This window comes from Crocodylus siamensis, chromosome 15 (genome assembly GCF_052110815.1).
Source record: "Crocodylus siamensis isolate JL-2025a chromosome 15, ASM5211081v1, whole genome shotgun sequence".
Taxonomy (NCBI): domain Eukaryota; kingdom Metazoa; phylum Chordata; order Crocodylia; family Crocodylidae; genus Crocodylus; species Crocodylus siamensis.
In genome coordinates, this window is record NC_143409.1 from 48,386,327 (window position 1) to 48,526,391 (window position 140,065).

General features: G+C 46.8%; 7 protein-coding genes and 5 non-coding genes across 22 annotated transcripts in view; 5 read left to right on the forward strand and 7 right to left on the reverse strand.

The window, feature by feature from the left end:
• Positions 1-6,010, forward strand: part of LOC149852658 (uncharacterized) — an 8,880-nt gene extending 2,870 nt beyond the window's left edge. For both annotated transcript variants that reach the window (XM_090028282.1, XM_090028281.1), the window contains exon 2: positions 1-6,010. This exon is cut by the window's left edge. In XM_090028282.1, the coding sequence (XP_089884408.1) occupies positions 1-1,539 (1,539 nt within the window). In that variant the 3' untranslated portion in view covers positions 1,540-6,010.
• A 2,888-nt stretch (positions 6,011-8,898) lies between these two features.
• TRNAK-CUU (transfer RNA lysine (anticodon CUU)) lies at positions 8,899-8,971 on the reverse strand. Its single transcript has one exon. It is a non-coding gene; the product is annotated as a tRNA-Lys (tRNA).
• A 781-nt stretch (positions 8,972-9,752) lies between these two features.
• Positions 9,753-9,825, reverse strand: TRNAV-CAC (transfer RNA valine (anticodon CAC)). Its single transcript has one exon. It is a non-coding gene; the product is annotated as a tRNA-Val (tRNA).
• A 1,636-nt stretch (positions 9,826-11,461) lies between these two features.
• Positions 11,462-11,534, reverse strand: TRNAV-CAC (transfer RNA valine (anticodon CAC)). Its single transcript has one exon. It is a non-coding gene; the product is annotated as a tRNA-Val (tRNA).
• Positions 11,535-13,212: 1,678 nt separating this feature from the next.
• Positions 13,213-13,285, reverse strand: TRNAV-CAC (transfer RNA valine (anticodon CAC)). Its single transcript has one exon. It is a non-coding gene; the product is annotated as a tRNA-Val (tRNA).
• Positions 13,286-14,025: 740 nt separating this feature from the next.
• TRNAK-CUU (transfer RNA lysine (anticodon CUU)) lies at positions 14,026-14,098 on the reverse strand. Its single transcript has one exon. It is a non-coding gene; the product is annotated as a tRNA-Lys (tRNA).
• Positions 14,099-15,178: 1,080 nt separating this feature from the next.
• TRIM41 (tripartite motif containing 41) lies at positions 15,179-35,040 on the forward strand. Of its 2 annotated transcripts, XM_090028285.1 has the most exons (7): positions 15,179-16,231; positions 24,584-24,679; positions 26,850-27,080; positions 28,160-28,182; positions 30,125-30,252; positions 30,624-30,698; positions 31,922-35,040. In XM_090028285.1, the coding sequence occupies exons 1-7, from the start codon at positions 15,287-15,289 to the stop codon at positions 32,071-32,073; spliced, it is 1,650 nt and encodes a 549-aa protein (XP_089884411.1). In that variant the 5' UTR covers positions 15,179-15,286; the 3' UTR covers positions 32,074-35,040. The 2 variants fall into 2 exon arrangements, with proteins under 2 accessions (XP_089884411.1, XP_089884410.1); XM_090028284.1 differs by having other exon boundaries at positions 15,182-16,231; positions 30,624-32,064.
• A 57-nt stretch (positions 35,041-35,097) lies between these two features.
• On the reverse strand, positions 35,098-43,184 carry RACK1 (receptor for activated C kinase 1). The gene is made up of 8 exons (XM_090028349.1): positions 42,954-43,184; positions 41,308-41,479; positions 40,154-40,301; positions 39,006-39,101; positions 38,445-38,555; positions 36,518-36,658; positions 35,963-36,073; positions 35,098-35,225 (listed from the first exon to the last, which is right to left on the reverse strand). Exons 1-8 carry the CDS (start codon positions 43,060-43,062, stop codon positions 35,160-35,162), a joined length of 954 nt encoding a protein of 317 aa, XP_089884475.1. The 5' UTR covers positions 43,063-43,184; the 3' UTR covers positions 35,098-35,159.
• An 8,822-nt stretch (positions 43,185-52,006) lies between these two features.
• LOC149852666 (uncharacterized) lies at positions 52,007-60,686 on the reverse strand. Of its 5 annotated transcripts, none has more exons than XM_090028346.1 (3): positions 60,195-60,686; positions 55,608-55,723; positions 52,007-54,920 (listed from the first exon to the last, which is right to left on the reverse strand). In XM_090028346.1, exons 2-3 carry the CDS (start codon positions 55,639-55,641, stop codon positions 53,887-53,889), a joined length of 1,068 nt encoding a protein of 355 aa, XP_089884472.1. In that variant the 5' UTR covers positions 55,642-55,723; positions 60,195-60,686; the 3' UTR covers positions 52,007-53,886. The 5 variants fall into 5 exon arrangements, with proteins under 5 accessions (XP_089884472.1, XP_089884470.1, XP_089884473.1 ...); XM_090028344.1 differs by having other exon boundaries at positions 55,608-55,749; XM_090028347.1 differs by lacking the exon at positions 60,195-60,686 and adding an exon at positions 59,885-60,048 and having other exon boundaries at positions 52,007-54,917; positions 55,608-55,749.
• A 6,888-nt stretch (positions 60,687-67,574) lies between these two features.
• LOC149852667 (butyrophilin subfamily 1 member A1-like) lies at positions 67,575-90,787 on the forward strand. Of its 2 annotated transcripts, XM_090028323.1 has the most exons (10): positions 67,575-67,645; positions 69,661-69,885; positions 73,562-73,707; positions 78,589-78,766; positions 80,788-81,135; positions 82,999-83,280; positions 86,168-86,272; positions 87,923-87,943; positions 88,200-88,226; positions 89,698-90,787. In XM_090028323.1, exons 4-10 carry the CDS (start codon positions 78,661-78,663, stop codon positions 90,207-90,209), a joined length of 1,401 nt encoding a protein of 466 aa, XP_089884449.1. In that variant the 5' UTR covers positions 67,575-67,645; positions 69,661-69,885; positions 73,562-73,707; positions 78,589-78,660; the 3' UTR covers positions 90,210-90,787. The 2 variants fall into 2 exon arrangements, with proteins under 2 accessions (XP_089884449.1, XP_089884450.1); XM_090028324.1 differs by lacking the exon at positions 73,562-73,707 and having other exon boundaries at positions 67,623-67,645.
• Positions 90,788-92,985: 2,198 nt separating this feature from the next.
• Positions 92,986-112,276, forward strand: LOC149852668 (butyrophilin subfamily 1 member A1-like). Its single transcript, XM_090029463.1, has 10 exons — positions 92,986-93,209; positions 96,031-96,152; positions 96,820-97,167; positions 98,809-99,090; positions 101,602-101,706; positions 103,078-103,098; positions 105,264-105,284; positions 106,584-106,604; positions 107,592-107,618; positions 110,514-112,276. The coding sequence occupies exons 2-10, from the start codon at positions 96,056-96,058 to the stop codon at positions 111,032-111,034; spliced, it is 1,443 nt and encodes a 480-aa protein (XP_089885589.1). The 5' UTR covers positions 92,986-93,209; positions 96,031-96,055; the 3' UTR covers positions 111,035-112,276.
• Positions 112,277-126,656: 14,380 nt separating this feature from the next.
• LOC149852669 (butyrophilin subfamily 1 member A1-like) overlaps positions 126,657-140,065 on the forward strand; it is a 21,888-nt gene continuing 8,479 nt past the window's right edge. The window contains exons 1-7 of one of the 4 annotated variants that reach the window (XM_090029319.1): positions 126,657-126,949; positions 127,899-128,045; positions 128,949-129,147; positions 129,746-130,093; positions 132,086-132,367; positions 137,050-137,154; positions 138,358-138,378. In XM_090029319.1, coding sequence (XP_089885445.1) covers positions 127,923-128,045; positions 128,949-129,147; positions 129,746-130,093; positions 132,086-132,367; positions 137,050-137,154; positions 138,358-138,378 — 1,078 coding nt within the window. In that variant the 5' untranslated portion in view covers positions 126,657-126,949; positions 127,899-127,922. Of the gene's footprint in view, positions 126,950-127,898; positions 128,046-128,948; positions 129,148-129,745; positions 130,094-132,085; positions 132,368-137,049; positions 137,155-138,357; positions 138,379-140,065 lie in introns of those variants that run through there. The other 3 variants (XM_090029320.1, XM_090029322.1, XM_090029323.1) reach the window with 3 other exon arrangements.

Sequence of the window (140,065 nt, forward strand, 5' to 3'; positions counted from 1 at the left end):
CACTCAGCCCTGATGGCTCATGGGCGGACCCACACGGGTGAGCGCCCCTACACCTGTCCTGAGTGCCAGCGTGGCTTCAGCCGCCGCTCTGACCTCAACAAGCATCAGCGTGTCCACACAGGCGAGCGCCCTTACCAGTGTCCCGAGTGTGGCAAGGGCTTCAGCCAGAGCTCACACCTCATCACCCATCGCAGGTTGCACCAGGCCAGGAGGCCCCTCGTGGGCCTGGATGTCTCAGGCTCTGCCCCACTAGGTACCCCTCAGGAAACCCAGAGCAGGGTGGATCAGAGCCTCACTGCAGTGGATGATGGGGCGGCCCCTCGGGTGGAGAGATGCCATCCTGGCAAAGGCTGTGAGGAAGGCTTCAGTGCCCAGCCAAAGCTTAATACCCATCTAGAGGTGAAACCCCATCCTGGTGCTAATAGCACAAGGGTAAAGGCAAGTGCCAGGCCTACCTCACCTTACTGTGACCCCACCACACAGTGGACAGCAAACAGAAGGGATGGGTCCCATCCCTGCTGCAATGCTGGACAAAGGCTAAGCCCAAGCCCAGCACTCCCTAACTCCTCACTGGAGGCCCATCTAAGTCACCACCGGGGAGATGGAAGTGCTGACCCCGAGCAAAGGTCCACCAGGGGCTCACAACTGTGGACTCACTTGGATACAGACACAGGACACAGCCCAGAGCCTGCTGCCTGGCATGCGGAGCATAGACGCCCTGGTGCCACCTGCCAGGAAAGCCCCTGCTTGGGCCCAGCCCTTTCACACTGCCAAGTGCTGGAGAAGCCATTCTGGTGCTCCGACTGCGGGAAGAGCTTCAGCCAGAGCTCAAACCTGATAAAGCACCAGCGTGTGCACACGGGGGAGAGGCCGTACACCTGCATTGTTTGCCAGCGCAACTTTAACACCACCTCGGCCCTGGTGGTGCACCGCCGCACCCACACAGGCGAGCGCGCTTACCACTGCTCCGACTGTGGCCGTGGCTTCTGTGACAGCTCTGTGCTTGTCAAGCACCAACGTGTCCACACAGGGGAGAAGCCTTACGTGTGCCCCCACTGCGGAAAGGGCTTTGCCCAGAGCTCCAACCTGGCTGCCCACCAACGTGTCCACACTGGGGAGAGACCCTACGTCTGCCCTGAGTGTGGGCGCAGCTTCAGCCAACGCTCCAACTTGCTCACCCACCAGCGTGTCCATGCTGAAGGGAAGTCCCACGCCTGCCCTGACTGTGGGGGTGGCTTTGGGACCCGGGTGGCTCTGCTGGCCCACCAGAGTGGCCATGCCACTGACCGGCCACACAAGTGCACCCACTGCCCCCGGAGCTTTGCCCGGCGTTCAGACCTGGTGAAGCATGGGCGAACGCACACCGGGGAGAAGCCCTATGGGTGCCCAGAGTGTGGGCGCCGCTTCTCCCAGAGCTCGCACCTGGTGGTCCACCAGCGCTCCCACCTGCCTGAGAAGCCCTACAAGTGCACCCACTGTGGCAAGGGCTTCAGCACCAGCTCCCACCTCATTGCCCATCAAGTGACCCACACAGCATAAGGCTGTGGAGCTAGTAGCGAGGCCTGTCACTCACTACCACAATGGGAGGGAGTGTGGCCCAGGGGTGAGAGAGGGCCTAGCAGGAGAAAGACCTCAGTTGAGTTCCCTCTTCTGCCTGAGAGTTTGTCTCTCTGACCTTTGGCAGGTCACTTAAGGCAGGATTTCCAAAGGTGTTTTGGTGTTTGAAGGCTGAAATCAGCAGGAGTTTGGCCCTCGGCAAATCCAGGTGGCAGCTGCCTCTTGCTACATGGGGCAGAACATGTGACCTGGCTGGCTCCTTGCTGCACAGCACAGATCTCTGCCCCCACGCCCATAAGAGCTCAGGCTGTGTGCATTTACCTTCTCTACAGATACCCAGGCCCTCTGCAGTGAGATAAACACAGGCAAAGGAGAGCAGCAAGGATTGCTGTGGATGGCTCAGTGCAGCTGGGCCACCTGATGCCCTGGGCTGAGTAAGACCTCTGGGCCAGGATCAGCATCTTTGTGGGCTAGATCAAGCCCAGGGGTGTAGGTTACTGACCTCTGACCTAATCCATTTGGATTTAGGCTACATTATGAAGTTCTACCAATGGAGCCATGTAAAAAGATGACTTCCCTTAGCCAGTGCTGCTGAATCCCTGTCATTGGGCCCATCTCAGACATACAACCTCTGGTAGTCTGAGTCAATGTTGTTCAGGCAGCGGAAGAGCTCCCTCTGCTAGTACAGCCTGTGTGCACACTAGGAGCTTTGGTACTTCAGAGCTACAAAACCAGAGCACTGACACATTTCTAAAAAGCTCCCTGCAGACTGGCTCCCACTGCCCTGGGCTCTGACTTGCATCAAAATGTGGGATGATCATTTACACACACAGTGTGAATGACCGTGAACTGAATTAGCCACAATTGTCTAAGGAAAAATTGTTATCTTGGGTACTGTGTAGGGTTTGAAGCACGGCAATTGGCTTGTACGCTACAGGATCCCATAAGAAAAGGCTTCGTCCCAGGCAAAATCCCTAGATCTGTTTCTAGCCTAAATGTTAGGAGCACAGCTGCTTAACTGACCCAGCAGCCCTCACGTAGGGGCTGCACAATGTGCTGAGAGGGCGCTGAGAAGGGTATCCATAGCCGCCAGGCAACTGAGAAGGGTGCTGCTCAAGGTAGATCATTGAAAACCTTGGAGGGTGCAGGGAGCAGTTGTAAACCCTGCCCATCAAAGAGTTAGGATGCAGGGAGGCATTTCTCCACTTGGGGTTCACAGCCATCCCCTTCCTAACTCTCCATGAATTAGAAAGGGGATAAGTACCTTTCTCACAAAAAGGAGAAGGTAGTGATGGTGGTAGTGGAGGCAGCAATAGCTTCTTTTTAGCCAATAGCCCAGCAGTTGGAGAACTGGCTTGGGAGACTTGAATTTCCCTCCCTAACTATCAGGCTGCTGGACATATTGGGGTGGAATTGTCTTGGTCCTTTATGCTAAAACTCTTCTATTTCATATGGGGAAAATAATTGTTGGGCCAGGTATTACCATGTCTCTAACCTAGTAATTAAGGCAGTCACCTAGAAAGTGGTCTGGGCAGGGTTTGAATTGTGGGGGAACTTGGGGAGGGGGGAGGACTGAGCCCCCCATGAGAGACGAGGGTCCCCCTGTAAGATTTGAAAATCATAACCTGAAAGGGTCTCTGATTTAATAGGACATCGTGTTGGGAAGCCCAGTTGCTTTTTGCAGACCCCCAAGAGTCAAAGTGTAATTCGAACCCTGGGTCTGGGTCCCTGTCCCTGCACAAGAGCATATTTTTAAGTAGTGTATGCAAAGTTGAATTGTTGCCACAGAAAGAAATGACAGACTCCTATCCTATAATATCCAGGGGCCTGGTGGTTAGGGCACTTTTCTGCAGAGGTGATAGATGTAGGTTTAAAACATCCCTGCAGGTCAAGGAAGGATTTGAACATGCCTGACCCATTTCAGTGCTGCAAACACCAGGCTCTTTGGTAAAAGGGAGTCAGTGTCATGACTTCTCTTTGGGACCTATCAGGGAATGTGCTCTGAACAGGCTAGGCTCCAACCACCCTTCTCCCCCCACCAAGTGTGAAAAGCAAGGGAGCACCTAATTTGGGAAGCCAAGGATAGCTGAGCTACATGCCCAGCTGCTCAGTGCAGTCACCACTGAGGCAGTTCATGGCCTACCCAGCAGCAGAACTTAAGATGAATGGGAGTCTTTACTGGTGAAAACATTTACTGGTGGAAAGGCACCTTCAGCCTTTGGAAACAGTTGTGTGGGGATCGAAATTTTGAGCTTAGGATCTTAAAGTAGCAGTTGGGGCTGGATCCAGAAAAGGGCTTGGCCATTGAGGCAGCAGCTACCTGCACGTTTAATCACCTAAATACTGGCTTTAAAAAAAAAAATCTGGCTTCCTGTACCTCATTTCTGTATCTGTACAATAAGGATAAAGCACTGCCTATTTCACAAGAGTTATATGGAAATAAATGTAGTAAAGGCTGATGCGCTCAGACACTATGGTAGTGGAAGCCCTGTATGTATCTATGAATACATTATTGCACCAGGGGTTTGGAGGCTTTTTCGTCCTCTTTGCATTGATGGTCCATAGATTCATAAATGCTAGGGTCAGAAGGGACCTCAACTGATCATTGAGTCAGACCCCCTACCCCGGGCAGGAAAGAGTGCTGGGGTTACATGGATGTGAGTTCGCAGTACAGAAAAAATCCCCTGAGAGAGCTAGACATTTCTGGACATGGATAAAGTTAGGGAAAGAAACCCACTATGACTTTTCTTTCCAGCTGGAAAAAGTTGGTGGAAGTGTCAGAAAACATGAGAAAGTTATCTTCTCCTGGCTTCCCTGCTTTCTCTTTCCTAACTTGTGTGTGTGTGTGTGTGTGTGTGTGTGTGTGTGTGTGTGTACGTACATATATATATAGATAGATATATAAACCCTTGTAACTTCCCAATAGGACAATTTCCAAAGGAATCTTAGTATTGTTGGAGCTGAGTGACTGGATGAATCTACACATGCCATTAACGTGCATTACTAAACTGTGAAGTATTGCTCCCGTTTGCACAGTGCATATGCACACCCAGACTGCAGCACAGTGAGCTGGGTCACAGCAGCCCCAGCTGTTAGTGGACCTGGGGGTCAGCCTGCCAGCCCAGGGCTACTCTGACTGGGCTCTGTGCTGCAGAAGGTCTGGCTGTGGCATAAAGGTGCTTCAGCATGGGGCTAGCCGGCAGGCAGCCCCTGCACTGAAGCACGCTTATGTCCCAGCCTGCTGACTCAGCATCTACACATGTGCTGCTGTGCATGAAAAAAATCCTCAGGAAAGTAGTACTTGTATTTACAAGTACTATCTTGCTGCACAGTTTATTAGTTTCTTGCACCCTAATAGGGGCACATGTGCAGACACTAAGATGGTTACTGCATGTTTAATTAGTCAGCTATGCAGTAACTCTGATCTGTGTTATATAGTGGGGTCAGAGTAGGTGATATGATGGTATCCTGAAAAGAGAGTAACACATTTTCCATTTTCAAACCTGGTCTAGAAGAAACTAGTGGGCAGATTTTGGCTGATGGATCTGCCCATTAATCCATTAGCTCAAAGCATTAGGTATGTTTGCTTTTGGATAGAGATTAGGCAGTCAGATGTCCCAGGCCTAGAGCTCTCACTAGATTTAAACAAATTCTGGTTTTTGTCCATGTGTAACACTGCTACTCCTACCCTCTACGGGAATTGCTTTTGTGACTCCCTGACCTGAAAGCATAAGTCACTCTTACCTAACAGAATAGGGGTCAAGTTTGATAGTAAAGTTATTTTTATAAATTATTTATAAAAAGGATTATACATTAGTAATGGTGGTTATACTGATCACGTTCGTAATATGGATTGTGTATTATAGGAGATCACAAGCCCATTAGAAACAGGTGGTGTGGAAAGGTTTATGAGAACACTGACAGTCAATATCAATGATTTGAGGCAATCTGATGACTCAACCGGATTCTAACAATTGCTTAACTCTTCATTAAAGCTCTCTTCGAGTGTCATAATACGTGTTTTGAGGAGGCCATCTCTATTAGTTTAAAAGTATAGTGGACTTCGACTTCAATATGGTTTCCTACCCACTAGAAGGAGATGGGAGAGCTGCATGAGATGCCATCTTGGATTTCTGTGAATGTCTGACATCATTAATTATTCACCAGTGCCTGGCGAAGTTCAGCACCGTATTTCTGTTTTGTAGGCACTTAAAATGTAGTAGAAAGATACACAGATGTTCTTTTTAAACCTTCTGGATTAGGCAGAGAAAGGGGATTGAAGCCTTCTATTTTTTGTCTCCTCGCCAGTGGTTTGCCTCCTGGCCAGATGATATTTTAATTTTGAGCTACATAGTGACTCAGCACCAAATGATCTTGTCCATGGTAATGCCTCACTTCTCAGCCTGAAAGAAAACAAGTACCCCATATCAGCAGTCCAGTGTTTTAGACAGCACCAAGCAGAATGCTCTGTAAGGAAATGGGTGTAAACATGCAGTGAGCACCATTCCCCACCCACTCGTGCCAGAGAAGATCACAGCAACATGAATAAAGAGCCCAGGGGTGCTAGGAGAAGTTGGAAAATGGTGCAGTGACACAAACCACTCGGTTTGGTCTAGCCACTAATAGCAAACAAAGAGCCCAGCTGCGTTAGGTTTCACTGTTGGGAAAATTAGTATATCTGAAATAGTCACTGGTAGAAGCATGGGCAACAGGTGCCTGCTGAGTCGGGTGGGGGGGCACATGCCAGATGGCACTTCCGGGCTGGTGCAATTGGCCACGGGGGAGGGGGGAACCCCACCCCCGGCCAGTCAGTGTGATCAGCCTCAGGGGACTGTGGGGATTGCTTCTACTGGCACCCTCACTCCCTGGCCGGTGCTCTCGGGCGCGGGGGCACCAGTGCTCTCGCCTGCCCTGCCTGCCCATTGCCTAAGCAGGCAACGCTGCTGTCAGGCGGAGCACCAGCACTCTCAGGGGGTGCACATGGACCCTCTACACATCGCCACTGGGTAGAGGTGCACCAATACATGGGTCCAATATCAGATCAGCATCGATATAAAGAAAACTGATTGTATCAAAAATCAGCCTGATGTGGCCGATAACTTGGCCAATAAATGCCTGTGCATGCGCGTAGCCACAGTGCAGCACACAGGCAGCGAGGAGGACAGCCCGGCAGCTTGGAGAACTATGTGCAGTTGGTAAGTCTGTTGTGAAAGCGGAGGGGGGGGAGGCAAGGGTCATGGGGAGGGCAGATCAACACCCGCCATGGTGAGGGAGGGAATCGGGCAGGGCCTGGGGCAGGCGCTGCCCAGCCAGGGCAAGGAAGAGGCACAGGATGGAGCCATGGCTCGTCCAGGAGGGTGGGGTGAGGGATGGCTCCCACCACTGCATGCACCCTGGGAAGGCACGGGGGAGTATATGCGCTCAGATCTATGTGGGGCACAGGCAGGGTGTGGTGCAGCTGTGGGTTGGGGCCAGGGCTGTGCTGAACTCTTCCTGGTGTGTGGTTGGGGTGGGGGTTGGGCTGGAGCTGCACTCAGAGCAGGAGGCAGCAGTGTTGGGAAGAGGCTATGGGGAGGACTGCAGCCACCCTAAATTTTGCCGTAGCCCTCCTCCCAGTGGTGCCACCACCTGAGCACAGCCCCAACCCAACTCACTGCCCCCCTGCCCCTACCTGTGCAGGGAAGAGCCCCGTGCAGCCCTGGCCCCAGCCTGCAGCTGCAGCTACAGCCCGCTCTGCCTGCATCCTACCACACCTACGCCCCATGCCCTCCCAGGATGTGTGCAGCAGTGGGACCCCCCTCTCCCCTCCCCGCACCCTCCAGATGGGCTGTGGATCTGTCTCATTCCCTGGTCCGCCCCAGCTGGGCAGCACTTGCCCCAGCCCCCGCCCAACTCCCTCCTTCACTGCAGGGGCCTTGATCTGCACCCCCCAGCCCCACGCACCCTTCCTCCATCCCCTTCCATCACAACAGACTCACCGGGTTGCATGTAGCTGTATTGGAAATTGGATCAGTATCAGCCACTATGCCTCCTTAAAAATTGGCTGTCAGTATTGGCCCGCAAAAGTTCTATCAGCATACCCCTAGTCACTGGTAAAGCAATAAGCAGTGTTGAGGAGCAATGGCCAGAACCCAGCTTTTCTCCCACCCAGGGAAATGCCCTAAACATAAGGATGCAGAACTAGGCTCCCTCTTCAACTTTGTCTTTGGTCAAATGAATCTTGAATTCCTTGTTCTACCATGGCGTAGACTCAAAAGGAAAGAAGGAGCAATCTGCTAGTCACTAAATAACCGCGAGCCAGTGCTACTGCACAGTAACTTTAGGTACTGCGCATTTAGTTAGTGCTTTATTAAGGAAGTATTAAATGAAATATGCAATATCTAAGGTGCATTGATGAATGTGTAGATGGGCCCCCTGAGCCTGAAATCCACTCTGTGAAATAGAGGAGGTGGTTGAGTCCTCCCCTCGCTTCTGCAGTAGCCGAGAAGGGGATGGTGTGCAGAGTAAGGGGGACAGGGCAGGCGGCCATGAGGGATGAGGCGGCTGGGACAAATGATAGAGAAAAACAGGGTCAGCTGGTACTTACAAGCAGCCATGGGTAACTGGTGCCACCTTAGTCAGGGGTGGGGGCACATGCCCCCCCAGCAACCAGTCAGCAATTGGGGGAGGGGGCCCCCTGCAGTTGATTGCGCTGACCAGGAAGCAGCTGTGGCACTCCATCTGGTGCTTCCACTCTCCAGCCGTCCCCCCCCGCCCCTGCCTGTCACCTAAGGGGAGCGCGGCCTGTCGGAGGCGCACCAGCACTCTCAGGGGGTGCATGTGCACCACCGTACACCCGCCATGCATCGCTGCTGCAAGCAGCCACCCAGATCCATCCATGTCCTGACACTTTCTCTGATGCTGGAAACCTAGGAGGAAATTCCTCCTCTGTCTCCTTTCCTCTCCAGGCATCAGGGACACGGTTATAAATTCAAAAACAGGATCATTTGCTCAATATATGTACATCAATCTGTCCATCAATTGGAAAAAAGCTATAAATTCAAAAGCTTTATGAGGTGGCTGGGACAAACGATAGAGAAAAGCAAGCAAAGCGGGGTCATAGAGAGGGCTGTACTTCGTCTTTCCAAGCAACCCCTCTGTCCTGGCACTTTAATGAAAAACCCAGGAGGGAATTCCTTCTCTGTCTCCCTCCTTGTCCTCCTGGGACACAGCTATAAATTAAAAAAAAAAAAAAACCAGAATAATTTGTTCAATATATATAATCAATCAATCGGGAAAGAAAACTATACATTTAAAAAAAAATTAATATAATCTATCAATCCATAGTAAGAAAATTACATGCGCCCAACGTGGGGCTCGAACCCACGACCCTGAGATTAAGAGTCTCATGCTCTACCGACTGAGCTAGCCGGGCTGCCGGAGGGCGGCGGGAGTCAATCAGTAGCAGAGCAGGCAGGTTGTGAATGAATGGGAGTAATAATCGCTTTTCTATTGTGGGGAGCGTTGTTTCACACTCCATGCGAGTGCAAGAGCTCGCACGTGTGCGGAGCTGATTGCAAAGGACATCCCCTGGCCCATAAACCCGGGGGTAGAAGGACTGGCTCAGAAGCCTGGTGTATTTCCCAAAGTCGGGAACCTGAAAGTGAAATGAGGGAGATCCAAGGGTGGGAACTCATGGATCTGGATCCGGGGAGGGGAGAAAGAATGGAAAAGTCTGTGCTGGGAGGACTGAACGCAATCATTATGCACCGAGCTGGCTGGAGGCACAGATCGGCAAGCCTGCAGCACCCCCGAGCCCAGGAAGAGGGGGGAGAGCGTGCTTGCTCTGAGCGAGGAGGGAACCCTTTCCCTGACTAAATCTGGCACACTGCAGGCATATTAGATCGCTAAGAGCAGCTTTATTTAAGACCCATGGAAAATCAGACCCTGCAAGTCTGAAATGACTGTCTTTTTTTACAAAAAATAAAGAAATCTGCATGATGATTGGTTCCGTTTAGCAGCCACCCGCCCCACCCCCAGCTTGGCGAGCTGCTAAACTCCCAGCGAGAAGCTTTGGGCAGGGAATCGAAAAGTGGCAAGGCAGTAAGTCTTTAGCCACCCGGGGACTCGAATAGAAGTATGAGCTAGTTCCTAGTATTTAGTGGTGTGCAATAAATAGATAAATAAAAGAAAAAAGAAAAGAAAGGAAAAGGGACTGTTTCTGCCCGGTTTCGAACCGGGGACCTTTCGCGTGTGAGGCGAACGTGATAACCACTACACTACAGAAACCAGCTGGCGGCACGTTTCGTGGCAGTGTCTATAGCCTTGGAGAGTTCAAAAGGGAAGAGGCGGCGTCACGGTAGGAACAGGCACACGCTAGGGCTGAAGTTTTTTTAAGCAATAAAAGCAGGAGCTGCACACACCCCCCGCCCCGGGGTTCATCTACCGGCGGGTCTCCCTCTCCATTCGCACACGTCGGGGTGGCACGATCGGTGGCAAAAGACTGTGGGATCAGGGCTCTTCTTGTGCAAATGCATCCTAATCCCGGGCCTTTGAGCTCGAGATTAGCAAAAGGAGCCTGGAAATGCAGGATTGCTTGAGAATCCAGGTGGGTCAGATACACGAAGACCTAGGACACAGGGGCTGTGGGGGGAAAAAGTATCCTCAGCACTGGTGATGTGCAGGGGGTGCACGGGGCTAGTGAGCCACTTGAGTATGGCAGTGTGCCCCCTGTAAAAAAGGCACTGCTGACACCTTCAGTGGTGATGTGGGTGGCCACCGGTCACCTGCCCCCTTGGGACAGCCCTGCAGCTCACTGCTTGCCTCTGCCACGTTCCCGGTGCCGCCACCGGCAGGAGCTCCCCAGGCCCCCCGGCCTCAGGGGGCACGCAGCATTCATAATCCTCAGAGTCCAGACAAATGGCTTATATTTGGCACTGTACAAGCAGAAACTGATGTTCACCTTTTACTTCTTTCTCCTCAGGCATAAGGACCTGGGAACTCAACAATATAAAAACTGTTGCAACAGTAGCCCAGGGGTCAAAGCCCAGGGCAGCTGGGAAAGCCCATAAGGCTGGAGTGGGCAATTATTGTGGGCGGAGGGTCGCTTACTGAGTTTTGGCAAGCCATTGAGGGCCGCATGACAGCCAGCCAGGGGCAGATAAATATTAATTTTTTATATTTTTTAGGGGGCCCATGGGTCAGATAGCCTGGCCTGGCAGGCCGCATCTGGCCCACAGGCTGTATTTTGCCCACCCCTGCCATAAGGGTACCAGGTTTGAGACCAGCTTGCAAGCGGCTCATGCTGCCCAATCAGCTGTCTGATGCTTGTTCAGAGAGGTTCCCCAGCACTTTGGGACTTCTCTTGATCCACAGACATATATGCCTTGTGATAAACCCCTACAATGTGTCCCAGGTAAAGAGTAGGGAAAGCAAAGCGCTGCCTTGCCACTGAACTGGGAGAGAATTTGCTGGCTGGCATCATGCTGAGCTGATCCCAGGGAGAGGATCAGGCCCAGCCCTGCAGGAGAAAGAAAGGGGGCAAAGTTGTAGGGTCTGTACCCATTTGATTAGGAACAGGTAGGGGAAACCTTACGGACTTCAAGCATGACAATGGTTTTGAGCATCGGGGTGCGAGCCAGATCTGCAGTTTGTAAGAGCTGAGAGAAGGGTGTGAGGTGGTGTGTGTGTCCCCCATACCCCATCGGTAGCCAAATTCACTGCTTCACAGCAAGGGAGGAACAAGCAAAGGAGGGAAAGTGAACAGCAAGACAACACTGGCTCTGGACATAGAGGTTGATTCCCCTCTCAGGGGGATCCCAGATCTGCATTCCCCCCCCTGTGATGCACTCAAGTCACCAGTGCAAGAAGAGGCTTTTCTTCTCCCACCGTAACACACCAGCCAAGACCCTAAAATGAAGTCCCTTGTTTCTGCCCGGTTTCGAACCGGGGACCTTTCGCGTGTGAGGCGAACGTGATAACCACTACACTACAGAAACCAGATGACCCAAGAGCTCAGCGAAGTGACCACAGCCTGTGACAGCAGCAAGAAAATGTCACTGCAGAAATGGGACTTGAGCAAGCCTGAAACTGTTGAAGACATAAAAGCAAAAGCCCCAGCTTAACATTGTAGAGACCACACCAGGCCAGAGTCCAGAGGAGAGCCACCCGCATGATTAAAGGCCAAGAGAGCAAACCTTACGAGGAGAGGCTGAGGGAAATGAGACTTTTTAGCTTGCAGAAGAGCAGCCTGGGAAAGCCCATGGGAAGACCAGGTTCGGGACAAGCCTGGAAGGAGTCTTCCCAGCCATCCAGAACAGTTCGCTGTTTGAGGCTTGCCCAGAGAGGTCACAGGCACATTGGGACCCCTCCAAAGCCATAGCCGCAAATGGTAACATGGTCAGATGATCTTAGCAGAAGGATCAGATCCAATTCTGCAGGGAAAAAAGGAAGGAGAAAAATGCAGGGTCCTTGCCCATTTGGCAAGGGTAGGCACATTGGGACCCCTCCAAAGCCATAGCCATAAATGTGCTGTGAAAAGCTCCTACAAGGTGCCTCAGGTAAAGATCAGGGAAGGCAAAGGTGTTTAAGTACTCAGAGTAAGGCTCCCAGTCTGTACTCAGTGTCCAGTGCTTTATAGTAAGAGACAGACAAAAAAACCCAAAAACCCCACAAGCAAAAGTCAACAGCCAGGCAAAACACACTGTATACATAGAGGCTGACTTTGAGATCCTAAATCTTGAATCCCCCAAAACCGTGCTCAACCCACTAGCCAAGAGCTTAAAGATTTGGCTTTGTTTCTGCCCAGGTTTGAACCAAATGCGACAACCCCTACTCTACAGAAACCAGCTACAGCCTCTGACAGTAGAGGTGTGGTAGGTCTGAGGCCTGGATATGCCTGAAGTTCTTTAAGGAGTAAAGCAAAGGCTCCTTGTTTAAGTGCTACTCTGAAGAGTAGCAGAGTAGCTCGCTGAGGACACAAAGCCTACCAGATGCGGGATTGCCTTAGCATCCACGTGGTTTTGTTACACACCTACTTGTGACACCAGCGATGTGAAGAAAATATCCTCAGCACCCAGACAAATGGCTGATGGGGGCCACTGTGCAGAAGCAGATGCTGATATTTTCCAGCTTTTACAGATCGTTCCTTGAGTGTAAAAACCTGGACATTGAATGATATAAAACAGGTAGCGACAGTCGTCAAAACCCAGACACAGCTGGGAAAGGATCTGCAGGGGGCAGATTTGAAATAACAAGCCTGGAAGGGGCCTCCACAGCCACCCAGCCCAAGCCACTGTGTTTGACACAGCCGCTTGCCCAGAGAAGCTGCAAGTACAAGCTGTGAGACCTCTCTGAGGCCATAGCCATAAATGCTGCACGATGAGCTCCTACAATGTGTCCCCAGGTAAAGAGCAGGGCAAGCAAGGGGGTCATCAATGCGTTGCCACTGCACTAGTAGGGAATTAGTCTGATGGGAACGTGCTCAGCTGATGTTAGGAAGAGGATCAGGCCCAACCCTGCAGTGACAGGGAAGATAAAAAAGCAGGACCTTTCCACATCTGATGTGGGGGTGGCAAGTATTGTGGCCGTGAGCCAGATTCTCAGTCCCCTATGGCACATTCAGGACAGCATCTCCGATAATGATAAGCTATCATGCAGAGTTTAAAGAAAGAGCCTTGTTTCTGCCCGGTTTCGAACCGGGGACCTTTCGCGTGTGAGGCGAACGTGATAACCACTACACTACAGAAACCAGCTGGCGGCCCTTTCACATTGAAGTGGGCACAGCCTGATCCGTCGAGTGCGCATCTGGAAATAGCCCCAAATGCAAATTCACTGAAAAAGAAGAAATGAGAACAACGCAAAAACAGAAACAAAACAACCCCCCCACCTCAAAATACAACCCCAAACCACCTGAGTTTGAAAACTGATATTCAATTACTTTCAGCATAAAGCCAAAAACCCCTTGCACCCATCCCACCCTCAGGATCCTTCTGGTCACCTATTTGGTAAAGGCTGCGTTGGAGTGAAATAAGCAGTACTTTCAGAGGTGGGAAATGAAAAAGATATCACATTTACCTAAAGATCCTTGTCTGCAAAAGGGAATGCAGTATGTCACCTGGACCCGGCTCCTTTTTTCCATCTTGCTGGGTATGAAGCAGTATACTACCTTGGTGGCAGAGCTGTGTATTATCATTCAGATCCTCCAGCAGGGATTTGTGATGTCTCCGGAGAAATTTTTCTGAATGCACCTCATTCTGGACTGGCCATTGGGCTGCTCGGCTAGCCGAGCTGGGGGAGAAAGAATAAAATGGGAATTTAATTTCGTTTTATGAATCGCTCTGTGTAGGAAGTGCCTTCTCCACAATCTCTCCTTACGATTTCCTCCAAAACCGGGATCAACCCAGCTTGCAGTTACTGCAGTGGCAGAAATTCATACAACATCCTGAACAGAAACGAAGAAATGTTTTTACTTCGAAAAAAAAAACCATTCGCCCAACGTGGGGCTCGAACCCACGACCCTGAGATTAAGAGTCTCATGCTCTACCGACTGAGCTAGCCGGGCTGACGTAAGCGAGGAATTAAAACAAAGTTGAAGGACTGCGTCGTGTTTCTACATCAACAGGGTAGTAATCCCAGGGAAATTGACCGCAGGGAAGTTTTTGAGTGTTGTTTCCGGAGTGAAATACCGCACAGGAAACCTCGGATGACCAGGACCAGCGCAACAGTCACGGGCAAAAGGAGCTGGAGGATCTTTTTGGCTGATAACAGCTCGATCCCGATATGTCAGTGCTAGGTCTGTGATTTAACCATATTTTGAATGAACTTGCTGTCATTTCCTTGCACGTCCCTTTGCTCGGAATAAATCAAGAGGAAGGACTATGACTCGGACATGCGGTGTCTGCAGGAAGGAAGGAGGGAAAAGACCGCAGCTGCAGCGCGATCTCCGCCTCTGCGGCTGCCTACCCCGCCCCCACCGCAGGGACGCCCCGCCCCATGTCCTGGCCCCGCCCTTTCCTTCACAGAAGCCAAATCCGCGCTTTGGAACCCCACCCCTTTGCGCAGGCCACACCCCCTCTTATACAGAAACCCCCTCTCCGTCCCACCCCCGACTTTCCGGGGCACTGAGAGGCTAGAGCGCCCCCGCCTCCTAGCGGAAGCGACCGAGAGTGGGGGGCAGAGTGTCGGCGGCACTATTGGGAAGGAATGGTTGCTTCCCGGAGTTGCTCGGGGCGGTTGTGACCATAGAGAAGCGGGAGAGCTGAGTGCAGATCGTCCCCGCTTGCCCCAGCTCCATTTCCGGCTTTGCCCCTTAGAGATTGGGGGCAGCTGGCACGGTCTTCCGGGGAAGGGATCGGGCCCGCGGCGGAGGCTCTCCCCGACTTCCGGGAGTGAGAACCATAGAGCCGCCCATGTCTGAGAGCAGAGTGCTGCCATTCCCATGGCAACCCGGCGCTTCCGGCCAACAGTTCCGGGGGGACTATAGAGCCCGGCAGCGCAAAGCCAGAATGTCTCCGGGCGCGGTGTCAAACCTTGGGGCGGGGGTGGCTTTGCGGGACATCGCCACGGGCGGCTTAAAAACCATAGGGGCGGGGCCTAGATAGTTCCGGGGGGGTTAAAACACAACTACCAGCGGGGGCGGAGAGTGAGGTACTTCCGGTCACATGACGTGGTACCACGGAGAGCGCAGGCTGTTGGGCTAGAGCGTCTCCGGCCGGCGCCGAGCGGACCGGGGTGTGGGGGGTCCGCGGCGATGGCGGCGACGGTGGTGGACGGGGCGGGGGCCGGCCCGGGCGGGCGGCTGAGTGCGGTGGACTCGCTGCAGGAGGAGGCCGTGTGCGCCATCTGCCTCGACTACTTCACCGACCCGGTGTCCATCGGCTGCGGACACAACTTCTGCCGCGTCTGCATCGCGCAGCTCTGGGGGGGCGACGGCGATGGGGACGCTGACGGGGTCGGGCTGGGCCAGGCCGGGGGGGAGGCGGCGTACGCGGACGGGGCGGCGGCGCCTGCGGACGACGTGGGCATGGGCGAGGAGCTGGAGGACGACGAGCTGGACGAGGAGGATGAGCTGGACGAGGACGAGCTGGACCAGGAGGAGGAAGAGGAGGAGGAGGAGGAAGACGACATGTGGAGCGAGGAGGATGAGGACGCCGACCTGTGGGACGACGCCGGCGAGGATGACATGTGGGAGGAGGACGTGGGCGCCGAGCTGTTCTTCGGAGACGACGACTACGACGAGGACGTGATGGAGGAGGAAGACCTGGAGGTGGAGGTGGAGGAAGAGGAGGAGGAGGAGGAGGAGGAAGAGCAGCCACCCCCGCCCCCACCACCGCCTGGCCCCCTGCTGGTGCCCAGGCCTCGACGCCCCCAGGCCTTCACGTGCCCCCAGTGCCGCAAGACCTTCCCTCAGAGGAGTTTCCGGCCCAACCTGCAGCTGGCCAACATGGTGCAGATCATCCGGCAGATGCACCCGCACCCCCAGCCGCTCGTGGTGCCAGCCCCAAGGGGGCCTGGGGGAGCCGTGGCCATAGTGCCCGGAGGACTGGAGGGACGGGCCCTGTGCGAGAAGCACCAGGAGCCCCTCAAGCTCTTCTGCGAGATGGATGAGCAGGCCATCTGTGTGGTGTGCAGGGAGTCGCGGAGCCACAAGCACCATAGCGTTGTCCCCCTGGAGGAGGTGGTGCAGGATTACAAGGTACGAGGAGGTTGTGGGGGCCATCCGGAGAGGTCCAGTTGTACTATCGGGGATGGGATGCGGAGACCGGTGGGTGACCAACAGTGGTCGTGGAGGGGGGTTTGCTTCATTCGACTGGGTGGTTGGTAAGGGCTGTTGGTCAGCTGGCTTGTGGGGAAACTGGATCTGGAGTGTTGGGTTGCTTTGTGAAGTTGATTAAGGGGTTGGATTTATGGGGGTGGTTTTGCAGGTAGGAGATGCGTTTAGTTAATTCAGGTGCTGGTTTGGGGTAGGAGTTTATATGGTTAGGTTGGCTTTGCCAGGTAGCATTGATACTCTGGGGCTGTGTAGTGTGAATTGGGTTGCTTTGTAGAGGAGCAGGGTTAATCCCACTTGAGTGTTTTGGTAAGGACGAATGAAGGTTGGCAGAGTCTGGCTGAAATTGGTGCCTATTAGCATGGGTTAGAGCAGGGGTGGGCAAGTATTTCGAGCAGAGGGCAGCTTACTGAGTTTTGGCAAGCCATGGAGGGCCACATGACAGGCAGCCAGGGCAGATAAATACTAATTTTCTTAATTTTTTTAGGGGTCCCGTGGGCCAGATAGAATGGCTTGGCGGGCCGCACCTGGCCCCTGGGCTGCATTTTGCCCACCCCTGGGTTAAAGGCTAAGGGCTTGTAACTCCTGCAGATGTGCACTTAGATTCGCAGACTGCTAGGCCAGAGGGGACCATTGTCATCACTAGATTGACCCCCCCCCCCCCCCATAACCCATGCCTAAGAGTTCTCTAATTGACTTCTGTTTGTACTAGATCTAGTTTCTTACTTGCTTTAATAATTTCCAGTGATGCCATCATGACTCCCCTGCTAAACGCTTCTAAGATCAGAGCTTTGATTATGTAGTTTGCATCTTTTACAAGAGTGCTATGTATGGGGATTTCTCAGGAATCAGTGTTGTGAAAGATCCTCCTGGGGAGATAAGTGTCCAAAATCAAGCCTGAGCTAGTGAAAGAGTAAGTTGCACAGGGTGGACAGAGATGGGGGGGTCTGGAGGGGAGACTGAACTCTACCCATGAAATTGTGCAGTTAATCAACACTTTGGTTCTGCTACCAGGTTTAGTGAGATGTTTATTATCAACACAGTACCCAAAAGTGTTTTCAAAAAATAGGGGAAAAAAAAAGAAAGGCATTTTTATTTTTAAAGAGATACCATGAACTTAAAAAATTGCCTGGATGTCTTGCATCAGCTAGCACCACACTGGACTGTCCACCTGTTGTCCCTTAACTCTTAGTTAGTAGCTCTTTGGGGTAGGGGCAATGTCTCCTTTCTATATCTCTAATGCCAAGCAGAGTGAGGGCCTTAGTCCATGACTGAAATTTGTAGGCATTATGGTTGTACTACTGTTTCTGCAAGAGATTACTTAGTGCTACTTTGAAGCCAGGAAGAATGCAGGGTAGAGATGCATGCATCTTTGATTTAGTCTAACATTTTTTGCCAGAAAAGCCATATAAAGAGCAAAATATCAAATAGAGTGATTTGGATTCAAAAGATAAGAGAAGCAGGAGAGTGGGGGAAGGGAACTGTGTGGAGAGAGGCAAACAAGTACTTCTGCAAAATTACAGCTAACATCCTGAATCAGTAGACTGGTCTGCAGGGAGAGCAACCCCAGTGCATTCAATGGCTTTAGATAAGTGAGTAAAGTGTGTGTGTGTAAGCACTGATAGGAGCCAGGTAGAAGATTCCTGTAGGTGGAAGGGGTTTGGGGTCTGGGGAGGGACATGCTTTGTTTCTTTGCTCAGATTTTCTGTGCCGGAGAGTTTTGCATGGTTGGTTTCACTGTTTTCTACCTGTAAAGCTTCCCCTTTTTGTGTTGGCTTTTTGCACAGCAACGAGAAAGAGATGGACACAGTCAATATAAGATGGGAAGTATTACTTTAGAACTAGATAAATTTAACAAGTACACAAAACTCTTGGTCTAATAAAAGATATCACCTCTGAGCCAACTAAATAGTAGCAAAAAATATTCCTTTCTTTGCAAACTTTCAGGCACATACACCCTTCATCAGGCTGAGGAGAATTCAAAGATTGTACAAGTCCTCCTAGGTAGAAAATAAATTCCATTTTGCATAGGGGAGGTAGAGGCTGGGGCACTTTGGCCAGGTAAAGCTTCTAAGGTGGCTTCTAACTTGTTTTTTTTTTTTAAAAGAGACTAGGCTTGAAGTAGATGACATCTTTACAAAGAAACACCATACAGAGTTCCTATCAGCAATCCCAGACGTGAATCCATCCAAGTGATTTATGTATAGGTATAAATAAATACAATTATTTTATGCATATACATAAAATTATTCTCTCATACTGATATACATGTAATTTAAGCCCCAGTCCTGCAAGCACATTACAGACACAAGGAGCTATGGTAAGAACATTTTACCAGGTTAGGAATACTGCTGTAGTATATTGGCAGAATATTTCTAGTTTGGAGGCCTTTATATTGACACAGCTGTTTTGTGCCCTTCTGAGCAAAATTCCCCGCACACATGAATCGAGCTATACCAGTAACAGTGCAGTTTTGCCAATACAGTTGCATTTCCCTTGAGGGTTTTGATGCACAGTCATTCAGAAACGCACCATTTGCAGGCAATTACGTTCCTTTCCCCAACCCTCCCTCTCTTCCCACCCTGATGAGAGAGATGTTACATGGGTAGGGTCAAAAATAGGCTTTCTAAACATGGCCCATAATAGAGTGAAGTTCTCTGGCCAGTATCACCTAGGAGGTCTGACTTGGTGATGTTGTGTTCCCTTGTAGCCTCGAACTCAGAAGTTGTGTCCTCCTTGTGCGTGCCAGGCAGTAAACTCCTCTGAGGCAGACGTATTTGAATTCCTATACTTGGTGAAAAAAGGGGCTCATCCTGGTGTATAGATCTGCGCTTTTGGGGACATGGGCCCTGTGTTCATTTTCGCTTTATCCTTGTTTATGGTGAAAACCTCCAAGTTCCTAAATCAACCAAATCCTCTTGAAATATTCAAGCTGAGGGAAGATGTTTTCACAGTGAAGGCTGTTGACTAGGCCTTGGAAGGTCAGTGCCCCATTCCCATCTCTGCCACGGATTCACTTAAGCCACTCATTAAGCCTTGATTTCCCATATTTATAATTGAAGCAAGAAGGAATAATGTCTTAACTATTACTCTGCAAACTCTGAGGCAGGCATTCTCTTGCTATCTATAACTAGCAGTATTAGAGTGATATTATAGTTGTGATGGTCCAGGGAATATGTGAGAGGCAAGGATTTTTGTGTGTGATGCCTTTTATTGGACCAACTGTATGGTTGGGGGGGGGATATGTCTTTCCCACAAAAGATACCACCCCAAAAAATTCTCTGTTTATAACTGCAACTCTGAAGCAATGTGGCTCTGAGCTGAGATCTCTGGGTGCTACTGTAACAAAAGTAATGACTCACTGGAAGTATCTAGTCTGGACGGCCTCCCTTCTGCTTAAGAACCAATGAAGTACAGCGATTTAGAGACTTTCGGGGGGGGGGGTGGAAAAAAAAAAGAAAAGAAAAAAAAGGAAGTTGTGTACACAGTCTGGGATAGTTTTTATTGTTGAGTAACATGTTTAACTGTTAACTCTTGGTAGCTTGGCATAATGATTTAATACTAAATTTTCTACATGAGAGACTTGCTGTCCCCAGAAGGTTATGAAAACTGCAGCCCCATTTTACTCTCTTGAGATATTATCCTACCTTGAATCCTTTTAGGGCATTTTTACACATGTAAGCACTGCAGTGCCGGGTGCTTTGAAAAGAGCCCAGCGCTGCAACACTTACAGTTGTATAAGCAGCGAAATGCGTGTCAGTGCTAGGAAAGTGACAGCAGTGTGCTTTTGAACTAAAATACATCGGAGGAGGTGCTTTAGTTAAAAAACTCACTGTTGTCATTTTCTGTGCTGACGCGCACTTCACCACTGATACGACTACACGGAGTGCATCAGCTCACATTTAGAGCTCTGAAGCAGTGGATCTCTGGCACTTTTCATCCCGCGATGTATGTGTATAAATGGCCTTAAAGCCCAGGTTTAATGTTTTAGACGCATTACTTCTATTTGTACTGCTGTAGTGATTGGAGTCCTTTATGCATACATGTAATGGGCAGTTCTAGAGAACTTACAAATTGCAATGGATCTACCAAATGATTTTCATGCCCATCCCAGGTAGAAATGTGACTGTGGCGGCAGTGGATAGGATAAAACTCCTGCTGGAGACTAGAGGCCCAGAAGGTTCAAATGATATATATAGAGGCACTCGGAGTCTGTGCTGAAGCTTTGAATTGAGCACTGAAGGTTTTGAGTTTGGTGTCCACTCTGTTAGGTTACAGGGTCATGAAGGGTGCTTTGGGAACTGTTGACTTTGAGCAGCTACAGCCCACGTGTAGTAGAGTGCCTGGTTAGAACACACAGTTCTGTTAGGATTAAACCTAAGACTTGCTTCCAGTCCAGTCACCAGCTATTTATTCTAAGGTCTCTAAAATCATATGCTTGCTCAGATTGTCTTGGCATTTGCTGTGCTACATGGGAGTTCAGGGTAGGATCAGTAGACTAAATTGGGATCAGTTGGACAAGGGATTCATTCCCAAAATAAGTCTTGTCTTAAAGAGAAATTATTTGAAATGAATCCTTAGAGTCAGCTAAGTACAATTAATGTGTATTATGGGCATGCATCTACAGGTGTGGATTTCATGCACATTAAAAATGGCACGTTGCGGCAATGTGGGTATAAATTTGATACCTGCATGATACAGGTATCGGATTTTATGCCCGGGTTGTTAGTGTGCAGTAATGCATGTGCAGATGTGGTTAATGTGTGGTAACAGAGGAGCTTCTCAGCTGGGTCCATCCAGTCACTAGACAGCTGGCCAGAGCCCAGCCCCTGCTCCCTCTCCTGCTGCTGGGCTGGGCTGTGCTCTGGCAGCCCCTAGATGCAGGGTATGAAAGTGTGTAGCCACTTTGTTCTGTGGAGCATAAACTGCAGGAGCCTGTGCTCACTGCTGGATCACAGCAGACCCCGTGTGTGTCCCTGGACAGCCCACTGGCTGTGTTCACTGGGGTCTGTTCTGTTCCAGAGCTGCTGTCTAGCCCCGGATGTGTGTAGCAAACTGCAGCCCTTTGCAACACCCTTTGCCCAGCTCTACAATCTCACCAGGGCCAGTACCTGTTGCCTCCTGCTGCTCACTCCCTGCCTCTCTCTCTTTGCAGGACCGTGGTGAAGCATCTTGCCTGTGCAGCTGCGACTCCCTGGCTGTGCCCTTGGGGGTGCTGCTGCCAGCCCTCCAGGGCCGACCACACAGGGTCAGCTGTGCAGGGGCCTAGTCCACTGGCATGGGGGTGATGTCTATCACCTCCCCCATGTCCAGCCCGGGCCCTGCCCGTGTGCGCCCACCCATCCGCAGCCCCAGGGACACAAACTGGACCTGGGAGGAGCTGCATGCTCTTGTGGCAGTCTGGGGTGGGGAGGATGTCTAGAGGCAGTTCACCCAGAGCAGGCACTCTAACACCCACATTTACAAAGTCCAGGCAGCTGGGATGTGGGCTCAGGGCCACTCCCAGTCAGTGTGGCAGCGCTGTGTGAAGGCCCAGGCCCTGTGGGCCCAGTGGGTGTTCGTTACTGGCCTCAATCGCAGGTCCAGTGGAGACCCCCAGGACCATGTCCTTCATGCAAGAGCTGACCTGCATTTTGGCGCCCTGGGGGGCCATGCCCACATCCCACCCTAACACCTCCGGTGACTGGTCACCAGGGGAGGAGATCTTGGGCCTCCAGTGTCCTGCCCTGCACTCTTCCCTCACTGCTGTGCCCACTGGCAGCTCAGGGAGCCGTTGCCAGCAACTGCCTCGGCCCCACCCCTCAGCCGTCCATGAGGAGCGGCCGGTCACACCATCACCAGCCGCCAGCAGCACCAGTTCTTCCCTGGGGCCACCGCAGGCCGCAGACACCGGGTAGAGCCAGACATCACCTGGTATGGGGAGCCCTGCACCGAGCCACCAGCCTTGGACCCATGGTAAGTCCTGTACTGGAGGGTGGGCCCTCCCAGGCCCAGCCCCCACCCTGGGCCCTGCCCCCACTCCTTGCCCTGCTGGCCCCACTCCCCTGCCCCTGGGTTCCCTCTACAGCACACAGGGAGGCGGGACATAGGTCAGAACTTTATTAATCAGGTCATGTCCCTGCATCTGGGCTGGCATGGGCCTCATGCATTGATCCCAGCAGCAATCTCCTTGGCTGCCAGGGGAAGGGACATGTAGCGCTGCAATAGGTAATCCTCCAGGTGGTGGCAGAAGTTGTGGGGCAGGCCGTGCTTGCCCCCTGTGCTGTCATAGCTACTGGTCCTGAACCAGGAGTGCAGGTGTGCCCGGGTCCCCAGCAGGATCATCAGCAGCAGTACGTAGTGGCTGGGGCCCTTCACTTGCACAAACAGCTCATTGCACACCTGTGGCATGCGCAGCAGGGGCATGCTTGGGGCACAGTGGTGATGCAACGGAGCGCTGGCCCCAGGGCGCCTCCTTGGAGAGGCTCTCTGCGGGAAGGGCCAGGGATGTGGCTAGCCCCTCACCTCCCATTGTCTGGGACCCGTGCATGCCCCGAGCCTGGGCACCAGAGACTGGGTGGCAGCACAGCACAGCACAGCAGTGGGCCTGCAGGTGTAGAGGGGGGTTTGGCAGGGGCTGGGGCCATGGCAGCAGGTGCTGCCAGCAGCCTGGCCTGGCCTGCCTTGGGACGGGGGCAGGGGAGGCAGGCAGCTACCTGGACCCAGGCCTACCTGGCCAGATTACCATGGTCCTAGGCTGCTCGTACACAAGTGCCCTCTGATCTGAGGCCAGGCAGCACAGGACCCCATGAGCAGAGAACGTTATCTCTCAAATGTTGTGAACTCTCACAAAAGCCTTCTGTTTCTTGCCTCTGCAGGGCCAACATATGGACATAGGGAAGAGGCCGCAGGGACCCACAGGACTGCCGGTGGTGGGTTGCTGCCACCGTCCACTAGAGCCACTCGGAGGCACTGGTGATACCATCACCACATCTTGGACTGGACCTACCTGCTGCTGGTGGAGGCCATGGAGGGCTGGGTGGTGGACTAGTATGGATAGCAGCCAGGGACCCTTGCCTGAGAGGCAGCACAGCTCCAGGAACACGCAGAGCACGGGGCTAAGCTGGCGGTCCTGGATCAGTAACATGTGGCGCTGCTGGACCAGCAGCTTGCTGCCTGGGGCTGCCCAGCAGAGGCTGCGCCTTTGCCCCCTAGCACCTGGCCCCCAGCCCCAACCCTGCAGGGCCCCTGGGTCCTGCCTACCGCCGAGCAGCAGGCCCCCAGCCTCACCCTCGAGGAGCTGGTGCAGTGCCTGCTGGCCACAGGCATCCCCAGGCTCTGCCTCAGACCTGCAGCAGCACTTCCTGTGGCTGGGGTGCTGGCCACCTGCTGCCAGGTTCTCTGACCTGAGCAGCCCTACCTCTGAGCCCCTCTGAGGTAGACTTGAACTGAGTTTGAAGTTTGACAAATGAGTTTTTTAATGTTGGTGGGTGGTGGAGGGACACTGTGTGTGGGAGGGAAGAGAGCCATGCTTGTTGAGAGGGGAGGGATGAGGTGTTTTTGTTCTGTTAATAAAGTTTGTACTGTTTCACCTACGTGTGTATCCTGGAGTGGTGCTGGTGTTGGGCAGGGGGTGTGGGCAGGTGGGCCGGAGCAGGGAGCACAGGAGGTGGGGGGGGTTGGCCAGAGCCTCCCACAGCTGGTGCTCTGGACCTGGCTGGCAGGTGCGTGGCTGCTCTACAGCTTGGGGGAGATGGTGGGGAGGGACATAGAGTGGAGCCAGCAGCAACATGAGCCTGTGCTTGCCAGGGCCAGGGGTAGCACGGGTAGGCAGGAAGGGATCTGCTGTGTGCTGGCCCTGAGCTGGGCATGCAGCGGCTGGGTGGAGCTGTGAGGGTGGGCATGAGCCCTTAAGATGGCTGTCATGTGCTGACAGTTGCTTCTTGCCTCAGCATGGCTGCCAAGTGTTGGCAGCCATGTGGCCAGAGGTTGAAACTCCCCGCATGGCCGCAGTGGCACATGGCAGGCTGCTCTGATTTAGGACTAAATCTAGTCCCAAGCCACCTGTGAGTGTAGACCCCTGTCTATTTCAACTTAATGTGCATTAAATTTACTCCAGAGTTAATGCATGTGTAGACATGTCCACTGACTGAATGATCCAACTGCCTCTTCTGGCTTTGGATATTGAGGTCTGCTGCTTCCCAGCTAGATTAAAAGGAAAATATGCTTTGAAAAGGCAGACTTAGTGATAAGCTGATCAGAGGGGAGGAGAGAAGATTTATTGTTTTTTCTTGGTAGACCAAACTGCAGAGCCACCTGGAGCCTCTGAAAAAGAAGCTAGATGCAGTTCTGAAACAGAAATCCAATGAAGAGGAGAAGATCACTGAGCTGAAGGTAGGTGTCCAACTTCCATGGTTGCAATATTCCGGGCTTTTCGCCCTGCTTTTTGGTACAAAATGGGAGGTAAGAGGTTCTGCCCAACCCATTAATGAGTCTTCTCAGTTTCTTCTCCCAATTCTTACCTTTCTGGGGATTTTGTTTCCACAATTCCCTTCCTATTTCATTAATTAAACAAACTAGGACTAATAGCTGCCTTAGACACTGAAGGGATGGCATTTGGGTGTCAGCTCTGAAATCGTCTGTGATGAATAGGGAACCCAAGGGAGTTTTCCCCTCTCTGAGTCATTGTTTCAGACTCCTGCAGGCTCAGGTGGGTGCCAGCATGTCTTCACAATTGGGAGGTTTGGTCTGGAGTTGTTGTGGTTTTTTTTTTTTTTAAATACCCCAAGATGACATTCTAGCCTGGGTGTGTGTCACACAAGCTGCAGTGGAGTAGAGGAGCAGCTCTGATAGAGATGTTGACGTGTTCAACAGGTGACCTTCCTAAGTGCTGCAAAATATCACTTTAGTTGTCTTGAAATTTCCTATGGTTCATCACGTGCTCCGTAGTGATAGCAGGCCAAACTTGGGGTCATTTGAAACGCGGTGGATTTGATTTAAACCATTATTTAAATCACTGGTCAAGAAGCCACAATTTAATCATTGTTTCTACAAAAAGTTCATTCTTGTTTGATATAACCTTCATTAAAATATTCTCAAATAGGGTGTCTCTTGTGGCCTGGCAAGCCTGCTACCACAGTAGGATTTTCCCTTCTACCATACAATTCCCTCACTAGATCTCAAATCAGTGGAGAGGCTATACTCAGAAACTTATCCCTCAAGACTTCTGGAATAATCTGCTCAAAATGTTTTTCTTTCGTTTCTACTGCCCGTCCCTCCTTGCATTTACTTCCAGACTCCTCCTCCTTGCCCAGACGTACTCCACCGTCAGCAATCCTCTAGTATTTATTTAACTTGGGTTTTAACTTTGTGTTCACAAACTTGCAGATGCAGTAGGGCTGATGAGTAGGTAATCGGGTCTGTTTTCTCTTGTCTCCATATACTACTGTTAACAAGGATGTTATCTCTGGAGAGACAAACCCACAGTTTGAGAACTGAAACTAAGCGTCACGGAGATGCTTAATGGGATCTTCTAGACTGAGCACTGAGTCCCATTGGGTAGAGTGGTTTTCTTTAATCTTTACTAATCTGTAGAGAAGCCTCTGGGAACCCCATAAGATTGGGCCCCTAATATAGTCCATGGCCTGTTGTGACCTATTCATAAAACTTTTCTAAAAAGGTTACATGAATATATTGTCTCAAATAGTATATAATTAGAAGTTATAATCCCTATTCCATGATGATATCTTTGAGCTATAACTTACCTTAAATTAAAGCTATCTTTATATAGGGTTTTTTAAGCATCTTAAAAACATTAAAAATACGGTTAAATATTTTTAAAAAAATCTGATTAAAATGAAAAAAAATCTTTTTTTTTTTTTAAAAGTTGTTTATTTTTTATTTACCCGGATTTGAACAAAGTTCCTGAGATACAGCGCCTTTTAAAGCCAGGCAGAATCAAAATTATTTGATTCCTTTAAGGCTGCTTCCTTGGATGCATGTAAAAATAAACCAGAAGAATTGGACCTGGGACCTCACTGGTTGTATGTACTCTATGCTCCAGGCTGCTGAATTTTATCTGTACTGCTACTAAAAGCTGTGGAGCCATGTGTCTTCACATAAATGCTCTTTGTGGATCTGGTAGTCAGACCTGTGTTTTACATAGAATTTCTGGCTTTCTTCCAGCCCTAGAGCCAGCATGAACCTGACATTGATTTAATTTGGGGAGCCTTTTGTGAGCTCAAATTCAGATCATTTACCTTACCTTGTGCCCTTTGCCCCAAATGAACTTTGCTTTCACCTGCTCAACTGGTTTAATGGGCCACAACTAGCTGGTGCACAACAGTGCAATAAAGCTTCCTAGTGCTGGAGCTGGCCTAGCTGGCTGGCTGGCTTGCTCTGCAGGGACTATTTCAGTGGTCTCCTGCAGGTGCAGTGAGAGGTCAAGAGACCTGTGTGGGATTGTGCTTGGGGTACCTGATAGATTGAGCTATCTGGGGTGGGTAGAGGAGGTACCCAGCTCTGTCCCTCCAGCCTCTCACCCTTTATTCCTGTCCCCTTTCAGAACAAGATGAAGCTGGAAATCAAGGAGTTTGAGTCAGACTTCGAGCTTCTGCATCAGTTCCTTATTGGGGAGCAGGTGCTATTGCTGCATCAGCTGGAAGAGCGCTATGAGGGGCTGCTGGCCCGCCAGAGCAGCCATGTCAGTCAGCTGGAGGAACAGAGCGCAGCCCTGGGCCGCCTCATTGCTGAGGCCGAAGACAAGAGCAAGCAGGATGGGCTGCAGCTCCTGAAGGTGGGATGCTTCCCTCTCTGAGCTAGGCCTGGTTCTTGCATCCCTTCCCAGTGGGCAGCCCTTTCCTCCAGTGCCATGCAGACCAGCTACACCACTCCCAATCACCTCCCTGACTTTCCAGAGCTGCTTCTATGCTAATAATGTTAAGTCCTCAACCAGCTCATCCTTTTGCCAACTTCTTGCAAGGCTGAATCTCAGCCCCACTTGCTAAAAAAAAATACCCTTTACCTTTTGGTTGGGCTGGGCTGGGCCCTGCCAGTGCTTGAAATCCTACTGTTTTTGATCACCCTCACTTCTGCATCCAAGCCCCAGGCCCCTGGCTTGCTATGATGGGCCATGACTCAGGCCTGTAGCCCTACCCTCCTGACCCCAGTAACTGTTTTGACCTAGTATGGAGTTTGACCTGTGCTTAAACACTTAGTCTATCTGCCATCATTTTGTAGCTACTGCAGAACTGTTGGGTGCTACTCCATTGGTTTTTGGATTTGTGTTCTGACAGCTTAGATGCCTGACCCTGAGGTCAGAGGAGGAGATTCTCATTTATGCCAGATGTTGCCCAAATAAATAGTGAAAGCTGGGACCTGTGAGGGAGACTCTTAAGAGGGGAGAGAAGGACTGTCTCATCTTACAGGAGTGGAGGGAGAGTAAGGGACTTGACTACAGTCGCATAATATGTGGCTGAGCTGGGAATTCAAATCCACAAGTCCTAAAACCCCATTCTAGATCCATAGACTTCTGGAAATACCTCTGGGTCTTGAACATTGTTAAGATCACGGCAAGATCTTAGTGGGGAGAAATCCCATAGCATGACTGAGAACTATTTAAAAATCAGTGGGAGCTCTTTTTTTTTTTTTTTTTTTTTTTTTGTCCTCATTCCCCAGCTAATTCCCCTTAAGTCTGTATCTCACTTCAAGCACCTGATTAGTCCTGATGGCTGCAGCAGAACCATTCTCCTGCAGGAAGGCAGCAGCCTGCCTGAGCATCTTGCCTGATTGTAGCTGCTAAGCAGATTTTGTGCCTTGGATTACAGCATGTTTGTGTTGGTCCTATATTAATCTCTTTCTTCTTTCCTTTCTTAGGATATCAAAGGCACCTTCATCAGGTGAGTTATGCTTCGCTCCTATGCTAGTTTTGTTGATGTTGTAAGAAGAATTGGTTTAAAAATTCTAATTTAGGTTGTAAAGAGTTAACAAACTTTGTTGATTTTTTTTTTCCTTTTGAAAATTAAAAAGGGGTTATTGGTGGGAACCCCTGTCCATGACCACAAACTTATGGACAGTGGCCTGGTCACCTTTTTATGTTTTGTATCCCCTAACAACATGGTGGCAACCACAGTAATAAACAGTATAGTGCTGAGGTCTAAGCACAGACACACGCAGAAAAGGCCTGACAGTCTTGCCTTGCTGGGTGAGGCCAGGATCTGTCAGCTGTACCTGCATAACCAGTCGGGTGGGTCCCACCCTTCCTGCTGCCTGCAGCAGCCCATCACACAGTACCTTGCCCTCTAGGCTTATCTTGAGTGTGGTGTCTTCCAAGGGCTCTCTCTCCTTGCTCTTGCACTAAGGGTCTGGGGCTTTTATGGGATGTGCTAAGGTGTATAGTAATGTGGATGCACAAACAGCTGTAGTGTTGGGCAAGCAGAGGGCACTTACCCATCTTTTTCCCTTTGCAAGTGCCCTTTATTCTATGTTAATGCATGCCACGTTATATTTCTGGAACGTTGTCATGAGTAACAAGTTGCACGCTTCATATTTGCTGTAAAGTAAACTTGCACCTCTGTGCCATCTGCTGTTCCCTGTTACTTTCCCAGCCACCTTTTTTGCCCATATTTCCTGGCATCTGTACTAAGTCTCCCCTCCCCCAATCTTCCCCATTTCAGGGGGTCTCTCCACATCCCTCCTCTCATCCCTGCAGGGCATGCTGTTACTGTCTCTTTCCCATGCCAAGAGTTCTTTGTAGACTCCTGAGGTTTTGTCTACAACAGTGAACTGCTAGCATAGCTGCAGCTGCAGAGTGTCCCCCTCCCCCAACCTCTTGGTGCAGACACAACTCTGCCAACAGAAGCCATTTTCTGCTAGTAGAGCTGCATCAAATAGGTTTGCCAGCATTCTGCTTGCCCTTCACCAACACAGCTCTGGGGGCAAAACTTTGCAAGGTGGACACTGCCTGAGAGCAGAGCGCTTCAGGTGCCAACCTATGAAATGCTGCTGGGTGATGGGCAAAAATGAAATAAGGGTGTCATTTTGTTGGAAGGTATCAGTGGGCACCTACCAGGTCATTTGATTTCTAGACCATTGAAGAGAGATACATGGAGCCGTAGACATGCATAAGCAGGTGACAGGAGTTCTGAGTGTCCTCCATTCTTTTGGCAGACAAGGTTCTTTTGGGTGAATCTGATATCTCTTATTAGACCAACTTAAATAGTTGGAAAACATTTTCTTAGCAAGCTTTCGGGTTTAAAAACCCTTCATCAGGCTGAAGAAGCATCTGCAGTTGGGGTGTGCTCTTCCTGAATGGAATGAATAGTAAAGAAGCCAGAGGCTGGTATGTATGCGAGAGAGGCAGTCAGTGAAAATGTAAAATGAGGAGTCGATGCGTGAGAGACAAGAGGGGTGGGCAGAAGGGGGATGAATGTAGCAGGTAAATAGTGGAGAGGTACCTGGGGAGTCAGATGTCAGGCAGGTTATAATGCATCATAAATCTGTATTTAGTCCATGGTTTTTTGTATCCAGGAGATGGATGAAGTGAAGTTCATAGGCTCATCTGTGAAAAGGAGAGTACACATGACCCCAGAGGAACCCCTTGCTCTTGAGGGAGAATCTCGACCATAACAAAGTTTCCTTCTAGGTAGAGAGGAAGATTGAGGATTGGGGAAGGAAATCACAATACAGCTGTGAAAGAACTTACCTGTGATCACCTGGAGAGGCAGAGCTGGAGAGAGACCTGAGGTCTCCTGAGTCCTGGTTGGGTGCCTTATTTGCTAGGCTGTGCTGCATGTCACATGCAGCCATGACTTGATGCTGTATAAGCATTTCTCTTGCCAGGTGTGAGAGCGTCAAGTTTCAGGAGCCTGAGATGGTGCCAGTTGACGTGGGGAAGAAATACCGCAATTACTTCCTACAGGATGTGGTCATGAGAAAGATGGAGAAGGTTTTCAGTAAAGTCCCTCAAGGTAAAGTCCCAGCTCCTTCCTTCCTCCCTATTATATATTGGGATTATCAGTGTCTAGAGAGATCAGGACCATAATGTGCTGCTGGACATTGCCCAAACACTCAGTGAAAGACCAGCCCGTGCTCTAGCTGAGATCTGGGCCTGACTGTGCTGGGTGCTGCACAGACACCCATGGAGAGACTACCCATGGCTCCAGGACATGACAGTCTAAATAGGTTAGTCAGAAAAAGAGCAACGGGGGAAACGGAGGCCGGAGCAGTGAGGTGACCAGGGTTGAGCACTAAGTCAGTGGTGAAGTAGGGGTTGATGAGCCATGCTGCCCCCCCCCCACCCATCCTCACTTAGCCTGCATGTGTCACTCCCATCCTGCAGCTGATGTGACCCTTGACCCAGATACAGCCCACCCGCATCTCAGCTTGTCCCTGGACCGCCGAAGTGTCAAGCTAGGTGAGCGGCGCCAAGACCTGCCGGACAACCCCAAGCGCTTTGACTCTGACTACTGCGTCCTCGGCTCGCAGGGCTTCACCACGGGACGTCATTACTGGGAGGTGGAGGTAGGGGGCCGCCGGGGCTGGGCAGTGGGGGCAGCCCGGGAGACAGCCCGGCGCAAGGAGAAGGCCAGCGGTCCCCACCAAAAGCGGGAGATCTGGTGCGTAGGCACCAATGGCAAGAAGTACCAGGCACTGACAGCCACAGAGCAGACAGCCCTGTCCCCAGGGGAGAAGCCTCGGCGCTTCGGCGTCTACCTGGACTACGAGCGGGGCCAGCTGTGCTTCTACAATGCGGAGAGCATGGCCCACATTCACACCTTCAATGCCACCTTCCGCGAGCGCATCTTTCCCTTCTTCCGCATCCTGGCCAAGGGCACCCGCATCAAGATCTGCACTTGATCCCCCGCCTGTTCCTCCCCTCCCACCTTAGGCCTTCTCCCACGCTGGGTCTCCCTCCCTGCTCCCCCTGGCTACTCCCTGGGAGATCTGGCACTGCACAGAGGCCTCGGGGTGGGCACCTTGGCCAGCCCGACATTCCAAAGCCTGCGGAGTCCGTGTGTTGCTGTCTCTGTTTAGAGTGCGGAGGGGTGAGATGGGGTCTGTTCTGTGAGCAGCAGACAGACCATTTTGCTGGCAGCTTGCCATCCACAGCACTGCATAATGTTCCTGAACACGCTGCTCTGGCCCCACTGCCTCTGCCCGTCATACACATGAGCCTCAAGCTGCCTATGCCATCCTGCCCTTCATAATGGTGTTGCTGCAGAGCCATCGCTCCTTTGGGCATTGTGGGAGGTGGCTGAACAATAGCCTTTGCAGAGCGTGCCAGATGGACTGTGCTCCTGCAGATACTTTGACCCCTTGGCCTAAAAGCAGACGGAGAGCTCTGTTCTGCCCATCATTTCCATAGTGACTTGAATAAACTGGGGGCACCGATCATATAAATCACCATGAATTACAGTGGGACTTGTGGCCCTGCAGTTGCTCTGAAAAATTCCTGTCTCAGGGCCTGCTCCCTACCCCTGATCCTGCTTTGGTTCCCTACTAGTGTTTGGGCTTGGATCCAAACCTACAGAAACATTGCTTCTCACTGCCATTCCTGTCTGGCTCCCAGCGCCTGCTGCTTCTCCCAACCATGCCTGTTGTCCCTGTGTCTGTACTTTTTTTTTTAATTTTTTCCAGTTCTCCAGAACAGCCTCCTTTTCCACCACCACCACCCCAGACTTGATCACCAGCTCTACACCAGAACCATCAGTCACATCCCTCCTTGGTCCACTTTATTTTTACCTTCCATTGCAGAGCCTGGACATTTTAATCAGTTCATGAAATTTTGAAGCAGCCAGGCTGAGATGGGGGTGGGATGGCTTCTTTGTTACAAGTATAGATGCCATCAGAGAACCATTCACAAAGTGACTGGAGATGCCTGAAACAGTGGCATGCTTCTGTTACTTGTCTTGTCCATCCAGAGCATCACTTTGAGGCCATGGTGGTGGGAATCCATCTCTTTTCCTATGCAGCTTAGAGCTCTCTGAGGTATAGGTATTTATTTTTTGTCCCTTTCTCAGCTGCCCTCTCCCTGCTGAATTTCCAACAAGCCCCCTCCCTCCTAGAGAGACTCTAATTGCACCTGTGTGGTTTTTTGTTTTTTTTCCCCCCCATTGGCATTACAGAGCTAGTTTGAAATATTTTTGCCTAAAACAAGAGTTAAATGGAGATTTAGTTTTTTGAAATGTTAAAATAATAATAAAGAAAAGGATTGTACAGTTCAGTCTCTGCCTGGTCATTCACTTTGACTGGAGGGTTAAAAAGCAGAAGTTGCTAGTTGCTCTGGGAACAACCGGCTTGTTTCACAGTGTTCAGAACAGGATGGAGGAGGTGCTGGATTTAAATCAATCAAGTTCCCTCTTGGGCCATCTGACAGCAGCCAGCACCACATGCTTTAAGCAGTGGATAAGAAGTGTAGGAGCAGACATGTGTAAGCAAAACTCTTCCTCCTGAGTAAATGTCATCCTATTCTGCAGTAACTGAAGTTAGGGATTTTAATATCCCTACTAAAACCTGTTGTATCAGCTAGCTCTTAAACTGGTTAATCAATCAATTAATTCTTCTCTACATAAACATCTAGGGTCAGATACTGTTCTACCTTTTAGGACCTGAGTGAGTTTAGCATGATCCTATTCCACAACAAAGTCCTTCAGAAATGGTTAATGCACCACACTTTCTTGTACACTGCAGACCAAACCACTCACTTTGTTTTCGGAAGGCAGAATGATGCATTTCCATTGTCATGGTCTATCACTGGCTTTTACATGGTGATGTAAAACAGATGCCAGCTAAGTGTCTCTGAAAAGCCACCTCACTTGCTTGCTGGCTGCTGTATTATGATAGCATCTCTATGTTTCTATTCCAGTAAGAAAATTAGGTTTCCCCAGTTACGACATGCACCCCAGTCATGGAGGGTTGATTTCTAGGCAAAAGGCATGTATAGTGTAGGAGTAATAAAGTGTCTACTTCAGACCACTGTGACTAACCTTTAGGCATACTTTTTGTGACACCGTCATCCTGACTCTGAGTCGCAAAAGGGGGCCTGCCTTTTTGCCAAGGACCTGAGTGGGCCAGACCAAGATGGGGTCCTGTTCTTTGAATCTAGCTAAATTCTTAGCTTCAAGAACATCTTGTGGTAACAAGTTCCATCATCCAATTAAGTGTTGGGTAAAAAGGGGTTTGCTTTAGATTTTTTTTTTTAAACCTCTTATCTTTGAATGGACTCTTTGTTTTTGGAGTTTTGCAAGGCAGAGAAGATGAGAATTTTTGCTCTCATCTTGATTATTCTACATGTATTTTTTATCATGGTCCTTCCACTTTTTTTTTTTTAAAGTGAGATCAGAAATCTGGTTCCCATGCTCCCTGTCTTATCACTTTTCTCTGAACCTGAATTCTGTGATAAAACAGATACCTATTTTTAAACTGCAGTGTACCATGTTTTCTTGCATGCAGTGTGCCTCCAAATATAATAGGCACCTTATTTTTGAAAGGCTAAATGAAGAAAAAAAGTTTTTTTCCAGAATTATGGCTGTATAGAGCAGGCAGGGAATCTAATCTTCTTCAGTTGACTGATGAATTACTAGCTGCTGCTAAAGACTGCTCTTCATGGATCAATGACTAAAAAGAACTAAAGAAGCTATGAGATAAACCAGGAACTGAGAGCAGACCACAACATTGCATAAGGAAGGTTAGAGCTTGATCAGTGAACCATTAAGATCATTAAAAAGAAGAGATGATGCTTAACAAGGAGAGTGTATTGTTAGCACCTGTAGAGTGAAGAACAATGTGCCATTAAAACAACCCCCTCAGCAATACCACAGCTGCTGCACTGTGGAGCAGGAAATCAAACCAGGGAGCTGCTTTCCTGGGCAGAAAATCAGCTTCCTTGCTTAATACACCCCCCCCCCCCAGCAATTTCAGAGGAGGGGGTGGGAAGCTGATTATGTGGTGTGTTACATGTGAGAAAAAAAATATGACGTTTGTCAAGATAATTAACAATTGTCCTTTAGTAAAAAAGACCATTTGATAAATAATTTATCGTTTTGGTGGTAGCAGTGAAGTTTCATTTTCGGACTAATGACTGGAGAAGTGTCTGCTGTAGCGCTGGCTCTCTGGGCCCCTGTAGGGACCAAATATGCCTTGCACCAGGGACTGTTCTCCCAACTCTTCCCTGCTTCTAACTGATCTCATCCTCCACTCAGGAAAGCATTTAAGAATGTACTTTAGCCCCCGATCTCATAGTAACTGTGTCCTACCGCACTCTAGTGTCCAGTTTGGGGATTACATGCCCATAGGAAATATCCTCTTGAAGGCTGTTCAAGTCATATGTTAAAAGGCCTTTAGATAGATTCTAATACAGGGTTGGGCAATTATTTCAGGCAGAAGGCTGCTTACTGAGTTTTGGCAAGTCAAATAGGGGAAAAGGACAGGCAGAGCTGGAGTTATGTTCTCAGTCATTAGGCCTGTGCCTGCTAGCTCACTGTGCCAACAAAGCCAGTAACACCACTACAGATGCCTAATGTAGACATGCTACCATATGCACCTCGTGGTTATCCTCCTCACAGCTGTAATGGAGATGGGGAACAGGCATGGAAATGAAAGTGAGTTTTAGCACCTACATGCATTTGAAGATCTGAGCTAAGTGACTGTTGAGGTCATGCAGTAAGTCTGAGGCAGAGCAGGAATCAAGCCCAGATCTCCCCCAGATCACAGGGTAGTGTCTTAACCACTGACCTAACTCTTCTCTCTTTTGGTCTCCTTTGCTGCAGTTATTCAGGACCTAGACAGCAAAGATGACACCAACCAGTGAAAACTTCAATAAAGCACTTTTAATGGATTTCTTTACACAAAAGATGTCTGAGTCCTGAGGCCACACTCATCTAGTGCCAATGGTGACCTGCCACACACGGACCAGGTTATCTGTGTAGCCAGCAAACAGGGTCTAGGGGAGAAAGAGAAGTCAAATCAGTAACACTGAAGCAAGCATGAGCTTAGGAGTTGTTCCCAGTCAGATCATGCTTCCAGCTGCTGGACACTGTCTAATGGAGAGGGTGGGAGTTCAAGTTTGGGAGACTGAGGGAAGATTCAAAGGTGTCTCCCTTTACCAACATCAGTTTCCAAAACAATCAATGGATCAGAAAGTGGCAGCTGGATACATTAGGAGGCTGGGAGAAGAGTTCAAGTCTCCTGACTCTCACACAAGAGACATGAGGTCACAAAAGCTGGGAGGGTTGAATTTCTTGCTGAAGTCTGAAAAGGCCACCTCTCCTGCTAGGAGGGAGAGAGGATATACAGGAGGTATCAGGCCTCTTGCTGATCAAATGTCAGCGCCAGAGAGAAGGGAAGGCATAGCAAACTGCCTCCTTGACACACCCGAGGGCAGGTATGAAATGGGAAAAGGCTTACAGGGTCTTCTGTGCAGCCCTTCCTATGGACAGAACTGAGCAGGACTTAACCAGGGCAGGTCCCCAACCCCCAAGAGGAACTGAACTTGGCCTGTTCTCCACACTGAGTCACCCACCTGCAAGACCCATGCACCTGTACTGCCCCCAGCTCTAGACAGATATTATGGCCCCTAAACCTTCAAGACTATAGGCCAACAAGGTTCCCAATAACCCCATCTTGAGGAGGACAGGATGTAAAAGAACCAGGTGCATGCTTCCCCAAGCTTGGTTTTACCTGCCCATCTGCAGACCAGGCCAGGGAGGTGCACTGGGGAGGCTCTGCTTTGCTGCTGGTGCTGATCACCTCTTGTTTCAATTCATCCACAATGATCTTCCCCTCCAGATCCTGGATTGGCAGGAAAGAGACCAAAGGGCAAGTCAGATGGGACACCACAACCCAACTGCAGACTGCACCTCTGAACTGGGAGAGAGACTGTGAACTGCTCCTGGCGCTCAACTCAAAAGGAGCAGCCAAGACTTTCACTGATGGCTCAGAAACAGCCTCTGGGTTTCTGCATGGATACAGTCAGATGGCATGAAGTGTTTCATCACAGTGAGGCCCTGAAAGCTCAGATGCCAGGGAACAATCCTGCACCATGGCCCAAAAGGGAGCAGGAACCAGCAGACAGGGCTAATCCACATGAGGAGGTTATGTCCCACATGGAAACCTAACCTGCCTTTCATCCAGAATGTGACTCCCAGTAGTGAGTCCATATAGGAAACCCAGATCCTGTGTCCCATGTACAGGTGACCGCCTCGGGGTATGACCTCTATGGAGACCCCCACTCACCCAAATCTTGATGCTGGGGCCAGTGGCGGCACAGAGCCAGTAGCGGTTGGGGCTGAAGCACAGAGCATTGATGATGTCTCCGCCATCCAGCGTGTACAAGTGCTTGCCCTCGTTCAGGTCCCACAGCATGGCCTGGCCATCCTGGGTGTGGAAAAGAGATTCATGTCAGAGCTGGAGGAGGATCCCCGATTCCACAGCCTTCCAAATGCAGACATGGCCCTACATTCACCCAGGCCTTCAAGCAGGCAGCTGTGTGGGCTGGGCAAGATGTACATTGAGGGCAAAAATGAAACCTGTTCCATTTGTTACAGCAGGACCTCACTTTGAGGAGTTAATTTCTTGTTCCGTTAACATACGTCACATGCCCAGTGCTTTCTAAACACCAAAAGACAGTTCCAGCATGCAAGACCCCAGAAGTGAGAAGGGAACAGGCAAGTCAGATACAAACACAAGAAGCCATTCTCCCCACCACTCCCCTTTCTGGACAGTGCCTGGTGCAACAGGGTCATGATTCATAATTGGGGCCCAAAGAGTGATGAGGATGATTCCTCCCAGGTAGAGATAACAGGTACTTCTGTGGGTGGGAGCAGAGGCCTTACAGACTGGATCAGAGAATGGTCCTACAGGCTGACTGAGAATCAGGTGAAGGAGCAAGTGAAGGGAGCAGTGGTGGATGGGCCAAGGGGAATGAAGACAGAGGACAATCCAACGAGAAGTCTGCATGGCTTGGAAGGGGGTGGTGACTGTGGACCTGAACCAGACATTATGAAGTGCAGAATCCTCACGCGGTACAGACAGTGGTATAAGGAAAGTCACTTGTGTGTTCGGGGGGGGGGGGGGAGGAACAAAAGAAGGATATTGCAACAAATCTGAAGAGGATAAGAGTGTGTGGGAGGAAAAGGATGCTCTAATGATGTGAAACTTGGGCCAACGGTGTCCAATTTGCTATCTTGCCACCAACTCTTATGTTGCCTTGGGTGTTATTCAACCTCAGCAACAGGGATAACCTTTAGGTCTAGGCTTATAATAAAGACTGACTCTCCAGCTCCCCAACTGATTGTGCAGCACCAATCACCTTCCCTTGGCATTCTCTATTTACACGCTGGGCTCTCTAAAGCATGATCACCTCTTCTCAATGCCTCTGTGCAATCCTATATTTATAAAGTCCCCATTGATCACTGCTCCAATACAAACAGTAATGATCTCTCCTTCAAGAAAGCCTGGGAGATTTCTTGGACTGAATAGGACAGAATACTTGAGCATGCAGAAGTCCAGAGCTACATCCAAGTCACAGCTGGAATACTCGCTGTGGAGCCAGGGAGAAACCCAAGCCATGCAGCACGCCTGGCTATGGCATCACAGAGAATAACAGCCTTGACCAGTTACGATCCCTTGCCTGCAGAGATCAGCAATCCAGCACCATGGAGCCCAAGCCCAAGCATTCCAGCACATGTAAGGAGCCCCTCACAAGTAGACACTGACCCAGGCAGTGGTCTCCACACTTCCAACTGCCTCCCATCATAGCAGGATTTGAGGGAGCAACTGAGTGGAAGAGCTCAGAAACAGCCTCTGGATTTCCTCATGGAAGTGCAGTCAGAAGGCTAATAAAATGCTTCGTCACAGCTCATCCCATTGCCAACAGGTTGGGAAAACACATGCTAAGTACACAGGACATCCTGCTCCTGGTACAACTGCTCAGATCCCTTTAATGGTGTGACACTACTAGCCCCATACAGCCTGGTAACACAGAACCTTCTCCAACAGAATCGCTGGTACAAAACTCAGCTGCTCCTTCACCAGTTCTCCAGCAGTCTGCCCAGCGCTCCCTGGCTCATCTCAGCTGAGTTCCAGCAGGACCCAAGGGGACCACAATCCCACCTCACAGCTCCACACCAAGCCCTAGAGATGGATAGTCCGGCAGACATACCTTGCCACCAGAGGCACAGAGAGAGCCATCAGGAGAGACCGTCACTGTGTTCAGGTAGCCCGTGTGGCCAATGTGATTAGTTTTCAGTTTGCAGTTGGCCAAGTTCCAAACCTGAGGGGAAGGAAGGTCAACGAGAGAATTAAACACCACTCTCACCAGCTCTAGCCAGCCAGTCTCTCCCCGACCCTATCATCTATATATAGGCTCTTGTACACCCCTCAACACTGCATTGAGAGTCCCACCCCTTCTGAGAAGGACCCATCCATATGCCAGGACATCAGTGCTTCCAGGATACAGGAGGGTGATGGAGACAAAGCAGAAACTCCAAGGACCCTTCTAGTGCCAACCAAGAAGAAAACAGCAGGACTAGAAGGGGAAACTGAAATTAATTTTCCCCACAAATGGGTGCTTTCTTGGATCCCCATATATCCCAGGCTGGCTCTCGGAAAAGCCCCATTATGTTTGAGCATGGGTAGGAGAGAGAGAAGCAACAGAGAGATGAGAAGCTGACCCAGGGAGGGCTGGCTCCCAGAAGTGCCGGCACTCAGGAGCACCACTCACCTTCACCAGCTTGTCCCAGCCACAGGAGACAATGATGGGATTGCTGCTGTTGGGAGAGAAGCGTACACAGGACACCCACTCTGAGTGGCTCTCATCCTGGGAGGAGAAGCAGAGGGAAGAGGAGGTGACTTGAGCATCCTTCTCCAACCTCCCCCGCAAGTCAGAGTAAGGAGATGTGGCAAAGTGCATTTCCTTCACTCAGAATCTTGTTCTAAAGTACCTGCTCAGTAATCTCCTCCCATACTAAACTGGGACATGGGCTCCACAATACCCATGCCACAGTACCCAAAAGCTTGGAATTGTGTATCTTCCAACTGAATCTATTTGCACACCACTGCCAGATATCTACATTTGTCTTTTGCGATAGCAATAATCTACAGAAGAGTCTAGCATTTATGAAGCAGAAACCAAAAACATTTCGTGCTCAGTTTTCAAGCAAGGTTAAGAAGATCTTAGGTATCACAAGCCATGTAAATATAATTGAAAAAGAAAGCACATAACAACCATCTCATATTTAAGCATCTAGAAACTGACCACATAGTTCAATTTGGGGTTTGCTCCGGACAATGTTTAGTAAATCCCTAGAAACCCTGATATTCCCCACAATTCCCCTCTGCTCCAGGCCCCGCTTACCTCTGTCCCATCATAATTGCAGGACATATCCTCAGACCCCAGTGGAGTCAGCAGACATGCGTCAAATATCATCATTGGGACTAGGAAAGGACAGCATTGGGAGACCTAGCTAAAAGCAGAGCTGAACTACAGAAATTGCTCCCAACAGGGGCACATATGAGGCCACCTGAAAAAACACTTCCAGGTAACCCCCCCTAGTACCACAGAATGCTTGGGATCCAAGATCACATCTGGCTCACTTCAGCAGGACTATGGAGCTTCATCCACTGGACAGTGCCGAGATCACAACTTCTCCACCCAATCTGTACAAATCCCCGCTGCACAAAGAGGCCCCAGATCACAGAGCTAGCTGACATGCCCAGCCAGAGCTCAGAGTCCCATTTCATTCCTCAAGGGACAGTCAAGTGGGTTTCTACAACCAGCATATCTGAGGACATAGTTAGGAGCAGAAGACTCGTAATTTCTTTTCCTGACTGGGAGGACATAATCACCAGGCAACCCTCTGCAAGCCTCACCTGAACTGTGTACTTGCAGACACCCAGGGTGTTCCAGAGCTTGATGGTCTTGTCCCTGGAACCCGAGACAATCTGCCGGTTATCAGATGAGAAGGCCACGCTCAGGACATCCTTGGTATGGCCCACAAATCGCCGGGTCGTGGTACCTCTGTAGAGGGCAAAAGGAAAAATATTCGGGTCACTCTTGGTGTCACTATGGACACCTCCTCCTACATCCACCTGCCAAATCCCTAGTAAACTTCACAAAGAGCAACAGAATAGGCATGGTGGTAAAAAAACTGGGGTGGGGGAAGGTTGGTCTCATGGAGTTGAAGGTCACCAAGAAGCATGTGCCAGGTTCTGAGTTGGGTGGGGTGAGAGGAGCGGGGGGAGACCCTAACAAGCAAACTAAATGAAATGTTAAAGCAGAAGCATAATCCAGGAACCCAGAGTAGAGATAGCTCAGGTAAATAAAAGAGGATGGGAGGTGTATCATGCAAAAAATAGGTGGGACAAGGAAAATAAAGGACATGACCAGCAAGAAAGCCCATAAAGCTCCCTCTCCCTTCCTGTCCCATCATAATTGCAGGACATGTCGTCAGACCCCAGAGAGTCAGCAGACTTGTGTCAGGTTTAATCATTGGGACTAGAAGGGAAGAGGAATGAACAAAACCATCTGGATTACCAGCCTTCTGCAGTCTTAAAACCTGAGCTAGCCATTTCCTAGAAGCAGCCTCCCTTACCTGTTTCAGGCTGGTGACCCCTAGTCTGAAATCAAACATTTCTGAAGACTTAATTTTAAAAAGTGCACAGGACAAAGAATGCTTGACCTGGAATTGAAAATGTGGGGCACAGAGGGATACGGATCTCCCCGCTTTAAACTGCCAACCCTTGCTATATCCCTGGTTGCTTTTTGTAACAACAGGTCCGTGGACTTCAAAATGGGCAGCCAGTACTACTCCACAGAGCATCAGTGGAGTGGGATGGGAAGTGGGGATGTGATCTACAGGGCAAACAGGCCAAGAAAGTTAGGAGGGGGGAAATCTCAGCATCACCCCCAGGAGCATCCTATTCCCCCATCTGTTCTACTGTGTTCTTTCACCATGTTCTCTGCCCTGCAGACTCTGTTTCTGCCAAGAAAGCCACCCTGCCCTGTTCCTCTTCCTGTCACTCACGTGGTAAGGTCCCAGAGGCGCAAGGTGCCATCCCAGGAGCCAGAGAGGGCAAACTGCCCATCAGAGGAGATGACCACATCGCTGACAAAATGCGAGTGGCCACGCAGAGCACGCTGTGGGATCCCATAGTTGGTCTCATCCCTGGTCAGCTTCCACATGATGATGGTCTTGTCTGTGCAAGAGAAGCAAGAAGGAATTAGCTGCATCTCCCTACCACAGCAAAATGGCATGGGGCCTGGAGACTGTCTCTAGCTTGGACTGGGCAGCAACCTCTGAACCCCTCATGCCATTCCTGAGAAGAGCCCCCAGAATCAATCACGGCATTTACCAGGCCCAACCTCTATGGCACAGTTGATCACCAGTCTCATCAAACATGGGCAAATTAAGTTATACCAACATGCGTCCTGTTCCCAATATCCTTTTCCATTGCACCAACCTGTACCCTCCTCCGAGACAGGGCTGCATAAAAAGGCAAAGCCCCTTATGCCCAATCCTCACCTAACCACTAGCTCTCCAAATTCCTTCTCCTTTATTTTATAGCCATGGGCTTCTCCTGAACAATATGCCCTGACATGGAGCCCTACTCACCCTCCTTCCCAGAATCCCATCATAATTGCAGGACTTCTCATCAGACCCCAGAGGGTCAGTGGACGAGCCAGGTTTAATCATTGGGATCGGGAGGTGTGCAGCTCCATGATACTAGCAGGGATGGGCCTCAGTACATTGATGACCTCTGGGCAAGCAGAGAAACTTCATCCTGGGCAAGCAGAGAGCGCCCCCAGACAAGGAATTTGTGCAAGCCCCCGGAACACCACCAATCCATGACAGCCTGAGGGTAGGGAAGGGATCCTAGGCTGAGAAGGTCCCAAAGCTGCACCCTTTTGATCCCTCCCCACTTGCTGCTGGATTTGCCCCCCTCAGGGATTGAAAGCCTAACAGGCCCCACCATCCTGCAATGACCTTTATTTCCCAAAACCCTCAGAGAGCCTCAACAGGTAGTGCCCCCAAGCACCTTTTAGTGGGGCTTCCCCTCACAATACCCCCCACCTCCAGCTCCTGGAAGAATAAATAGCACCCTCCCAGCTAAGGAAGCTGAGTCCCAGCAGCCCACCCAGCCCTGCAGGCTGGGACAGGTGGGAGATAGGAATTAAACCAGATGTCTGAGCTCCACTTTCCTGTCCCGAACAAGGTCTGGACCTCCCCGGCCCCCTACCCAGAGGCTCTTCCCAGACACCTGCCCCTTCCTCTCAGGCACCAGCTTCTGCTGCCCCAACCGCCCCCCCCCCCAGCTTAAGGCCCCCAATCCCCTCCCGCTACAGCCATATCCCCCCAATGCTGAAGCAAATGGTGCAGCCCGTGTCCTGGCCCGCCAGTGATACACCCCACGTGGCTGCAGACCCAGCATCCCCAGTGGCACATCCCACCCTCCCTCCACCATCAAAATGGTATCTCCCTCTACCTGGTTCCCCACCCCCCACTGCACGGGTTGGTCTCTGTCTAGCTCCTGACCAAGCAGCGAGGTGGGCTTTCCCATCCCCGCAGCTGCCACCACGATGGTGTCGGTCACGGCCCTTTATGCCACTCGCTGCAGGCTGCCTCCCCCCGGCGGATACATTGGTCTGCCCCACCCCCGGCGCCGCTCTCACCGCGCGAGGCGGACAGGATCATGTCCGGGAACTGCGGGGTGGTGGCGATCTGCGTCACCCAGCCATTGTGGCCCTTCAGGGTGCCGCGCAGGGTCATCTGCTCCGTCATGGCGGCGGCGGCGCGGCGGGCTCAGCGCGCGGGGGAGGGAGGATGGCGGCGGATTCGGCGGCGGCCCCAGGCCGGACCCTACACTCGCTCAGGCGGCGGCCCAGAGAGAAAGGAAGCCGGGACGTCGGCCGGAAACGGAAGTAAGCGTCGCGTCGTGCCGTACGGCAAGATGGCTGACGCCGGCCGCCGTCACTCAGAAGCCGGGAAAGAGAGGCTCCCGGCAGCCAAGATGGCGGCTTCCGCAAGCAGGAGCCAAGATGGCGGCTCCCGTTGGGGAGGCTCCGGAGTTCGTCATGGCGACCACCACGTAGAGGGTCCGTACAGCGGCCTTTGCCAATGAGAGCAGGGGGCTGGGCGGGGCCTGGCGCGTGTGGTATCTGATATTACGGTATGCTCACGCCTGCTTTTGAAGTTGAAGTGAGATGATGGTTGTGAGGGATTCTGTTGGTAGCGTTGCGGGGGGCGAGGGGTGAGCTACAGCCACCCCAAAATTATCCGAATCGCCCATATAGGCCAGCACCGTCGTCCACCCCTGGGTGCCCGAGTGCAACCCCGGCCCAGCGCCTACTTTGATTGATTCTATGATTATCACAAATGATCATCAAGTCTATATTATACCAATACTGGTAATTTCTGAAAACAAACCCATTTGTTTTAAATACAGGGCCAAGGACCAGGAACAACTTCAAGCTTGTCACAGTTGAAATTAGTTTGGACCCTAATTTTCACTGATTTTTCAAAAAAAAAGAAATCTTCATAATTTTACAAGGAGGAAGTACGTTTTACCACCTAAGACCCTGCTCCTGCCTTTGTTCAAGGTAATTTGCATTATCTCAGAGCCCAGAGATAATTTGCCACATAAGAAATTCCTGCCCAGAAGAGCAGCCCATCATTTTATTCTGTGATGTATGGACTACCATAACCAGAAGGAAACATGGCTCTACATCCTGCTAGCCACCAAACCCCTTCAAGGTAAACAGACTAATCCAGCATTTTTCTGAGCTTAATCTGCATAAAATGAACTCTACCAAACAGGAGATTTTACCACTCCTTCAACTCTCCTAAGAAATATGAACGTTCATTTCTACCTATGAGAACTTTTACAATCTTTTCTCCTATGCCCGAAGAAGGGTGCCTGTGCCCGGAAGCTTGCAAATGAAACTTTTTTTTGCAAAAATCTAATTGGTCTAATAAAAGATGTCGCTTCTACCACTAGTTCTGATCCCTTTGAACCTTAACATATCTCCTTTACTCTTACTTCCACTTTCTATAAATGCTGTAAGATCAAAGCACGTATTGCAGTTTGGGTTTAAAGAGAATTGTTTAAAAACTTTAAAGAAAGACTACACTCACACTCTCAGTCCTTTTATACTTGGAATTATCTATGCAACCTGATAGACTGAAAAGGGTTGTGTGTTAGATGATTATCTTGACAAAAACTATGCCTTGGACTTCCAGCTACAGCTTAAAGATTGTAAAACTGTTCAAAAGGATCAGTGAGGTTGGTGGGCTTCGTCTGCCACAGGTATTTAAAACAATCTTTTTCATATCTGCAGTAGAAAACATTTTTTGGGAGAAATTAAATATTCCTGTGATAATTTGTTTAACTCTTTATATCAACACAGCATTCAATATGTATTCAAAAAGGTTTGCACTCAAAATACATTTCAGATTGTTCTCCAAGCAGTGTAACACCAGATTGTTTGAAAATGTTGAAGTATGGCATATTTATTTTGCTATTGTGCTTAATTGAAAATGCGTTGGACCTGATCTTACTCTCAGTGCATTCTAGGAGTTATTTTTAACTAAAATAACTTGATACTTTTAGAATGCGGGCAGGAAGAGACTGCTCCAGGCCCAGATGCCATTAGCATAGCTTTTTTTATTTTTGTTACTAACAAGCTTTTTCCTTGAAAGTTTAAAAGAAAAAAATCCAGGTTCAATCAAAACAGAAAATAGTATCTTTTACTTGCTAGAAATTCAATGGGAATTAAACATTTGCTTAAATATTTGCTGAATAAGAGAAGTAGACACAAATTGTGAAAGGCTGGACCCTTAATACTGGACTCTTCATGGGGTAGTTGTCTTGAATTTTCTAATCGACAATGTCTACAAAATTTTGGGAGAATATCCAGTAGGGATGTGTGGTGGTCACAAGTTTAGAGGGGAAATGATGACATAAATGCAGGAGAGAGGCCAAGCTGCAAATTGTAAACCAGTTCATTTTTGCTATTTGATGTTTCACAAGAAAAATCTCTGAGAATTGGAAAAAAAATAAGAATATGTTTTTCATGAGAGATTTTCAACAAAATGATTTCATTTGAAGTTTTCTTGAAATTTTTTTTCAGTACAGCAATCCAGAACAATTTTTTTTCATCAGCCATCACAAATTAAATGATACGAACAGTTTTTAAAAATTGCCAACTTTCTCTCTTCTGTCCACCCCCCCTTCCTTTTCTGTGTAGATAGAGAAAAACAAAGAATATATATGGACTTATTTTTTGAATTCATTTAAAATAACTTGTTTTTTTATTATTCCACGGCAAAATGGCAGGGGGGAAGAGGCATAGGAAGGTATCTTAGGTAGCAGTGAAGGAGTTTTCAATTAAATTAAATTTTAAAACTTTGCTCTTCTCAGATTTCCCAAAGGGTGTGCCATGGCACAGTAGTGCTGTGAAAGCAGCAGAAGTGTGATGCAAAAAATTAGAGATGTACTGATACATTGGTCCCATATAAGATCAGCACCAATATAAGGAAAATTGATGGTATCGGCAGTCAGGTTTTTTTGGCTGATGTAACCGATAATGCCACCGATAAATGCCCCATGCATGCACACAGCCACAACGCAGCACACAGGTGGCCAGGAGCACAGACCAGCAATGTGGAGAGCAGCTGGGTCCAGCTGATAGGTCTGTTGTGAGGGCTCTTCCCACTGCGGGGGTGCTAAGCCAGGCTGTGTTAGGGGCAGGCAGCAACGGCACTGGGAGGAGGCTGCAGTGAATTCTGGGGTGGCTGCAGCACCCCCCCCGTAACCCCACTTGCAACACCACAGCTGCCCACCTCAAGAGCAGCTTGACCCAGCCCCCACGAGGAAGAGCCTGGCACAGCCCCGGTGGCAGCCTGCCCTTGCCCCACATGCAGATCCAGGGGCACATGCCTCCCCATACTCTCCTGGGATGCATGCGGCGGCAGAAGCCGTGCCCTCCCTCCCTTTTGATGAGCTTCTTGCAGTTCCATCCCACGCTCTGACCCAGTTGTGCAGCACCTTCCCCAGCCCCACTCTCTCCCTCACCACGGGTGCCTTGATCTGCCAACCCCATGCTCCTTTCCTTTCCCCTTACCTCTTCCCCCACAACAGACTTACCAGTCAGACACTGCTCTCCAAGGTTCCCAGCTGCATATCAGCAATCAGATCAGGATTGGCCAATATGGCTCATTAAAAATCAGCCATTGGTATTGGCCCAAAAATGCTCTATTGGTGCACCCCTTAAGTCCGTGAGCTGACTTAAGAATTTGCGGTCTAGCTCTTCCCCTTGGTTGGGTGGTCTGTAGCAGACCCCTGCCGTTAAGTCTCTTTCCCCTCGGCTGCCTTGTACTCTAACCCAAAGCACTTCAGTGTGCCCCTCCTCTGACCCTGCACTACCTGATGAGGATGTGTATTCCTCCTTGATGTAGAGCACCACACCCCCTTTCCACCCTGTCCTGTCCCTCCTGTACAACCTATAGCCCTTGATATTCACCACCCAGTTGTGTGTTGTGTCCCACCACGTTTCTGTGAGCCCCACTATGTTTGGTTTGGTGTCAGCTAGCAGGAGGGTAAGCTTCTCCTGCTTGTTTCCCATACTATGAGTGTTTGTGTAGAGACATTTGAAGCCTCCTGAAGATGTGTGCACTGGCTCCCTAATCTCAGCATTGCCCTGGCCCCTGTTGCTTACCTGGGTATTTGTTCTGCTCGTCAGTCTAGGCTGGGTTGTACTTGTGGGAGCTTGGTTTAGTGGTCCAAGACTTCCTCCGCCCTCAACTTCCCCTTCCCCTGACGAGCCTAGTTTGAAGCCCACCATTTAAAGCCCATAATGATCCTCTCCCCGGTTGATCCCTGCTCCAGTCTCAGAAAAGGTCAAGAGAGCAATGACCTCTGAAAGGAGCAACCCTAGCTCCATTACTTTGAGTGAGAGAGCTCCACTGACCACAGCGCTGATCATGTTGCTTTCTTCCTCTTTCCATCCACATCTACTTTCTCTCTCTGTCAGGTCAACACTATCTTTTGTACAGCCATGATATCTTTCCATCCACCAGATACACCATCCACCCACAGACATACCTGCCATTTTGCATGGTTCTTTCTATTAGATCTCTTGATATTATGATCTTCTCTGTACTGGGGATGAGTTTGGGTTAATACATACACATTTTTATTTGGCCAAGTAAATTGTGGATGTGTCATGTGCTGAAAAGGATGATCTGGACAAAGCAGGTGGCCATGTTTCCATCTGATAAGAACCATATCAGAGTTAAGCTGTGGAACACATGTTCCAAGTAAAATAACACCCAGCCTAAAGGGAGGTGGGTTGTAGTAAGATTTAAGATGTACAGGGACACTGCAGAAGGATTTACAGAGATTGATTACACACTGAACAAAGGAACAGTTTCCTTAATAATCTGTTGGGGCTCTCCATGACATCATGGTCTGAAGCTACCTCCTTGAGGGCAGGTGGGTACCAGAGGGGAACATTTCAGAGTCCCTTTTACCAGAGAGTATAGGTATGGATGTGCATATATTTGGAGCCATTGCACGTGGAGAACATTTCAAAGGGAAAATCCTGGTATGTTTTATGTGTGGACAAGCCAGGAATTATACAAATGTAGCAAAACTGCTCCAAATTTAACACTGTTTCATCCAGCCTTAAAGTTTAAACAATTTGCCACATTTGTAGGGCTCTTATTCTGTCCACATGTAATAATTAGAATGTAACAGCTACTGCTGTTTCCCTTTTGAAACAGCTGAAAATGTATGTGTGTCCATAACAGTGGATCTCAACCTTGTTAGACTCAAGGCCACCCTCAGAAAATGCCACGTCTTAGTTTTCACTCATTTTTTTACTACAGAAAAATAATGGAGCAATTTTTCTGTTGAAAAAATGTCAGAAAGCTCACAACAGTTCAGAGTGATTTTGATTTGAAATCTCTGGCAGCAACCAGACGAATACAGACCCAACTGTGGGTGCCACACATCACATGCAAGTTTTCCCCATGCTGCTGCATTGCAGCATGGGGCTTTTTTTGACCCCAGGAGATCCCAGGGTCAAAAAAACCCACGCTGAAAACAGGTGGTGCACATGGTGGCAGCATGTGCCATCCAAAACAGAAGCCTGGTCAACTGGAGCTGTGCTCCAGCTGTTGGCCAGGCTTCCTGCTGTGGCTGCAGCCCTGGGAAGCTCCCAGGACCCCAGATAAAGCTGCTGGGGCCAGCACAGTTGCTGTTCTCAGCCTCCCCTACCCTGCCTGGGGTAACCTGCTGTGCGCCAGACCCTGTGCATGGCATTGGCATTCCCCGGGGACAAGTAGCTGCAGCACAAGGTGTGCTGCTGGTGCGTGTCCCCAGGGAAACAAATGTCTCCACTTGTCTGGACACGCTCTCTGGGTTTATCTTGTGAATTGTGTTTGCCCAAATAATAGTGCAATAGTGTGTGGAACCCCAGTGCACCAGAGTATCCTGGCTGAGAATTCATGGTCACCTTAAGCTGTTTCTTTCTGTAAAGTCCCAGAGACTTGAGAAAACTGTATCTGCTTTTTAGCAGTGTAATCTGGGACATGGCAAATATTTGTGCTGTGTGAACGGCATTTGTCTGAGTTTCCAGCACCTCCAGGTTGTGGCCTATTGGAACAGAATTGTCTCTGAGGGACATACAACAAGTGCAACACAGTGAGTATATCTACACATCGCCATATAGCAACGTTGGTACTGTGCCTGGTTTCATACTTGCTTGGGGGAAGTACTAAAACACAGTGCAGTAGCCACCTGCACTGTGGTATACAGGTGGTACATGGTTAGATTCACCAGCTATGCCACCGTAGTGGCACATATAGCTGGACAGTGCACCGCTACAGTGATGCAGCTGATGTTTATGTGTAGACCCACATGAACGGTGACGGGACTGGGGCATATGACTTAGGAGGAGAAGCTGAGGGAACTGGGCTTATTTCAAGAGAAGAGAAGACTGAGAGGGGATTTAGTAGCAGCCTTCAACTACCTGAATGTGGGTTACAAAGAGGATGGAGCTAGGCTGTCCTGGGTGGTGGCAAATGACAGAGCAAGGAGCAACGGTCTCAAGTTATAGCAAGGGAAGTTTAGGTTACATATTAGGCAGAATTTTCTCATGAGGATGGTAGTAAAACACTGAAACAGGTTACCCAGAGAGGTGGTGGACACTCTGTCCTTGGAGGTTTGTAAGCCTTGGCTAGACAAAGCCTTGGCTGGGATGATCTAGTTGGGAGTGGTCCTGCTTGGAGCAGTGGGTTGGACTAGATGTGACCTCCCGAGGTCCTTTCCAACCTTAAATTTCTATGATTCTGTGATTACTATATCACTGTAGCATGTCGTGCAGCAATGTAGCATATCGCTGTGTCACCATGGGACAATGTGTAGATGCACCCAGTGAGTTGGAGAGGGACTAGGAACAGTAAGGGGAAGTGAGCATTGTCCCTGTCATGGACCCTGCTGGAGCTCCTCTGTGATACCAGGGTTTCTAGCCCCTCTGCATGGACAGACAAGTGCAGGAGGGGAATGATCCTGAGTCCCAGCCCTGGGTCAGCTGAGTGTTTCTCTTTCTGACTTAAAGCTGCCTGCACAGGGTGAGTCTTCCTTGACCTCTGCTGAAGCCCCAGAGATGGATAAATCCTGGAGGAAGGAGACTTCCTGAATCGCCCTCCAGCTGGGGCCAGTTCTGTCACTGACATGATCAAACCCTCCCCCAGGGCTGAGCTCCACCTCTGATGCGCTGATTCTTCCCATTCCCCTGCAGCAAAGGTACTCCGGATCCAGACATGGCTCATCCCAACCTCGTCCTGTCTCAGGATCCGAAAAGCGTAACGTGGGGAGACACACGACAGGATCTGCTTAACGGTCCTGAGAGAGTTGATGCTGAGCCTTCCGTGCTGGGCTGTGAGGGATTCACCTTGGGAGGTAGTGCTGGGAGGTGGGGGTTGGGAGTCCAGGATTCTGGGCTGTGGAGGTTGCCAGCGAGTCTGCAGACGAAAGGATGGTTCAGCCGTTCCCCTGAGGCGGGGGCTGGGCTGTGGAGCACCGGAAGGGGCAGTGTCGGAGTCTCACCGCTCATCGCAGTGTCCTGCCCTTGACCCAGATCCCTAGGAGGGTCCAGGTCTATCTGGATAATGAGGCGGGCCAGGTAGCATTTTTTGATGCTGATACTGGGGACCCAGTTTTCACTTCCCCACCAACCTCATTCACTGGGAAGAAAATCCACCCTTGGCTCTGGGTATGGGAGGGATCCCAGTTCCAAATCTACCATTAAGAGATGTGAGAGAATAAGTCCAAAGTCTCAGTCATGCTTTTATTTATGACCCTGGAGGCTCAGGGAGTCTCCATAGTGTTGGGCCATAGAGAGCAGCAAGCTATCATCATGAAGAAGCCAAACTCCTTTCCTGAAGAGTGTATACCCTGTCTGTCACCATCCCTTGTAACTCAGGAGCACTCAGTCAGCCTGCACCTTTTGGGTAAAGCCTGGTGTGGGTGTGCTTTGCTGCACCCAGACCTAAGGGCCCCAGGGCTGCAAGCAGGGTCCATGGAGTCTGGGTCAAGTGATTACTAAGGACTACACATGCAAACACAGGCAGAAGAGTGAGACTAGATGGCCAAATGTGGCACTTATGGCCAAGGAGGCACTGATCAGCAAGTCCCTAGCAGTGCTCGCTGCCCTGTAAAGCCCCCAATGGCTACTGCCCGAGGAAATGTCTGGTGGCATGAAGTGATTTGGGAACAGAAATAAGCCTCATTGCTACATGGCATTCCCATCAAACTTGTCCTTTAGGATCATGATTGGAAGGCAGGAAAAAGATCTCACATCTTCAGGGAGGTCAGAGGGCGATAGGTGGAAACTTGCGGATAAAGGGAAGAGAAAAGCAGACATTCAAATCAGGGTTTGGTAAATACCAGTATCAGTTGCAGTGTCATGCCTTGCACAGTTCATCCATTTATCCATGTATGCAGTCATTAAAAGTGCAGCCATTTCAGTGCCCTTAAAAAAGTACTTTCTGCAATTGTTTCCTTTTTTAATTGTCCAGTAATTCAATAATTAGTCTAAATGCTTTGATATACCTAATTATTTTTGGAAATTAATTTTTGTATTTTTTTTATAAAATTCAAGTTATTGCCTCTGTGTGTGTGTGCTGGAGGGTGGAAAGTTGTTTTGATACTTTTGGTGTTTTGGTACTTTTTTTGGAGGGTGAAGTTAGGGTCAGGTAATTTGACTTGCTAATCAGGTTACTTCTAGGGAACAGTCTGCATGTTCATAGGGTACGACTGTTTATGAGATGATGTGCTGGTTCTGGACTCTCACAGTGGGACTGATGATAGCAGACAGCAGTAGATAGTAAGCTCTGTTGTCAGATAACCCTGACTAATCGTCAGCTTGTCCTTTCTATCATCTAAATACCCAAAGCTCAAATGCTGAGCAATCAGAAATATGTAAAGTTAAGTTTCCTCCCACTTTCTCTTAAAGAAAATGCTATAACAAGAACTGTTTAGGTCATGCCTGTTCTATGCCATTGTTATGTAAGAACTGAGTATGTAACTCTTCGTATAACTTCATAACTACATCTAAAAACTGATTAAATAACATTTTGCACGTTAAACCTCTCTCCTTTCTTAAGGCAGTCAAGCCTATTTATAACCATCCTTGTGGGTTCATAAGACAACAATAGCTGGTGAATGAGATAGACAAAATCTTTTATTAACGGTTATGGAGAACAGCTTCAAACTGGAACGTTCAGCTTTTCTGTTCCCCTGGGTTCATTTCACTATTCCCACAATCACAACACAATCCATTATAAGAGACTGACTCTGAATTCTGATCTTTCATTTACATAGCACCACATCTCCCCTCTTAAAGGAAACATTAACCTTTCATATGTATCACATTGCACAATCCATGTTCTCTATATTATCAATACTCTAGATAGATGTTAGCAGCAATCATTCTAGAGCAAGTCTTTATGAGTTCATGAGATGCCAGTAGCTGTTGAAGCAGAAAGAAACCAAAGCTTTTATTAACAGTCATGGAGAGGTACTTTAATTTGGACCTTCAGCTTCATCTCACCGGGAGGGTTCATCTCAATTCCCATCATCACAACACTATCCATTAGTAGAGAGGTAGCTATCCATGTTAGTCTGAAGTCAGGCAAGAGGCAGGACAGGGTGTTACCCTAGACAGTAACTCATTCAGAGAGGCATAAGCTTTCATAGGCAATAGCCTACTTTGTCAGATGCCATGAATGGCCAACACTACACACTATAAAGGACTGAAATCAGTGACTCTTGAGCATGGATTGCTGAATACATTGGGACATGTAGCAGGGAAACATGGGTTGAACAAAGAAAAGAGAAGTGGTGCTAGTGGGGGGGTGGCAAGCAGCCGGATGCAAAGCCGCCTGTGGTGGGAGTGATAGCAAGCAGCCAGATGCAAAACCAGCGGTGGCACAGAGTCACTGTGGCTGCTCCACAGGGTCCCACAAAGTATGGGGCTCGGGGCAGTTGCCCCGATTCACGGGCCAGTTGAAATTATGCTGTGGGCTGGATCTGGAGGTTCCCCACCCCTGCTGTAAGGGATGAGAGACTGGAATACCTAAGAGGTAAGAGACATAGACATTGAATGCATGGGAGTCATGTGAGGGACTGAAGGGAGACAAGGGGGTGAAGATCCCTATAAAAACCCAGGCCAAACTGAGGCCTGTGGGACCATCCTCACCACCTAAGAAGACCTGCAGATCCCCAAAAATACCTTATGAATACCTGACTGCAAAGAGACACTCTGCCTTTTGAATTATGCAATACTTTTTGTTGTCTTTTTGGCTTATTATGTTGCATTTTAAGTTAAATTAAATTGTGCATTGTCACTATATCTTATTTAGCTGCGTCTTAGCTTAGGTGAATTTTTTCTGTTGTTGGTCTTTGCCATGTGCTTGAAGTTGCAAATTGCTGTGCTCAATTAATAATCTCTTCAGAGAATGGACTATTTTTGTTCAAGCATTTATGAATTCAGTGCTTCTACCAATATTAAATCTGGTAACAAGGGGTGCAAACAGATGTTACATTTCTCACAGGAGAAAACCTTTTGTCCTGGGATCCTACAGACATACACATCCATTATCTTGCTTTAAATACCTATTAAGGATGCAAGATAAAAGGTGCCAATACATCTGCTGGGACAGTGTATGTCTGTAACTAGATCATGGGTCATTCAACCCAACTGCCATCCGTTCCAGGGACCACCAGCCTGTCACAAGTGCAGCAATGCAGCCTGGAAGGGTGATGTGTGTAAATGGCCGTGCCACTTATTTGGATCACTTGTGTTTAGATCAGGGTTAAACCCCATGGACGATCAAGACTGCCTGAAATGAGATGTCTGTTTACAATCTAACTATGGCCATTCATTGTTCAGACCAGAATTTCTCTCCTGCACAAAGCTTCTGCTGTCCAAAATATGTAAGTTCCACTAGAAGGGGTTACCATGCTGAAGTGGTCTCTCCCCTACACAGATTTGCTGATGTTTTACACAACGTAAGCCCTAATTGAATCTTTTGCTGCACTCAGGTTTCATCTCCTGTGTGGAGCCTCCGGTGCTTAATGAGATGTGAACTCCGACTGAAGCTTTTCCCACAGTCGAGGCATTTATAAGGTCTCTCCCCCGTGTGGGTTCGCTGGTGGGTAATCAGGTTGGAGTTGACACTGAACCTCTTCCCACAGTCCAGACATTTATAGGGTTTCTCTCCCGTGTGGGTTCTCTGGTGCACAATAAGGTGTGAGCTCCTATTAAAGGTTTTCCCACAGTCGGGGCATTTATAGGGTTTCTCCCCTAAGTGGATTTTCTGATGGGTCAGGAGCTGGGAGTTCTGAATGAAGCTTTTCCCACAGTCGGTACATTTATGGGGCCTCTCCCCCACGTGGAGCCTCTGGTGTCTAATAAGATGTGACCGCTGAAAAAACCTTTTCCCGCAGTCAGTGCATTTGTAGGGTCTGTCCCCAACATGGAGCTTCTGGTGCCTAAGGAGGTGTGAACTCTGAATGAAGCTCTTCCCACACTCCAGGCATTCATAGGGTCTCTCCCCTGTGTGGAGTCTCTGATGTGAAATAAGATCTGAACTCTGAATGAAGCTTTTCCCGCACTCCAGGCATTTATAGGGCCTCTCTCCTGTGTGGGTTCTCTGGTGTGTCATGAGATTGGAGCTCAGATTGAAGCTTTTCCCGCACTCGAGGCACTGGTAGGGTTTCTCCCCGGTGTGGGTTCTCTTGTGCCTGATAAGGTACGAGTTCCGACTGAAGCTCTGCCCACACTCAGTGCACGTGTTTTTTCTCTCTCCCGTGTGGCTTTTCTGCTTGGCTCTGGTTTCTTTGAGGTCATTACAGCCTCTCCCCAAATCAACAGATACACCCACTTTCTTCCCTGTGTGCTTTGCCACCTGCCTCTTTAGCCTACTTTGATTTCCACTGGGGGTTCCCTGTACACGGCTCTGGGAAAAATTCCTTTCAGATATTCCCAACAACACCTTTTCTAGTTCCAGTTGCTTTGGGCCTTCGGGTTGTGGATCCTCCTTTTCTTTCTTACATACCAATCCATCACCTGCTGAGGAAGAAAGAGAGAGAAGCCAGGTGTGAGGGGGGCACTCTGGGGAGCTTCCTGGTGGAGACAGCTCTGGTGCTAATTTAGTGCCTATTTCTAAGCTTCGACAGGCTGAAGTCTTCCTCACAGATGGAGCTGGTCCCAGGAGTGGAGGAGAATGAGGATTATATGCGCAAGTGAGAACTTAAGAGAGGTAAATGCAAAACATTTGCCCCCTTTGCAAGTTGGGTGCTAGGGATGAACTCCCATCTCTGTATGTGCCTTATTTCCTTAACCCAGGGCTATCCAACTTTGATGTGGCCAGAGGCAGCCCCACCCCAGGCATCCCTTCCACCATGTGGGCAGTGCCAGTGCCATATAGACTGCACTGGTAGCATGCGGCCTCTCCTGCCCCTCATTGTGTGGACAGCATAAGTAGTGTGGGGACCCTTGGTCCCTGCCCCACCACACAGCAGTAGGACAGGTGGCTGCTGGGGCCCATGGGCCACATGTTGACCACTCATGGGACATAAGAGACCTGCGGGCTGCCAGTTAGGCAACTTGGCCCTAACCCATGGAATAGGGACTGGACTGGAGGACTGATTCTTTCCTTCTGAAAGGCAGGTGAGTGGGAACGACCTGAGCAGAGGTCAAGTTGGGCATAACCCAGAGTTTCTAATAACTAATGGAAAAAAGAAAATGATTTCTTACCCAGAAAGGTCACAGTCTCGTAATTCTCCTGCATGATGTCCTGGTAGTAGGTCTTCTGACCAAAGTCCTCTGCTCTTTGTGGAAATACACATATGCTTCCTCAAACATCACTGGCCCTGAAACAAAAAGCATTCCACTGGCCCTGAAACAAAAAGCATTCCAGATTCAATAACTACAGCCTAGTGAAATTCCCATCAGTTATGTGGCAGGAAGGACAAAAGAAACAAAAGCTTCAAAAGGGATACAGTGGATGTTGGACAGACCAGGGAGGAGGCCAGGGTCCTTTACCTTTCTCAGACATGCACTGGCCAGAGGTTGACACTGGAGGGGGAGACCCTGAGCACTTCCAGGGATGAGACTCTCAACACACTTCCTATTCCTAAAAGCTAGATGCAAGACGACAAGGCACGTCCTTCATGCTTCATGATGAGTGCCTCCTTCATATTTTATGGAGTCTCGCTAGCAGGTTGAGCAGGTAATTCTGTCTATCTGTTAGCTTCTTCAGCTCTGCACAAGGGGATTGTTTCTTGTCCTAAAAATTTCCAATCTTACTATGGGCTTGCTTAAAAAAAAAAAAAAAAGAAGGGGCCCAGTTAGGCTTATTTTACACATTATAATTATTGAGTGAAAAAAGTAATATAAATATACAGTATTAAGTAGGGCCCACAAGTTTGTTTGCCTATGCTAACTGAAAGGTTAATCCAGCCCTATATTAGATTGAGAATGGAAAATTAGATATCAACACTCATTTATTAGAGACAAAAAGAACAGTCCGAGGGTATTATGTAATTATTTTCAATAATGAGAGAGAAAGGGTCAGGGGTAGCTGTTGCAAAATTATACTTTGCTCCATTCTCCAATTAGCATTACCAGAGGGAAATGTAAGCCAATAATTAATAAAGAGGTAGAAAGTGCTGTTTCTTCCCCACAAAAACCACCTTTCTTCTTCAAGGGCAGCAGGGAGTCTTGGGCAAGATCATGGTGACGGGGGACAGATTTGGCAATTGGAGGGGGCAGTAATGGAGAAGAGGCAGCTGGCTGTGGGGAGCAGGCAGCAGCAGCAACAAAAATGGGCTACAACAGAGCTGGGCAATTTTGGGCAGGGGCATTTTATTTCCCTTCCCTGCCCATTAAAAAGACAGCTATCACCTGTCTATACCCCAGAAGCAGCCGTAACTTAAGGCTCAGGAAAGTGACCTCCATAAAAATCATTTGGTAGGGGTTCTTGGGAGCTTTTGGCATCAAAGTAGTGGTAGGAGTAGATAGGGTTAGAGCAGAAGAATGGTTATAAAAGATGGAGGATTTTAGTCACCCCTAACTCTGTTTTTGGAAGCAAGGAGCCAGTCAGGCACAGCACAGCCCTTGATTTAACACTTGCATCTTTATCTGGGCAGAATAAAAATAAAAAAAACATTGGGAAATGATTGAATAACCTTATTACCCTCTTGGAGACACTATCCCCCTAAATAGGGGAGACTTCTTAAATGGGGAGGGACCATTCAGGTTTCAGGTGTCCCAGCAGTGTTCAATCCCCAGCTCGCCTAATCTTCATCTGAGGTCATTTATTCCTTGATTTGGGGACATTAAGGCCAGAAGGCATCATTCAGTTGTCTATATTTCCTGTATGACACCACCTGGAAAATGTCACTCAGTTAAGATAGAGTACAGCCTCAGAGACAAATCCAAGGGAGGTGCAGCTGCACCCCTTCCCCTTGATTTTGCTCTTCCCAAGCTTTAAAACCAGTTGCCTGGGAAGGGCAGCAGCATTTCTATTTAGGCAATACTGAGAGAGTCAGTTGACTTTCTGGCTCATTATAATCTACCGATTCCTGCTAATCTCTCTTAACTTTGTAGGTGTTAATGACTCTCTAGCCTTTTTCATGGTCTTGCTGTTCCAGTAAAGCTATCCTTTCTTCTCCAATGTACTGTGTTAACCACTCCTGGTAATGTCTCTCTCCTATTTCACAGCTCTGAAGACCATTTTTAGCTCTAGCTAAAAACTGTAATTCAGGTGCAGTCATATTTACCCAGGTGTAGAAATGACCAGGGATCCTGGCTTTTTCTGATTTTAAAAAATCTGCAATTTTTAGTTAAAAAAAAGTAACACCAAATCCACATTTTCCTGTGATGTAAATGAAACACCACTAATATATAGCTGTAGATATACGTATAGTGATGTTTCATTTTAAGCATGGAAAAATGTGGTTCGGGGGTTACTTTTTTTTTACTGAAAATTGAGGATTTTTTTTAAGTTAGAGAAAACCAGGATCCCTGAAAATGATCGACATTAAGCACTGGAGGCACTGGCAAGACACGCAAGACGACAATATTTTGTTTTATGAATCTGAAGAAGAGATGTACATTTAACTATAATGAATACAGAACTAATGACACATCACATTTTTACTATTTCAACTATATTTGCTTAGTTTTTTTTAAACTTAATATATAACCTAGGAAATTAATGCACGTTACAATAGTTACATATTTGTTTTTGCTTTGATCATATATGGAGTGATGTAGTGCTGGGCCCATCATATATTAGTAAAGCTTCTAGTCTCTCTACCTGTAAAAAAATGTGTTCTGTGCTATATGTGAGGGTGCACCACCCCATCTGCATGCCCCTTTTCAAAATCCTAGGTCCACCCAAGTAGAGCAAAATAATTTTTTCCTAGGGACGAATCAACCTCACTTACAAATCAGTGCTTTATTATTAATTAGGATTTCCCACGTTTTAACTTTAAAAGATTTCTTTTTGCTACACCTTTCTACCCTGGACACCTCCTTGTACCTGTTATTTACTTTCTGCAATCGTAACAATGTTTCTCAACATAATGTACAAGTAAAACTGAGGAAATTTTATGGTAGAGTCTTCGTGATGCTGTAGCTATTATAGTCTAGGAAAAATATGAGGGGCAAGGATTTTTGAGAGTCATAACATCTATTGAACTAACTGTATAATATCCAAGAACTGGAAAGGAAAAAAATCAAAGAACTCGGAGATTTTCTATTAGTGGTTGATAACTCAAAAAAAATGGGAAGATGTATATAACTTGGCTAATTGACCTAGAGGAAATCAACGGGGCTGGGGTGGAATTTTATATGAAATGGATTATTTAGAAGCAAGTACAATAAATAGCAATGCAGGCATTAGACTCTATAAGTAGTGAGACAAGAATAAGGCTGAAAGTATCCTTCCCTATTTTGTTACAAAATCCCATCTGTACACTAGACACTTACATAGACAAGGATCCCAATCACAGGGAATTCATAACTGTAATCCTCAGGAAAAAAAAAATCTACCTTAAAAGCATGTAATTATGACTGCAGGATTTGCAACCTCAGCCGTGCAATGCCAGAATCAAGGCCCTGAACTAACATGACCTAATAATAAACTAATAACGTGCACTAATTAATAATAATAATAATAAAAAGTAGTAATAAATAAGTAATACATTTAAATAAAAGTAATAAATAATAAATAACCCAGAGGAATAGCCTTCCATCTTTAGCTCCCTCTATGCAAAAATTAAGTTTATTTCCTACCTATGGGGACTTTTTACCATCTTGTACCATCTACACTCTTCCCAGAGCCCAATGAAGGGACTGTGATCCTAAAAGCTTGCAGAAAAGGACAATTTTCTTGCCATTTTCCAGTTGGTTGAATAAGAGGTTTCATTTTGGAACCAAGAGTTCTAGGGTTTGGGGGCAAATAATAAAGAACACAATACATTTAAATCAAAGTAAGAAGTATTTAAACGTATTACTTATTAAATACATTGCATAAATAAATATAATACATTAAGTAATAAGTCATAAAAACTAATAAGCAAGACACTAAATACTTCATACTAAATAAGTAATAAAACTAATACTACTTAATAACTAATTAGTAAGTAATAAGTCACACGTTTGAATAAAAGTAATAAGTATTTAAACACTACTTGTAAAATGAATGTAATAAACACATGTAAATAAAGTAATAAACTACTGCCAGGGGCCGACGAAGGCCATGCCGGCGGTGCAGCCCGCGGGGCTGTAGGCCGGCGGCGGGAGCGGGGCGCGGGCCGCCGGGGTGGGGGCGGGGTCGGCGGCTGCCCAGCCCTGCGGGTGCTCTCCGAGGGGACCCGCGGCCTGCCCGGGGGCGCGGGGCTGAGGTGTTGCCAGTGAGCCACACAAACGCCCCGTGCAGACCCCGGCGCGGTCCCCGGGGCGGCCGCGGCCGGGAGCCGCTTCCCCGCGCTGCGGGCGGTGCCGCCGCCCTGCCTGGCTCTTACCCGGGCTCCGCGGCAGGGCGCCGACCGCAGGGCCGGGGCCGGGGCCGGGGCCGGGGCCGGGGCCGGGGGCAGGGGCAGCCGCCCAGCCCGCCGGAGAGACGGCGGGAGCCTCTGACCCAGGAAGATAAACAGCCACCGCAGCCGCCGCACCCCCACCCAGCAACCCCGGCCCAGACGCGCGGCCCACCTCCCCCGGCGCCTGGGCGGAGCAGGGATCCCGCCGGCAGCTGCGTCCTTGTCCGCGCTGCGCAGAAACCTGCTTTTCTTTAAAAAAAAAAGAATAATAAAAAATCAGTATAACTGGAGGTACCTGCGGAGCGAGTTGCACAGCCAGTGTCGCCCAGAAATGTGTCCTCTGCAGCTGCAGACTTGGAGCGGGTTAGCTGGGGAAGTTTGCCAGCACCCCTGGGTCCCCCTTCATGTTGGGGATCCTCTGCAGCAATCCTGCATCTTCCTAGACAGCCCTCCTCTTGCATCCGAGGCCTTGGATGGTCCCTCCTTGTCATGGCTGGCAGTGGCTCTGCCGATTCCTGTTCAGGGGAAGCAAATCCTCCCCACGCCACACCTAGGAGCTAGGGGCCAGGGGTGCTGTAGTTCAGTGCATTTATCAGGAGGACCCAGAAGGGCTCTGGGGTCACCACAATTTCAGAAATCATTTTCTATCTAAATGTCTGCAACCACTCTTTAAGCAGTCTTTTTTCTACCTTGTCAAACTGTTTCTAAGCATCTTTTTTTTTTTCTATCCTCCATCCCCTAGCCTCGAGGGGAGCAAATGTAGATTTGGGAGACTGTTATGGAGGTAAGTGGAAAGGCCCTCCTATATCCCTCCCCACTGCTCAGCTGACCTCTCTTCTTTCTTCCTCACTTCCTTGCCTCCTCCTCTAGAAAAGCAGCATCAATGTAGGGAAGCTGAACCTGCAGTACCTTCCTCAGTCATGGAGATTTAATTCATGGCATTATTTTATATCATTAGTTGAAGATGTGTTCATCACTATGTATGTTGTTAAGCTGGATTTTTCCATACCATCACTTTAGTGGTGTGGGTACACTGAGGCAGCTCCAAAAACTCCTGTCCCACCTCTACAATTGTTAATTGATTTGTGATTTGGGGCTGGATTGATTAAGATTTTTGTGATTTTTGTTATATTTAGCATCCGTGTAGGTACATCAATGACATTGCAACCCTGTAGTAGGGATTTTTAATATGACTATTAAAGCAGGGGTGGAGCTAAATGAGAGGGCAGTGAATGCAATCTATATTTAAGGAAGGGGGAAAGGTGGATCAGGCAACTGCAGACCTATTCATGTACAAAGTTTCACAACAAACTGAGAAGCATTGAAGGAAATGGAAAATGAGATTAAATGCAACCTGGTTTTAGAGAAGGTAAGCTATGCCAAATTAACCTGATAACTTCCTGTGATAAGGGTTTTTTTGGCCAAGGGAGCAGTATGTGGTCTTCATTTGACACTCGATGTGGCGTTACAACAGGTAGCCAAAGGGGAGCTCTGAGGCTGGAAAGACCTACTAGTAAAGTTTCTCAAGGGTCTTGCTCAATATTTTCAGCAGTGAGCTTGGCCCTCAAAAAGGAGCTTGCTTATGAGATAAGCAAGGGACACAAACCTCTCTGTCACCCACACTGTAACAGGTGCTCCATCTCCTGGCTTTGCCATAATTATCCCAGGGAATTAATACATACATAAATTAAAAAATAAAGAAATATATATATAATCTTCCGTCATATTTCCCCCTTAAACCAGTCCTCTATCCCCTCATTTTGTGCACACCATACCCTACCCCACCTTCTGATTTTGCCTTTCTGCACTTACCTATTTGATCACCCCTCTGCAGAAATGTGGGCTTTGCACAATTTCTGCCTGTTCCTCCCTTCTGATTTCCCCCCTCTGCTTTTGTTCAGCCTTGGTTTACAGCAGCTGGTGGTGGCCAAGAGATGGTAAAGCAGTGGCAGCAGCTTCAGCAGATGCTACTGAGCATCTTCAGGCATGCTCACCAACAGCCTAGTAGTGAAGGCACCCAGGGAGCAGATTTTGATGCTTATATTGCAAAGCAATGCATTTGTTTCTAGAGCCCAGAAGGGAGACGGGCTGGAGTCGTGCAGTCCCAGCAGCTGGAAAGGCCGTGCTTCTGCTGGTAGTTCCTGTAAGTCCTGCTCTGTTGGGAATCTTGCAGTTGTGGCTTCAGGTGGGGGAGGCTAATATTGAGGAAATAGAGCCCTGCTGTTCCTCAAGGGACCCTCTCAGCTCAGAAACCCCAGTCTTCCCAGGATGCACCTTAAGGGAAGGCAGATAGTCCTGCCCTAGAAAGTGTAGAGCACAGATTCCAGGGGCAAGCAGATCCCCAAGTCACTGCACAAAGGTAAGAAAAGCCTTCTCATAACAACCCATAGCCCCTCAGGTATGAAGGCTCCCAGATCCCAACCTTGTCTGCAGAGGAGTTACCCCAATCCTGCTGGCTGAGTGCTCTGCAAATCCTGATTAAGCTGCCTTATTCCACCTGCTCAGTTCAAAGTAGCAAATTATGGTGAAAAATCAGTAGCTGACACTAAAGATAACTGTTATTAGTAGGAATTGATAATAATTTCAGTGTTTGCTGTTGCCATGTAGCTTTGCAGTTCAGAGGACACTAGCTAGGCAGAGTTAAAGGGTGCTGGCTTCCTTACTTCTCTGGTTTGTTGCAATGAAGTGGGGATCGTGGTCCCATGTTGAAATGTCTGAAGAACATAGTTGTTAATGAAGGTGAAAAAAATAACCAAAAATATAGACAGATACAACATTGTATCACCATCAAAGGGTACAAGGTGTTACAATGCCACTGTTATGTCTAATTCTGTAATTATAGAAAGGGTGCATCTACATGTGCATTTACTGTGCAGTAAATTACTACGCAGTCAGCAATTTGTTAGGCTGGAGTCTACATATGCAGGTGTCACAGCTGTGTGTGGACTAAAATTAGTCCCAAGTCAGTCCATACATGCACACAGTTACTACTCAGTAAGGTGACTACACTTGCGTTACTATGCAGTAACTGATCAGGCGTAAATGTACTACCTGCATGATGCAGGTGGCAAATTTATGCCCAAGTCAGCATACATCGCCGTAGTTACTGTGCACTAACTTAAATTACTGCACAGTAACTATGCACATGTAGAGGTACCCTAAGTACATCAAAACTGCTCCAACTTTAACCCTGCTTTATAAAAGGTCATAGTGAGGTTGATTTAGCTTACCAGGTTTGCTGATGGTTCCTATCAGCTATTTACAATTGCAGTGCAATAGCTGATGTGCATCTCTGACCACTATTCCCCTTACCCTTTATAAAGTGACTAAAATGTACACTTGCGTACCAAAGGTCTATGTCCCAAATCTCAACAGGTTTTTTTATATAGTGGTTTCCATGATTTTAAGCACATGAAAGATTGGTGTTGGTGTGCGTTCTATCCCACCCATGGCCCTTAACTTACAGCTGAACTTGGATAATGTCATTTCTCTTTCTATCACACTCCACCTATAATTACAGCTTTCATCCTGTGAGCTGCCTCTTCCTCATATGCTGTACTACACCTGTTACTGTCAAATTTCCTTAATGCTGCAGAGTGTTGGCAGTTCCACATCTATGACATAAACAGGGTTTGACGGTGTAACCCTTCATTAGCATGTCCAACTCACCCTACCCTTTCCATCTTATTAAGCTATTTCCATTATAAAGCTACTGAAATGTAACACATTGCACCTTACTGTCAAACACCCTCTCTGGCTCCATTCATGTTTCATAGGAAGCAGATAATGCAGGGTGGGAGGTGGCCCTCACTTCTTTCATTGTTTAGCATGAGCTGAATGTGGAACCATGAGTTGCTCTATCACCCACCCACCTAGGCTTTGTGCCATGCGTTAGCAAGGTCTGCGCAGTTATGCATCTAGCCCAGTGGGGGCCAGATTTTTTGTAGGCATACCGCAAATTAGCCCTGTACCCCCTCTGAGTGCCACTCTGATCCCTTTCTCTTGCATGATCTGCTGCTCTGCTTTCTGTTCCCTGTCTTGTTCTCCCTGCCCTATCTGCTGCTGTGCTTCCTGCTCCCTCCCTGATCCATCACATGCCACACACAGAGGGCCCATGCCACTTGTGGCACTTGTGCCACAGGTTGATGACCCTCTGAACAGTTCCACTGCTACATGTACTATAATTGTATATTTCTGGGTTTTCAAAAGTTTGAGTTTATGTTACTTTGGGAGATGGGATCAGAAAGGGTCTCCACTTGTACCCGAGCTCCATGCACATCATCAGCCACAAGGCACACTAGAGAAAAGTCAGAGTTCAAGGGGAGGGGAACTAGGGTCTTGCCAATGCCTTGTTTACTGCAGTGGTAAGAAATTAGGTGGTAGATACTATCTTCAGATATTCCTGGTAAGAGGATTGTGGCCATGCTACAGAGGAAGGAACCCCTCCGCCCAATCTGGCCTTTAGAAATAGTCCCTTCCAACGCCAGATCCGACGATCATGAACAGGAGGATTTTGGGGGGGTTGAATGGAAATGAAGGGCTATAGAGGGTATGGGGCCAGGCAGGATTTAAGGGGATGAACAGGGATGTGTGTGAAAGCAGCAGAGGGACTTGCGAGTGATAAACAGGCTTGTGGAGGGAAGAGGGGAATGAGGGGGCATGAAGTAGTGGGGATATATGGGAAAATAAAGAGTTGCTGGGGGCTCAGGGCCTGGAAGAGAATTGGAGGTTGCAGGGAATGTGGCTGAGTTAAAACGAAAATGTGTGCGATAGGGAGCTGTGAAGAAAAGGGTGGGGAAGGAGACGGGGAATAACAGGTAGAATTTGAGTGCAGGAGGAATCTAGAGGTCTGAATCTTGAATACTGAATGTTTGGGTACAAAAATATTGAAAACAATCCGAGCCTGATTTTGACGTTCATATTCAGATCTCAACAGCACCTATATTCACTTTATATTCACATATTCACAGCACATATTCAGATCTCAGCAGTCGAGTGCTAGCAATTGTTAGCAGCAGCAGGATTTGGCTTACAACTTTCCATGACTGTATAAGATGAGTATCTTTACACCTGATTGAAAAGAGCAGCAGGAGGTTCCCAGGCCTCCAGCTTGCCCAAAGTAATTTTGCTGACTCAGAGCTGGGCAAGGTAAATTATCTTAGAAGGAAAAGCAGGAGTTGACAGAGGAAAAGCCAGTACGTGCCTTTCTCAAGTCACCACGTTGCTGGGAAGAAATTCTACTTCCAGGGGCAATGTTCACAGCATTGCTTCAGACAGCTCCTTTAATTCTGCCCTCTTCCAGTTTCTGGCCCAGAAACATTGTTACAGGAAAGATTTAAAATGTCATGATGCCTTTGGTCTGGTAGGAGGGAAGGAGTCTGTGTTACTGGTTTCCCATTATAGCAGTTTTCAGGGAGAAGTCCTGGCTGGAATTAGATAATCAAAAGAATTGAAGTGCCTTCTAAAACTTGCCCAATTTTCCTTTTTCCCCTCTTTTTTCTTTCATTTTTTTCCACCCTGGTAGGCTGCAGGGTAACTTCCACACTTTGCTGGGAAAGAAAATGACTGTGTTGGAGCTGTCTCAGGTAGGGGATCTTCAGGAGACTGCTAGTAGTCCTTCTGCTGGTTTGTGGGAGGTGAAGTGGCTGAAGTTGATGGGGAAGGGAGGAAGAGATGTGAAAGACCTGCTGGGGCATGTGCCTGATTTTCATAGCAGTTTCTTCAGGAGCGAGTTGAGATTTTCCAGTTTCTAGAACAGGAAACAAGCCCCCTGGACAGGGCTGGGAAAATTTTCCAGACTCCCCGTGAGGGAGCCTAAACTTATGATGAAATCATAAGGGCTGCGATGAAATCTAAAAGGGACACCTACCACTAAAGCCTTAGGGAAGTCCCTGTCTCTTCACATCCAGCTGCTGGGAATAAAGACTATGTAGGAGTTCCTTTTCCTAAGCTGTGCTCTGGAAAATGTAGGAATTTTGTAATTTTTTTTATCAACAGCATGCATGACTCAGTTTCCCCACCTTCCTGAATACTGCTAACCATGAGAGGGGGCTGATGGGTTAATTTTTTGGCTGGATTGCTAGAAGTGAGACATGGATGAAGAGCACATAGCTATATGGGGCCTAATCTACACTGCAGTGTTTGGCTGACAGAAACTCGGCTTTTGCTGGCAAAGCTTTGAATGCATCTCAGCTGAAAACTTTACTATGGAAAAATAACCCCATTTTCTGATAACAGCATTACACCAACTCTCCTGAATGAACTAAGGTGTTTGTCACTGTCTGGGAACCAGAAGAAAGTGTATGGAGGCACTGCCTTCTAGAGGTGTTAGCACCTGGTATATTTGACACTCTGCTGTAGAAAAGGGCCAGTTTGGTGATAGAAGGTAATGAGGAAAGGCATGGCGCTATCTACCTACCACTGGAGTGCTTTGGGGAAAACAGCACCCCTGTTTGAGTCCCTGAAATTATTCTGGATGCATCAGGTCCCTATAAAGAAGTATGTCCGGCCGGAGTTCAAACTGAGCTGGACTCACCATAGAAGAGGTAGAGACAAACAGATGTTGTAACCCCAATGCCTAGAGTTGACAAAACTGTGGGATTTGCCCTTATAAAGAAATTATGCCTAATATTAGATTTAAAAGGGTATTAGATCAAAGGCAGTGGTCTTAACTGCCAATCTACGGTAGGTTTTGCCTCTCATATCGGCCACTGGCAGGATGTGTAGGAAACATGTGAAGCCCCCTATATTTTTTCTGGACAGGACAAGAAGCTCTACGCGTCTCCTTTTACCTAGAATCCTTCTGGCTAGGTGAACGTGGTGAGATTCTGGCCTCTCTACCCCTCCCCATAGAGTTTCTATGACTGACCTTATTTCTTGGTGGATAGGAGCTTTACTGAAGTACTCAGTTTTACAATTTGCTCCCAGTCAGCAGTGTACACATGTGCTACTGGGTAGTAGTTACTGCGTAGTTAATCCACTACCTGTATTTACAGGAAATGTGCAACCATGCAGTAGACTGATCTACTGTGCAGTAAATGCTGAGCACATGTAGACAGTGATGCGTGACCATGCAAAAGATTGGTCTACTGCTCAGTAAAGCTTTTAGTGTAGACGCACCCGCTGTACACAAACCTGCCGACCAGCTATCTACAAAGAATTCATGGGCCACATTCCTTCCACAAAACCAACGATCATCTTTAACATCTTCCTTGTGGATGTGAACAGAGCCCTATCCTACTACTTGCATAGAACCAAAGCTTTAAAAGGTCTCCATGCTTGTTCATGAACATAGTTGAGGTATCCAACGGATCAGGCATTTCCTACCTAAGACTCTCCAACTGCTACAGACTGGCTAAGGTTAACCCTTCTTCTGTGGTCCAAATACATTGCAGCAAGGACCAGTCTACTGCCTGTGCCCCCCTTGGCAGTCCCGATGCATGGCTTGTGTTCCCTCCCCCCTGGTCTCTTAGACTTACATAGAGGGAGCTGTGGGAACTGCTCTCCACCAATGTTTGGCTGCCATGTGTGTATTCAAGCACGTATGCATGTGGCATCCCCTGACTTCAGCGACCCTCCTTGCTCCCCCCCCAACCCCAAGCAGCTTCTTTCAGGCTGGAACTCTGATAGCCTGCAAGGGGAAACCCATGACTTCCTACATTTTTTCTTTCTTCAGGTTTGGGTCCTGACAGCCCCCTGCCCGAGGGAGACCAGGGCCCTCAGGCCCCCACATACTCAGTGCCTGTGGTAGGTCTTGATCTGTGAGTGAAAATAAGCATCTGGATAATTACTTAAAGGAGAAAGGGAAGCAGCCATCAAATGGAGCTTTTTGAGATGTGTGGTCCCCACACATATTTGAACCTTGCCCTTTCATCCCCTATTTAACATGTTTTTCTCTGAAAGTCTGAAGCTTGGAGAAAACTGATGATGTCAAACATTTCTTGGGCTGTATCCTTAATGCAGGGGATGCATAAAGAGATACTCCAGATCATATACTGGTACCACTAAAGCAAAAACATCTCCAGCCAGAGGCTTAAACCTGAGAGGGGAATCTGAACTATGGGGCATTTGCAAGGGTCTCCCACTTCCCTTGGTCTTCTTCTAGCTCAGGGGTTCTCAACCCTTTTAGACCTGAGGCATCCCTAGGAAAATGCCCGTTCTTAGTTTTCATCCTTCTTTTAAGGACAGAAAAATAATAAAGCAGTCTTTTTTTTTTCTGTTCCAAAGCACTCAGAAGGACCACGACTGTGAATTTCTATTTGAAATCTCTGTGTTTATCAACCCTGCAGCATCCTTGAAAGGGTTTCAAAGCACCCCAGGGTGCCATGGTCCCCTGCTTTAGAATCACTGGTTTAGCACTAGACTGGGTCTTTAGCAGGATCTAGATCTATTTGGTCTATGAAATGCCAGATGGCATTTTCTGAGGTTGCTAACCAAGCCCCCTTCTTTGCATTTTCTTCAGCCTCTTTCAAGAAGGTAAAAAAAACTCCTTTTTAGGGACTTCTATAGCTATGATTCAAACCTCTGAAATCCTAGACAGTCACAATGCATTTCTCAGCCTGTATCCTTTTTCTTTCCTCTTTAGTCAGTCCCTTACCAAAGCAGAGGGATGAAAAGGCCCCTGGAGTGCAGGGAGAGAGGTGGATGTTTGGTGAAACAAGGACTGGAAGTTTGGCCCCATCCAGGAAGGGCTGTGAAACCCTAAACCCACAAATTAAGCCACCTAACTTGAATCCCCCAAAAAGAAACAGCAATAGATGCCTGCAGGACTAACCCAAGGCCACACGAGGGCTCCCGAGGATGGTGTCTATCTCTGATGTCTATAAAAAAGCTCTCTACTGTGATGGATGAGTATCCTCAGAAATACCACAGACAAATATTTTCAACTTTCATCTTAAACTGGGAGAGTGCTGGATCTTCTGTCCATCCAGTATCAAAGATATGCCTAAGCCTACTATTGTCAAAGCACATCAGCTTCGGTAGCCAATGAGAAATAAGGGAGTGCTGTCACCAATATCACATCTGGCTCTTCTGACTCTTTAGGCCTAAATTACCATTTATAACTGGATTGATTGGGTGGGGGAGCCTTTGGTGTGAGTCCAAAGCAAGCCTCAGACTTATGCCTCTGAGGTCCCCTTATCAACCCTATCAGTACATCTCAGGATTCCCTAATGCTGGTCTCTCAATTTCTCTTCTGAGTCCTAGATTTGAAAATATTTCAGCCCTGTTCAGTGCAGTTCAATGTAGAGATAGCCATGCAAGAACGAAAAAAGCTAGATGAGGTACAGGTAGCAGTGGATCTGCTGAGTTTTCCTTGCTTCTGAGTTAGCGTTAGTACCTGAGATACCTCATGGAGACACACTCGGAGTCTTCTCAGTATTCAGAATTCTGTCTTTATGGCTTATACCCCAAAGAAATGATCCTGTCCCTAAACTGTAATTTAGCAATACAAATTCCTAAGTATCCACTGGGTAGTTTTAATTCTTACAATAAGATGCAAGAGGGAATTTCTATTATTTGTTATGCATAACCATGGAGACCCTTCCCCCCAAAAAACAAACAAACAAACAAAAACAAATGTCTTCTAAAAATAATTGCTGTTTTGAAGTAACTTAGGCCACCTGGATGTGTTAATTTACCGGTACCAGCACATCCAGCTCCTCAAGAATGTGACTGTTTCTTTAAGAAAAGACTCGTCTCATCACATGACAAAGTCACTTAACAGAGGTGCGGCTCCTGTTAACTGTTCCCTTATTTTCCAGCTTGGTGACAGCTACAACAAAGAAAATACATTAATCTGGAACAAAAAATAATTATTTTAAAAGCATAAGATGGCTACAATCAAGCGCTGCTAGTATTTTATAGCTGGAATTAGCTATGCGTCTTGATTAACTGCAATAATTTGCAATTTAAATAACACTGAGGATGTCTTTAGGATTTCTCCCCGCATCATAAAGATTGTAAAATCTCTTTGAAGGACCAATCAGGTAGGTGAACTCTGGCTGCTTGACAGCTGTTTATGTAAATTGCTCACTTTGCAACCCATGACAAATGCTAGTTTTTAACAGATCATTCATTATACAATGATTAAATAATTTTGTCATGCTATTTTACTTTTGTATGCAAAAATTGCAGTATATGAACATTTAAATTAATACCATTCAAAAGGGTCTTCTGATAGTCTTCATGGGCAATGTAACAGCAGGGTTTTATAGCAGGTTGAATCACTCATGTGTTTTGATACTGGTTTTTATCGGAAAACGGTGGACCTGTTCCTGCTGTTGGTGAAGTCAGAGGGAGATTTGCATTTAGTACAGGAAGAAACAGACTGCCTCAAGCCTACACCATGGGCGTGTCCCTTCAAACAGAAATGTGCATTTCTTAGGGGACAAATAGCAGTGGCACATATTTGTGCTGTGGCTACTTGTCCTCGGGGAACACTGCTGCATGTGTGCTTTGGCGCATGGCAAGTTGCCCTGGGTGGGGTAGCACAGGCTGGCGCCAGCACCTGGGCTGGCCCCAGAAGTTTTACCTGGGTCCTGGGGGCTTCCGGGGACTGCAGTGGCAGCGATCTGGGTGCAAGGAGCCTGGCTGGCAGCCAGAGTGTGGTATCGGTTTTGGGCAGCGCACAGTGCTGCTGCATGCGCCGCCCGGCTCTTTTCTCCCAGGGATTTTTTTGACACTGGGATCTCCCTCTATCAAAACAACCCCCTACCATGCAGAAAATTAGTAGCATGGTGAATGCCTGCATATGCACCGTGTGTGGTTTGTGGCACTGCAGGTGGGTTTGCGGTGTCAGAAACTGCACGTGTGTGCTTTTCTGGATGCGCTCCATGAGTGTAAGTTTTTCAAATTTTGTTTCTGCAGTTTTCAAGCTGTAACTCTGGGGCTAAATACTTTTCCTTCTGCTAGAATCAAGGGGAAAAATAATTTCCAGAAATTGTTCAAAACAGAAATATGCATCTTTTATTCCTTGTGAAATCAGTTAGGATTAAACTTACACTTAAGTGTGGCTGAATGAGGCTAGACAGGCTGAATCTAGAGTTTCCAGTGAGAATACTGTCTTGCATTAGCTCACACAGGGGTTTCAAACACGTCTGGCCCACAGGACCAGATGAGCGTTGTGGATTCGATCCACAAGCTGGATCAAGCCCACAGACCTGCCTTGCCTGCTGGATCCCACATGCAGCAGGGTCCTTCTATGGCTGCTCCAAGTCTGTGCTGCACACGGTGGCCACGCTGGAGCATGCAGCAGCCACTCCGCTGATGCAGTTCATGTGCTGGAGCAAGTACCATGTGCAGTGTACTCCTGGAATAGTTGGAGCAGGCACTTTATGCAGCACACCGGGTGGCCCTGAGAGCTCCACAGGCTGGATCCAGCCTGCAGGCCATATCTGTGACATCCCTGGGCTAACCCGTATCTACAAAATTGTAGAAGGACAGTCAGCAGTGGTGGCTTGTGGTCATAGATTTATGGAAGATTTTATGACATACATTAGGTACACAGACAGCCATGAGAGAGGTAGGTGGGGCTAGTAGGATGAGAAGAACCCAGAGCAGTGGTGCCGAACACATCCAGTCCCATAAGCCAGATGAGTGGTACAGGGCTAGTCCATAGGCCAGGTACATCTCACTGGTATGGATCCTGTGCATGGAGCTGGTCCACAGGCCTGATCCAGCATGCAGGATCAGTGTGTGGCTCTGATCTGACACACAGAGGCAATCCACAGGCCTGATCTTGCACACGCAGCCATGTCATTTGGCCCACTGGGTTCACCAAAGGTCTGGAAATTTGGCAGTAGGAGGATCAGTAGCAGTTGTAATTGCTGTGGCTCCTCCATGGAGCCCCACAAGCCGTATCTTGGTCACCCCTGACCTAGAGGGTACGTTGCTCACTGAGAAGGGTACTTCTCTGGGTGGAAAAGGACCCTAGGTTTAGCCTGGACACCTCCCCCAGTATTTATCTAATGAATATTAACTGTAAAATGTAGTGGGTTAACCTCAAGAAACACAGAAATGAGTCTATCTGAGAGAAGTCACTTCTCCAAGCCACAGAATTAGGCTCCCTTTTATTTCCCGAATCCTGTTCCTCTTGTTTGCCCAATGCCATAGCCTTACCAAGAAGTCATTCTCAGACCTTCTTGGCATGTGGCCTGATGATTAAATTGCTGTACTATGAAATGGGAAGTAAGGGTTTAAGTTCCTTTCAGGTGAAGGCTGGTATAGAACAGTGGCTTTCAACCTTTATAGATGCAAGAAACCCTTTGTTAGACTCAAGTCACCCTCAGAAAATGCCACTTCTTAGTTTTCATTTGTTTTTTGACTATAGAAAAATAAGAGAGCAATTCTTCTGTTGCAAAGAATGCAGAAAGACCACAACGTCTGAATGCTTTTGACACCGTGGATTCCTGTTTGAAATCTCTGGGTGTCTCATGAATGATGCTTGTATAACTACTAACATTGTGGCACCCTTCAAAGGGTCTCAAGGCACCTTGGTTGAGAATCACTGGCATAGGACCTGAGGAGTAGCCTTCTTCCCTAGTTCAGGGTATCCCATGTTCTGGGTAGACAGATACTGTTACCAGTATGCTGCTGGGAAAAAGTGGGGCCAAAATGGAGAAGTCACTAGTTATGCTTATGGCAAGATGGAAGTTTACATTACTACAGATGCCCAGAAGTGCAAAGATTAAAAAATAGAGCATTAGTGGACTTAAATGTATCCAAATTACTATTGAGCATGTTCAGTAGTGACAAACGTAGTTGCTAGGGTGATACCATAGTTACTTATGCATTTAGTAATATGCATGTGATTTAAACCATGATTCAAGGTGAAGTAATATGTCATTTTAAAGATTGAAAGTGGCTTAAGTATATTTTATGCATTTTAACTGTGAAGTAGAATTCTGCCTCTGGTTTCATTTAGATGCTTTTTTTTCTGTGCTGAGCAACTAGTTTCAGACACAGGCAGGTTGGGGAAATATATTTATCTTTTTTGGACATTGGGCTGCTTTCAGCAAATTATTCATTTATTCATTTGCAAGGACCAATTTTTCCTTGACACATTTCTTTGCAAATATTTTAAATGCATTCTTTCCCTTTTTACAGTTTATTTTTCTCATGCTTTAAGCTGACATTCTTACTGTTTCTGGGGAGAAGAGTAGTTACAGTTTCAGGGCATCTGGGCCTTACATCTGTTGGCTTTTAGTTTCATATGTTAATATGTGGACAATGCACATGAATGCACAGTGAGGAGTTCCAGGAACCACTTAAAATTAAATGTATAACAAAGCCTTGAAGTGCCTGAATCACATAAGAAGCTCCCCTTTCTTTTGGCCTACCTCTGCTTCCCTCCTTGCTCAGCACCCTGTCAAAGAACATTTCATAGATTTCATAGACATTAGGGCTGGAAGGGATCTCGAAGATCATCAGGTCAAGCCCCCTGCCCAGGGGCAGGAAGTCAGCTGGGGTCAAAGGATCCCAGCAAGATAAGTGTCCAAACGTTTCTTGAATGAATCCAGAGTAGGTGCCTGCACCACTTCTGGAGGAAGTCTATTCTAGTTCTTGGGGACTCGGACAGTAAAGACATTTTTCCTTAGTAAAAAAATGTTTCCTTACTGTTTCCATACTACTTTCCTAACATTGCTGTTCTTTGATCTATTGCAGCAATTGAAGTGAAGCAAACACAGCATTTGAGTTGGTCTAAGAGAAGATACAGGCAACCCCCGCTTAGTGCTCTGAATTGGTTCCAGAAAAACTGAGCGTTAAGCAGAACCGTGCTAAGCGAAACCTATTTCCCCATAGAAATAAATGTAAGTAGAGATTAATTGGTTACTGCCTGCTCTGCTGCTGCCTCTCCCCACTCCTCTGCCCGCCTGCTGGTGCTCCAGCCCCACGTACCAGTCCAGGCTTGTGCTCTTGCCATCCCGCTCTGGGCCCCTGCCAGTCCCGGCCCTGGGCACTGCCGCAGGTCCCACACTCATGCCTGGCCCCCAGTCACCGCTTCTCACTACTGCCTCCTCTCCCCACCTCCCTCACCTGCCCACTGGCCTCTCTGGCCCCACTTGCCAGCCCGGGCACTGGCACTACTGCCGCCCCACTCTGGGCACCGGCCCCTGCCACTGGGCACCGATGCAGGCCCCACACTCCTGCCACCCCACTCGGGGTACCGCCCACCCCCGGCCCTGGCCCCGGCCACCAGCACAGGCCCTGTGCTACTTGCCTCTATTGCTGCCATTTCTCCCCACCCCACCGCCTGCTTCAGCCCAGGCACCAGTGCTCCTGGCACCCTGCTCTGGGTGCAGGCTTCCACTGGCCCTGGCATGGGCCCCACACACGAGCGCAGGCCCCATGCTCCTGCCCCCCACCCTGGGTGCAGGTCCCTGCTGGCCCTGGCCCCAGGCACCGGCTTGGGCCCCATGCTCCTCCCCTCTTTTGCAGCCACTTGTCTCCACCCCCTGCCTGTTCTGGCACCATGTGCCAGCCTGGGCCCACGCTTCTGCTTTCCTGCCCTGGACCCTCATGCCTGCTCGCCCACTCACTGCCACTCACTCACCTTCCACTGGCTCCCGCCATCACTGCCGCTTCTCCCTGCCCACCTGCCTGCCGAAACCCCAATGCCACTGAGCGCTATAGCAAAACTGGCTGAGCGCTCAGTAGAATCGGGGTATTAACTCTAAATGAGTGCTATAGCGAAATAGCACTAACTGATACCGTGTTAAGTGGGGGTTGCCTATATTGAATTTACCCAGAGAGTGATTTGAGTTGGTTTAATAAAAGATACCAGATTTAGCTAAAGAACCTTATATGCAAACTCAGCATGTGACTTTAACCAATCCGTTCTCTAGCTAATTTGTTTGCAACATGTAATCTCATCAAATTAGCTCAGTCACACATGCTTATCTCGAAAGAAGAAGTATTCTAGAAATACAATACCAGGCATACACATCATTCTTACTGGCACTTGTCTGGTATTCTGCAAAAGAGGAAACATTAACGTGCAAGATTTGCACAGTTCATATGAGTCAATATAGAGGAAGAAACCTTTTCAGACCTCAAAATAGCCATCTAAACATCATATGGAATTTAGCTACATACCTGAGATAATTTACAGAGCATTATGGCAGCTTGAGCAACTATAATCGCGCTATAAAAGCCTTGCCATTATAAGCATGCAAGCTTAAATAGAAACCTAAATAACATCCTATTCCAGTACATTAAATCCCATTTAGGGGCAGATAGGGCTAGGCAGTTGTGGGCAGGTTCCTCCTTCCTGCCTGCCTCCCCCCTCCCCACCCCCCGTGTTCTGTGCCATCCCAGGAGTGGGTGTGGAAAGGAAAACCCACTAACTGCTGCTGTCCTTAACTAAACTCAGCTCCCCACAAGCTCCCCTCAAGCCTTGCTGGAGTGGGATAGGAGCAGCCAAGACAGTGGTAGCTGTGGGCAAGTCCAGAGATGTAAGTAAAGAGGGCTGTGGAGTTTCTCCCACTCCTGGATCAGCTGGGAACAGTGGCAGTGGTGGCCAGAGGAGTGGGGAATGAGTGGGGAGGGGATGTGCTGCTGAGCATGGAGGGAAGGAGAGGTGGGCCAAGAGAGGGAGGAGATTCTTACATTATTCAGGCACTTAAGGCCTTGTTACACATGAATTGCGGGACCCCGGCACAGCTTTACGAGCACTCATGGTGCTCTGGCAATGTGCCAGAGGACTGGAAAAGGGCCAACATGGTTCCCATTTTCAAAATGGGGAGGAGGGAGGACCCAGGAAACTGTAGGCCAGTTAGTCTCACCTCAATCCTGGGTAAGCTTTTTGAGAGAATTATTCTGGCACATGTCCATGAGGGGCCAGCAGGGGAGATTATGCTTAGGGGCAACTAGCATGGGTTCATTAGCGGCAGATCCTGTCAGACCAATCTGGTGACCTTCAATGACCAGATCACCAAATCCCTAGACTCAGGGGTAGCAGTGGACATAGTCTTCCTTGACTTTCGGAAGGCCTTCAACACTGTCTCTCACCCCGTTCTCATTAAGAAACTGGGGGACTGTGGCTTTGACACCTACACAGTCAATTGGGTCGCCAACTGGCTGGAGGGCCGCACCCAGAGAGTGGTAGTAGATGGGTCCCATTTGACCTGGAGGGATGTGGGCAGCGGGGTCCCCCAGGGCTCGGTCCTTGGGCCCACACTGTTCAACATCTTCATCAGTGACTTGGATGAGGCGGTAAAAAGCACCCTGTTCAAATTTGCTGATGACACTAAGATGTGGGGGGATGTGGGCGCTCTAGAAGGGAGGAATAGGCTACAATCAAACCTAGACAGGTTACAGAGGTGGGCAGATTAGAACCGAATGGGTTTCAGCACTGACAAGTGCAAAGTGATGCACCTGTGGAGGAAGAACCGGCACCATACCTCCAGGCTGGGGAACTCCCTTCTCGTCAGTACAGAGGCAGAAAAGGATCTTGGAGTCATCATTGACTCCAAGATGAACATGGGCCAGCAGTGCGGGGATGCAGTCAGGAAGGCCAACCGTACCTTGTCATGCATCCACAGATGCATCTCGAGCAGGTCCAAACAGGTGATGCCCCCCTCTGTGTGGCACTGGTCAGGCCGCAGCTGGAGTACTGCGTCCAGTTCTGGGCGCTGCACTTCAGGAGGGATGTGGATACATGGAGAGGGGCCAGAGGAGGCCACCCACATGATCCGGGGGCAGCAGGGCAAACCCTACGAGGAGAGGCGACGGGACCTGAACCTGTTCAGCCTCCACAAGAGAAGGCTTGGGGGGGATCTAGTGGCCTGTTACAAACTAGTCAGAGGGGACCAGCAGGCACGGGGGGAGTCCCTGTTCCCCCGAGCATTGCCAGGAGTGACCAGGAATTACGGTCATAAATTGGCAGAGAGTAGATTTAGGCTACATATTAGGAGGCGCTACTTCACTGTCAGGGCAGCTAGGATCTGGAGCCAACTTCCAAGCGAAGTGGTGCAGGCTCCTACCCTGGGGGTCTTTAAGACAAGGCTAGACAATCACCTTGCTGGGGTCATTTGACCCCAGTACTTTTTCCTGCTATGGTAGGATGTCAGACCTGATGATCTGCTCAGGTCCCTTCCGACCCTACCAACTATGAAACTATGAATTTTAGGTGGCTCCTGGAACTCTTCATCCCTTAATTGTCCACGTATTAACACGTGAAACTAGCTTTAAGTGCCCTTTAGGTAGTTTAAAATGATGCTGCTGCCAAGCAGGTTTCACTCTGATCCATGTTACCCAGCTCATGTTCCATGGATGTGATTCCACTCCCCGCAGATGAGCTGCCCAAGTTGTAGTCCTTCAGCATCCAAGGGTACAACGTCTCTTCCCCACCACTCCTGTTCTTGTAGACAAACTTTCCTCCTGCTGAACTCTACTGCCTGAAGCGGAGTTGGGTGGGAGTGGTGGGTTATGGCCCCAAGCCAGCTCCCCCTCTCGTGCCTTTTGTGGGGGCACCTTCCCACCCCCAGGGGTGCAACCCAATGCAAACAGCCAGCAGAGTACATGCCAGCTAGTCAGCTAGCAAGCAGAAACTTTTCCTCAACCTACATCCAGCCATCTTCTCAGCCAAAGGGTATTCCCAACTCTATCAGTACCTCCAAAATCCAGTCCCAAATCCCAGTTCATTAAAACATGAGACCTTCTTCAATTTACTTCCTTATTTGTTTCCTTTTACTTTGTCTTTTTTGAAATTTCTTTTTATTTTATCCTTCAGTGGCTGAGTTCTTTCATTCCACCCTTCCCCCACCCCCATTTCCTTTCCACCTCCCATTTCATTACTCACCCCCATCCTATTAATCCTGTGCCTTCCAGCTTCATGTTCCCATCCCCCTTTAACCCATCTCTCCGCACCCACACCTAGATCAGAGATAGAAGCCTGCCCTCTAGTGCAGGGATAGGCAACCCCCAGCACAGGTGCCAGAGTGTAGCACGCGAAGGCATTTTGCTTGGCACACGTGCTTTGGGGCAGACAGCAGGGAAGGGCTGTGCCATATCAAGGATTGGGCCACTTATGGCTCCCCCACTGTCTGCCCCTGGCACACCAGCATCTTACAAGTTGAGGTTGTGGGTGCTTTTGGCACTCTGCCCAAAAGAGTTGCTGACCCCTGCTCTAGTGGGAACTCACAGCTGTATGTGTAATGTGTAACAAGGCTCTATGGTATGGCACCCTGGGGAGGTGGGAGAGGCTGGGAGCAGGGGTGCAGCTATCCCTGCAGTCCTGATCACTGCTTCCACACACCCCTTTACAAAATCCAGGCTCTGCCCATGCCAAAATGTAAGCAGTAATGAGAACCAAAGAATTTACTGAATGCAGCAAGACATGTTTCCAGTAAGAAAGTGAAAAGCAAAGACCATTTCAGCTGAAATATGGAAGCAGTGAGCAATCAAGTTATGTGATTTCCTAATCAGAGTTCATTCTGAGATCTAGTGAACTGAAAATGTGAACTAGGTGGAGAGAAAGGATGAGCCTTATAAAACAAAGCAGAGCAGCTCCAAACAAAACAAAAGAAAAGCAAAAGAACAAAATACCCGGAAAGTCCCAAAACTGCTTAGATGCTTCTTTCAAGGACCCGGCAGGGCCAATCATATGCCATAACTGCAGATGAACTATTAATGGCATAATCATTTGTTATACGAATTCCAGAATAAATGTCTTTTACTTTGAATACCAGTGTCGCTTTTAGAAATGTGCAGTCAAACATAAATCCAGACCCACCAGCTTGTGCTGTCCAGGTCAAGTCACAATGGGCGTGAAGATTCTCCCATTCTGCCGGAGCCTCAGAGTCACCTCTTCACTGCCTGCTCTGATCATCTTCCTCATCACTTTTTATGTTCATCAGCTGGAATCAGGTAAGAATCCCCAGCCATTTCTACTCTTTCTTACAGAAAGTATGTGCTTTGATTTATAAAATGTGCCAATTACACTCCTTTATACAAAGCTGAACAAAAGCTACTGCATATTTCCAAAAAACAGTAATCCAGAAGGAATAAACCAATGATACTTCGCCCCTCTACACTTCAGTGGGAATAACTACCTATCCACCACACCCTATCTATTTATGTATGTACTCATGGTCATTATTCCCTAGTAGGCTGGGGGGGAGCTCAGAATTTACAACCACTTTGGTTACTTCTTCCTCAGAAATATAGACAATAAGGACTGGAGATTAAAAAAGAAACAGTCAGACCAGACAGGGAAGGGAGTGCCAGCATGTGAATCTCAACACTGAAGGTGCTGTGTCATCCTCCGCCTCCCTTTATAAGCTTGGGAAGGGTTGAATCAGAAGGATATGTTAATTCAGAACACCACACTGATTTCACAGAGCTCAAGGATTTTATTTGAATCTTTTATCAGAATCCCCTTATATTAGTTAGGCCAGTGTAGTTATTAAATGACATAATGGTTGTGCCGGAAAAAGAATGTGCATGACCTTGTAATTGTTACTGCTTTTTATCGGAGCATCTAGCCAAAATGTGAGGTCTTGTAAATGATTCCAGTTAGGAGGAGATACTGGTGATGGAATCAGGGATCTCTGATAAGATTCCTTTCATTGACAAGCATATCTGAAGTCCTGCTTTCTGGAACACAGACTGACTAAACCAGAGACCATTTCCCTCCTCAGTCATCATCACTGCTTTCCACTAGACAACTGACCCAAAATTTCTTGTGGCCTTGTCCTTGGGCCACCCAACAGCCTGGGTCAGGGCTTATCAGGGTTTCTTCCCAGGCTTTTTCTGTGACGCTGCAGCTATACCTGAGCCTCTGACTTCCACACGCACCATCCTGCCCATGGCCAAAGTCATTCTGACCTGTTCTATCACATCCCCATGCAGACTCACAAATCTCTTTGTTTTGGGTATAAACGTACTCAACTACCTCCTGTCTTTGGGAGTGGTAAAGGAAACCAAACTCTGGTTTGCATCCATAGATGCTTCTCAAGTAAATCTCAGGATGTCATCCCCCTGCTGCATTCGGCCTTGGTGAGGCTGCAGCTGGAGTACTGCATCCAATTCGGGGCTCCACAATTCAAGAAGGATGTGGAGAAGCTTGAGAGAGTCCAGAGGAAAGCCACACGCATGATCAGAGGACAAGAGAACAGGCCTTATGAAGAGAGGCTGAGAGCAATGGGACTCTTCAGCCTGGAAAAGCACAGGCTCAGAGGTGACCTGGTGGCAGCCTATAAGTACATTGGGGTATGCATCAGGATCTGGGGGAACGCCTGTTCACCAGAGCACCCCAGGAGATGACAAGGTCCAACGTTCACAAACTCCTCCAAGACCATTTCAGGCTGGACATAAGGAAAAACTATTTTACTGTCTGAGCCCCCAAGGCCTGGAATAGACTCCCTCCGGGGTGGTGCACGCACCTATTTTGGACTCCTTTAAGAAGCATTTGGACACTTATCTTGCTGGGATCCTTTGACCCCAGCTGACTTCCTGCCCCTGGTGCAGGAGGCTGGACTCGATGATCTTCCGAGGTCCTTTCCAGCCCTAATGACTATGAAATATGCAGACATTTTAAAAGAAGGCTTGAGAACATATTTACCAGTGTCAAAAAAGTTGAGCCCAACTGATGAGAGAGGCCTGTCAGTAAAAAAAAAAAAAAGCTAGCAAAACCTGCCTTTGCTTCTCTTACTGTACTCTATGCTAATGACCATTCAGATGCCTTCTCCCCTGTCATTATTAGCAATGCAAGTTAATAATGCGAGTTTGTATGATAATGTAAGGCTCACTTCAAGTATGTACAGGCCCTGGGAATGGCTAGACCAAACACACCAAGAACAGAATGGAAAGAGTTGAGTGTCTTATTTTTTCAATGTATATTAGATTACCCTCCATATTTACTTTCTTTGTACTTTGTGTTTCCACAGCACAGTTCACAGTGATTGGATCTGCCAACCCCATTGCTGCCATGGTGGGAGAGGACGTTATTTTACCCTGTTACCTGTCCCCCAAAATGAGTGCTGAGAACATGGAGGTGACGTGGTTACGGCCACAGTTCTCATCAGTTGTGCATCTGTACCGGGAGGGAAAGGATCAGCATGGACTGCAAATGCAAGGATTTGAAGGAAGGACGGAGCTTTTGAAAGACAACATACAGGATGGAAATGTTACCTTGAGGATTCTCAATGTCAGGCCCTTTGACCAAGGACAGTATAACTGTCTTGTTGATGATGGTACTCTTTCTGAACAAGCTGTATTGGAGTTAAAGCTAAAAGGTCAGTTGCTTGCCTCAGTACTTTTTCTGATTTTTTTTTGTGTCTGTCTATCATTTGCATATGATTCCCTAGAGATTCTTTTTATTCATCTATTTCTTGCAATTTATGCAGGTACATTCGCAAACAGAACAGCAGCCAAAATATTCACCTATATGATTCATCTAATTCTTTAAATATACCAGAATATAAGAGAAAGCTATACTTTTCCATTAATCAGTACATTAGCAGCAATCAGCAATAATCCAGCATCTTACAGAAGTTGTCTTTCCAGAGCCTACCTATTCCCTCATTGGTAGGGAATGCGAATGTGCTGTGTTTTATGCCTGGCAAATTTCGAAGTAAGGAAGCTTCCTGGAGATGCATTGTCTGCTTCCCCTTCCTTAGATGAGTAGAAATTCATCTCAAAGACCTTTACTGCCTAAAACTGAATCAAAGTAGCTGGAACAGAAATGCTGTGCATCTATGCATCCAGTATATTTAGCAAAATTACTCACCTAAACTAAATTATTAGCATGATTTTAAACAGTATTGATCTTGAGAGCTGCACAGATGTTTTTAAAATCCTCAAACAGGAAAAAATAGTATGATTTTAAAAAAAGGTCTTATAACTGCACCCAAGTCATTTAGATGCTATGAAGATTTTATTTTTAATTTACATTGGAAAAATGTCTGTTTTAACTTATGCGTGGTAGCATGTAATAACTAACATCTCCTAAAAATTGCACATCACTTGTGAAGGACCCGCTTTTATTCTTGATGAAGCCAGGGCCTCAGATCAGTTTGAATTTAACTTACGTTCATTTGTTTTGCCTAAGTGCTGTGACATCAAGCTCCTGATTTATTCTTGATTTCACAGTGTGCCTACACTTAGATACATAGGCGATGATTGGCTGCCGCCAAAGCTGCCACTGGCTTCTGCAACGCTTGCCACCCGCTCTCCCCTCGCCGCTGACGCAGTGTCTGCAGGTGGTCCCCACTCACCACTCCCCCTGCGGCGTCAGCAGGTGGTCCCTGCTTGCCGCTCGCCAGCGCCGACACCAGTGCTGGTGGCTGCAGTCGGTCCTGTTTGACGCTGGCACCTGCGGGCAGTCCCCGCTTGCCGCCATGGTGCCCCCTGAGTCTCGGGAGGCACCAGTTGTTCATGCTTAGATACCTGCCATTTCTATTCTTAGGAAAAGGGCCTCAAATCCCCTGGGTTTATTGAAGACATGTTCAAAATGGTTAAGGGACTTTCTTGCTCTAAAGTATTCTTGATTAACAACAAAGGAGGAACCCACATGAGGTATGAACAGGTTTCAGGGCAGGTAGCCATTTCCAGTTGCTCTGCAGCCATTGGCAGAGGTTGTGGCTCAGAAGGAACTGCCAGCACTGTGAGTCCTGCTGAACAGGCCACAGGGTTTCGTAGGGAGAATAGTCAAACTCAAGTGTAGCCTCCCCTGGATGAACATCCTTGCTGAAAAACAGGTGTGCAATTATCACTGCTACATAAGACTGGGTACTTGCCCATCCCTGCTCTGATATTGTACCCATGGAGCCAGAGAAGTTGATTTATTCTGAGTTTTGAAAAGGTGTCAAACCAAAGCACCGTGGGACTTTCAAAGGGTTCAGGAGCAGTCAGGAACTCCTGGATTAAGATTCCAGTGGAAAGGTCACCCAAGTGCCTTAAAAATACATAGTTATTGAATATGATTACTGGATCGAGGACTACATGTGCCTCTTTTACTGACAACTGAAATGCTTAGGAGCTATTTGCATCAGCAGGTGCACCTGTGCAGGAATAAGGACTTCCTAACTTCATGCTCAGTTTGTATCTTTAATATTTGTAAACATTAAAACATAAAGTAACATAAAGTTTTCCTTTAGCTTCAGGCTCTGATCCCCTCATCTCTGTTGAGGATTACAAAGATGGAGGGATCCAAGTGGTGTGTCGGTCAGCTGGGTGGTTCCCAGAGCCAGAGATGTCGTGGAGAAATCTCACTGGACAGCTTTTGCCATCAGCTTCACAAATAAAATCCCAAGGAGATGATGGTCTTTACAAAACAGAAAGTTATTTTGTTATACGAGAAAATTCAAACCAGAATTTGTCCTGTTCTATCATCAGTGCCCGTGGAGATGAGGAAAAGAAATCCACTATTCATATATCAGGTCAGCTATATATTAAAGTCACGCCTTTTAAATAACCAGGAGGCAACCACGAACAAAATGCCTTCCCTTAAATGGAGAAAATACATGCAAAATAATGCCGTGTGGTGAAATGGAATCACCCTACAAGCATACCTTTCAGAAATAAAATGGAGGAGAAGGGCTGCCCTATGTTTTTACTTAGTGGTTAAGGCACTTGTCTAGGGAGTTGGAGACAAAAAAAGTTCTAGACTCTCCTCACCCAAAAGCATCTGAGGTCTGTATTTCTTGTTTCCTAGACAAGTGCTCTAGCCATCTGGCTACAGGATAGGCACTGTTAGGACTCCTTTCCAGCCCTTCTTTAGAAGTCATCATCCTGGTCAATGAGGGATGCGTCTACATGAGACACTACTGCACAGAGGTTACTGTGCATTTATTTAGTACTTGTACAAGCAAATACTAAATAAATGCACAGGAACTGGAGTTACTGCACAGTAGCACTGGTGAATGCATTTTAAGTGACATAGTGCAATAGTCTAATAATACTGCGTAGTAACGTATTAGCATGTCCATGATATGACAATCTGCTGCACAGTATTATTATTTGGCTACTGCACAGTCAGCATCTCGTGTTGGTGCACCCAAGGAGTGGCATATATTAGGCCTGTGCGAGTCAGCAGCAATCCAATCCGGCTTCAGATCCGGCTGCTTTGGATGGCAGTGATCCGATCTGGAGCTCCAGACTGGGTTTCTGCCTCAATGTGGCCAAAGCGGCTCTGAAGCTTTGGAGCTGCCTCGGAGATCCGGCCATAGGGTATAATGGGGGAATCAATGAAATATCTATAATTTTGTTGTTTTTGTCTGATTTGGATGAAACTTGCAGGGATGGTAGCCCCTGCTGAGAGCATGAAACCTGCCAAGCTTCAAGAAGATCAGTGCAGGGGTTTGGGGGGAACTGTACCCCAAATTCTTGACAGCAAAACTCCTGTCATGTCTATGTGTTACACCACAGGGGGGTCAAAACTGCAGGGGTGGTAGCTTGTACTGAGGCCACAAAGCCTGCATAGTTTCAAGAAGATTGGTGCAGGGGTTTGGGGGGAACTGCCCCTCAAGCTGCAGACAAGCAAAACTCGTGACAGGGGTGACCCTGTGTGTGTTAAGGCACAGCAGGGTGACAGCTGCAGGGCTGGTGACCCCTGCTGAGGCCATGACGCCTGCCAGCTGTTGAGGAGATCGGTGCAGGGGGGTTCTGAGGCCCTGCACCCCAGCTGCTGACAGGCAAAACTCATGACATGAGTGCTTGTGGGACTGACTGTGTCTGTCTTGGGGCAGTTTATTGTCTGTATTGGTCTCCTTAGTCTGGTTTTGTAGGTGCTAATTGATGGCAATTAACTGGCTACATTAGCTAGGTCCTGTGCATTGAGCTGGTCCTTGAGTGGATCATGATTGATTGGTAACTGGTAACACAGTAGCTTAGCAGTCAGGCCTGCAGTAGTGTCTCCTACACCCCAAGACACAGACAGTCAGTCCCACAAGCACCCATGTCACGAGATTTGTCTGTCAGCAGCTAGGGATGCAGGGTCCCAGAACCCCCCTGCACCAATCTCCTCGACAGCTGGCAGGTGTCATGGCCTCAGCAGGGACCACCATCCCTGCAGCTGTCACCCTGCTGCACCTTTCCACACACAGTGTCACCTGCGGCATGAGTTTTGCTTGTGCACAGCTGGAGGGGCAGTTCCCCCAAACTCCAGGACTGATCTTCTTGAAACTTGGCAGGCTTTGTGGCCTCAGCAAGAGCTACCACCCCAGCAGTTTTGACCTCCCTGCGTTGTAACACTTAGACGTGACAGGAGTTTTGCTTTCAAGAATTTGGGGTGCATCTTCCCCCAAACCCCTGCACTGATCTTCTTGAAACTTGGCAGGTTTTGTGGCCTCAGCATAGGCTACCACCCCTGCAGTTTTCACCCCTCTATGTTGTAATGCCTAGACGTGATATGAGTTTTGCTTTCAAGAATTTGGGGTGCATCTTCCCTCAAACCCCCACACCGATCTTCTTGAAACTTGGCAGTCTTTATTCAATCTGCAGAGTCTACCACCCTGAAAATTTCATCCAGATCGGACAGAAAACAACAAAGTTATAGATGTTTTATTGTTTCCCCATTATACCATATGGCCAGATGCCCAAGGTGGCTCCACACCTCTTTGGGAAGCCTAACGAGGCCGGCACTTTGATGCGAACATGCTGCTTCAGACACTTCCCGAAGTGTCCGAAGCTTCTCTGGATCTGAAGCTCTGTCCGAATCCTTGCACAGACCTAGCATATATGTGTGGCCAGAAGCACAGGAGCAAGATAGAGGGAATATGGCTCAGTATATAAGATATATGTAAGTACTGTTAATTTTGAAACATACAGAAGTTTCTTGGAAGAAAAATAATAGTGTCGAGCTGGAGTTTAGTTTAAAAGTGCTTACCAGGAATTAAAGCGAGAATGCTGTATTTGTTCCCAAAGAAAATATTGCATATTTAAGAAATATGGACTTTTGATGAAATATGAAGAAATCAAAGTATGGTAACCTATGGAAATCCTTAGGCAAAGCTCCCTTAAATATTTAGGTCTTTCTTCTAAGAATTCCCCAGGGAAGGACAATGAAGGGAAACCTAAACAATTAATGTATTCTGGCTGTACAAGCACAAAAATAGTTTCTGTCTGCACAAGGCAGAAAGAAGTAAAGTCTTTATTTTGTATAGAGTAGACAGCACTATATTTTAATCAGTATTTCACTGAAATTGTGCTGGCAGTGTGTTGGGGAGGGCATATTTATCTATAATGAAAACATTTTACTTTGTGTTGGTTTCCAAACAATACAATCCCAGATTCTTCATTTTTGTTGTTGTTTCTTGTATTTCTCAGGTCCCCTTTTCCCAAAGGTGTCTCCTTGGATGACCGCATTTTGTGTGATCTTTGTGGCTCTGTTAATTTTTATCGGCCTTGCCATTCACCTCTTTAAAGTTAAAGGTAATACATTAAAGAAGGAATTATAATCTCCTTCCAAAGAGAATTTCTTCTCAGACAAAGAAAGAAAGAGAGGTAGCGAGGATTAGAAAGGCCTGGACCATGCCAGTGAGCTAGATATACCTTATAAATTTGTCTCTTCCCTTCAGAGGCAGCGGAAGGCCGAGGCTAATGGGGCTTAGCCCCCACAAACACTGGGCAGCAGTAGCAATGCAGAGGGCCCCAGGGCTGCCCAGGCGTGGGCTCCGGGTGGCTGCAGCAGGGTGGGACGGGGGGGGGACGTGCACAAACACACAGCTGCAGCCTGCAGCAGCCTGCTGGCATGTAAAGTACTGCCCACCACATCAGGTAAGTCTGTTATGGGGAAGAGGTATGGGGGGTAGATTGAGGCCCCCTGGTGAGGGAGAGAGGGAGGCAGGGGCAGGGGCCCTGGGGCTGGGGCTGGGGCAGGTCGTGGGATGGTCAGGCAGCACACGCATACTCAGACCCCCCAAATAATATTTTCTCCCTCCGCCCACCTTCTAATTGTATTATTTAAATCTGCCTTGGCCCCCACATGTCTTGCTTCAAATAGGGAGCTGTGAAAAATTGGGACTTGGTACTCTTTGAAAATTTTCTGAATACTCTAGAGTGAGAGCTATAGAAAGTCACATAAAAAATTGTTCACATTGGATTAAGGCTGTAGGTGCTTAGCCCTGCACTCCTCATATTTTTCCAGAATGGAAGAGTTTCATTCTCAAACTACAAGTACTGGCAAACCAGCAATAGTGAATGAGTTTCCCTTCGCATGCCTCTGATGGACAGTTAGGGTTGCAGCAGAAAAGGAAATGCCAATCCCAGAAAATCAGGAGCAGAAAAATTAAGTCAACAGCTCACACACAAAATAGCTGGGAAACCTTATGTCTGACCTTGTCGGGGAGCGATGGGGACTGGGGATGTAGCACCTTATTTCTCCATGATCAAGCTTGCTCTTTACTGTGTATCCTGCACAGTTCCAAAGCAGTGCTCCTCTTCGAGCACTTCAGCGGCCCATTGCTATGCAGCACCATTGCCCTGGGCAGAGTTGCTGGTAGTTGGGAGAAGCTGGAGAAAGGATTAAATTGCTATTTCCCTGAGGAACTCCATAAGATGGGGACCAGAAATAATATAACTGTGGTTGCACTGTATGTTGTTACCAGAAGGTTGCACATGAGAGTCTGCTGACGGCTGAACTATGGGAAACAAACTCTCACCTTCTAGAAAGACATGAGGAGCAAGGTCCTCACTTGCTGAGGTGGCATGTTCCTGGGTAAGCTAGCAAGTATGCGCTTAGTCAGCACTGAGGCATAGAAGATATTGGACAATTTCTATAACTATATGTCTAGAGCTTTATGCTGGTGCCAGGCTCTAGATCAGTGCAAGGGGCTATCCTGGGAGATAAGATTTGCGTGAGTTAATCCTTCCTGTTTTCAGTACATCTGCTGGCAAAAAATAGGCATGCTGGTCATTATATGTAGACAAGGGGGCTGTCATCAGGAAACCCCTTCTTCAGATGACCTGATTTGCTGCATACACTCATCCTTACCTCCAATATGGCATGACAGTTTTGAAATCTATAGAAAGTGCAACTCACATACTGATAATCTTATTTATTTATTTCTCTTCATATTTTAGGAACACTTGTTGCAGAACTAAGTAAGTCTCATTCCTCTTCTTTTAACAAGTAAAAGCTTTCCTAAAAAGTTGTAGCCTCATGAAGGTACTCAGGTTGTTCTTGACTTCTTTATTACGATACACCTTTAAAATCCCTTATGTATCGGACACAATCTGAGAAATGTTAAGTAGTAAATGAGCATGCATATCACCACTGTATCAGCAATTCTGTTCAGTATTGAACCCTATTAATATTTTTTTGTGCTCATTAATCTTCATCTCTATACATTCTTTCTAGGATGGGCAAGAGCCATGAAACATCCAGGTAACTAAAGGTCACTTTTCATTGATTTTAAAATTCTACTTCTTGTGCTAAAATTATAACCATTTTCCTGAAATGTGGAAAGGAGAAGCTGGAGAGTTCAGTGCAGCGGCCACATCTGCCAATGAATCACATTTTGGGGACATGACATCCAGATGTTTTTCTATCTTTTACACGCCTCCCAGATGCAGCCATTAACACAGAGCCGTATTTGTCACTGCCTGAGCCCACCAGCAATGCTCCATTCTTTTTTTCCCCTAAATAAAGTCTCTTATATTTTTATCACCATGGCCTCTGAGCAACCTCTGGCAACATGACTAACCTCTGCCCTCTATTTCATTTGGGTTTTTTGTTGTCTTCCACAGCTGGATAATTCTGTGCCCAGACTGTTTTTGTCAGGCTTATACTTCAAACATATGCACCCATTTGTTTCTGTTAGAAAAGGCTGACACCGAAAGAGAGCTGTGCACTTGGAGTAAAAGGTGCTGACATTTGTGATAGTCTGTTTTTCCTGTGGGAATTCATTCCACAGTATCAAGCTGGTCTCTGGGGAAGTTCTTCCTTCAGCACAGACATGCCTTAGCTGTGTGGTGACAGCTCCATTGCACACAAGAAGCAGAGCTGACAAACAAAGTCCTTATCCTGCAGCTTAAACTTCTCTTATAAATGTCATAGGCCAGGCTCCTGAGTATCTAGAAAATAAGGACTGACACCTGGAACCTGCTGCTATCTGGCAGAGCTCCTGTCTCTATACTGCTTCCTCCTTCGTTGCCTGGCTACTGTGGTCAGGCCTGTTATATATTCCCTTTGGAAAGTGTGATCCTAACCTTGGCCTGGCATCCTTAAATATACAGGGCCCTCTTTATATGTAATAGGAGAAAGGGTTCCTTGTCACACATAGGACATCATCTGCTGAGAGGGGACACAGTTTCTTACCCAACTGGTGATCATTGGAAGTATTCTTCATGAACGTTGCTGCTTCTTTTGTCTCCTGATTCTTCTCCAGTTCTCTCAGCTTCTGAGAACTGCCATGGGAGGCTGAGCAATAGTCTGGGAGTGCAGACAATTAAATTATGTGTGTGTGGTCTTGATTACGTGGTGAAGAGAGCACTGACATCTCAAATACAAGAGAGAACATAGCAAAGAAGAGGTAGGTATCAAACTGCGCAATGGAAATGTAGTGAGCTGGCAGTGACGTGGGAAAGGCCAAGTGGCAAGAAGAAAAAGAGAAGTTATGAGATCAAATTTTCCTAGAGAGCCACAGGGATGCTTAAATCACTGCAGAATCATGTAGAGGTGGCTGATGTATCATAAAAGGTTATATTGGTATCCTTTGATATTCATAAATGGTTACATTGCTTTATGCCCTTCATCATTGATCCAGTCAAATCTTTTGTCACGGCTATACTCTGCTCTTTCATTGCTTGATTTTTTTTTTCCCCCCCATCTTTTTCTTCCTCCTCTCTCTCTGTAGAAAATGTGATGCTGGATCTGGACACTGCAAATCCATGGCTCACTGTGTCAGAGGATCAAAAAAGTGTGAGACGGGATGACAAGCAACAGGATCTGCCTGACAATCCTGAGAGATTTGACACTGATCCCTGCGTGCTGGGCTGCGAGGGATTTTCCTCGGGGAGACATTACTGGGAGGTGGAGGTGGGGGATGGAAAGGACTGGGCTGTGGGAGTTGCCAGGGAGTCTGTGACAAGGAAAGGAGAAAGCACCTTTATTTCTGATGAGGGAGTCTGGGCAGTACAGCGGTGGGGGGGCCAGTACCAGGCTCTCACCTCCCCTGTGACTCCCTTGTCCATGAACTGGATTCCCAGGAGGGTTGGCATTTACCTGGATTATGACCGTGGGCAAGTGGCCTTTTTTGATGCAGACAATGAGAGCTTGATCTTCACTTTCCCACTGGCATCATTCACCGGGGAGAGAATCCACCCTTGGCTCTGGGTCTGGAGTTCTCCACTTAGACTGTGTCATTGAGATACGGGGTGAAATAGCCTTTTCTCAATACTTTTCTGCCTCTGTAGTCTAAACCATCCTGTTCTCCAAGTCCTTAGAGGACCCTGCAGACTTTCTACTGTTGTAGATCAGTAAAGGCTCAGTGGGGTCCTTGAATTGCCAAACCGTAGAGAACAGGAAGCAACCAAAAATCGGACTCGTTGCCCTATGTCTGTACATCCTTCAGGCCACTGATTTTATAAGACAGGACAAGGAATGAAAGACAGGACAATTCTAGCCGTTTATGGTAAAAGGGTGGATTGGAAGGAAAGGGAAATGAGAGGGAGAAATACAAAGCAGGGTACAAGTTATCAAATGTATTATGCATTGAACAGTCCATCCACTTGATGAATGAGCAGGAGGTTAGGGTAAGCAACCTCTTGAAGTCCCTTCCAGCCCTACTGTTTGTGACTCCAGACTGTATGATGTCCTAATTCACAAAACTGAAACTATCCATTGCCTTTATGAAGTGCTTTGTAAAAACGGGGCCCAATTTCCTTTTTTGATTGTTGAATAGTAATTTCCCAGTGTTTTTATTTTTGGTAAAATAAACATAAACTTATAAAACTTATTGTCTGATTAGTGTTTTTCCCTTTTCATTTTTTTTGTTTGTTTTGGCTGTGAATATTTTTGGAGAAAGAGTCAGTGATTTTGATTCCTTATTGTTCAGAATAACATCAACAAAAGTCTGCATGTAAATATAACAGGATTCAAGGCATTACAAGGTGATATGTTTTCCTTAGCCTATATTTTGGGATATCTGAGATCACCTGCTTTGCTGCAGTTGTGGCCCAATCCATTTTCAGCTTCTTCACCTCCAAATTTAAACATCCAAAGCCTAATTGTTTGAAAACTAGGAAAATATGAAGTTCCCAACCATGTCAGAAGCAGCAATAACTTCAGAAGTAGTGATGCCATGCTGGTTTCAGGCTCTTGACATGGAAGCACTAGTGATAAAGCTATCTATGAGAATTACTTCATGCAATAGTCATTAGAGCACCTAGTCATTAGAGCATATGATGCACGTTAAAGCTCTCTCTGTCTCTGGCACCCAGGGAAAGAGCCGGAAATGGGTGGGCTCCAGGGTGGTACCAATTCTCAGAGCAGAACAGAGACTGACAATGTGCAAGGGACTGGGGCACAGGCAGCCTGGCCTAATGGTTAGACCATTAAGGGAAAACTATGGCCTGAGCCTAGGTCAGTGGATGGGAGCCATGTTACCAAAGCCACTGGGAAATCTAGGGTCAGAGTCCACAGTCCAAGGTCAGGATCCAGGGATCAGATGCCAAGTACCAATCTGACGGATAATCAAAAGGGCGAAGTCCAAAAGCAGAGCTAAACCAGTGTCACAAGCCAAGAAGCAGATCCACAAGGAAAGTCAAAGCCCAGAAATAAACCAAAACCAGGGTCAGGAACCAGGTTTGCCAGAGCAGAACTGTTAATAGGCCTGCAAACCTAGGCTCCCAGCTGGTGCTAAATGGATAGGCAGTGCTCCCAGCGGCCAAGCAGGATGCTCACGGTTCCTAAATGGGTGCAAAGTTCATTAGCTGAGGCTTACTGCAGGTGTGGCTGCCGTGGTACTTGGATCAGGCTGTCCTGCTTGATCAGAGTCCCTGACAGAACAGACGTGGAAGTCAGTGAATGAGTCAGTGCCAAATCCAGTGGTTCTCAACCTTGTTAGACTCAGGGTAGCCGTTGTCCCCTCCATAACTTTTTTACAAATTGAGCAGCACCCGTTAAAAAAAACCTAATTTATTTATCACCATGCTTACCTCTTCCTGGAAGGGCTGGCAGAGAGGATGGAGGTACAGTCAGGCAGAGAGACCTTAAGTCTATCCTTATCTGCTGAGGTCCTTACACCTCATGGATCTCTTCACACTTTCTGCATCACCCTTTAAAGGATCACACGGCACCCCATGGTGGCCCCACACCCTGGTTGATTAACCACCCTAGCTAATTACACCACCTGGATAGGGATAGGGAAGTGGTGGGGAGGGTGTGATTTCCTGGACTCCCTCCAACCTCTTCCAAAAGGCCAGTGGCCATGGCTTCCTGGCACAGGGCATCCCAGTCTGCAGACCTGAGGAAGGGTGATGTTTGGCTAATACTTCTCCCAACTATAAGTTGTTCCAATAAAAAATACTCCCCAAAAGTCTTTCCATCTCCAGTCTCTCTATGTCATAGATTTGTGGTTACATCTGTGCAGTCCAGTGCAGCACAGTGTATAGTTTACACCATGAGCACTAAATGAGTCAGTTCAGATACCAGAAGCAATTATGTTTGCATTAGCATGAGAAAAAAAATCCTGCTGTTTGGATAACTGAGGACCTGTGATACCTCATGCAGATGTACTTAAAGACTCCTCAAGACGGATGATCTGGGCTTTTAGCGTCAGGTGTCATAGCGATAAAGAAATGGTTAAACTCCACTTTGGTAATACAAAAGTATTGCTATTCCCAGTGATCTAACGGAAGGGGGTGGGGAGGTTAATCTGCAGGAGATCATATGGTAAACACTGTAATCATTACATCTCTGATTTACTATTATGTAGGAAAAAGGCAAGATGAATCTTTTCAAAATCTTCACTATATTTAAGTAATTTGTGAAACCTGAATATTTCAGTCTGCTAGTATTGACTCTTTCAGCATACCACAAATGTTGTTTCTTTAAGAGAGTCACTTCTCTACCCACATGACAAGGTTTGAAATTGTGCTGTATTTCCTCCTCTTGTTGCTTTCAATTTCCAATTTGGCAAGAGCTGAAAGAGCAAACCATATTTAGCAGTAAGGAAGACAAAGAGAATTATTTAAAATTCTTTAAGGAAAGTCCAGGATCAAACCCTGTGGCTGTTTTATAGCAAGATTTAGCTGCTCAATTGGATAGATGAAAGAGTTTATATTTCAAATAGCTAACTTAGCAAACCTGACGACAGAGGCTGGTCACTCCTTAAAAATATTGAGACTTCCAGAAGGCACCAATTAAGTAAGTGAATTGTGACTGCATGATCACCTTTTAACTACCTAAACCCTATTAGAGACTGCATTTTGACTTTGCATCTACTAATACAAAGAGTAAGTAATCCTGCAATCATTATTTTATCCAAATTATATGTACATTCAAAATACATTTCAGCAAATATGCATAGCAAAGTAAGACCAGATATTTACAGCATATTGAATTTAATTATGTTGTACGTTATTAAAAAACACTGGGCCCTATCTTGCTTTCAGCTGGTAAGTCAAAGGAAGATTTATAACAAAATAACTTCTTTGATTTAAAATCCAGGAAGAAACAAATACTGTAGCTCTTAACTAAGCTGCCAAAAATTGTGTGTGTGTGTATGTGAGTGTGTGTTGCCATTTGTCACTGCATTTTTCCAATTTTGACTGTACAGTTAATTTTTTTTTTTACTCGTATCCTGGAAAGTAAAATGAAAACAAAAATCTAGAATCAAAACTAAAAATTCCATGTTTTCATTCTGTGTGAGATAACATGAATTAAGCAAATGTTTAAGTAGTGGAGTGTGAGGCTGTAAGACTAATTTTTTAAACATATAGCTAGCCATTAGGGCTGTGCGAAATTTCGCTGCCAGTTTTGTTTTGATGCTGTGCCACGGCACAGGGTCCTGCAGGATGGCCGTGATCTCCCCAAGGCCCCCTTACTGTGCCAAGTTGGCCCAATGGGCACCCTCAATTCTCGCCCACCAAGTCTTTGTTGGTAAATATATATTAGGGAGGCTGTCTTTGTGTCATCTTGGACACAGTTTTGCTGTACTCTGACCCCGTGAGCTCCTAGATCCATTGTGGGTCCTGTTCTACAACGGGTGTTTCAGGGCACCCTAGCCTTATGGGCTATGCATGACTCCAATCACCCCTTTACCACGCCCCAAGGCTCGCAGGTGGAACTGACATTGTTCGGTCTGGGCCTTGTTACAATTTGGCTCCCTGGTCCTCCTTGAGCTCTCCGTAGCCCTGTCTCACACGGCACCTTCACTGGTGCCGGGGTCTGTGCACCCCCAAATACTGCGCCCTCTTTGGAACTGGCATCAGTGCACCCTCAAATGCCGCTCGCTCTCTGGTGCTGGGGTCCCCAGGCTGCCGTGGGTCCCCTATGAGGCCTCCTCCTTCCCCTAATAGCCTCACCCAAAGCACTGGTCTTAAATAGCAAACAAAAACACAAGCCTCTGGGCTATAACATGAATCCAAGCTGCCTGGCTATAACATCATTCAAGCCCTAGCAAGGGTGGTCCATCCCTCACCAGTCTCGGGGCTGTACCTACAGTCAGGCCTCTCCCCTTTTGCTTGCTCTGGGAGAGCTCCTTCCCCCTTGGCTGCTAGCAGGGAACTGCCATTCTGGCCTCAGCCCTGGGGTTTATATGTGGGCCGGGCCCTGCCCCTTCTGGTCAGCTGACTGCTAACAGGTGTGGGCCACTAGCTCGTTCTGGCCCCCGGTAACCAACAGCTGGGGCTTCCAACTCACCGCTACGGCTCTTTCCCTAGCAGTTTCCACTCTTTAAAGGAGGGAGGGCACCTAAGTGCTCTGCGACATGCTGTTTCGACCTGTTTTGAGGTGGAAATAGCAAAATCAAAATGGAACAGATACCGTTGAAACAGTCTCGAAACAAAATGGGGCAAGTCGAAACGTTTCAACGCTGTTTCAATGTTTCACTCATAGACTATAATGGGAAAGGTTGAAACAGCCTATAACTTTGTCATTTTTGGCCTGATTTAAATTAAACTTGCAGGCATGCTAGCCCCTTCTGAGGGCATGAAGCCTGCCAAGTTTCAAGGAGATAAGTGCAGGGGGTTTAGGGAAAGTGCACTGACATGAGTTTTGCTTTCAAGACTTTGGGGTCCATTTCCCCCCAAAACCCTGCACCTATCTCCATGAAACTTAGCAGGCTTTGTGGCCTCAGCAGGGGCTAGCATATCTGCAGTTTTAACCCCGTTGTGGCTTAACACATACATGTGACACAAGTTTTGCTTTCAAGACTTTGGGGTGGTTGGAGCCCCAGAAGAAATCCTTACGTGGGTTACTGGTAATTGATTGTGGTAGAGAACAAGCAACACCTCCCAACTAACAACATCAGTGAAAAATCAAGACGTGGCAGGTGAGAGTCAGAACATACCCCAGGGAACCCTAAGCTGAGCAATCTTGGTAAGAAGGGATCAGAACAAGACATTTCCAAATTGTCGAAATACGGGCACTCAACCGAAGGCGACACCCCCACAGTAGGGTTTTGAAACTGTTCTGCTCTGACATTTTAATCTGACATTTCAGAAATCCTTTACAAAAAACATTTTCATGTGTACAGATCCATATTAATCACATTTTTGCATCCACTTATGCATGTCTTGTATCCTTGGTTAAGGAGAACAGTGGTTAAGGAGCGACTTGTTGCTTGGATGGTTGTCATGTCATTTTTCTATCTTCCTGTTATCCTTCAAAGCAGAGAACAATATGCATTTAGATTTGCACATGGATCTAATTTAGTCCAAAAAAGGATGGAAACCTAAAAATATCACCTTTACCATAGATCTAATACACATTTTTTTATCTGTGAGCAGTAAGATAGGATGGGAGGGGGTAATTACAGACATAAAATGCAATCTCAGTTTTACTGGCTGCTCCAGTTCCAAAACCTTGTGAGTTTGCTCAATAGAGCATTTTAAGTCTTTTTTTTTTGTATTGCATGTGCTGTGTGCTGCTCTCCACAGCTATCTAACTCCAAAAGCCAGTTGTGATAATCACTGATTTATGGTCACCAGACTAATACTTTTCCTTCTGTTTCTTGGGCTTTCAGATTCAAAGTTCAGTGAAAAAAGAAGATGGTTTCCTTATTGTGCCAAATCTTCAAAATTGGTGTCACTCTTTTTGTTCTGATCATTTTCTGCATTACTTTTAACAAACACTGGGTAAAATCAGGTAGGAACTTCATGACTTCAGTGAGTTTTCTGCTGCTGCTTAGGGGTTATTTAGTCATTTGATTTATAAATTGTATGGGTTCTTGTCTTTTATATAAATCTGGAAAAAAAAAACCCAGCCACAAGTTCTACAAGTCCCGCTTTCTTTTTGAGTCTCCCATTGGAAATTCCATCACAGACTGGGATGTAAAGTCAAATATTCGTGGTGTTTATAGAGGTTGGAACATTAAAAAAAATGACAATGAAAATGTTGGTGTTTGATTGAGGTGAAACATAAATTGCACATACATAGGACACCCTCCTCATTCACATGTATTGGAGAGCTCCATGAATGGAATTAAGAATCATGGACTTGTTAATTGTACTTATATTTAGGATTTTCTGACCCTTTCCATCATTGGATTATTTTCAGTTACTCACAACTTTGCTAGGGTGGGAGTACTGTTCGCTTTGTATCTGAAACCTTGTCCAACCTCTTTCCTAGTTGGTCCAATAAAGATATCCAACGCCCCTCCTTCCCCTCTGGGACAAAACAAAACCAAACCAAAACTTGACTTTTTTCTGTAATTTAGACAGAAATATTTCTTTCTTGTTTTCTGCCTCGTGGTCATTTTTTTGGGGAAACAATTTCCTTCTGAGCTTACTTATGTTTTATTTCCATTTCACAGCTCAGTTTAGAGTCCTTGGACCTGCCTGGCCACTCACAGCCATAGTAGGGCAGGAAATTCTCTTACCATGTCAACTGTCCCCCAAGAGAAATGCTAAGAACATGCAGGTGAGATGGTTCCAGTCCGAGTTTGATAAATATGTGCACCTGTACCAGGATGGGAAAGATGACAACAGCATGCAGATTCCAGCATACCAGGGAAGGACGACACTCCTGAAAGATGAAGTAGTGGAGGGAAATGTTTCCTTGAGGATTTTCAACGTCAGATTCTCTGACGAAGGGAAATACCACTGTTTTGTTCAAGATGAAGCTGATTATGAAGAAGCCATATTGGAACTGAAGGTAGCAGGTCAGCTGCTTGTGTCTGTATTCTCTTTGTATGCTCTATGTACTTTTTCCTTGTATGTGAATTTTTTAAAAATAATCCAGTGGGTACATTTTAATCAGTAATTGTCCTCACACTTTATAAAAAATACTCCAAATTTTCTCAGCATCTTAGTTCATAAAGTCTCATAATGGCCAGGGGACTTCCTTGCTCCAGAGAAGTTCCTGATGGACAGAGAAGGGCATAGAAATGGTCTTTCACGAGAAAGAAAAGGGCAGTTTGATAAACGTGGGATCCAGCTGCAGTGCACTCATATCTATGCGACTGCAAATATTTTGTAGACTCTTGATTGGTACATTAGTGTTGTAATCAGTGCTGTTTAAATTCAAATATAGTGGTCTGATTGCTTTAGGACCTACTCTTGTTCTTTCCTCCATTTAATTCAAACACATTTACCCTAACTCCTGATCCTTTGATATAAGGTAACTTTCCGTAATCAAAGTCTCTACAATATCCTTATTACTGACTAAAACTAAATCTAAAATAGCAACATCAAGGAGTATGTGGACCCTACTGTTATTGGTAATATTTGTTCTCCAATTTACAATATCTCAGGAATTAATTTCTCCTATAAAAGCACAACTTTGCAATAGCATTTATCTTTCTAATGACACTCAGTACTTGTTCAAATCCAACTCTTCCCCTAAATGATTTTTGAACAACACAAATTCCTGTTATCCATGTGATCCCATCTTATTTATCTACTCCAATTTAGAAAAAAAAGCACAAATACATCCATTGTATTAACTAGCATGTTTTCTAGTGATCATGGATCTTATTTAATTTCTTAAATTGTTTGGCTAAATCTTCAAAAGTGCTTAGTTCTCAGTTGCTTATAATAAAACAGAAAAGTTTCTTTGCTGAATCCATGACGTTGTTTTACTTTACATACACAGATTTTCTTCTGTCTGTGAGTACTGGGAATTTAGAGACAGACTCCATTCATTCCCTCTATTCATTCCTTAAATAGTTATAGCTAGAGCCACAAAATGGTTTGGGGAAATGACTAACCATGAAGTGTTGGATGCATTGTTAAGATTCTCAAGAAAGCCAGACTTTGTTTTATGAATCTGAATAAGAGATATACATTTAACTATAATGACTAGAGGGCTAATAAAACAATAACTTTTGACGATGTATTCTAATTTGTTGCACTTTTTCAATATAATATATAACCTAGCAAATCAGTGAACCTCCAAATAACGTTGCATTGGGTTTTGTTTTGATTTTAAACTGAGTAATATAGCACCAGCCCCCTACCATATTAGTAAATCTTCCAGTTTCTCTTTTACTGAAGAAAATCGTGTGCTGTGTTATGCAGTGATGCACCACATGATCTGCATCCCTCTTGTCAAAATCCTAGATCTGCCCATGCCCAGAATGACGTGAATTTGATTTGGAGAGTAACTAAGTGAGGGACATGTATCCCATTATGTGACTGGGTGCATGAAAATTAGATACTGCAACGACTAAGCCCCTTTGTGGATGTAGCCCTTAGGGGCATCTTGCATAAATAAATGCTTTTGAGTCTGAAGAAGAGTCCATCCCACAGGCTTTAGAAAACTGGTTCATGGACTTACAGAAACGTACCTATTTTTCTTCTAGGTTTAGGCTCTGTACCTCTCATTTCTGTCGAGGACTACCAGGACGGAGGGATTCGTATGACTTGTCAATCAGCTGGGTGGTACCCAGAGCCCGAAGTACTGTGGAAGAATACCAATGGGCAACATTTACCATCACTTTCTGAAACAAAATCCCAAAAGGAGGATGGCCTGTTTAAAACTCAAAATGCCATTGTTATAAAACAACATTCAAACCAGAACTTGTCCTGTTGGATCAAAAACAACTTCCTCAATCAAGAGAAGGAATCAGCCATTTATATATCAGGTCAGTTGCATTCAAATCCCACAGGCCACTAAAACCAAGTGAAATATAAAGCAAAACAAAGTCAAAGCAAAACTAAACCAAATGTATTTATCTATATGTTTTGATACTCTACACAGAAAGAGGGATGATGGGTCGCTGTTATCTTTGACCTGACAATATCTATAAATGTGCACTTGCAGTGGCTACAGAAAGGGAGGGAGAACTGTGGCTCTGGCCTGTTGGGCAACTATTTTGCTGGTTTGTGTGTATCAGCTGGTAGTGACATAAGCACAACAATATGGCTCTAACTTCAACTCTGCTTCATCTGCTTCTTGGACCTTGCACAGGTAACAGTTACAGCAAAACAGCTGCTATGTAGTCCTCTCCTTTTGAAGCATCTACAGGTGACCCACTCCAGGTGATCTGTTTGCCTCTTCCCAGAATTCAGTCATTTCAGCTACCTGAACTGGCAGTTTTGAGGCTATCAAACTATTGAGTTTCACGTGAATCTGAATTTTCTAAGGTTTTAGCTTAACGCACAAAGACAACAAAATGCAGAAAAAGAATCTCTGAAGGGCTACCCACTCAAACCACTTTTAAGGTTTGAGTGTCTTTTAAGGTTTTTAAAAGCAGTGTTAATTATTTGTTGCACGAAATGCAGCCTAACAGGTATACCTTGATGGGTTATATAGGTGAATAAATGGTACTTAGCTGGCAAGGTTCTTTGGTTAGATGTGATACCTTTTATTAGACCAACTGAGTAGTTGGAAAAAAGTTTTTAGCAAGCTTTCAGGCGCAGTCAGGTTTCTTCAGGCATAGGAAGTCTCAGCAGCATGGTACTTAGCTGGAATTTTAGTTCCTAAGTTTCAAAGTGCAGTCTAGATTGGTACTGCTCTAGCACTCAAGAAACATGTTAGACACCCCATTTTGGACTACATAGTTTCTAGGTATTTCTATCACAGGTATTCAGAGATGATCCAGGTAGGTAGGCTCCACTGCAATCTAGATTAGAGCTCAAGAAGCTCCTAATTTTTTTTCTAAGCCCCAAGAAGGACTTAATCTGTTAAGTACCCGCAGTTTATGCATAGCTTATACTTTGTGTTGAATTCTACAATGACAAAGACAACACATCTGCACCATTAAAATACAAGCCTACTGGTTACGGTACTGACCTACCTGGATTGTAGGCTGTCCTGTCTGAGGGTATTCAAACCCGCAGTTTCCACCTCCTAGAAGCCTGCCTTGAACATCAGGTCTCATGGGTGCGTCTCTGTCCTTCAAGCTGAAGCATCCTCCACCCCTCCTGTGCAGTGAGGAATGTGAAAGTCATGGGATCTTGATATTAAGCAAGCTGGAACGTGAGTCTGTCCCAGTGAGAAGCATATTCTCTTATGGGCAGAGACCCCCGGACTGAAGTCCTTGCATACAGAGGTATCAAAAACCAACTAATGTAAAATGTATAAATAATCTAGGAAGCAGGGATGAGAAACCATATTTCTCTCCTTCACAGGTTAAGGGCCATATCTTATTTTCCCACTAGACAATTAAGTGCCACTTAGCTTCCAAGGCTAACAAAAGTCTGATGAGTTTGGCACAAACAGAGCTGGGTCTGCTGCCATTGGACCAGTCTTGGGCCTAACCTGGGACGTCTTTGGGGCTGAGGCTCTCTTTGGACAGATTCAAATGGCCAGTACTGTGGAGTGCAGGGATATATCCTTATCCATTCTCTAGTTGTAGCCGATGCTCCCTCAAGGGCTCTACGGTGCTCTCTAGTTCTCTACGTGGAGGAGGTCTTAGGCAGTTGTGAAAATCCCACAGTGATGTAGTAATTTAAACATCGTAAAACAAAAGAACTGCAAATAAAGAGTAACATTTGCTGTATAAATGGTGAAATTAAATATTTGGGAGAATGGATTTTCAAAGCAACACAATGTTTTTTCTGACTTTTCTGCATACTGCCAAGCACCAAGAGGCAAATTCTTTGCTGGTATAAGCCCGCTGAAATCAATCCCACTGCAGAATCGGAGAACATGGCCACGATGTGTATGGTGCTGCGAAGAGCACTGACTCAAACCTGACCTGTTTACTCACTGACAGTAGTAGACAGACATCTGTTTCTCACAAGAGAACACAATTGTGCAGACTGAGACAGCTCGCTGAACGTAATCCTCACTTGAAATACAAAGTGAAGCTGGAGTGACCTCTCCAGGACCCAAAAGCCTGGGCAGCGTATATGGAGACACTGAACTACCCACATACCAGTGCTCCCCCTCTCAGCCGTGCTGTTTTAATCCAAAGAAAAGGTAAGTGCCGGTATGTTTGGAACCGGCTAATCCATGTCAAAAGTCTGATGGTCAGAGTCCGTCTTTAAATCAGTTTCTGGACATTTTCAAGTGTTGAGGGGGTCCCACTGACACTCTTCTCTCAGACTAATCCTGCTGAGGACTATTTACATGCATCTATGGAATAAACACATTTAATGTTTCTCATTATTGCAGATGAATGTGAGTCTGTGCCGTTTTGCTTTTTCAGATCCCTTTTTCCCCAGGGCGAATCCCTGGATGGTGGCGCTGTGTGGAAGCCTTGTGGTTTTGTTTGGTTTCATGGTCCTAGCAGCTCATCTCTTCAGAATGAGAGGTAACTATCAAGGAGAGGGAAATATTTTATTTGACAAGAGCTATCTCATCTACTAAATCAAAAAAGGGTAAAAACGGGATTTTTCATCAGTCTAAGCATGGGGAACCATGGTGGTTTTCTGCTGCAAAAACAGCCCAGGTAAGGACTTCTATACGAAGGGCAAGCTCACACAGCAAGATGAAGATGCAATTGTAGCACGTGTTAACAGACCTGTGTTCATTTTGTTCAGCTGGCATGGGTGACATTAGCAGTCAGGGCTGTCCCTGGAGCAGGGGGCTGCAAATCAGAGTGACCACCCTGGACCCTAAGCCCCAGGCCCCTGCGGAGCTGGGCAGAGTGGCGGCTCCACTTCCAGCCGCTCACTACCACCCCCACCCCGCCACTGCCACCACCACTGGTGGTGTCAACTTCTTCAGGTCCAGGATCGGAGCGGGGCCCCACATGGGCTGATTTACCCTGGATCCCACACCCTGCTTGGGTTGCCTCTGTTAGCAGTGAATATGAACTGGGTCCAGCTTGTGCAAGCAAGTAGAGTGCAAACCCTTCAGAAACCTAGACAAGGAATCTGGTTGCTATTACAGACTTCTTCACAATGGTCAACAGATGTCACTTAGAACCATTTAAAAAGAAGGGGGGGCTAGCTGCAGGGCAACGTGCATCATATTTACCTGTTACATCTGTCTGCTTCTATTCCAGTATAAGTGAGTCAAACTTCTGTAATCTTAAAGAAAAATAAAACAGAAGCAAAGTTCAAGTGGCCTAATTCCATTTTTACTGCTAAAGGCATGGACAGATGTAATCATTAAATTGGATGGTTTATTCCGATATCACTTGATACTTGGATACTTCTTTTATTGGTCCACATCCTGTCTACATCATATTCCCAAGAAGTCTAATGTTCATCTGTCTTGTACAAAGCACTGATTACTTCTGTCTCACGCTGGCTAAAATGCTGGAAAATATGATATTGCATACTCCAGTAGTCCCTCTCCAGAAGTGAGAATAGGTAGGTTGGGCTGGACAGAGACTATTGGGTTACAGTGGACACTGTAAATTGGTTGAGTGTCCTTTTCTTGCAGCTGGCCAGTAAGTCTCCTGTAGAAAGTTGGATACTCATATGCAGGTGATAGTTAGTTTAGATTCCTTTTATGGGGAATGATTTGGGTTTTTCCCCATTAACTAAACACTGGAGCATTTTGTCTTTATGCAAATAGCATGAAACTTGTCAAAGTTGCGTTAATTATGCACAATTTATATACGCATCAAGCCATCAAACCACAGGTGACTTTGTTCCATGAGAATTCTGTCATTTAATTGTTATAACCTAATGCACTTCTTAATACTAATTGATATTCTTTTCTGTTTGTTTAGACAAACTTCATAAAGACATTGGTAAGTGTCATTACTCTTCCTCCAATAAGTAAAATGCTTGTACAACAGCAGATTCTTTATTTAATTTTATTATCAGGATTTTTCAGGTATGACTCTATGTCGGACTAGATGATCTGCTCAGGTCCCTTCCGACCCTAGAAACTATGAAACTATAAAAATTTGTATCAAAGCTTAAGATGAAAAATGTATAAGCAGTTAAAAACATAGCCTTAGTGTAGGAAGGACATAGCAACAGAATCTCACTGCTTTTACTTTAGTACTGACAATGCATAGAAATATAACATATATGAGAAGAAAAAAGTATTTGTGTTAAAAACATGAACCTTGCTAGTTTCTTCAGTTGTACAATATCTATTCACAGCCCCTTGTACCAATGGTAAATCTCAGCTATAAAGATTAAAATCTTTGAAATGTATAACCAAAAGGAAACAAAAGGGAAAAAAAGCAAACAAACCCTGCTTTCTAATAGCTCATATTCTGTTACTTCATTTGTCAGTAAACATGACACAGATATTGCTAAGACATTCTCTGTCCTTTTACCCTTTGCTTGAATTTGTCTCCTTGTACAGGGAGCATTTGGTACTTTTCATTTGAGAAGACAGGTTGGTTTGTTTGTTTGGGGTGGGGGGGGGAGTGTTCAGGAACCAAAGAGTAAGGATCTGATCCTGGTCCACTAAAGTCTTTTGCCTTTGGCTGCAATATTTGTGGGATCATAAGTCATATTGCTTAAAGAATAATGTTGGTAATTTTATAACCTCAAATTATATTTTTCCATGCATCCAACTCCCAGCAAAGCTAGTGAGTGGATATGTCTACATGTGTACTTTAATGCTCAGTAACCTATTTTACTGTGCATTAGAGTGTCACATCAAAAACTGCAAATACGCTAATAAGCAGTAAAAAATAGGCTACAAGTGATTAAGCATCACTAAAACAGTGTACACTTTCACTACTGCACAGAAGGCACCTCATATTAGAGGTACCAAATTTAACGTGTACTTAGCAAAAGTGCGTTAAAAGTGGAAAAGAGAAGGCTCAGGGGAGACTTGATAGCAGCCGACAATTATATAAGAGGGGTACATCAGGACCTGGGAGAACAGCTGTTTACCAGAGCCCCCCAAGGGATAACAAGGTCTAACAGCCATAAGGCTGATTTAGACTAGACATAAAAAAGTTTTTTATGTTGCGAGTGCCCAGGGTCTGGAACAGACTCCCTCCAGAGGTGGTGCAAGCACCTACTCTGGACTCTTTCAAAAAAATCTGAATATTTTTTCTTGCTGGGATCACTTGATCCCAGCTGACTTCCCGCCTATGGTGGAGGGGCTGGACTCGATGATCTCATGAGGTCCCTTCCAGCCCCTAATGTCTATGAATCTATAATGAGTATGTAGACGTGCCCAGTATGTAGGAGACTTACGATAGGATGACTTGCAAGCAGAGGCAGATCCAAGGTAGTTGCAGTGGTGCAGCTGCATCCTCCTTTGGCTGTGCGCTGCGTGAACAGTGAGTTTTCTGAGCTCACCAGCATGTCACTGCAGCTCCTGTGGAGCTCTACATGTGTCTTGAGCACTACACTCACCAGCTGGTCATCAGGGCATCTTGTCAAAGCCCTTTCGTTCATACAGCTTCGGAGTCCAGGGATGGCGTGCCACTGCTATTGGCTCTTCCTTTCCTTTCTCTCTCCCCAGGCTCTGAATTCAGCAGCAGGGGAAAAGAGGGGCCCTGGCCAGACCCCGCACTGACCAGCCTGCTAGCTCATAGCACATGCAGAACTCACAATCAGCAGCCCATGCTGACATGCTGGCGAGGGCAGGGAGCTCACTGGCATCCAGGATTGTAGCGAGGAGTGTGTGGCTGCATCCCCTTCAGAGGTGTTGCCCACGCATAGTGAGCTCTCTTCACCGACCATGTGCCACACAGTCGGAGGAGGTGAGGCCCCATTCCCCTCCCTACAATCCTGGATCTGCTCGTGGTCCTTAGAACTTGAAAATAGGTCGACTTCTTTGTGACATCTCTAATGCATTCACATGGTTAGTTAAAATGAATGCAATGTCTATCATCATGTTACTAGGAATTCTTATAATGAAAATAGTCCTTTGAATCAGCATGCATGTAATCTCTTCCTAAATAACCTGTGTTTGTTTCTATTTACATAATTATTTTAGGGAGGCATCTTCAAAAAATCAGTAAGTTCTTTTTACACTTTGTTCTAAAAAGTCTTTTTAATGAAGTCAATTGATCTTACTTGTCACTATTATTATTTATATTAAAGGAGCATGAGCTATCTGTAAATTTGTTCACAATGATGTGTAGATGTCACAGGAAATCAAAAAGGAAATATTATGTAACAGTATCTTCACAGGGAGGAGAGAGGGGGATATTTGCCTAGTAATGGAAACACCGCAAATTGGGAGAACAGAAGGATTCAGTCCTGTACAAAGCAAGAAAAAGCTCCACACCAGCTTATAAACAAGGCTTCTCGTTTCATCCAAGCAGTGTACTCATCCCCATGTACTTTGCACACTGCTTATGCTTTTATCCAAGTAGTGTTCTGTATTTGCAGCGCTGGGGATTTGTTTCTCCTAAAACAGGAAATCAGTGGTAGGAGGCAGATATATTCCTGGTGTGATCTTATTTATTTAAGGGGAAAATGTCTTGTTTTTTTGAACATCATAGAAATAAAAAAGAGTAGGTAGTTTTCTTGGCCAGAAATCAATAAATCTGACTCTCCTGAAATTCCTAGATCAGTGCCCCATAAGTTCTGTCTCTCTGCTTCTTTTTAGAGTCAAAACCATAACCTCCGCTCTAAGCTTTTCCTGGCTTCCTGCCTCCAACACATCATATTCACACATCCACATGCACCATGCACCCTGTGTGTATGTACGCACCTCTGCAACCATTGTCATAACCTCCGATTTTTCAGTTATAGGAACTACTGTTAGGCTCAGTCTACACTGTAAAGTTTTGCTGGCAAAGCTATTACTTAAGGGTGTGAAAAACTCATATCCAGTGGCTTATGCAGATAAAACTGGCAAACCCCCTGAAATGTGGATGCAGCTCTAACAGTAGAAGATGCTTAAGCTTCATCATATGGCCCAGTGCCTTAGATGATAGCTTCAGGTAGTTGTAGCTACAAGTAGTTTGCTCTTTGCAGTCTGCCTGAAAGGAGATGCTTAGATCACTTGACTTTAATCACTTTACCCAACCGAATTGGGTTGAATCTCCGCTGAATCGAATCAGGGACAGAAGCTTTGCACAGCCGTAGTATTTTTCACTCCCACCGTCACATGAGAAATCTCAAGTGATCAAAGAAATAGTAGTGAAACCACTGGAGTCAGTGAATTCCATATATAGAAAGTTCAGGATTTTCAGACTTCAGGTCAAGACTAGCAGAAAGGCCTGAGAAGAAATTCAGAGGTGTTTCTTCGTCTTGTGAGAAAAGCACTTACCTAATGCATTTTTCTTTCTCATTGTGTGTTCCTTAGGCAAGCTCCAACTAGAACTTGGTGAGTGTCTCCTTTTCTCTATGGTTGCCTTTTCCAAGAACTCAAATCTTTTTGCATCATAATTTTATCCTGCTGCCCATCACTGCACCATCTGAGCATATTGCACATAAGTTCTTGATAAAAATAGAAATGTCCCCAGTAGATTTCATGGGGCCCCTAGCTCTTCCCCTGCTGCAAGTAAAACCTTTGGTTATAGTAGGGCAGGGGTTCATTCACTCTCAGCAGCAGAAACCTTCAGCACTGCACGGTTAATTCTCACTGTGCTGAAAAGATACTTTTCCTTCTGTTCTAACAGAGTGGATTACATTCATCCAGCCTGGAGGTAACAAATGCAAGGATCACTGTGGCAGTTCCTCATCCAGAAGAAGAGAGTAGAGTTTTCTAGTGAGCTGAAGTCTTTGGACAGAGACATTACTTGGTGGCTGAGGTTTATAATTTATTTATTGGATCTGTATGCTGCCCCAAAAAGGCTCAGGGTGGCTTATAATAAAACAAATATATAAATGATAAAAACAGATCCAATATTAAAATAGATTGTATGTAATAAGCTCCCCAAACAGTATCTCAAAACTGAACTCCTGCTAAAAGGCAGCCCTAATAAAAAGGCCTTACTTCACTTCTAGAAAATGTCCAAGTTGGGACTTTGACAGGTTGTAAAGAGGAAGAAGTCCTAGAGCTGAGGAGTGACTAGTAATGACGACTTCCTGTGTGTTTTTACCGAACAAACTTGACACACAGATGGTACATGCAAGAAGTTGTTGAGGGAACAAACTAGACTTAAGTGTTACACCACGTTGGTGAAGGCAGGTGGTACAGGATCAGTAGAACGAAAGGACCGTATCTCAGCTAGTTTTCCAACATATTGTCCCATTTCTGTCCAGCATCATGTTGGTCTTGCCTGGATTCAACTTGGCCAGCTGCTTTTCATCTGAGTTCTCTTTCTTTATTTGAATGATTTCTCACCCCGGCTTCTCTGTTTGCTTTCAGGGTGGAGAAGAACTGCAGCCCACCCAGGTAATGGAAGATCATATTGAATCAATATCAAAAGCTCTCCTTTTCCTGAGATTTGCCTCTCTATTTTTCTTATATACTCTAACTCTAAAACTAAAGTTTGAGCCATGAACATGTTTTTACTGTAGTGAAAGGACATATGAGTTCTTTGGTCAAACTTTTTATTTTGAGGGTTTCATAGTTTCATATATTCATAGATGTTAGGGTTGGAAGGGACTTCAGTAGGTCATTGAGTCTGACCCCCTGCCCTGGGCAGGAAAGAGTGCTGGGTCAGATGACCCCAGCCAGGTGCTTGTCCAGTCTCCCCTTGAAGACCCCCAAGGTAGGGGAGAGCACCACCTCCCCTGGAAGCCCATTCCAGATTCTGGCAACCCTCACTGTGACACTTTTCCTGTTGTCTAACCTAAATCTGCTCTCCGTCAATTTGTGGCCATCGTTCCTAGTTACTCCAGGGGGTTCCCTGGTAAATACAGCATCTCCTATTCCCGTCTGCCCTCCCCTGATGAATTATGGGCAGCCACAAGATAACATCTTATCCTTCTCTTGCGAAGGCTGAAGAGATCCAGGACCCTCAGTCTTTCCTTGTAGGGCCTTGCCTGCCGGCCTCTGACCGTAAGAGTGGCCTCCTCTGAACCCTCTCAAGATTCTCCGCATCCCTCTTGAAGTGCAGCGTCCAAAACTGGAGGCAGTGCTCCAACTGGATCCTGACCAGTGTCACACAGAGGGGAAGGATCACCTCCCTGGACCTGTTCGTCATGCATCTGCTAAGGCATGATAAAGTATGGTTAGCGTTGTTGATCACTTCGTCACATTGACTCATGTTCATCTTGGAGTCAGCTATGACTCCAAGATCCGTTTCCACTGCTGTGCTGCTGAGCAGGTCGTCTCCCAGCCTGTACGTGTGTTGGTGGGTCTTTCTGCCCAGGTGCAGCACTTTGCACTTGTCTTTGTTGAACTGCATCCTACTTCGTTCTGCCGATTTTTCCAACCTGTCCAGATCTGCTTGGATCCATTCCCTACCCTCTGGTGTGTTAACGTTGACCCATAATTTGGTATCATCTGCGAACTTGAACAGGGTACTCTCCGCACCCTCATCCAAGTCACTGATGAAGACATTGAAGAGCGCAGGTCCAATGACCAAGCCTTGTGGGACTCCAGTGCCCACGTCTTTCCAGGTCGATATCAACCTCTCCACCACCACTCTCTGGGTGCGACCCCTAAGTCAATTTGCCCCCCACCTGACCATGTAATCATCTACATCACAGCCTGTTAGTTTATTTACAAGAACAGAATGAGATATTATCTTGAAGGTCTTCTTAAAGTCGAGGTAGATGACATCTACCTCGGTTCCTGCATCTAAGCATTTTGTGACCTGGTCATAAAAGAGAAACAAGGTTAGTTAGGCAGGATGTACCTGCAATGAATCCATGCTGTTTAAATGTCCCCATCCTATTGGGGGCCCATAGACTTCTCAGAGCAGTTGTAAAGGGGCTCCAACAAGTCTGGAGAATCCGGGAAGGAGACGTGGCCAAAGGCTGCGAATTTTCAGAAGCTTTTCTGGGGTCCCGTGTGGCCAAGCACCTGCTGCTGTTCGGAAGGAGGAAGGTCATACAGTCCCCTCATACAGATACCATTAGGTACACGCAGCACACCCAAACAGCTCTGCAACTATGTAAACTCAGATATGGGGCAGAATTGTATTTTGTGGCTTAGCACGAACTGCCATCGTGAGAAAAGGGCACACCCAGTAAACAACAAACTCTTTAGCCACTGCTTCTCTCCAATGTTTGCATGCCCTCGCATCAAGTGAGGCTGAGGAATAATTGGCAACTCTCCCTCCAGCCATCAGCTCTGACCTTTTGGTAGATGCGATTCTCCCTTCATTTCTATGATTCTCAGTGGCAGATCCAGCAGACCTAGCAGTGGCCTCCTTTGACCTACAGGATTTCTTTCCTTTGTTATCCTTGCTCTAGTAATGAATAGTCAGTGCAGAGTCCTCCACACATAGGGATCCTGACTGAGGGTGAAGAACAGCAGAGCTGTTTTGTTTCCAGCAGTTCCTGTGGTTTCTTTCTCTCTCCATCTAACTACCATGATATCTTTCTCCTGTTTCTTTTCATTAAGTTTTTCTCTCTGCATTTGCCACAGTTGCTTTGTTGTATTTCTTGTTCAGTCCTTCATTCGTTGTGTTGCCCAAAACACATATACACACGTACACTTTATTCCAATTTACATCCATGCAACACTTGCAATCATGTGTATATATTTTTCTCACCCCCCATTATCATGGAGTTAGGCTGCTCCTTTCTTTGAGGCCCCAGAAAGCTAAGAATCTGCTTTTTAGTAGTGAAATCTGGGATGTACAAAATTGTTCGGCCATGTTCCTTACTGAGTTTTCAACTTCTGGCTGTGGCCTGTTGGGACTTGGGATGTCTCTAGGTGAAGGAGTACACCAGAATCTAAGAATGAGGTGGTGCAAGTGGAGCAGGTGGAACATAATGAGATTTTAAGATGGGGACTAGAACCTGCAAAGGGAGATGGAGCTGTGTCCCTGTTCTCCCTGTCATACACGCTGCTGGGGCTCCCCTGAGACTCCAGAGTTTTTAAGCCCATCCCTGAGGGCAGGTGGGTGCAGGTTGGGAATGATTTTTAGCTACAGCTGTGGTACAGCATTTTTGTCACTGACCCATCTTTTGGCTGCAGAGGCTAAGTGCATCCTGGCTTCTCCTGAGACCTCAGAGCTCCTTTCTATCCACAGCTGGGTAAATCCAGGAGGAAGCAGGCTCCTCGATTTACCCTTGAGCTGGAGATGATACTTTCACTCACAAGATCAAATCATCCCTCAGCACTGGACTCTGTATCTGATGCTCTGTGTCTCTCTCTTTTCCCCCACTGCAGCAAATTTGACTCTGGATCCAGACACGGCTCATCCTGAGCTTGTCCTGTCGAAGGATCGGAAAAGTGTGAGATGGGGAGACACACGACAGGATCTGCCTGACAATCCTGAGAGATTCGACTTTCAGCTCTGTGTGCTGGGCCGCGAGGGGTTCACCTCGGGAAGACATTACTGGGAGGTGGAGGTTGGGGAGGGGGGAGCCTGGGCAGTGGGAGTTGCCAGGGAGTCTGTGAAGAGGAAGGGAGAGGTCAGCCCTAACCCTCAGGTGGGGATTTGGGCTGTGGTGCAGTTGGGGGGTAGGTACCGGGCTCTTACTGCCCCTGATCGCACCCCATTGTCCCTGAGCCAGATCCTCAGGAGGGTTGGGGTCTATTTGAACTATGAAGAGGGGAAGGTGGAATTTTTTGATGCTGATATTGAATCCTCCATCTTCGTCTTCTCTGTGGCTTCATTTGCTGGGGAGACAATTCGCCCTTGGATTCGAATTTGGGATAGGGGACCTGACTTGAGGCTGAGGCACTGAGAAGCAGGCCAGTGGGAAATCAGTGTAGCAGAGAGGCTCTCTCAACTGGCTGCTCTAGCCGCTACTCAGTCGTCTTTGTGACCCTGAAGTCTTCCACACTTCTTGAAGACTTTCTGCAGTACAGCCTTGCAGGTTCAGTGGTAGGTTTCTGGACTAGACGCCAGGAAGCACCTGAGGTAGAAACTCTGACCTACCAGGCTATTTGTCACATCCTCAGTGTCCCAGGGGGATCTTGGATCAGAGACTGATAGATGAGAACCCAGAGAGGGGTGTTGTGGATTCACCCAGGGGCAGGGGAGAGAGAGGCACTTGCTTGGGACCCTCAGCATTGTCTGGTCTGAGTAGCTCCTGAAGTACAGTCTGAAAAAGCCCAGGTGTGAATTCTGGAGTAAGGTGGGTCCCATCTCCTTCTGACTCTGAGAACCTGCTTGTTTGTTCCCTGATCCTACCTGGATACCCATGACCCTGCCTCAGGGTTCAACAATCCTACTAATCTCCCAGGAGATGGACTTTACTTCTTCAAAAGGAGAAGATATGCATCCCCAAGTCAGACAGCTCCTCTTTCATAAAGGCAAAAGTCACACAGCAAGATGTTCTTGCCCCCTGTAAAGGGTTAAGTAGTCCCTCCAGGCAAGCCTACACAACTCCGAGGACCCCCAAATTAGCTCAGCTTCTTCTCTGCCAGTTTGCACAGCTTAAAGTTGACACCCTTGTATTCGGTCTGCTCCATCCATCTTGTTAAGCTTATCTCACTCTGCTTCCTTTGATGTCTTCTGGGCTTTACCTCCAAAGGTTGTTTACCAAGCCTACCTAAATGATCATCAAGGCTATTCAGCTTCTTCTGTCTGATTATATACTCACTTAACCTCTTCCTTTCTCCTGGTACAAGTTTGACAGGAAAACCAAGATATGTAATGTTACTGTGGCACAAATGCATTTAACCCAGAAATATTACAATAAAACCATAGTCTGTTACAGGAAGATTGAGCAAACAGCTGTGAATGGGGAAGTCCCAAGCTGGGGGATGGTAGAGCTGATGAATGCTGTTCAAATTGGCAATGCCATTCATGGCAAAGCTAATCCATTCAGAGCCTTAGGTCATGAGAAGAGGAGACATTATGGTTGCTTACAAAAGTGATTTGTTCAATTTGTGGTCCTTTTTCTCATTATTGAACATTGCCTCTAAAGTGATTGGATGTCCTCCATGTTATGACAAATAAAGCAATTTTTGATAAATACCAATATTAAGATGCATACAAACATAGTTTTTAAGTAAGGAGTTCAAGAAAGTGTTTTCTGATTGGTGACAGGGTGGTTGGGCTTTATGGGTATGGAGAAGGGCAATCAAAATGATCAGGGGTATGAAGCGGTTGCCATACTAGGAGAGACTTACACAGGCTAGGACTCTTTAGTTTGGAAAGAAGTTTGAGGGTGGCTATGACAGATGTCTGTACTACCACGAAGGATGTGAATCAAGTAAACAGAGAACTGTTGTTCACCCAGGCCCAGAATATTAGAACTAGGGGGCACTCACTGAAATTAGTAGATGACAAGTTTAAAAGTAATGGGAGGAAGTGTTTTTTACACAATGCCTAGTTAATGTGTGGAATTCATTGCCACAGGAATCAATGGAGGCAGACAGAAAAATAGGACTGGATAAATTCATGGATGGTGGATCTATTAATGGGTATTGAACTGAATAGGTGGAGATGTTTCCTCTGGCATCTCTAAACCAATAAAGGTGAATGACGGGGCTGGGAGGGGGATCACTCTAGAGGTATGTGGGTCAGTGCTGTCCTACAGGATCCATTTCTGCCCTTGTCAGAGACAGGATACTGGGCTAGATGAACCATTGGTACTTACTATGTTTTTTAGCAGAGGTCCCTCTCAGAGGAATTTGCCTGCATGCATCTTGTAATGTCCTCTGTTTACAGTGCCCACACCACTTGTAGTGCTTAAAATACTCATCTGTCCATAGCCACAGATTCCCGCCCATTCTGGCTAGGGAGTGGGGAGGGGAGTGGGATGCAGAATGGCAGTACATCATCTCAAATTTGTTGAGTTCCCTAGCACCTTTCTCTGGGTTGATATGCTTCATTTACTGTATTTGCTTGATTAGAAGATGAGGTTGTCCCCCCCCATCCCCTCCCTGCCATTTAGCATGGGGAAGAAAGCCCCTTTGCCTTACAATCAAGTATAAGGTGGTAGGGGGAAAGCTGCCATGGCTCTGGCCCCACCCAGGGTTGGAGCTCCCTGCTGCTATGGGGCTGGGCTGGAGCCATGCTCATTGCCCCAGGGTGCAGCAGGGATGTCATCTGCCAGCATGGAGCAAAGGTAAGGAGAGGAGGTGGAGGGGCAGGTGTGGGGAAGACTTAGGATGGCGTGGGGGGGAAATGAGAGGAAGCGAGGCAGGGACCTGAGGCTGTGGGGGGAAGAAGTGGCATGGAGGGGAGAAGAAGGGGCAGAGGAAGGGGGATCCAGGCAGCCTGAATGGGCAAAGGGGCAGATAGCAGGGTGCAAGCTGCTTCCCTCTCACTGCCTGCCCCATTCTCCACACTGCCTGTTCCCTACTACCTGCCTGCCTATTGCCTGTCTCCCACTGCTCCCTCTGCTGCCTGTCCCTTTAATACACCTTGCCATCTGCCCTACCACTTGCCCCCCTACTGCCTGTCCACCACTGCCTGCCCTACCACATTCCCCTCTATTGTTTCCCCTACGGTCTGTCTCCCTACTGCCTGCTCATTACTGGCCTCTTATCATCTCTGACCCCTACCACCTGCAGTAGTAAGGTGGGGACAAATTTTAAGATGATCCTCCAATAATTAGATTCCATATATGGAAAATTATAACACATTTATACATTTTTCATGTATAGAATCTAATTATTCTAGGGGAATAATTTTAAATTCACTTTGTCTTTTATATTCAGATAAATATGTTATATATGTTTTATTCTGTAACTGGATTCTTTAAATGTCTTCTTTTCACTGAGAGCTTGGGAACCAGACTTTGACAACAAGGTGTTAATTGTTTGGGATTTCTATTCTTGTGAAAATTACACTTCTGGCAGGGGAGATTTCCTTCCTTCTGCTTGCCATCAGCCTGTTTTCTTTTCTCCTTCTTTCATTGTCTTCATTGATAAGGCTGCTTTGTTTTTACAGCTTATCTAAGAAACATAACAGAAATATATCTATTATAGCAAACTTGCATGTAATGCATTTAATTGAATCAATCACTACTAAGAATTTTAAGCTAAAGCTACAAAATGCAATATTTGAATGGTTTATGAGAATGTATCCAGTATAATGTCTCCTTTCAGGCCTTTTACTCTCACTACTGGACTTGTCCTTCCTGTCTCAGGGGTTCATCCTGTTGAGCCTGGGCGGCTTGTTCGGGGGGAGAGGTGTTGTGGGGGCGGGGCTCCTTCCATGGTGTGCACCACTGGGGCAGGCATGGGGGCATGTGCCCCCATGATTTTTGCACAGGGCTCTGTGGAGGCAGTTGCCTCTGTGGACTGGGCTCTGAGCCCTGCTGTTGGCGCACCAGCAGACATGCAATGCCATGTACCTCCTGTGAGCTGGCTGCACCTTGTCCCCTGCCCTCCTGGCAGAGGCAGGTATATGGCATCATGCAGCTGCCAAGGCACTGGGGTGCAGAGTCCGGTCCACAGTAGCAGCTGCCTCCGTGAAGCCCTGCACACAGACTGGGGGGGCCTGTACCACCCATGTCTGCCCTGGGGGTGTGCACAGTGACAGGAGCCCCCCCCTGGATGAGCTGCCTGGGCTCCGACTGTCCCACAACCAGCGCTGGCCCTGGAGTCCCATTTACCCCTGCCCCTGCCCTTGCCCTTTCCCCGCTCTATCTCTCTCACTAGGCCTCAATCTGCATCCGCCACCCATTCCCTACCTTCCCCTCCCCTTCCCTTCCCATCCACACACTTACCTGCTGGGTGGTGTGTGTGCGCGCGCCTGTCTGTGTGTGTCTGTCTGTGTGTCTCTGCATAAGAATTAGAAGCATATTTTAAGTCTAAGTTTTACTCAGCCCCCACCCCCAATAATATTTTCTCCCTCCGCCTATGGGGGTCACTAGGGTGCATTGACTGGACTGAAGTGACCCTGTGAGTGCAAGTACTTCCTCCCCTTGCAGGGCACCTTTCCCTTCTGCAAGCTGAGGGAGACCCTACACGTCTACCTCAAATGTGTCAGGCTGTAGTCCTTTACCACCTATTCAGAAACTTCCACCTGAGTTTCTGGCTGCACTTCTCTCCACACCTTTTCTTTTATGCACCCTGCATTTGTGGCCTCGTCGAGTCCTGGAATTTCCTAGTCAATCTCCTCCTGGCTCTAGCCAAGCTCACTATCTATGAGAACAGGAAGGAGGCTCTGGCTAGGGAGAACCCAGGCAACTGTGAGGCTGTTTTCCTATCCCTCATCCATTCATGTCTCTTGGCAGAATTTCACTGGGCAGCATCTGATGGCTCCTTGGACTCATTCAAGGGACAGTGGCTGCTGGCTGGTGTGCTCTGCTTCGTGGCCCACAGAGATACACTCATAAAAACCTGTGATCCATATCCCAATGCTTGTTTTATCTTTAGTTGTCCTAAGTAATCAATCATTATATGTTGACTCGGAGTCTCTTTTCCTCCCTTGACAGTATTTCAAGTTAGACCTTGTTCCAAGAAAAGCCACCAGGCCTTCTTATCTCAGGAGTTTTGGGTTGCAATTTTGATAAAGTTGCCTGCCACATGGTTTTTTGCAGGGGGTCTGATAATTTAGGAGGTGTTCAGTCCAGTCACAGCCCTCCCTTCTCCCCTGCTTTAACTCCCTAGATTTGGAGACCAGTGAATTTTCTCTGGTATAAGATTCTGGGGCTCCGCCACCCCTCACACCTCAGCCTTATGCCACTTTGATGTTTAGTGTCTCATCCAATAAATGGCTTGTCTAAGCCATCACAGTCCTGGTCCCATTCTCTTCAGATTCTTCAGACCCCGCATCTGTCACACACCACTGCACGGCCTCCCTTCCGCATCTTAAATACCCCAGATTTATGACCATTGCCTTATTTAAATTGCACATGGCCTTATCTGTAGTGCACCTTCCTGATGAATATTAAAGTGTAACAAACTATAACCTGGCTCATAACTTACAAGAAGCAACTGTACCACCTTCAAGAAAGGGCGGAAAGTGGATCCGGCTAACTATAGGCCCATCAGCCTGACTTCTATCCTGAGGAAGATCTTAGAAAAGTTTATTAAAGAAGCCATCCTTAATGGACTGGCCGATGCCAACATCCTGAGGGATAGCCAGCATGGGTTTGTTGTGGGCAGGTCTTGCTTGACCAATCTCATTTCCTTTTATGACCAGGTGACCTATCACCTGGACAAGGGAGAAGAGATTGATGTCATGTATCTCAACTTCAAAAAAGCCTTCAATCTGGTATCCCATGATCACCTCTTGGCAAAACTGGGCAATTGTGGCCTTGGGTCCACCTTGATCCGTTGGCTGGGAAATTGGCTCTGTGGTCAGACCCAGAGGGTAGTAATTGATGGAAGTCAATCAACACGGTGTCCTGTGACCAGTGGGGTCCCCCAAGGCTCTGTCCTGGGACCCATATTGTTCAACATCTTCATTAATGATGTGGACATTGGAGTCAGAAGCGGACTGGCCAAGTTCGCCGATGACACCAAACTTTGGGGCAAAGTATCCACACCAGAAGACAGGATGGCGATCCAGGCTGACCTGGACAGGCTCAACAAATGGGCAGATGAGAACATGATGGTGTTTAACACCAAAAAATGCAAGGTTTTCTACCTTGGGAAGAAAAACCTTCAGCATCCTTATAGGCTCGGCAGTGCTACGCTGGCTAGCACTAAAGAAGAAAGAGATTTGGGGGTCATCATTGATCACAAGATGAACATGAGCCTGCAGTGTGATGCTATGGCTAGTAAAGCGACCAAAACGCTGGCTTGCATCCATAGATGCTTCTCAGGCAAATATCAGAACGTCATTCTCCCCTTGTACTCGGCCTTGGTGAGGCCACAGGTGGAGTACCGCGTCTAGTTTTGGGCTCCACAATTCAAAAAGGACGTGGAGAAGCTTGAGAGAGTCCAGAGGAGAGCCACGCGCATGATCAGAGGTCAGGAAAACAGACCTTATGACGAGAGGCTGAGAGCCACGGGGCTCTTTAGCCTGGAAAAGCGCAGGCCACCTATAAGTTTATCAGGGGTGACCACCAGGATCTGGGGGAACATTTGTTCACCAGAGCGCCCCAAGGGATGACGAGGCTGAACGGTCATAAACTACTGCAAGACCATTTCAGGCTGAACCTGAGGAAGAATTTCTTTACTGTCTGAGCCCCCAAGGTCTGGAACAGCCTGTGGTCAGAGGTGGTTCAAACACCTACAATGAACACCTTCAAGAGTAAATTGGATGCTTATCTTGCTGGGATCCTATGACCCCAGCTGACTTCCTGCCCTTTGGGCGGGGGGCTGGACTCGGTGATCTTCCGAGGCCCCTTCCAGCCCTAATGTCTATGAAATCTATGAAATCTAGCTGAGTGCTACTGGCAATGTAGAAGTGCTGAGTACTGAAACATAAACAGTTAGGCAGGAAAGAGTTAATTTCTATCTGTTTTTTTTTAAATCTCACTTAGCACTTCTTTGCTATTCGGTTTCAGATATCCTCTCTGTTTGCTTTTTGATAACAAGCTTTAGGAATCAGATTCTTGCTCCTGTATTAACTCTGTACACCCCTTCCTGCTCCAGAACACATTCACCTGATCCATGGGGCATAGGGAGGCTTCTGCTCTACCTCCCTCTGGGATCTGTACCCGACTTGACACCCCTGAACTGCAACTGGATCTGCTGAGCATCCGACTCCTCCGTTTCTCTCTCGTCCTCCCTGAACTGCTGTTCTTGCCCCCTTTTAACTACTGAGCTGCCTATGCACAGGTGAGCTACTCCTTGAAAAGTTGCTCCAGCTGCTCATTGAGCTGCTCCAGCCGCCCTCCCATCCCACTCCCCCTCACCTGCCCCAAGGCAAGTTTTTCTTTGACCCCTTTTTGTCCTCATCCCTCTCACATTAAGTCTCTACTGGCCTCCATGATTAAGGGAAGCTTCCAGTTCCCTTGGCAGGCTTAGGCCCATTTTTCTCTGGGCATAATAAATAAATAGGCCTTCTCTCAAAGAGTATCCTTGTGTGTGCACAGATATCATGAGTGGGGAGAAGGGGAGATAGCATGGGGGCTGCTCTCCGCCACCTCTGACACAGTGAGTGAGAGCCAAGTTAGGAATGGCATCACCCCTGCTGGTACCTAGGGTGGTGGGAGGGGTCTGGCCTAGGCCTGCGCAAATAGAGAAGTATTCAATTTGGATTCGGATTCAGCTGATTCGAGGACAGTGATTTGATTCAGAGGTTTGGATCACTGTCCCAAAATGATTTGGCTGAATCAGCTTTGGAAGACTTGGCACTGATTTGGAGAGGTTCAGCGATTCGGCCATAGACTATAATGGGGAATCATTGAAATACCTATAACTTTGTCACTTTTTGGATGATTTGGATAAAAATTGCAGGAAGGGTAGCCCCTTCTGAGGGCATGAGCCAAGTTTCAAGGAGATTGGTGCAGGGGTTTCTGGGAAACTGCACCTCAGGCTGCTGACAAGCAAAACTTGGGACATGTGACACTGTATGTGTGTGTGTTAAGGTACGCCCTCACTGGTGCTGGGGCCTCTACATGACACAGTAGTGTGCCCCAGTGCGGTCTCCTCCTCCCCTACAGCCTCAGTCTGGTCCATCACTTTAAATAACAGCAGGTAAGCAGTGCACTGCAGCACAGTAGCACTCAGGAAGTCAAACTGTCACAGACTAGAGCCTTTCTTTCCTAGGGCAAGGGGGTGCTGCAGGAGCTCCTTCTCCAGCAGCTGTCAGACAGTTCTCCCTGCCAGTCCCAGTCGTGGGGCTTAGATGTGCCCTGGGCCCTGCTTCCTTCTGGTCAGCTGACGGGGGACAGGTGCTAGGGGTGTTGGTCTGAGGACATGGCACTGGCAGACAAGGTTCTTTGAGTCACTGTGGTATCTTTTAGTAGACCAGTTGAGTAGTTGGAGAAATATATCTTAGCAAGCTCGTGGGTTGAAAAACCCTTCATCGGGCTGAGGAAGCACCTGCAGTTGGTGTGTGCGCGCACGCTCTTCCTGGGTGGATGGACTAGTAAAGAAGCCAGAGGCTGGCATGCAATGCAGGCAAGAAAGCCAGGCAGTGAGAATGGAAATGGAGGTGTCAGGGGGTGAGAGAGACAGGCTGGGGTGGCGGGGCAGAGGGGACGTAGCAGGTAAAAGTGAAGAGGTACTTGGAGAATCAGATGTCCGGCAGGTTGCAGCGTGTCATAAATCCAATGTCTATATTGAGTCCATGAGTTTCTGTACCCAGGGAATTGATGAAGTGAAGTTCATAGGCCCTGCTGTGAAAAGTGGTTTGTAAATTCAAACAAGCACCGAACCTTGCTAATCTCATCACCAGAAGCCAACTTCTTACAGCTCAAAACACAAAACCCGCCAACACATCTCTAGTACCCCCACAAACTGCACACCAGCTATATATGCAAAACAAAGTCCCTCAACTGGGGCACACAGGGCTACCAGCTGCAGGAGCTTCCTAATACAGGGACAGCCTGGGTCTGGACTCCCTCTGCATCAGCAGTCAGGTGCAATGGGATCTGATGTGTGATCCCATAACCCTATCTCTTGCCATGCATGTATGGCATGGCAGGAGGCATGACTGTGTAGATTGTGTATTAAATCTCATTGCACCTTTTGCTTCATGTATAGACGGGGCCTCAGTGTCTGTGACACATTTTAGTAAATGTTTTCAGTTCCAACCTGCAACATCAGCTAGGATGGTGGTTTGTCTTCGATTAGGATTCAAAATTTCCTAGTGCCAGTCTCCCATCTCTGTTATAAGCACCAACCTGCGATTTTTCAGCAGAGAGGAGTTGGTCTGTAGCTTTCAAACTTTTAAGTAAAAACAAATATTCAGCAGGGATTTTTTTCCTGATATTAGCAAGATGCAGGCTGTCATTTTTATTCTTATGCTGAAAAGTGATGATCGATTATACGAAGATCTGTAATCCATAGCCAAATGTTGACTTTAGTGAAGTTGAAGGGACTGCTGGGCAACCTTATATCAGACTGAATCAAAGGCTGTATCATATAAGTTAATTTCTGGACCGAAGACAGGGAAAACCATTGTCCTAAATACTAGGCAGCAGGCAAGGCTGAGAAGCAAAAACATAACCAAAAAAACCCCAAACAAAGTATAAAAATGCGTGGGCTAAGAGTTTTCCTTGGGGGATGTATTGCAAATTTAGGGTTGGTCTGACAGGCTGCAGTTGCACGAGTCAGTGTTAGAGGCAGAAAGAGGGCAGCTGTCATGAGTACAGCCCTACGATGAAAGGAGGGGGCGGGGATATGGGACAGGATCACAAACGTAACAGAAAAGCAACTTGAGAACAAGGAGTTTTGCAAAGGACTTTGAGTAAGTTCTGTGTAAGTAAGCACAACGGCATCAGAGAAATACCTGACTCCTATCAATTTTACCTAACAGAAACACCCCAGCAAGGTGTCAAATAATGGTTAACTATTGGGGGATAACAGAAAGGATTATTATTTGTGATATTTAGTAAAATGAGGGGGTCTTTCAGAATCATTCCATCTTTACTGCCCTTGGGACACGTGAATATCGGAGCTGGCGGAGGCAGCCTTCCAAGCTCTTGAGGAAAGGGGCTGTATTTCTTTACAACAAGACTCTTCTCTCTGCCCATGAGATGGCGTAGATCCTGCTTCTCAGTTGCTCATTAGCTTTTCTACTTGAACTCAGGAACTACTACAAGAGGAAGTATGTTAATCAGTCTGGGATGAAAACAGAAGTGTTTACAAAATTATAAGGGGAGATTTTTTTTTTAAAAACAAACGACACCTTTTTATAGCCTGAATTGCCTCTGTATAATTTAGCAGTGAAATAGTTAACTTTCTAAAATAGGACGCAGTAGGATCAAAGATGAATTTGGAAATGGTGGGCCTACTATGACAACCATAAAGTTTTCATAAGAATGACAAGCAGGTGAACTTTGTCTGCCTGATGGCCATTTATTTGAATGCCTTTTTATACCCCGTAGAACACCCCACTTATTACTGAGATTGTAATAGCCCAAAGATTAATTTGTCTTTTTATAGGCATACTATATTGCATGTGCTTATGAAATTATTTATATTCAAAATACATTTCAAATTATTCAGACCAATTTAACATTAGTTATTTTTCACGTGTTGAGAGAGTTCTTTCTTTTCTGCTGTACTCTGTTTTAGAAGTCTAGGCCCAGCCCTGCTCTACCTGAAGCCACAGGATTATCTGTAATACAAGGACTTTCTGTATTTGGCAGACAGGAAAAAACACAATGCTCCAAACCCAGCTGCTACCAATATAACTTCTCATCTGGTGTCAGGGCAGACATACAGCTGTTATTCTGGATCTGAAAAAAAAATAATTGGGCCCCTTGCTGAAACAGTGATGGAAGCCCCTCAATTGAAACGGTGGGTTTTTAATCACAGCAATTAAAAACCCACCATTTCACCTTAGGGGACTAAACCCCCATTATGTGTACAAGCACCCATGGTGTGAAACACTGACTGTATCATTTGCAGTTGCTGAGTGAAAGTCCTTCACTTTCCATTCTCATATCGGTAACCGGGGCACCAGCATGTGCACTGCAACATCAGCTTCCTCTGCACTTATCCCTTCACTATTGAACATATATTATCTGGAAAGGCATCAACAATTGAGCGTTTCCTGGTGTATAGGCAGATTTCAGCTGGTATTTTTGGAATGTGAGTATCCATCTTTGAATCCTTGAAGAAACACAGCACAGTACAATTTTCTTTTGTTTTAAATAGCTCCAAAGAGGCTTGCAGTCTGTTTCAGCAAGCATGTTTTTCCTCCATATATATACCAGTATAATAGACTACAGCCAAGTGCTCTTGCTTCCTTTTCTATTTCTGCTGTGTTGTCAAAACTTCAAATGCATAAGCAACAGGAGTTATAGGAGCAGGGGGTTTTTTAATTTGTTTTTTGGTGGGTTTCAGGTTTTTTAGTTTTTGTTTTGTTTTTAGCAATACAGCCCCAAATCTAGTGGAACTCATATTCACAGAAATAGTTTCTGGTTCTTTGACATTAAAGTACTTCAATACTGGTGTCCCTATGAACAATTCTTTCAAATGGTTAAATGCCATTCCATACTACAGCATGTAGGCAACGTCAGCATTTTCCCCCAACAGCTGTTTTAAGGGAGTATAATTGTTGAAAAATCTAGAATACATTCAACCAGAATAATTTCAGCTCTCTTTGGCACTAGTAAGGCCTCACACATGGAGTAACACGTCCATTTTTTGGCTCCACACTTCAAGAAAAATGTGAACAGATTGGAAAGAGTGCAGGAGAGAGTGACAAAACTTATTAGAGGCCTGAGAAACATGATTTATGAGGAAAGGCTGAAAAAACTAGGATTATGTAGTGTGGAGAAAAGACTCAAGGAGGATTTAATAACAGTCTTCAAATACTTTAAAGGTGATTTGACCCCAGTACTCTTTCCTGCCATGGCAGGGGGTCGGACCAGATGATCTACTCAAGTCTCTTCCGACCCTAGAAACTTTGAAACTATGATTACAGAGAGAATGGCAATAAACTTTTCTATGTGGCTGCAGGAGATAGGGCTAGGAGCCATGGCCGCAAACTTCAGCAGGGGAAATTTGAGTTGGAGATTAGGAAGAACTTTCTGACTATGAAGGCGGCCAAATGTTGGAACAGATTACCTAGAGAATCTGTGGGATCTCCATCCTTGGAAACTTTCAAGAGCAGGTTAGGCAGACACTTGGTTGGGAAGGTTTAGTCAGGGATGATCCTGCATTAAGCAGGGGACTGGACTAGATGATCATGTGAGGTCCCTTCCAGCCCTACTTTCCTATAATCCTAGGATAAATTTATAATCTTAAGTAACCTTTCCTAGGAATTTTTTGCAACTTCAGGCTTGTTGATTGGTCCAATTATTTCTTTTATTGCAGCAGTTTAAGTCATCAGGTTTAAGGTCTTCTTTTGCCACATATTCTCTTTCTGTCCAAACAAGCTCCCAGACTCACAACACTTCCAAAACTTTCCTAAACCTCTTATCATGGGCTCACAGGCAGCTCCACAGGAAGTGAAGAGAAAGAGCCCAGGATGACTTGGCATGCACAGAACCAGCAGCACAATGCCTATGGCTGAGTATGCTAGCTAGGACAGCTCAACAGTGTCATCCTTCCACTCCAGGATACTTTCATCTGCCAACAACAGCAATTTATCAGGGCTTGGCCTGCCAAGGACAAACTAATTAGCTGCTATGTTTCTGGCTCCTGTCACAGCAGTCGAGCTTGTATCCATTCGCATAGTAGTTCACTTACTGCTGCAGTAATTCAGAGAGCAGCCTGTGTCACTGTCTGCATTTGCAGCAGACCCTATAGCGAGCGCTCCTCTCTCAGCAGAGCTGTGCTCTCCAGTCTCTGGCAAACTTCCTTCATGGAGGAAATGACCAACCCAGGGAGGAGATGCAATATTAGCTGGGGAGGGCACTGGGGGGAAGGGAGCTGTCTGTAGGGACAATTTTGCTGAACTCGTGCCAACAGCTCCTAAGACATGATGGACCAGATTGGCACTTGACTCTCACACTCAGTGCTGAGACCAAGGTGGGGAGGTTGGACTGAACACACTCAGCGCACGGCAGAATCCTGCAAGCGCTGGCACCAGGGGAAGGAGCTGAGGACGGGGGAGGTTTCTGCTTTTCCCCCTCATACTCAGAGCAGAGACTGAGAATGGGCATTATTGAGATACGCCACAGGAACATGGTGCTGTGCTCTGAGAATGAGTGGAGGAGAGGCTGGTGGATGGATCAAGAGTGGCCAATTCCACTAGCTTGCGGAGGCCAGGCAGAGTCGTGGGGAAGGGTTGATGTCTTGGAAATCTCCTGTGTTTGATGAAGGGCCTGAGGGCATGGCTGCCAAGACATGGGCCATGTCAGGAAGCGACTGTCACACAGGACCCTGCCTTGTCCTGGCTTCTACCTAGGAAAGGCTCGAACAGCAGCCAAGTGGTAACACGGCATTGCTGAATGACTCCAAAGTTCACCGTTCTGGGTTGTGGCTGTACCATTCCTGTCTCATAGCCCCTAAGTCTCAGAGCTCCTATTATGGGGGCAGCTCCCACTTAGACCTGCCTGTGCAAGAAGAGCAGCATTTGACTCCTGTTCAAGAGTGTGCCTGCAGTCACCATCTTGACCCACTGGGAGGGAGGGAGTGACCCCAGGAGACAGTAGTGCTGGGGTGTGGTGGAACCAGACCTGCTGCTCCTTCAAAAAAGCCTCAGTGGTCCTGGCATGTAACCCTTTTGCTCTCCTAGGCAGCTGGGATGAACCCAAGGCATGGTCTGACTGCCCATGGAAACCAAGTATTGAGGCAAAAGCTTTGTTGGCCTGGCCAAGCCCCAGGGGCAACGGGGCTCTATAATCTTATAGATTCATAGACATTAGGGCTGGAAGGGACCTCGAAAGATCATTGGGTTCAGGCCCCTGTCCCAGGGGCAGGAAGTCAGCTGGGGGCACAGGATCCCAGCAAAATAAACATCCAAATTTCTCTTGAAGGTGTTCAAAGTGGGTGCTTGAACCACCTCCAGCACCAGTCTATTCCAAACCTTGGGGGCTCAGACAGTAAAGAAACTCTTCCTTATGTCCAGCCGGAAATGGTCATGGAAGAGATTGTGACCATTTGACCTTGTCATCCCATGGGGTGCTCTGGTGAACAGGCTTTCCCCCAGATCCTGGTGCACACCCCTTATATACTTATAGGTAGCCACCAGGTCCCCCCAGAGCCTGCACTTTTCCAGGCTGAAGAGTCCCATGGCTCTCAGTGAAGAGAGGAAAGAGCCCGGAAGTCCAGTCTAGGCCATGGCAAAACCATAGGCCATGGTGCTTCCTAAAATGTTGATAGATACCCCAATACCCTGCCAAGTCAGTGCCCCTGTGGGTTTTACCTACAAGCATTACCAACCAATGTTTCATTCAGGATAATACTAAATCTTCCAGCCAGCCAAGATTTGGGCTTCTCTGATGCTCTTTTTCAGTGTCTCTTCTAAATGTATATCTCTTTCAGACAGTGCATCCAGTGCTTCACTGAAGATTATGTCTACACCCGAGTTAATGTTTTTGGCTAGAGTTGAAAGCACCCTCCAGGGCTGTGAAATAGGAGCTACATTACCAGGGGCAGCTAGCAGACATCAGAATTGCAAAACAATGGCTATCTTGATTAGTGGAACCATTAAATACCATTACAAGGAGAGAGGATCATTAACACCTGCAGAATGGAGAGCTTAGAAGTTAAGGTAGATTATATAAGCCATGATCTCCATTGTCTCTGTTACCGATGCCTGAATAGAAATGCTGCTTCCACTGTCAGGCAGTTGATTTTAAACTCTAGGTGGAACAGGAATCAAAAAAGGGTGCAATTGCACTACCTGATTTCATCTGGATCTGCCCCTGCTTGTGGGTGTGTCTGTAGCCATTGTTCCCAACCTTGGTAGATTCATAACCATCCCGAATGTGATGGTTCCCTGGTTGAGAATCACTGTTCTAAAGTCTCAACTTACCTATTTTATTATAAGCTTAACACAGGCAGTAATGCCTGTTCCTGAAGCCACTTCCTGGTCTACCTCTGCAGACCCCTGCTAGGAAGAAATGCCCACAGGGCAGTTTAACCTGACTGTGGCAGCAGCAAACAGTGGTGCCACTAGTGATGCCACTGCATCCAGGTTGAGAACGATTTGTCTACACATACCACTCTAATGCAGGGTAGAGCGATCCCCATGGGTACTAAATGAGCCAGTTCATATACCAGAAGCAGTTTTACTTGCATGAGCATGGAATAATTTTCTCTGCCTTTCAAGTATCTTGCATACTTCAGATACCACACGGAGGCATGCTGCGAAACCCCTCAACACAAAATATCTAGGTTCCTATCTTCAGGTGCCATAGCCATTATGGCTAAACTACAGTTCAGCAATGCATAGTTACTACTGTTGCCAGTAATCTGTTAGGGAACTTCTATTCTAAAGAGGATTAGACATGAATCACTATTAATGTTATATCACTACTAAATTCAAGTAAGCTGGGATACTTGATTATTTCAGCCTGTCATCTAGGGTGGCCACCCATTTCTAATTTGGCAGGAAAATCCCAAAATGGGAACCTCAAGTCCCAGTCCCGGGCTGCAAAACTCTGGGAAGGCATTTTTCCCGGATTCACAGTGTCATGCAGGGAACTGGGTTTTCCATTTGCCATGGAAAACCACGGGAAATGCTGGGTTTCCTTTTGCAGTCTGGCAATGTTCCAGCTTGCATGAGTGGGGTGGGGGTAGGCGGGAGAGGCAGGTATGTTTCCCACCCTACCATTTTGAAAAGGTGGTCACCCTACTGCCATCTGACTTTTCTGGCTCATCACAAATGCTGTTCCTTTAAGGGAAAACACTCCTCTTCTGACATGATTCTCTTTTGTTTGAAAATTGCATTATATTTCCTCTTGCTGTTGCTTTCACTTTGCAGCTCAGCAAGAAAAATAACACATTTATTCGTTTGGAACAAAAAGATAGTTCTTCGAAAAACTTAAGGAAAGGCTCTGATCAAATCCTGAGGTCCTTTTTATGCCCAAAATTAGCCGTGCAAGATGATCAATGGCGAGTTTATATTTCAAACATGTAACTCGAGATAACAACTGACTTGGCAAAGCTGACTATAAGATTTGATGAGCTGGCACAGCCTCAAGATCATACAACTTCCCCAAGGGAACGTGTGGGTAAGTGAGGTTTTACTGCTTTGCTGCCTTTTATGTAACTGAACTCTAATAGACACCGCTTTTTTGATAGATCATTTATTTATACAAAGCCTAAAAAATCCTGTAATAATTTCTTTTATTCTCTATGTAAATAATGTATTACATGTGCAATAAAATACATTTAAGAAACTATCCACAGCAAAGGAAACAAATATATATCCTACTGAATGTGGACCCGCTCTGATTTTGGCTTGGTCATGTCTCAAAGCAGATGCTGGATCAAGTACAGCCTATGTAAGGCGTAGATAGACACAGGACCAACAGTGCAAAAGTTCAGATCCTTCTCAGGGACTGGGTGTTTCTATGCCTCCACATCCTGTGTAAGTCACTCAGCTTCATTCATCTGTTTTGCTATGGCAACAACAACAACAGGGTGAATCATGGCATGGTCATGAGTAAACTAAGCAAGGGCAGTAATTGAGTGGATTTACTGGGTTTTGTCAGGGTTTAGAAAAATGCTACAGGAATGACTTAAGCCAGGAAAATATGGTTCACAGCGAGAGACTTAAGGAAGTCAGTTGAGTAAAATCTTCCCAAGTAAGAGATGAAGAGCTTTTTGATCAGGGATGCCTCTTCCCTGTCCAAAATGGAGGAAAAATGAAATCCATTAAAGAAAAGACACAATCCTGGAAATTCAGAAAATGTGAATTGTTCATATAAGGAAATTATCAGATGGAACAATTTGCCTGCGATATGCTGGATTTGTTCTCATCTGTAGTCTTTAAATAAAGAATTTATCTTTGTAAAAAATTATGCTATAGTTCACATGCAAATGATGGGTTTGTAATAGATGGATTCCTCTGTGAGATTCTCTGACTGGAGTTATGCAGAAGGACAGGCTAGATTATTTCTGAAATCTCCAACTATGCTGACATTTCCACTTCATCATCACTGTTGTGTGCCTTTCCAGAATGTGGGAGCTCACCAAATTTAAATGACTGAAAACCAGGAAATACAGAATTATTTTCCACCCGTTTATTCAAAGAATGGAATAAGCAGACAAACACCTAGACATCATTTCCAGCCCCAAGAAAGGGAAATTGGGAGGCATTTTGGAGTAAGTATTGAAATTGTTCTGTTCTTTCTCTTTTTTTTTTTTGGTTCCAGAGACTAGGTGCAAAACATTAATGATGCCAGCTGGTTTGTTTGCTCCCTTTTTCCTCCTTTCTTTTTCCTGCATTGCACATTTCAAAAGCATTTACCAGTTTGCACAAAAATCACAGAATTATTTTTTTTCCCTTTACCCCTTTAACTGCCCAGTGCTGGATATGGTTTAGGAATCTAGAGTGATTTCACAAGAGTTGAAGTTACAAAGAGGGAAAAGGAAAGAGAAAAAGGAAAACTAATTCATCCTTTATTTATTGCTAGCAGGAGTTTGAAGAGCTAAAAGAGGACGAATCCAAGAAAGAATGAGAAAAATACAATTTTAATTTTTGACATCAAAATAAGTGCTTTTTAAAATAAAACAGTGTTTTCAAGGTCTCTTTTCCTTGCTGTAAGATCATGGTTGTTCAAAACCCCTTCCTTCTGAATACAATAGATCTGTATATTATGTCTTGATTTACCCTATAAATCACTGGGAATGCAATGGAAAAAGCAGAAGTTGATACTTATTCTATAATTCTCTCCCCTCCTTTTTTTTTTTTGCTGTATGATTGGAATCAATTCCCATTTCAAAATGTGATAGAGATGCTTGCAACTGTGTGCACCACTTAGTTGCAATTGATCCAATAGAAGATATTATCCCCTAAAAAACTTGCTTCTTACATATTCCCTGGACCATTAAAGCTACAACAACACAACAGTAGTAAAATGTGGAAGGCCTACAGTATTTTTTTATTCACCACATAATTTTTAATAAAGGAGGGCTGGGGTTTCAGTGGTTGCTTTTGCTTCATAGCTTACTCGGTTTACTGTGTACATCCTTTTTGTCTTACATGTACTATCTGCTGTCTTCCAGCCATCTTCATCCATACAATGTATGGAATCATTGATTTGTGCTCATCAGATTGAGGTTTTTCCTCTCCCTTTGGGCTTTCAGATTCACAGTACAATGCAGAAGATGACTTTCTTATTATGCCATATCTCTGGACCAAGCAACTTGCTTCATGTTTTAATCATTTTCTGTATCACCTTGAAAATTCATCCGGCAAAATCAGGTAGGAAGCCCATTGCTTCAATATGTTTTCTGCTGCTACTTATAAAGTAAGTTGTTTTAGTTAGAAATCTACTGGTTCTGGTCTTTCATAGAAAACTGAACAAAAGCAACCGCAAGTTCTAAAAAAGTCTGATATAAAAAAGAAGGGTGTTCCCCAGTCAGCCATATCTGTTTGTTCATTTGATCACAGTCCCTCATTATCATAGTCTATATAAAACATAGCATTTTGACCCAGTGTCTTCTCAAAAACTTAGTTGAAGAGAAGGAATAATAAAAATAAAATAAAACAAAACAGATAAAAATACCTCTTTCCCTTTGGAAATTCCATCCCAAGCAGGGATGAATCATCAAAATTAAAGATAGCGCTATTAACTATGCCTACAGTTAAGATTACAGGTAGAATTATCAAGCTTACAAGTAGAATCAAAGATTACAGGTAAAATTGTTAAGTTTGCCTGACACTCTTTGTTTCCAATCCCCCCACAAATTTGTCAGTTTGGATAGAAATGTTCCTAGCTTGACATGTCTCATGATGACTTTTTGGAAATGTATACTTTCTCCCTGTATTTATATTACCTCTGTTTTGACATATTTCACAGCCCAGTTTACAGCTGTTGGACCTGGTCAGCCAGTCACTGCCATTGTGGGGCAGGAAATTGTGTTACCTTGTCACCTGGCCCCTAATATGAACGCTCAGAACATGGAAGTGAGATGGTTCCGGTCCGCGTTTGATAAATACGTGCACCTGTATCACAATGGGAAAGATCACTATACAAACCAGATACAAGAATATCAGAGAAGGACGACGCTTCTGAAAGACGGCATGGCAAATGGAAGTGTCCCCTTGAGAATCCTCAACGTCACACGCTCAGATGAAGGGGAATACCGCTGTTTTATTCGAGGTGATACTTCTCATGCAGAAATTAAAATGGACTTGGAGGTAGCAGGTCAGTGACTTGTGTCCCTATTATCTTTGTATGGTATACAGACTTTTTTTCTTTCCTAATATGTCAATTTTATGTAACTTGTACTTGAATGATTTTACAGTAACACGCACTAGCTAAATATTAGTCAGCAACTATAATCACACTTTAGAAAATATCTTTCCGATTTTTCCAAATATTAGCATGTACAGTCTCAGAACGGCCAAGGGACTTCCTTGCCCCCAAGTAATCTCCAGTGGCCTCAGACATCTTGATAAACATGTGCTTTAAATGCATACCTTAATTTCTAAGATCTGTAACTTAGATAGAATTACTTAGGTCATTTAGGCTTCTGATTGTTGCCCTAGTTGTTTTAAGCTTGGGTAAAAGTCAAATGTTATGATTTGCTTGGTAGAATCCGGGCACCATTCAGGGGGAAACTGTTAAATGAGGCTGGGCACTTATCTTGTACTGCTCTGACACTGTACATCGGGGCGGGCAACTGTTTTGGGCAGAGGGCCGCTTACTGAGTTTTGGAAAGCCATTGAGGGCCGAATGACAGGCAGCCCAGGGCAGATTAATATTCATTTTCTACATTTTTTAGGGGCCCCACAGGCCAGATCGAATGGCTTGGCAGGCTGCATCTGTACCCCGGGCTGCATTTTGCCCACCCCTGCTGTACATGGAGCCAGAGAGATTTATTTACAAACAAAGGACTAGATGGGATTTCCTAGGGCTCTGAGTCAAGTCCCCTGCTTTTTCAGGGAAAACATCATAAAATTCTTATTATTCATTTATTGAACCTTGTTGTAAATGTGTTTTTTTTGCCCCCACTATTCCAAAAGGAAGGCTGCTCTTGGTTGGCCTTTTGCTTATGAAATTTATTTTTACCTGTTGCCCATATTTATTTGTGACTAGATTATATCCATTTTTTCTTGCATCAACATTAATGTTTAGATTATTTAGTTCTTTTTCTTTCCTTGTGCTTTCCTGCCTGCTGTACTTACAGAGGGCAAACATATCACTGTTGGCCTTCAGTTTGCAAAACTAAATGAGCCAAAATATTCTCATGTGTTCTTGTACAAGGAACGTTTCATTCCCCTAACCATTTTATTGGCATTCCTCTAATCATCTTCATGGCGTCTCTTCCTGACATTCATCTTTCTTGAACACATGACCAGAATTGTACACTGTATTCCAGCTGAGAGCTCAATAGGGACTGTACAATGCTATTAATACTTTGCTGTCTCTATTGGAAATACATGGACTCAGATGTCCTATTAGGGTTGAATGACACGTTCACAGCTGCATCACACTGTGTCCCCTTATTCAACCTGGGAAATTGATGAGTACATCAAAGTTCATCATCTCATCAGCCATTTCAAAGGTTCAAGCTAACAGCTTACTTCAGCATTTTTTGGTTCTCTTCTTCCAAGAGCATTACCTGGCTCTTTGTACTGTTGATTTTATACCATTTAAATCAATGACGTATCCCATATTCCCATTCTTTCAAAAAACCTATTTTAGTAAAGACGCTATAACTATATTAACAAATTGCTGTCAAGAATGAGGGGAGTGGGCAGGCAGGGACAGAGCCCTGTGTGCCCCCCCGCCCCGCCATCCAGGCCGCATCCTGCTGCTCTGTGTCCAGCCCCGCTCCCCCCGCCACCTTCTGATGCTCTGGGTCTGGCACTGGCCCCACCCCCATCGCTCTGGATCTGGCCCTGCTGTACCCCCCCCGGTCAGGCCCCACTTCACGCCGACTCCTGCTGCTTTGGGTCTGGCTCCATCCCGCCCTCCCTGCCACCCTGGGTCTGGCAATGCCCCCCTCCACACTGCTCTGGGTCCGGTCCCACTCTGCCCCAACTCCCATCACTCTAGGTCCAGTCCTGCTCCCCAACTCCAGCCACTCCTTGTCTGCCCCTCGCCCCCCCCTCCACCCCCCCACCTCGGGTCAATTGGACTCTACAAAAGTTGATCATGGATTTTACAGCAACATACCCACTTTTCCTCTAGGTTTAGGCTCTGCTCCTCTTATTTCTGTTGAAGATTACCAGGATGGAGGGATCAGAGTTGTTTGTCGATCGGCCGGGTGGTACCCAGCACCCGAAGTCCTGTGGAGACATGCCAGTGGGCAACAGTTACCATCACTTTCTGAAATAAAATCCCAAAAGGGGGACGGCCTGTTCGAAACAGAAACGTCAATCATTATAAAACATCATTCAAACCAGAACTTGTCTTGTTGCATCAGGAACAACTTCGTCAATCAAGAGAAGGAATCAGCAGTTTATATTTCAGGTCAGTTGCCATCCAGAAACAAAGTGAAATGCCGAGGAAAGCAAAGCACAACCAAACAAAAACAACATTCATGTACGTGTTTTTGTAAGCAAGAAGGGAGGATGGGAGGCTGTTATTCCTGCGGGCCAGTGTTCATCCATTTTGATTAATTGTGACTTTGAAGTCTATCAGAAGTTTTAAATTCCATGTAAAAATATCTCTGAATTTTCTAAAGCACTATCTTAATGAACAGAACAAAGAATGAAAATCTGTTTCCCTTTGTGTGCCTAAATAACAGTTTTTACCCACATAACTTCCCAAAAACACTCATGCACAGGTAGCAACTCTTTCCCAGCAAATGTGGGCACTTAGGTGGGCATATATAGATTGGGCTTGTTTTGTAGGTTATACACTGGCTAGACATGTAAGGGGCTATATAAGCATGTCCCTTGTGGATACAGAACTGCTCCTATGGTACCAGAATGTAGGTGGCCAGAAACACATAACTGGTATCTATTAGACCTGGGGCGGGGGAAAGGAAGCAGGGGGCCCTGTCCTGGAGTCTTACTCTCAATGCGGTATTAGCTTCACCCCTTGCACTGCCATCTACTCATTTTATTCAATGACTACTAATTGGAAGTGGTGGAAGGCTGGGGTGGCGCAGATGCTAAGGTGCAAATTAGCAGCCCAGAGGCTACAAGTTTGAGGCCAAAGCAGAAGCGCTCATGGTGTGGCCCTTTCTGATTCCAATGAATCTGTGAATTCTGACAAATACCTTGTCACGAGGACATGAAAAAGGAAGGAACTGTAAGTGGCTATGGCTCAGCTCTCCAAGAGGAGTATCAGAGCACCTGCATAACACCTAACCTATGGTGTAGAAACTGGAGCACAGTAGTGGAAAGTGAGGGAGATGCAGGTTTGAACCTTCTGGGTGCATTCCAACAAGAGCATATGTGCAAGGGCCTGTGTTTCACATGAGACAAATAGCAGTGGCACATATTTGTGCCGCTGCTATTTGTCCTCGGGCATGCTCCTGCACGTGTTGGCCCCAGCAGCCTTACCTGGAGTTCTGGAGGCCTCCTGGGGCAGTAGTGATGCTGAGCCAGCTCCCTGGAGCCTGTCCTGCAGCCAGAACGTGCCTCTGGTGGGTCAGGCTCTCTTTCTGGTGGTGCACACTGGATTTCCCAGAGTCAAAAACCCTGCTGCACTGCTAATTAGCAGTGGGGAAAACAGGTGCATATGCACTGTGTGCAGTTTGCAGTGCCTCATACTGCTTTGAGACACCGCTAAATCATTAGATGCAGGGATAGCAGTGGATATAGTCTTCCTGGATTTCTGGAAGGCTTTTGACACCGTCTCTCACCCCGTTCTCATTAAGAAACTGGGGGGACTGTGGTGTTGACACCCACACAGTCAAATGGGTCACCAACTGGCTGGAGGGCTGCACCCAGAGGCTGGTGGTGGATGGGTCCTTCTCAACCTGGAGGGATGTGGGCAGTGCGGTCCCCCAGGGCTCGGTCCTCAGGCCCGTACTGTTCAACATCTTCATCAGTGACTTGGAGGAGGGGGTACAATGCACCCTGTTCAAATTTGCTGATGACACTAAAATGTGGGGGGATGTGGGAAGGAAGCAACAGGCTAAAATTGGACCTAGACAGGTTACAAGGGTGGGCGGATGAGAATAGGATGGGATTCAACACTGACAAGTGCAAAGTGATGCACCTGGGGAGGAACAACCAACACCATACCGACAGGTTGGGGAACTCCCCTCTTCTCAGCACGGAGGCGGAAAAGGATCTGGGGGTCATCACTGACTCCAAGATGAACATGGGCCGGCAGTGTGGGGATGCAGTCAGGAAGGCCAACCGCACCTTGGCATGCATCCACAGATGCATCTCGAGCAGGTCCAAAGAGGTGATCCTCCCCCTCTATGTGGCACTGGTCAGGCCACAGCTGGAGTCCTGCGTCCAGTTCTGGGTGCCCCACTTCAAAAGGGATGTGGACAACATGGAGAGGGTCCAGAGGAGGCCACTCATATGATCAGGGGGCAGCAGGGCAGGCCCTATGAGAAGAGGCTACGGGACCTGAACCTGTTCAGCCTCCACAAGAGAAGGCTGAGGGGGGATCTAGTGGCCTGTTACAAACTAGTCAGGGGGGACCAGCAGACACTGGGGGAGTCACTGTTCCCCCGAGCACTGCCAGGAGTAACCAGGAATAACGGTCACAAGCTGGCAGACAGTAGTTTCAGGCTAGATATCAGGAGGCGCTACTTCACGGTCAGGGCGGCTAGGATCTGGAACCAACTTCCAAGAGAAGTGGTGCAGGCTCCTACCCTGGGGGTCTTTAAGAGGAGGCTAGATGAACACCTTGCTGGGGTTGTTTGACCCCAGTACTCTTTCCTGTCATGGCAGGGGGTTGGACTAGATGATCTACTCAGGTCCCTTCCGACCCTACAAACTATGAAACTATGAAACCACAAACCACATGTGCACATTTGTCAGGATGTGGGCAACAGGGGTCTAAAATCCAGGTCCCTGGGTTTCTAGGCTCATGCTCTAAACATTTAACTTTTGAAGCTAAAATACTGACCAGTCCTCCTCTCTACATTATTTTTCCTGAACTCCTGTGCTGACATTGCATGCGTGCATAGTCTGCTTGTGCAGGTTTATGCAACCAGTGTGTAAAGGGGGGGCCACAACCAGCCAGATAAGCATCTAGAAAGCTGCCACTTAGACATGAAAGAGGAAACAAAATTCCACTCAAAGAAACGCTGATGGACTATTCACTTAACCCACCAGTTCATTATTTGTTGTATAAAATGCAGATTAAGGGCTAGACTTACATGAGTTATATAAGCATTACATCAGACTCAGCTTGAATTTTGGCATCTAAATTCCAATCCAGGCTGGCCTTGCTCCAGCAGACAAGAAATGCTTGAAACACCTCCATTTTGGATTGCGAAGTTCCTAGGCACCTCCACAGGCAAGGACGTGCTCCTGCACTCTGTGGCACTGGCCATCTGTCAGCAACCTGCTGCTCAGGGGGAACCTCGGCACCAGGCTCCAGCTCCGTGCTCAGCTGTGGCAACAGGCCCAGTCGCATGTATAGCTGCCTCACCAGACCTTCAAGGGCATGAGTGATCAAGGTTGCACCGTGTTGACACTTTTCCAGTTGTCTGGGACATCACCCATCTCACATTACTTTATCAATATTGCTGACAAGGGCTCTGAGAGCTCTCCTTCCAGTTTCTTCAGTACCCTGGGCTAAGCTGGTGTAATGAACACCTCCGAGTTGAATTGCAGCATGTTGAAAAAGTGATGGCTAACGGTGTGAGTCAATAAAACCTGATGTAGCTAGCTCCCTGGAGGTGTTGTGTGGCTGGGCCTGTCACCAGGCCTGGGTCCTACCTGTGCCTGGGTCCAAGGGCTGGGGCTCCTTCTTAGCAGCAAGTGACTGGTCATCCCTCTATTAGTTTTCCCAAACCGGTCCCACCCTGCTCCCTTATCCAGTGCTCAGTCACTCAGGCATCATGAAGCCTCCCTCCTGATCTCCTCACCATGTTCCCTGTTCCAGGCTGCCTACCTGAGTTGTCCTTAATTAATCTCTAGGTCCTTCTCAGGTCCCCTTTACTCTCCTCTAGTCTCCAGTCTCCTCTCTCACACCCTGGTCCTTACAGCATTTCTACCTACCCTACTTCTGTCTGGGCTCTCCGTCAGCTGCCTGGTTCACATTGGCTGGCTCGCACTTCTCCCACCTGCTGCTTGTGGCTCCCAGGGACCTTTATATGTGTGCCAGGTGAAGACTGGTTGTAAAGCAGTATGGCAGCTGCTAAATCTTGCTACTCATGGTTTTGGCATAACTTTCTTCAGGGTACTCAGGTCCACTCAGCTGCTAGACACTCACAGGGGCACAGCAGCGCTGCTCTGAGATGTAGGTGGCTTCTGCAGCCATTTTAGATCCCTCTGTATATATTCAGTGGCCACAGATGTTGCAGATGTTGGCTAATGCACGAAGGCCTGTGTTGAAAATACTAAATTGAGAGAAATAGAAGCACACAAAGAGAGTTATACAACTAAATGGCAGGTAATCTTTATTTACATGTTTAGTAAGTGAAACAGGACCTGGCAGTTTGTGAATAAATGTGGTTAAACTGATGCAACTTGATTTTTGTGGCCTGCCGGTGAATACATTTCAGAATGATTGAATGGTAGTGTAAGAATGATGCTGTAGCTGTGATGGTCCATAAGTGCTTGAAAGGCAAGGATTTTGGCCAGTGCTATTTTTCTCTGAACAAGCTATGTAGCTGGGATACTTAGACAAGACTGAATGATAAAAGAGAGGAGAGCATCAATGTAAATAAATCAGTGAGCATGGAGGAAGTTTCAGACAGTCTTGAACCCCAACCTGATGCAAACATTTAAAAATTATAAATAGGCAAATTTCTGCATAAATATTTGGCTGAATTTAAATATTTGGGAGAAAAATTGGATTTTCAAAATAATATGATACTTTCCCTGGCTTTTCTAAATGTTGCTGAGCACTGAGAGGCAAATTGTTTCCTGGTGTAAGGTCCAGTGCTGAGGGGGTCCGACTGACACCCTTCTCTCAGACTGAGAGCAATTTACATATATCTATGGAATAAACGCATTTAACTTTTCTCATTATTGCAGATGAATGTGAGTCTCTGTCATTTTGCTTTTCAGATGCCTTTTTCCCCAGGGCGAATCCCTGGATGGTGGCGCTGTGTGGAAGCCTTGTGGTTTTGTTTGGTTTCATGATCCTAGCAGCTTGTCTCTTCAGAATGAGAGGTAACTATCGACGGGAGGGAAATATTTTATTTGACAAGAGCTGTCTCATCTGCTAAATCACTAAAGGGTAAAAATGGGATTTTTCATCAGTCTAAGCATATTTATAGGTTTTCTGCTGCAAAAACAGCCCAGGTAAGGAATTCTATACGAAGGGCAAGCTCACACAGCAAGATGAAGATGCAATTGTAGCACGTGTTAACACACCTGTGTTCGTTTTGTTCAGCTGGCATGCGTGACATTCACAGTGAAGATGTGCTAGGTCCAGCTTTTTCGTGTGGTAGCAGACAGAGTGCAAACCCTTCAGGAACCTAGACAAGGAATCTGGTTGCTATCACAGACTCCTTCACAGAGGTGACTGGTGCCTCCTGAGTCAGGGGGCACATGTGCCCCACCAGAGGCCAGTCAGCAACCCTGGGGGGGCAGGTTCCCCTGCAGCTTATCATGCCAACCTGGAAGTACCAATGGTGCTTCTCCTGGTGCCCCAGTCTCTGGCCTGCGCTTGCAGGGGGGACACCAGCACTCCTGCCTGCCTCCCCGCCCGTCACTTAAGTGGGGAGTGCTGGCTGACAGGGGGTGCCCCAGCACTCTCTGGGGGTGCACATGCACCCCCGTGCACCCTCTACATGTTTCCACTGCCCTTGGCAGCATGCCTCATATTTAACAGTTATGCATATCTACTTTTATTCCAGTAGAAGAGAGTGAAACCTCTGTCAATTATTTTGATGTCACACCACCACAAGAAAAAAAAAAAAAGCTCATATGTGAAGTTAGTTCACCCTAGCTCCATTTTACAAGAATGGGCAGATGAGACTGTTAAATGGGATGTATTTCTACTCCCAGTCTACGTGTGCAGATATTAGCTCCTTTACTGGGGTGGACACTAAGTTGGTCGAGTGTCTCTTTCTCTCAAATGAATAGTAAATCTCTTACACAGATGTTGAATCCTCACAAAGATGCTTGTGTGCTTTGCTTTATTTGGTGAGGAATTATTTGTTCTTTACATTAACTAAAACCTGAGACTTTTTATCTTTGTATTAAGGGCAGGAAATGATCAAGTTGTGTTAATTATGCCAATACTTTTGTGTGCCTCATGTGCATCTCTTCAGACCAAAGGTGCCTTTCATCCATGAGAATTCACTCCTTTAACCATAATAAACAACTGCCCTTCCTAATACTAATCACTACTCTTTTCAATTGGTTTAGGGAAACTTAATGAAGAGATTGGTAAGTGTCATTATGTTTCTTTTCAACTAACAATACAGTGGGACAGTTCAGTGGGAGAGTCTTTTAATGTGTTTTATTTTATTTATAGGATTTTTAAAATTGAATTAAAAATGAGTTGAGAATGAAACTTTCACATTAAGTCTTGGTATGAAAAATGTAAAAGCAATAAATAGAGCTTTTGTATATAAATTGTCTGGCACCAGAGCCTTACTGTATTGCCTTTTATCTAGTAGCGATAAGCTAGTGAAATGTAGACACATAATATGTAAGAGAAAGAGAGAATGCCACCTTCCCTTGTTTCAGTTAGTAAAATCACTATCAGATTTCTTCATTAATATAGTGTCTGTTGACACCTCCTTGTGCCATTGGTGAATTTCATCTATAAAGAAGCCGATCTTTTAATTGTGTAACCAAGGGAAACAGCAACAACAATAATAACAGTAGTAGTAATAATAATACCCTTCTTAATCATAGTTCATATTTTTGCTGTTTTATTTTTAAGACAAGATACAGGCATTGCTCGGTTTTCTCCTTCTGTGGCAGTGCACTTGCAGTGCCTGCCACTTTAAGGGCTGAGTCAAGCAGCCAGCAGGTGCTTAACTGCGGCATTCATTTTAAACCACTGGCGGTCTGTATAAACACAGCAGTTTGCTGCTGGCAGGCTAGGCAGAAACATTGCCTGGCTGAAAGGCTGTATAATACATCTCGGAGGTAAAGGAAGGAGCTTATGGGGCTGGTTTGGAGGCTCATGGTCTTGGGCATGACCTAAATCTGCACCCTGCCAGGGATGGGTGGCCTGGTGGGGCTCCTGGTGATGTGGAAAATGCCCAGCCAGTTACCACCACGGTGATAGGAGGGTTGGGATGCCTTACCCCTAGCCCCCACAACACTGTGGGTACAAGGGGCCAGGCATGGCTATGGCCACTTGACCCCAAAGACGGTGTAAGACCCAGGAGGGGCCAGGCACAGCTGTGACCACCCGAACCTCCACCAGGGAGGGCAACCCCAGAGTCCAAAAGGAGGGGATAGTTGTGTAACCCCAGAGACGGGGTGGTAGTGAGGGCCCAGAAGAGGGTTGAGTAGGGCTGAAGGTCAGCCTTAAGGGCAGCCCAAGGGGGCGTGCTGAGTAGGGCCATGGGACAGCCTGAAGGGCAGCACATGGGCCAACCCCCTGGAGAGCTAGTTGAAAGAAGTGTGGCGCCCCAGTGAAGGGGGACAGAGGGCTGGGAGCCCTGTAAGTGGGGCTGAGGGACCAGTGTATGTTTTCATATGTTTATGTAAAGCTGCCCCAGGAGGGGCCAGGGCAAGCTTGGCCCAGGTCAGGAACTTGGCTGGCCACTACCCAGGTGAGGGTTGCAGGAGAGGCCCAAGAGGCTATATGTCTGCTACCCAAGGCATGATACAGATAAAGTCTATGGCCTACGGAAGCTGCTTCAAGAGGGAACAGGGTGGAACAAGTTCTCGATGCGAGAAAGAGACCCTGCGAGAGGGGGTGGAGTGCTAAGGGCCCCAGTGAGAGGAGAACAGTGTGAATGTGCCTATGAAAGAGGCCTGACAGTGATGCTAAGCACGGCCTGGCTCTAGGCCGGGAACACAATGTCACCATGGATGCCATCTGTAAGGCATGGGCTGAGGTGTAGGGGGGGTGCAGAGCCGCAGACAGTGCCCCTTGGCATCAGGGCATGTA

Coding starts and splice junctions, on each gene's coding strand:
- LOC149852666 (XM_090028346.1), bottom strand. CDS start 55,641: ATGCAGGAGAATTACGAGACTGTGACCTTTCTGG. Junction 54,921..55,607: donor CGAGACTGTGACCTTTCTGG/GTAAGAAATCAT, acceptor TTTCTTCCTCAG/CAGGTGATGGATTGGTATGT.
- LOC149852668 (XM_090029463.1), top strand. CDS start 96,056: ATGGTTTCCTTATTGTGCCAAATCTTCAAAATTGGTGTCACTCTTTTT. Junction 96,153..96,819: donor CAAACACTGGGTAAAATCAG/GTAGGAACTTCA, acceptor TCCATTTCACAG/CTCAGTTTAGAGTCCTTGGA. Junction 99,091..101,601: donor ATCAGCCATTTATATATCAG/GTCAGTTGCATT, acceptor TTGCTTTTTCAG/ATCCCTTTTTCCCCAGGGCG.
- RACK1 (XM_090028349.1), bottom strand. CDS start 43,062: ATGACGGAGCAGATGACCCTGCGCGGCACCCTGAAGGGCCACAATGGC. Junction 36,074..36,517: donor GCCCCAGCATCAAGATTTGG/GTGAGTGGGGGT, acceptor CTGCCAATCCAG/GATCTGGAGGGGAAGATCAT. Junction 35,226..35,962: donor CCTGGTCTGCAGATGGGCAG/GTAAAACCAAGC, acceptor TTTCTCCCCTAG/ACCCTGTTTGCTGGCTACAC.
- TRIM41 (XM_090028284.1), top strand. CDS start 15,287: ATGGCGGCGACGGTGGTGGACGGGGCGGGGGCCGGCCCGGGCGGGCGG. Junction 16,232..24,583: donor AGGTGGTGCAGGATTACAAG/GTACGAGGAGGT, acceptor TTTTCTTGGTAG/ACCAAACTGCAGAGCCACCT. Junction 28,183..30,124: donor ATCAAAGGCACCTTCATCAG/GTGAGTTATGCT, acceptor TTCTCTTGCCAG/GTGTGAGAGCGTCAAGTTTC.
- LOC149852667 (XM_090028323.1), top strand. CDS start 78,661: ATGGGCGTGAAGATTCTCCCATTCTGCCGGAGCCTCAGAGTCACCTCT. Junction 86,273..87,922: donor TCACCTCTTTAAAGTTAAAG/GTAATACATTAA, acceptor TTCATATTTTAG/GAACACTTGTTGCAGAACTA. Junction 88,227..89,697: donor AAGAGCCATGAAACATCCAG/GTAACTAAAGGT, acceptor CTCTCTCTGTAG/AAAATGTGATGCTGGATCTG.